At 34.8% G+C, this 139,920-nt stretch overlaps 19 protein-coding genes and 2 long non-coding RNA genes across 38 annotated transcripts in view; 9 read left to right on the top strand and 12 right to left on the bottom strand.

Moving 5' to 3' along the window:
• Positions 1–11,529, top strand: part of LOC141675231 (uncharacterized) — a 12,615-nt gene extending 1,086 nt beyond the window's left edge. Inside the window, exons 2-20 of one of the 4 annotated variants that reach the window (XR_012555948.1) lie at positions 309–419; positions 532–588; positions 699–775; positions 867–966; positions 1,168–1,241; positions 2,797–2,897; positions 2,980–3,083; positions 3,477–3,530; positions 3,605–3,660; positions 3,757–3,795; positions 5,939–6,080; positions 6,284–6,468; positions 6,917–6,984; positions 7,123–7,195; positions 7,649–7,710; positions 8,052–9,342; positions 9,551–9,758; positions 11,006–11,115; positions 11,264–11,529. Coding sequence is in view for 3 of the 4 variants with exons in the window: in XM_074481945.1 (XP_074338046.1) it covers positions 309–419; positions 532–588; positions 699–775; positions 867–966; positions 1,168–1,241; positions 2,797–2,897; positions 2,980–3,083; positions 3,477–3,530; positions 3,605–3,660; positions 3,757–3,795; positions 5,939–6,080; positions 6,284–6,468; positions 6,917–6,984; positions 7,123–7,195; positions 7,649–7,710; positions 8,052–9,342; positions 9,551–9,809 (2,853 nt within the window). In the remaining variant the exon portion in view is untranslated. Of the gene's footprint in view, positions 1–308; positions 420–531; positions 589–698; positions 776–866; positions 967–1,167; positions 1,242–2,796; positions 2,898–2,979; positions 3,084–3,476; positions 3,531–3,604; positions 3,661–3,756; positions 3,796–5,938; positions 6,081–6,283; positions 6,469–6,916; positions 6,985–7,122; positions 7,196–7,648; positions 7,711–8,051; positions 9,343–9,550; positions 10,071–11,005; positions 11,210–11,263 lie in introns of those variants that run through there. The other 3 variants (XM_074481958.1, XM_074481953.1, XM_074481945.1) reach the window with 3 other exon arrangements.
• On the bottom strand, positions 11,296–13,367 carry LOC141714614 (kinase-interacting protein 1-like). Its single transcript, XM_074518126.1, has 2 exons — positions 11,451–13,367; positions 11,296–11,355 (listed from the first exon to the last, which is right to left on the bottom strand). The coding sequence occupies exons 1-2, from the start codon at positions 13,365–13,367 to the stop codon at positions 11,296–11,298; spliced, it is 1,977 nt and encodes a 658-aa protein (XP_074374227.1).
• A 2,478-nt stretch (positions 13,368–15,845) lies between these two features.
• On the top strand, positions 15,846–18,987 carry LOC141675220 (cyclin-dependent kinase inhibitor 4-like). The gene is made up of 3 exons (XM_074481933.1): positions 15,846–16,356; positions 18,170–18,370; positions 18,459–18,987. The coding sequence occupies exons 1-3, from the start codon at positions 16,022–16,024 to the stop codon at positions 18,526–18,528; spliced, it is 606 nt and encodes a 201-aa protein (XP_074338034.1). The 5' UTR covers positions 15,846–16,021; the 3' UTR covers positions 18,529–18,987.
• A 1,633-nt stretch (positions 18,988–20,620) lies between these two features.
• LOC141675210 (protein PHR1-LIKE 3-like) lies at positions 20,621–25,872 on the top strand. Its single transcript, XM_074481923.1, has 6 exons — positions 20,621–20,961; positions 23,064–23,140; positions 23,541–23,595; positions 23,886–23,976; positions 24,057–24,126; positions 25,237–25,872. Exons 1-6 carry the CDS (start codon positions 20,766–20,768, stop codon positions 25,642–25,644), a joined length of 897 nt encoding a protein of 298 aa, XP_074338024.1. The 5' UTR covers positions 20,621–20,765; the 3' UTR covers positions 25,645–25,872.
• A 223-nt stretch (positions 25,873–26,095) lies between these two features.
• On the top strand, positions 26,096–28,039 carry LOC141723632 (1-aminocyclopropane-1-carboxylate oxidase homolog 1-like). Its single transcript, XM_074525492.1, has 3 exons — positions 26,096–26,777; positions 26,915–27,236; positions 27,566–28,039. The coding sequence occupies exons 1-3, from the start codon at positions 26,245–26,247 to the stop codon at positions 27,815–27,817; spliced, it is 1,107 nt and encodes a 368-aa protein (XP_074381593.1). The 5' UTR covers positions 26,096–26,244; the 3' UTR covers positions 27,818–28,039.
• Positions 28,040–29,777: 1,738 nt separating this feature from the next.
• LOC141714611 (melianol synthase CYP71BQ5-like) lies at positions 29,778–31,474 on the bottom strand. Its single transcript, XM_074518122.1, has 2 exons — positions 30,551–31,474; positions 29,778–30,368 (listed from the first exon to the last, which is right to left on the bottom strand). Exons 1-2 carry the CDS (start codon positions 31,472–31,474, stop codon positions 29,778–29,780), a joined length of 1,515 nt encoding a protein of 504 aa, XP_074374223.1.
• Positions 31,475–32,296: 822 nt separating this feature from the next.
• LOC141723624 (melianol synthase CYP71BQ5-like) lies at positions 32,297–34,094 on the bottom strand. Its single transcript, XM_074525480.1, has 2 exons — positions 33,219–34,094; positions 32,297–33,129 (listed from the first exon to the last, which is right to left on the bottom strand). The coding sequence occupies exons 1-2, from the start codon at positions 34,086–34,088 to the stop codon at positions 32,470–32,472; spliced, it is 1,530 nt and encodes a 509-aa protein (XP_074381581.1). The 5' UTR covers positions 34,089–34,094; the 3' UTR covers positions 32,297–32,469.
• A 1,251-nt stretch (positions 34,095–35,345) lies between these two features.
• LOC141723617 (uncharacterized) lies at positions 35,346–36,624 on the bottom strand. Its single transcript, XM_074525467.1, has 2 exons — positions 36,456–36,624; positions 35,346–36,047 (listed from the first exon to the last, which is right to left on the bottom strand). The coding sequence occupies exons 1-2, from the start codon at positions 36,553–36,555 to the stop codon at positions 35,749–35,751; spliced, it is 399 nt and encodes a 132-aa protein (XP_074381568.1). The 5' UTR covers positions 36,556–36,624; the 3' UTR covers positions 35,346–35,748.
• Positions 36,625–38,507: 1,883 nt separating this feature from the next.
• Positions 38,508–39,951, bottom strand: LOC141723613 (uncharacterized). The gene is made up of 2 exons (XR_012576318.1): positions 39,454–39,951; positions 38,508–39,051 (listed from the first exon to the last, which is right to left on the bottom strand). It is a non-coding gene; the product is annotated as an uncharacterized LOC141723613 (long non-coding RNA).
• Positions 39,952–40,904: 953 nt separating this feature from the next.
• Positions 40,905–42,260, bottom strand: LOC141675203 (uncharacterized). Its single transcript, XR_012555940.1, has 2 exons — positions 41,462–42,260; positions 40,905–41,362 (listed from the first exon to the last, which is right to left on the bottom strand). It is a non-coding gene; the product is annotated as an uncharacterized LOC141675203 (long non-coding RNA).
• A 7,384-nt stretch (positions 42,261–49,644) lies between these two features.
• Positions 49,645–51,350, top strand: LOC141675193 (uncharacterized). Its single transcript, XM_074481909.1, has 3 exons — positions 49,645–49,962; positions 50,196–50,280; positions 50,458–51,350. The coding sequence occupies exons 1-3, from the start codon at positions 49,951–49,953 to the stop codon at positions 51,111–51,113; spliced, it is 753 nt and encodes a 250-aa protein (XP_074338010.1). The 5' UTR covers positions 49,645–49,950; the 3' UTR covers positions 51,114–51,350.
• A 428-nt stretch (positions 51,351–51,778) lies between these two features.
• Positions 51,779–54,698, bottom strand: LOC141675185 (receptor like protein kinase S.2). Its single transcript, XM_074481900.1, has one exon. It carries the CDS (start codon positions 54,635–54,637, stop codon positions 52,055–52,057), a length of 2,583 nt encoding a protein of 860 aa, XP_074338001.1. The 5' UTR covers positions 54,638–54,698; the 3' UTR covers positions 51,779–52,054.
• A 20,443-nt stretch (positions 54,699–75,141) lies between these two features.
• Positions 75,142–77,133, bottom strand: LOC141675175 (uncharacterized). Its single transcript, XM_074481891.1, has 2 exons — positions 76,561–77,133; positions 75,142–75,396 (listed from the first exon to the last, which is right to left on the bottom strand). Exon 1 carries the CDS (start codon positions 77,040–77,042, stop codon positions 76,569–76,571), a length of 474 nt encoding a protein of 157 aa, XP_074337992.1. The 5' UTR covers positions 77,043–77,133; the 3' UTR covers positions 75,142–75,396; positions 76,561–76,568.
• A 1,508-nt stretch (positions 77,134–78,641) lies between these two features.
• LOC141675164 (cysteine proteinase inhibitor 6-like) lies at positions 78,642–84,623 on the bottom strand. The gene is made up of 3 exons (XM_074481882.1): positions 84,305–84,623; positions 83,442–83,649; positions 78,642–79,077 (listed from the first exon to the last, which is right to left on the bottom strand). Exons 1-3 carry the CDS (start codon positions 84,620–84,622, stop codon positions 78,998–79,000), a joined length of 606 nt encoding a protein of 201 aa, XP_074337983.1. The 5' UTR covers position 84,623; the 3' UTR covers positions 78,642–78,997.
• A 627-nt stretch (positions 84,624–85,250) lies between these two features.
• LOC141675154 (purple acid phosphatase 15-like) lies at positions 85,251–90,289 on the bottom strand. Its single transcript, XM_074481873.1, has 7 exons — positions 89,781–90,289; positions 88,906–89,097; positions 87,745–88,078; positions 87,033–87,250; positions 86,669–86,859; positions 86,255–86,539; positions 85,251–85,901 (listed from the first exon to the last, which is right to left on the bottom strand). Exons 1-7 carry the CDS (start codon positions 90,028–90,030, stop codon positions 85,755–85,757), a joined length of 1,617 nt encoding a protein of 538 aa, XP_074337974.1. The 5' UTR covers positions 90,031–90,289; the 3' UTR covers positions 85,251–85,754.
• Positions 90,290–92,383: 2,094 nt separating this feature from the next.
• On the top strand, positions 92,384–104,384 carry LOC141675133 (protein ZINC INDUCED FACILITATOR-LIKE 1-like). 5 transcript variants are annotated; one of them, XM_074481867.1, is made up of 18 exons: positions 92,384–92,474; positions 92,617–92,870; positions 93,898–93,938; positions 94,754–94,814; positions 94,909–95,011; positions 95,116–95,218; positions 95,310–95,363; positions 95,829–95,891; positions 96,818–96,867; positions 96,942–97,017; positions 98,170–98,379; positions 99,141–99,228; positions 100,074–100,159; positions 100,267–100,374; positions 101,017–101,061; positions 101,164–101,252; positions 101,989–102,032; positions 102,330–103,659. In XM_074481867.1, exons 2-18 carry the CDS (start codon positions 92,723–92,725, stop codon positions 102,419–102,421), a joined length of 1,461 nt encoding a protein of 486 aa, XP_074337968.1. In that variant the 5' UTR covers positions 92,384–92,474; positions 92,617–92,722; the 3' UTR covers positions 102,422–103,659. The 5 variants fall into 5 exon arrangements, 2 of the variants coding, with proteins under 2 accessions (XP_074337968.1, XP_074337953.1); XR_012555906.1 differs by lacking the exon at positions 92,384–92,474 and adding an exon at positions 104,038–104,384 and having other exon boundaries at positions 92,496–92,870; positions 102,330–103,099; XR_012555912.1 differs by lacking the exon at positions 92,384–92,474 and adding an exon at positions 104,013–104,384 and having other exon boundaries at positions 92,496–92,870; positions 102,330–103,099.
• Positions 104,385–105,836: 1,452 nt separating this feature from the next.
• LOC141714605 (uncharacterized) lies at positions 105,837–107,191 on the bottom strand. Its single transcript, XM_074518118.1, has 2 exons — positions 106,661–107,191; positions 105,837–106,574 (listed from the first exon to the last, which is right to left on the bottom strand). The coding sequence occupies exons 1-2, from the start codon at positions 107,189–107,191 to the stop codon at positions 105,837–105,839; spliced, it is 1,269 nt and encodes a 422-aa protein (XP_074374219.1).
• Positions 107,192–108,672: 1,481 nt separating this feature from the next.
• LOC141675070 (protein ZINC INDUCED FACILITATOR-LIKE 1-like) lies at positions 108,673–117,445 on the top strand. 4 transcript variants are annotated; one of them, XM_074481785.1, is made up of 17 exons: positions 108,673–108,986; positions 109,883–109,923; positions 110,489–110,549; positions 110,644–110,746; positions 110,852–110,954; positions 111,046–111,099; positions 111,189–111,251; positions 112,071–112,120; positions 112,196–112,271; positions 113,146–113,355; positions 113,897–113,984; positions 115,201–115,286; positions 115,384–115,491; positions 115,966–116,010; positions 116,095–116,183; positions 116,962–117,005; positions 117,136–117,445. In XM_074481785.1, the coding sequence occupies exons 1-17, from the start codon at positions 108,839–108,841 to the stop codon at positions 117,225–117,227; spliced, it is 1,461 nt and encodes a 486-aa protein (XP_074337886.1). In that variant the 5' UTR covers positions 108,673–108,838; the 3' UTR covers positions 117,228–117,445. The 4 variants fall into 4 exon arrangements, with proteins under 4 accessions (XP_074337886.1, XP_074337892.1, XP_074337900.1 ...); XM_074481799.1 differs by lacking the exon at positions 110,489–110,549 and having other exon boundaries at positions 108,677–108,986; positions 117,136–117,443; XM_074481808.1 differs by lacking the exon at positions 109,883–109,923 and having other exon boundaries at positions 108,881–108,986; positions 117,136–117,441.
• Positions 117,446–117,467: 22 nt separating this feature from the next.
• Positions 117,468–118,233, bottom strand: LOC141675122 (uncharacterized). The gene has a single exon (XM_074481844.1). It carries the CDS (start codon positions 118,134–118,136, stop codon positions 117,585–117,587), a length of 552 nt encoding a protein of 183 aa, XP_074337945.1. The 5' UTR covers positions 118,137–118,233; the 3' UTR covers positions 117,468–117,584.
• A 5,617-nt stretch (positions 118,234–123,850) lies between these two features.
• LOC141675095 (uncharacterized) lies at positions 123,851–128,956 on the top strand. 6 transcript variants are annotated; one of them, XR_012555892.1, is made up of 8 exons: positions 123,851–124,559; positions 124,744–125,152; positions 126,460–126,505; positions 126,608–126,695; positions 127,407–127,524; positions 127,608–127,657; positions 127,828–127,854; positions 128,662–128,955. XR_012555892.1 is itself a non-coding variant. In XM_074481833.1 (2 exons), exons 1-2 carry the CDS (start codon positions 123,944–123,946, stop codon positions 125,085–125,087), a joined length of 960 nt encoding a protein of 319 aa, XP_074337934.1. In that variant the 5' UTR covers positions 123,851–123,943; the 3' UTR covers positions 125,088–126,410. The 6 variants fall into 6 exon arrangements, 1 of the variants encoding a protein (XP_074337934.1); XR_012555891.1 differs by having other exon boundaries at positions 127,811–127,854; XR_012555890.1 differs by having other exon boundaries at positions 127,797–127,854.
• Positions 128,957–137,439: 8,483 nt separating this feature from the next.
• LOC141675049 (protein NO VEIN-LIKE) overlaps positions 137,440–139,920 on the top strand; it is a 7,838-nt gene continuing 5,357 nt past the window's right edge. For 2 of the 3 annotated variants that reach the window (XM_074481767.1, XM_074481759.1), the window contains exons 1-3: positions 137,440–137,886; positions 138,649–138,986; positions 139,356–139,920. The exon at positions 139,356–139,920 is cut by the window's right edge and continues 204 nt beyond it. In XM_074481767.1, the coding sequence (XP_074337868.1) occupies positions 137,479–137,886; positions 138,649–138,986; positions 139,356–139,920 (1,311 nt within the window). In that variant the 5' untranslated portion in view covers positions 137,440–137,478. The remainder of the gene's footprint in view (positions 137,887–138,648; positions 138,987–139,355) is intronic. The other variant, XM_074481775.1, reaches the window with a different exon arrangement.

The raw sequence follows: 139,920 nt of genomic DNA, 5'->3' as shown, positions 1-139,920 counted from the left end.
TGTTTACTTTTAGAGTAGACCATAGTTTGAGGTTTCAGTTGAGCCGTGTACTTTCAGGATTTGAACTAAATCTCGTGTGGACAAGCTTGTTTTCGTAAATTTGCATTCTCCATGAGGTGAAATAGGCAGCTAGGTTTATCAAAAAGAAAAATAGGAAAATGCATAAAATATTATTCATCTACATATAAGGAGCACCAAAAAGGTGGTGTAGCCGTGTAGGAAGCAAGATTAATCATAAAGATACATGAAAGTATTACACTTTAAAATTTCTAATGCTCTTCAAATTGGTTCTGATTCTTTTACTTTAGCTTGATTTTGATAGTGCTGCTCCACCAGTACAAGCATGGAGAAGAAAATTGAACAGCCATGCTAGTATTCTTAAGGAATTCAGTGTTACGTTCAGGGAAGCAATAAAAATGGTAGTACCTAATCCTATCTAATAGACTATAATTACCCATGCGGCCTTTTAGATTATGATAGAAAACTATTACATATCCAATCTGGACCTGATGACATCAAATTTTCCTGTAGGTTCGACTTGGTTTGCGCCTGTGGTCTTATGTAAGGGAAGAGGCTTCCCATGGAAGGGTAAATTTGCAAATCCTTTTGTGCTTTACTTTCATTTAAAGGGAGAAGGGAAGGTGCATACTCTGTGAAGGAAGTTTCTTTTTAAATTTTCTTGCTTTGCATTTTCGCAGAAAGCACCTATTGATCCGTTCACTCGTATAAGTTGCAAGCCGTCAGCATCACAGGGAGTTCCCCTTGGAGGGATGGGGTAAGATTTGGTTCTGAATTGGACTACTTTCTCTTCTTAGTATTTAATGACATTTTATTTACCTTATAAGAATATCTGTTTTACACTACAGAAGCGGTAGCATAACTAGAGGTTTTAGGGGCGAGTTCAGGAATTTTCAAATTGTTCCTGGCACTTGTGATGCTTCTCCCATAATGGCCAACCAGTTCTCTGTAATAATTTCCTCTTCAATCTGTTGTACTTTCTTTGTTTTCCTTGTTTAAGTCTTCAAGTGAAAATTAATTACAGCTTGGTGTTGGCTCTTTCAAATGCGTCTTCTTTGTTCTAAATCTTTGAAATCATCTTATCTGCTTATAGCATATATTAAAGATAAATACTTGCAGATTAATTCTGATTCATAATCGGAACTACAGGTTTTTATATCTCGTGATGGGGGAGCCAAACAATATGCCTCTGTTTTATCCCCAGGAAAACATGACGGGCTAGGGTAAGGATTTTGTAAAGTTCTTATACTTGCTTTTAATTCTTGTGTCTTATAAAGTTCTATACTTACTTTTTAACCCTAGTGTCTAAACCTTTATTGCTCTTCTCCTGGTGCTTGAGTTCCGTGATAATTGTTAGTTACGGGCTAGGAAGCATGAGTACGGGTGCGTGTGCGGGGGTGCGTGATACGGGGATACGGGAATTCGGCAAATCTAAAAATATGGGGATTCGGGTGCGGGGGGATTCGCCAAACATTAATACATTAAAAATATATTTTTTATATATTTTTCAGGAGTTTCAGTCAAATTAAACTAAATAATGAACTACATAAGTTCATTATGAGTACATTATCGTTAAAAATATGTATTATTATTACTTGATAATCCAACTAATTCATTTTAGCATAGTTTATTGATTAAATGTTCAAGTACATGTATTATCTTCTCTCACCCGTGGAGGAGAGAAGAATCCCCAAGAATCACCGTGCACCAAAGAATCCCCAAGAATCCGGTGCGCGGTGCGGCAAGTGAGTGAAGAATCCCTGCTTTCCAGGTTACGGGGTATCCACACTTTACCTTGAAGAGAAACTATGAGACGAGTACATGATATCTTATGTGTGTCAATACGGGCTATGTTACTCGGACTCGGCTAGAAATGTCTGACACGGATACGTGTCCAAGTATCGGATTCGGCTACATTTTGAAAAATATACACGTTTTTAGCCTAAAATAAGTGTCAAGTCCGAGTGTCCATGTCCGAGTGTCGAGTGTCCGACACGGGTACTCGAAGCTAAAATGAAGAGTCCGAGTAACATAGAATACGGGTATTTTTCTATTAAAAAATAATCAAACTGTGAGTTTGTATTTTGTCTGGAGTCATGAGTCATCCTTCAAGATTTTATTAGTTAGGTTATATAATACTCATTTCTTAGACTTTAATTTAAGGTATGAATTCTAAATGGTGCAGAAAAAGACTTGAACTGCCTAACAAAAAAAATGAGATGTAAAAACAATATTCCAATTGTATAAGTCGTAACTGTTATGTGAAAAGTTGAGTAACATAGTGCCCGTTTGAGAAATCTTAAAATAAGTAATTTATAACTTAAAATTAATAAGTGGCTTAATTTTACTTATAAGTCAATTTTTTTTTTAACTTAAATGAACTAAAATAAATAATTTTTAAATATGATCATCTTAATTCATGACTTTTAAATTAACTTAACATTTAAAAACATATATTTAAAAACTAAAATTAATAAAAAAGTGAAAAATCAAAATAAGTTGAGAAAATGAACGTCGTTACTAACATTCAACTTATCAACTTATAAGTTGTAAATTCAACTTATAAGTTGGGTCGACAAACAGTGCGATATAAGTACTTACGGGCTTATAAGCCATCCGGAAGACAAACAGGCCAATAAAGTACTGGTGGTTATAAATTTCATTATTCCTAACATGAAGTTCTAGTAGATGCTGCCAAAACGATGTGTTACATGAGATTACTAACTTATGTGCATTTGTATCTGTGGAACCTGAAAGACATTGTCCTTGTCCTTGTAGGAAACCTTCCGATCAAGGTATTTCATCATGGGGATGGAATTTAAGTGGTCAACATTCAACATATCATGCACTATTCCCAAGGGCATGGACAGTATATGACGGTATCAAAATACTGGTTTTAGCTAATATGTTGTATATTTTGTCAAAATATGAACCTTTAGAGTTACGTTTTTGTACCTGCAGGTGAGCCTGATCCTGAGCTAAAAATCTGTTGCCGCCAGATATCACCATTTATACCACATAATTATCGAGATAGCAGTCTTCCTACTACAGTATTTGTCTACACTGTAAGCAATTTGAACTTGTATCTGAAGGGCATAATTGTCAGATTAGTAGAATACTATCTCTTTTTAAGCATAGGATGTTAAAGACTAAAAATCAGTTGGGTTCATCTGTTTTCTGAATTGGACAATCTATGTGTGGCATTTACATTGATGTTTTAATATGATTTGGAAGTTTATTGGTACTTAGTTATATGTATAGTAGGACGATTAGAGGACGGAAATGATTATTTGATGCCATAATGAAGCATTTTTTGTGTTGTACTTAATACTGTAGCTGAACTAGTGGGGTCTTGTTGATAAATATGAATATGAAGCATGCCAATGCATATATATATAAACCTCAATATATCATTTCGTCAATTCCTTGCTACTAGACTTATCCTTTCTATGTTTTAGGTGGTCAATACTGGGAAGGAAAGGGCAAATGTCAACCTTCTCTTTACGTGGGCGGTAAGCTTGTTTTGCTATAACACTTTCTTCTACTGGCAAGACAAATCTGTGACTTGACACTGCTGTTTTAACAGAATTCTATAGGAGGAGTTTCACACCTTTCTGGAGATCATGTAAACGAGCCTTTCATGTAAGTATGCATGGATACACATTTTATGCGAGAAGATCCTTGGTGATTTGATAAGATTCTCATGTATTCTTACAATTGCTTTGTATCTTTTTCTAGTGGTGAAGATGGAGTCTCTGGCATTTTGCTTCATCACAAGCAAGTTATTGAACCTTTAAGCTATATATGACGGTTGGTTTGCATAATTTCCTTGCAGTTTATTTGATGAAAGTGCAAGTCCAGAGTTGATTAGAGAGAGTATTTGGTCCTCTGAGGTTCCATCTTGAAACACTAAGAAAGCAACCTACTAAATACTAACAAATGCAGAGTCAAATATATGTTTTGCAGAATTACATGTACGGTAAATGTTGATTTAGCCCAATGCCACTGTAGCCATGTGTTTAAAGTCTTTTCTTGGGTTCAATCCTGGTTAACAATGTTGGAAGGCTGTAGGCTACATACTTTTTGACATCCCGACTTTAGGATACTCTTCATTCTTGATGGGTGGTAATATGAACTCTAGAATGCCGTTTTCATATATTTGTTTTGGTTGGGTGGTGCAAGGCATTGTTTGTACCAACATGGGTGGTGCAAGGCATTGTATATACCAACACAGTCTTGTTGTTTGAATAAAAAATAGTGACTTGGCAGTTTTATAACATCAACGAAACCGAATCGCCAAAGGAATGGTGGATTCGGGTAAACAAAGTGTAGCGCCTATAATTTAGCTTGAAATTACATTCCCTCCACTCATGGTTTCCACACTCTGGTTTCCATTGGTGTAAGTCGAGTCTAGTGGCTTGAGGTGCAGCTAGTCAACTAGGCGTAGACTCGTAGAGGAGTCATTTGCCTAGTTGAAATAAATATATAGTATATAATTCTACTTTCTAACACATACTCCATTGTTGTAACAAATTAAAAATTATTGTGACTTTATCTCTGAGTATGTAAGTAATTAATCTGCTTTACAAATACATCTGTCCACAATAGCAACTATTGACCTCAGTGCAGAATATTAAAAAAACAGGAAATAGGAAAGTAATTATTTAGGTTTGGAGAAAACAGACTACGATCAGGTAGACTGACATTCAATTAGATAGCAAGTCGACCGAATTAGTCAGCCCTCTAAAAGTAAGTGCCCGACTAGTCGAGCCCCATGACAATCATGTCTTCACCTTCCACAGTATATTTTGGCACTAAATAGGGATTGAGTGAGGCTTTTTTCGTATTTACCCAGATACTTGTACAAGCTTCTCATGTACCTCTTTGCCCGATGCTAATGCTGCCAGTCAATGAATGCATTTCTCTGGGCTATAAAGAACCATTACAATCTTTTTATGTACCTCTGTGTCCGACATTAGATCACCTTTTCCAGAAAAGCTTTCCAGGAAAGCTTGCCATGTTTATCCTTGTACAATCCGTATGCGCAAAGATTTCAGATAAAATCTATATTGATTGTGAGTTAGGCATGATTGAATACATTAGGGCTATACAGATAATCCGCTCAATCGCACCAATCGCTCGCAATAGCACCGCTCTTTGCTAATGCGGTCGAATGCAAATTGAAATTACAGGAACCGCATATCCGTGGATTGACTGCGGATTTGATTTTTAAATAATCACAAAAATCGAGCCGCAACTCGCAAGCGCAAATCGCTATATATATAATATAAAATAATTAATCTATATATAATATATATTATGAAACAGCCATATATAAGAATTGTAAGATAAAGAGTTTGGGGCTTTTGGGATGTTGGGCTTTCAGTTTTATAATTTAAATAAACTATTGAAAGAACATAAACTTGAGCCCAAGCCCAATATGTCCACCTCCAACCCTGATTATTTTTTTCAGTAATCACTGGACACTTATACTCTTGTAGTACATTTTAGTTTTACAAATTTCTAAGATTTGGTAAGTATCATTTTAATGAGCTATTTTTATTTATTATTCATCATACAAGTCGGTGGTTGAACTGCAAGTTAATGCGCACCAAGTCACCAACCGCGCAAATTCGCGGTTGAAAAAGTCACAATTAACCGTAACCGCAATTGCTATTGTGGTTGGGGATTTCAGAAAACCGCTAGATGTGGTTTGGTGCGATTTTGACCTCCCAACTGCACCAAACCTAACAGCGTACACCCCTAGAACACATGGATGCTATATGAACTTGTGTTTTTTGTGAGATTTATACACAAAAATTATTTATTATGTCCTCATTGCCCTATATTAACAAATTGCTATCTAAAAATGTCATGGAAGAGTTTACAATCACTGATGGAAGTCTTTTGTTGCTTGTAGGACCGCAAAAGGACACCATCCTGTTACCTATGCCATTGCTGCATGTGAAACACAAAATGTTACTGTTAGTGTATTGCCATCATTTGGCCTATCTGAAGGAAGCTGTCCTGCAGCAAAAGACATGTGGGATAAAATGGTACAGGTAATGATATTAACTGAATTTTTCTTGTCCTTGGCTAATTTTTTCGAGCAAAAAGTATATAAATATCTCCAATGTATATCTTTGTTTCAACTCTAAATGTAAAGTTATTAAATGGGTACTTCTCCCTCAAAACATCTTCCTCAATAACTAATGCAACATTACCTAAACACTTTATCAATACTAACTTGTCCATTGGATTAAAGAAGGGACAATTTGAGAGAGAGAATTTTAATGCTGGACCAAGTACTCCTTCATTACCTGGAGAGACAAATTGTGCTGCAATTTCTGCTTCAGCAGTGGTTGAGCCTCATGGAAAATGCACCATTGCGTTTGCACTTGCATGGTCATCGCCGAGAGTTAAATTTTCCAAGGGAAAATCTTACAGTAGGTAAGTTTAGATAGATATCATTATCCCTCTTTCATAAATTCATTTATGAATCTGGCTGGTTATGCTTGTTTGGTTTCCTACTTAATAGCAGCATTACAACACACACACACATGCATATTATATTTCCAAAATTATGTCATATTCGAGGAGGTATTTATATTAAAAAAAATGAAAGATATTGTCCCACATTTGCTGTGATGTTCAGAAACAATGTGTATCGGTTAATTTTAGTACATTATCACTACTCAAAACTGCAATTCTGGATCATAATTATTTTCTATGCCTCTAACAAATGTAGGAAGCACGTGGTCATCTACTTATTTGTTTTATTGCATATGTTGATGTTTACCTGCATTTGGTACACATGGCATTTTGAGTAAAATGGCCTTTCAGGCTACAGTTTGCATGTCACTTATCTTAATTGAAAATATTACTTTTTCTGCTGTAGGAGGTATGCAAAATACTATGGCAATTCTGAAAAGGCTGCTTCAAACTTGGTCCATGATGCTCTTAGAAGTATGTATTTCATGTGTGCTTGATGTTACTATCAGCTTCAAAATGTCATACATATGCTGTGATGTCAGTAAGCCTAGTAGGAATATATATGACGATATGAGGCTAAGAGCTGATGATTTTCATATTATGTTTAATTAGATTATAAGCGGTGGGAAGAAGAAATTGAACGTTGGCAAAGTCCTGTCCTGGCAGATGATACTTTACCAGAATGGTAAAAAATATTAAATATTTTTTAATATGTCATTTTTTAATTTTGTAATAGTTCTTGTATGCATACTTGATTTCTCTGTTGCTTCACCTAAATTTACGTTGACCACAATCCTGAAAGCACACATTGTTATCAGTATCATGTTGGAAATATTATCTTCATACTATGTGAATATTCTAGATCACTGTGTTACTAGAATAATAAGCTTTGCTACATGGATCTGCAGCTGTCATTTGATTTTTGTTTCTTCCAAGTCTGATGTTGATATTATTGTCAACATCTTTTAATGTATGATGTGCGATCCTTTCATGTTAAAGTAATTTCCCCAATTGCCCCCTTTTTTTGAACGGATCCCCAATTGCATTTAGTAGGTGAGAGGAAAATATTCGCACTTACAAATTTTCATTGAGAAAAGTTACCAACCCTCTGAATAATGATTTTTTGATCTTTTTACAGGTACAAATTTACTTTATTTAATGAGCTCTACTTTTTGGTTTCTGGTGGAACGGTTTGGATTGGTATGCAACCTTTAGAAGTTACTTGGTTACATTGTTCTTATAAATTGCGGACACCTGTCTACTACTCTGCTTCTCCTGTAGCCTCTTGTAATAATTACATGAATCCTCTTCTTAAGAAGATTTATAACTTGAGTAATTATGTGTGGTGCCATAGTGATTTTCATTAATTTATAATGCATTTGTATCCCTTGTTATTGCATGTTCGCTAAGTGGTGTATATTTAACCACCAATCCTGAACATAAATAATTAGTTATCCTCAGTTGATTAATTCTCTGCAATTGATGACATTTGTTTCAAATTATTTTGGGATTAAACACAATTTATATTTTCTCTCCATCAGACTCTCAAGTACCTGCTGCAAACACCGGCCTTGATCACCCTTCAGCAAAAATGGCAAATGTTACAGATAGTACAGGAACCATATTAGATGTGAAGAGCCGTGAAAATGGAGGTCTTGAAAAAACAAAAGTTTCTGTTTATGATAGCACAGCCGGAACTGGTTCAGAAGATGAAGGTGAAGGGACTCATCTGGGATGTTCTGGTGGAGACGATTCAGTGAGTTCTCAGGAAGGTGATGGAGACCACTTTGAATGCCCCTCTAGGTTTTCGGATCCGGTGAATGATGCTGACGTGGGCAGGTTCTTGTATCTGGAAGGCGTTGAGTATGTTATGTGGTGTACATATGACGTTCATTTCTATGCATCTTTTGCCCTTCTTGAGCTGTTCCCCAAGATAGAACTCAGTATTCAGCGCGAATTTGCAAAAGCTGTCTTATGCGAAGACGGAAGAAAAGTTAAGTTTCTGGCTGAGGGAAACTGGGGTATCAGAAAGGTTAGGGGAGCAGTTCCCCATGATCTTGGAACTCATGACCCTTGGCTTGAAATGAATGCATACAATATACATGATACAAGTAAGTGGAAGGATCTGAATCCGAAATTTGTTCTTCAGGTGTACAGAGATTTTGCTGCAACAGGAGATTTGACATTTGGAGCAGATGTATGGCCAGCTGTTTGCGCTGCAATGGAATACATGGAACAATTTGACAGGGACGGGGATTGTCTCATTGAGAATGATGGATTCCCAGATCAAACTTATGATACTTGGACAGTTCATGGTGTTAGTGCCTACTGTGGTTGCTTATGGATTGCTGCACTTCAAGCTACAGTAGCAATGGCTTTGCAACTAGGTGACAGATCTGTTGCAGAAAGATACAAAAGCAAATTCGTGAAAGCCAAATCAATATTCGAAGCAAAACTCTGGAATGGACTGTATTTCAATTATGACAGTGGATCAAGCAGTAACAGTAAATCGGTACAAGCTGATCAACTGGCTGGGCAATGGTACACGGCATCCTCAGGATTGCCAAATCTCTTCGATGATCTAAAGATCCGCAGTTCCCTCCAGAAGATCTATGATTTCAATGTTATGAAAGTGAGAGGAGGAAAGATGGGTGCTGTAAACGGAATGCATCCTGATGGGAAGGTGGATGACACTTGCATGCAATCCCGTGAAGTATGGACAGGTGTTACCTATGCTCTTGCAGCTACCATGATTCATGCTAGCATGAAAGAACAGGCTTTTACAACCGCAGAAGGTATATTCCTTGCAGGGTGGTCAGATGACGGATTCGGGTAAGTCCATATGATATCTGTAAAGTTTAAAAAGTCATTTTTACATATATAGAGATATATGTGCACGTGCATGTGCAGGTGTGTATTTTATTATGACCGCCATACTCATGCTGCATCATTTGCATAGAAAATTAATTTATACTTTCGCACACAAGATATCTTCTTTTTGCTGCTATGTGGATTTTTAAATATACCTCTGGATATGCAGGTATGCTTTTCAGACTCCAGAAGCGTGGACAATGGATGGACATTTTCGTTCCCTGGTCTACATGAGGCCGCTTGCCATATGGGGTATGCAGCATGCTTTATGTTCATCTAAAGTAAATATCAACGCCCCTCAGATGGGCATAATGGACAGAGTCAACATATCTCCTCATAATTCAAGATCTCATCCAACTGAAACAAATGTTAGAAAGGTAATGAAAGACACCAAGTGCTTTAGCAACTCGGTGTTTTGTTCTTGTTAATTATTGACTGTACAATTGTAGGGTTCCATATTCTCGAAATAGTATAGTAATATTGTTTCAGATATGGTCTTAATTTAAGAACTACAGTAGTACTTTAATTCATTTTCTATACTTATGTTATTTGAGGAGGATAAACATTGGTCTCATCCATTTAAGGATTTGTCTTGTCTACGTGAACCAATTGCAAGTCTGTCACGCCCTGTAAGTTTTCGGGTCCTTATCATGCCCTCCAGATATGCATGTCCATCTTGTAAGCTTCAAGTTCTGCTCTGCTTCGTCCAGCAATGATATTTCTCCTTTATATAAGAGTATTTTTCATGGAGCAACGACCTATATGTATACTATTTATAAAAATATTTAGCACAATAATACGTTTATAGTAATTACAAAACATAATCGAGCCGCTGTCGTCCCTCATTTCTTCTTTACAAAATCAAACATCTTCTCACAGGTATATCATAATCCTCGAATTTTGATTTTGAGTACATGGAATTAAAGATTCGGACTTTCTTATTTAGTTTGTTGCTAGTTGATGTAATTTAAAATGAATGTACTTTAAACTTGTTATGAGATGATGTATTTTTTGAATTTTAAATTAGAATTAGAATTTCTTTTTTCTTACTAAACGGATTGTGAACCTCCGATCCAATAACCCGTGATCCGATTTGATCGGGTATGGACTATGGATCCACCTAGAAAATATCGAATGCAAGTTCGATCCGAATCCAAAAAAAAATAAATGGATTTGGACATGAATTTAGGATGATCCAACCCGAATCCGACCTGTTATTGGCCTAAACTGGTGTTTAGCAAGTGAACCTTTACTGGATGAGTAATAATAAGATGGTGGCTGATGTAGTAAGTAGACTGAAAACAGAATTAGCTTCAAGAAGAATGTTCAACAGAAGAAGGGTAAGTTCTTTTACAGTTAACTTGGAAAGATGAGAACAAACCAGTTGCCACAGTGGTTATGATAGCTTCAAGAATAATGTTTCATTATGTGATTACTTATTAGGGTCCGAGTCCCTGACAATTGCTTTTTATAACCATCTATCTGCTAAAAATTTCCGCGGCTAGTTACATTTAGAATGGAATGTAGAATGAAATGTGGAACTTCAAAAAATGTCAAGTTTAACTATTTCTTCTCTATTTATGTCATATGAAGAATTTACATTAACTGTGAGACTTTTTTGAAGGTTGCATATAAGAGAGAATTGATTGCTTCTTCCTCCTTTCTTTAACACCAAATATGAATGAGCGTAAAGGGACTCGAGGCCTGGCAGTACTCCTTAATGCTGCCTTTTCTGTTAGTCCGAATTCATCGTCCAACTTCTTTATTGTATACTCACAATCACTCTGGAGTGAAAATATGTGATTTATGCCTGTTTGCAGCTCTTCATTCACCTTATTGTTCTCTTGCTTCATGTTTAAAACTTCGCCTTGAAACTTTGCAGCTTGATGACTACTGAACGTGATCTCGTCTTCCTCAACACCTTCCTTCAATGCAGCTGCTATTTCTTCTTGAATTTTGCATAACGATGAGAATCTACGATTAAGTTCTTCCTTCAATGATTCGCTTTGTTGTATCCAGACTTTTAATTCGGCCTTTATGTCGTTAAGGTGCTTGAATATTGCACGCACTTCTGATTTAATATCTGCATTAACTTCACAAGCATTAACCATTGATGTGTTCGACGTTTTCTCTGGTTTCTTTGCTTCCCTTATCTGAAATGTTGATATCTCATTCTGTAAATCTCTTATCTCGTCTTTAAATTGATGTACTTTTTGAAATGCAGCACTGAACCTTAACCAGAAATCAAGATTCTCATCAAGTAACGAATCAATCTGAGTCCTTAGCTTTTCCTCAACCGGTGAGAGTGGTTTAGGATGATTGATCATAGTCGTGATTTCATCCTCCACTTTATCATTCGGAGAAGGATGTGCATCTGCTCTTTCAGTCGAGTTACTTTCTTCTACTGCATTTTCCTGCAATTTATGCCGCAAAGAATAAATTTCCTGGTCCCTCTTAGCAACAGCACTTTTCAGTTCTCTTACTTGTAGTGTTGTTTGAAAGAGGGCATCACTTTCCTTCTCCTGGTTGAGAAGCTTCTTCTTGACTTCTTTGTAGTTTCTTAAAATTGTAGTGTATTCTTTCATAAGAATCTTTTCTTTGTCTTCCACACCATTCAAAAGCAACTGCGGCCAGTTTAGCTCATCCTCAGACTCTTTATCTTTGTTTGATGTTTCAACATTGGTTTGCTTCTCTGTGAATTTGGATGGGCCTTCCTTCTGATCTGTCTTATCGGATTTATCACGTTCTTTTTCACCTTCACTCTTTTGATCCGAAACAGGTAATGCTCTTTGATTTTGTTTAGTTGTATCTGCTTTCGTTTCTTCTGTACTTGAAGCATCAGATATCATCACACTGTCGACAGCTGATACTCCCTGGTTTTTGTCATCCGACACTTCTTGTTTCTGCTCTTCCTCTTCATCCGGCTTTACACTTTGAAGCTTATCAGATAGTTGATCAAGTCTACTATGAGCGTCATTGAAATGAGCTTGTAGGTTAGTGTTGTGAATTACAACATTCTGTTTTAAATTGTCAAGTCCTTTGAATTTGTCTTCTAAATCCTTCACTCTATTGCTCAAAATGTGTTGGTCATCTCCCTGAGTTGCTTTATCATCTTCCAAGCGTCGAATGTGTGAATTAAGTTCACTTGCTTCTGTTCTCAGCCTTTCAATTAAAGCAGTCTGTGACGAAACTGAACTCTCCAGATTGATCACCTTATTGACAAGATCATCAATCTTCTGAGCCATTTCTGTCACAGTGATAGATTTAGCATCATATTCTTCTTTAATTTTACGCCTCAGTGCCTCCAATTTCTGTCCCTCGGGGCCAACCTCGTCTTGATTTATGCTTTTAAACTCTCCAGCTACCACCTCTGATGCATTTTGCTGATCCAGTATTTCATCATCTTCAGTTTCATCTGGAAAATACTTGTGTTTAAGTGATTTCAATCTCCGACGAACCTTGTCAAGATTTTGGCGTTCTGCTTCAGCCTCCTTATTAGAGTTGTCTTGCTTAATTTGCAACTGGGCCAGTGACTCTTGGCAAGACTTAAGCGCTGCGTTTGCCATCAAATTTCTTGCATCATCATCTTCAATAATGGTTCTGATACCAAACTCTTCTTCCAACCTACTAACCTTATCTTGTTTCTCTGTAATCTCATTCTCAATTCCATTGTACTTCTCAATTGCACTTTCATAAGAACTCTTTACATATTCCTTTACAGTCTGCAATTCTAAGATATTTTTCTGAAGCCTATCAATCTCTTCAAACGCTTCAGTCTTTGTCAAACCGGACTTGGGAGCTGGCTTAGGTTTAATCTGAGTATATGTTGGTTTTGTCCTCTGAGGTTTCTTTGAGACATCTGTGACAAGGGACTTTTTTGGAGCATCAGGAACCTTAGGAACATTTGGAGGCGGCGGCTCAACTGTAAATGCTTTAGGAGGTTTCTCAGCAATGAAGTCGTCGTCATCGTCGTCATCATCATCCATAGAATACTGAACTTGCTCTGGCAGACAAGTAGCAATTGTGGTGTTGGCTTTCTGTAAATCTGTTGATAACTTGTCATATCTTTCTGCTAAAGCTCGATAAGCACGATACGCCTCTTCAACGAATTCTATCAACTCAGGCCTCCTTTTATAGTACATTTCTGCCTTTTGGATGAATGAATCTCCATCCTCCTGGAAGAGCCTTAACACATATTCCACCCTCTCATCCATATCTGTAACATAAAAAAATTCGAGCATATTTAACATTTAAATTTTCGCGGTCATTTGATCTGGCGCAACAACTTGAAAACTGAGCATTAAGAAATGATTCTGAACTTGTGAAATGTGAGAAGATGATTACCTTGCATGCTTTGTTCAAGCCATCTAGATTGTTTAGTTCTGATATGACTAGCCCACCACCATGAATATGCATTGCTTGCAGCTCTCTGCAACATTTTCGAAAATGTATGATGATGAACACAGGATGAAAAATGAAATCTTTCTTCTCTGAGGATCCACATGTGATGAAAGTGCAGAGAGAGTAGTTTAATTAGGAGAAAAAAATGGCAAGAAAAAAGCAAGTGACTTGTGAACTTGAACAGAAAAAATCAAACTAGCCCCTTATTACACATGCATGGCTAGGAGATCCTCTCTGTCCCGAATTTTACGTGGAAGAAAACATGCTACTCCCCGGGCTCTTTTTAACTATCATATTTAAAAAATATATATATTAAAAATACTAAAAATTTATAATTATTTTTATGCATACTCCTAGTCCTACTTATTTAAGTGTTTAAATTTGTTTTAAGTGAAACATTGCAACTCAATTAAATTATACAAAATTGGTTAAATATAGATATAGAAGAACTGAGTTATACTCCCTCTGTCCCATTGAATTCTCTGCATCACTTTTAAGCACGTTTTTCAATGCTTTTTTAAAGTATAACTCCATTATTTTTTTAAAAAAAAAATTCTGTATAAAAGTTTTATGTTTAAACTTTTATTCAAAAAAAAATTAAAAAAAAACGTAACGAAACTATATTTTATAGAAGTCTCGAAATACGTGTAAATAGTAAACGTCTCGAAATCAACCGGACGGATGGAGTACGAGACAAAATATACGATACTTATACGAAACTGGTTGAATAAAAATATTGAAGAACTGAGTTGTATGGAAGGAACAAATATGAAAAAAAAATGTATAAATATCCTCAGAAATCATTAAATATATAATATATTTTTTTCAATATTCATATAATAAATAACATTATCATATTCAGAAAACAAATCAAAGCTATATTTTCGAAACTTACAAAATCCGCACAAAATAAAAGAAATCATAAGAAAACAAACAAACGAATGACATCATAAACAAAATGAGATGAGGATGAGGAATAAGTGGGACCCAGTTTCGGTAGTTCAAATGTTAGAAAATGGAGTAAATATTAAAATGAGGCAGAAATTGTACTTGCCATGTGGCCACTGAAAAAGAGAATCCAATGTTTGTATCTTCGTACCCTTCCATTTGAGAATAATTAGAACAAAAAATAGACAATACAAATATCATTTATTTCGATTAAAAAATAAAAATATGTTATTCGGTTAATCAAAAAGTTTATTTAATTTTTGATTGAATCATTTTGATTTTAAAATTTGAAAATTTCAAATTAAGTTAAAAAATTGACTAAATATAACTTTTTTAAGCATTTAGTCATACAGATATCTCAAAAAATTAATACACGAGTTCGGTTTTCTTAAAAAAGGGAGAAATATCGGGGATAATTATTTGGGTAAATATTCAATTTTCAAAAAACTAACTTTTCAAAAAAAAAAACTAGTAATTTATGTTTTGTACATTAAAATCTCGATAAATGAATGTTTCATGGACAAATAATTTTATTAAATTAGTATTTTTTCGGTTATAACATATTAGAACAATACATTTTTAACCTGAATAAACAGATGGAAAATTCCGTTAATATCTATAAATTTTCTGTATAAATTTATAGATAAAAAATAAATATAAAATTAAGAAAAATTATCAAAAATACTAATGTTTCTATTTTTTTTTATGATTTCGCTATTTTCTGAAAATATTTGTAAAAATATGTTGCAACTAAAATCAAACAGATATTCAACTAGTTAAATCGGGTTTTTTTTTGTATAAACTCGTTGAAAATTACATCTAATTAATAATATCTTTTTCAAATATGAAAAGCGTAATTTTAATTTATTTTTTAAAAAATATAATATCTTTTTCAAACATGAAAATATTATAACAATTTTTTTAAAATGACAATATTTTTGACCTTTGATATTTTTCAAAAAAATCCAAAAGTTAATCGCATTTCTCATTATTTTAAGTTTTAATGATTTCAAAAATTGTCACCTAAATAAATTTGTTCATAAATTAATTATTTGTCCAAAGTCTACCCAATACAACATTTTGAAAAGTAGCGTACATCCCCTCATAAACTGTCATTTTCTTCTCTCTCTCTCTGTCTTTCTCTATCTCTCTCTCTCTCCGCTGCACACACTAAAAAAACACACAAACTCTCTCTCTCTCTCTCTCTCTCTCTCTCCACCTCTGCTTTTCTCTCCAAACCACCCAAAACCCACCTCAATCTTGATGTAAAAACAAACCCCAAATCACAAAAATGGGCAAGTACTTGAGAAAATCAAACGCAAAACACGAAGCAACCCAACAAAACTCCCCTCTTGGTGTCCGTACTCGAGCCAAAACCCTAGCTTTACAAACCCCATCTGATTATCTTCAGCTAAGAAGCCGCCGGCTTCAGAAAATTGTAATTGGGGCTGATTTGAAGCGACCCAGAAGGCCAAACCCTAGTTTTAGGTCAAGATTGGGAGATGGGTCGGGTAATTTTGGGTCGGGTTGTGGAGAGGTGAGTCAGAAAGAGGTGAAAGATGACGTGGAGGGTCCAATTGAAGGCTCTTTTGGGGAAAATATGGTTGATTTTGATGGCAGAGAAAGGTGAATTGTGTTTATTTTTATTGTTTTGTTGTATTTTAGCCCTAAAAATTTGATCTTGTTTTGAACTAATTATTTTTAAATCTGATTTTTATGATTTTTGCATGTTCTCTATTTTTATGTGTAGTTGCTAGTTTTTTTATTTGAAGTCTTTAAATTTATGATTAGTTTCTTTATTTTGTTTTGTTAATAATCTGTTTTTAGCCTAAAAAATTTGATCTTGTGGTTCTTGGTGCTATTTTTTTCTTGATTTTTTTACCTTTGTTCTGTGAAATTTGTAAAAAAGATCGATATATTTATTGAAGGTTTTTATGTTGTTTATTGTTATGTGAAATGCAAAGGTATATGTAGGGATTTTTATTGAATTGTATGTGGTATGGAGTTCATGAATTGTTGATTTCTTTGCTTTTTGTATATTCCATGTCTACGATCTTTACAATTAACTGCATGTTGGTCTAAATTTGATGATTCTTATCTTGTGAAACTGTGTAGTCAAGTTAATGCTTTTTGATATTAAGAGAAGGTAAGAGTTTAAAAAGAATATTACAATATATAATGAGGTAAAAGATGCGATAAATATGCTTTCTTGCTTCTAGACTCCCATGGTATATAGGAGGCCTCTTGGGCTGTGTTTGTTGTATTTGTTACATATTTGATTGCAAACATCCTTTTTGGCTGTCATAAATTGTATTGCCTTCTTTTGGCTTCGTTACTCTGTTTCAGTTGTTGTGCATCAAATTTTTTTTCCTGTTAAATGTACTAACCCATTATTGCCTAAGCAATTAGCTGGATCAGCTGTGTATTTATTTCTTTAGACTTTCTTATATATCTGTATTACTGTTTGTTGTATTAAAGAGTCTGATACAGTTTTGTTACATGGTGCCTGCCCTCACTTTTCACCATTTGCCTTGTTTGTAGTAAGAATTGGAGGAGATAAGTTATTATAAGAACTTACAATCAGCTCTCTCTTTCATCAATTATTAGTTCTTTATCTATTTGTTTGTGACTGCAATTGTCCTACTCCTTGCTCCATAATTTGGCTGTTCTGCTTATATGGCCTTTGTTATACCGTCTATTAATTGGTTTTGCAATTAAGCTGTCAATCTCCATGTTGCTTTTCATCTTTGTGGTTTAGGATATTCTTTCTTTCGCTACATCTGTGGGGGAGATATATCAAAATTATAATAGAATCAGTCTTCTAGAGTATGCCTGTTGCTTTTTCCTAGTTTAATATTTTCTAGTGAGTTTTTTTTCTATTAAAATTGAAGTCTTTGTAGCCTCTAGAAGAGTATTACATTTTTTACATGTATCATGTATGATGCCTTGTTAACAGCAATTTGATGTCCTATGTTGATATGATGCTGATTGCAACAGAATATAGATATTCACTAACAGAGTCCTTTTTCCCCCTCAAATTACATAGTAAAGTCATGATGAAATCAAAAGCTTTCATTACCTGCAGTAGCAAGAATGAATGCACTTTGTTTTGGGGTCCTTAATTTTCAAAAGGCTATAATGATTGGTAGGCCATGAACCAGTTAAAATTTAGGTGGGGGCTATGCTGCATGATTGGTTTAGTGGATGTGTAATGTTATGAAAGTTTATTTGCTTTTTCCTTTGGTTCCCTTTTTTTTAACGTGTGTACTGTGAATTTTGTGGTCCTCGAATATAGCAATTTATTGGCTTTACTAAATCGTTTTGGTTGCTGCTGTTTCTCATTTGTGGTGTTATGTTATAGGAGCTTTCGTTACAAAGTGTATTGTATATATTCTTTAATTAAGTAAATAATTTTTACTATAAATTGTGCCTCTTGCAGGGGAACTAGGGAGACCACTCCATGCAGTTTCATAAGGGTTCCTGACACTGTAGGAACCCCTAGTTCTACCAAATCTGTAAATTTGATCGACGGCAATCGGACAACACAAAATTCAACAGGAAGACACATACCAATGGCAAATGATATGGACACATTTTTCTCTAGTGCTGAAAAGCAGCAGCAAAAGGAATTCAAAGAGAAGTACAATTTACTTATAGCATTTTTAGTATAGCCACAAGGATTTTTTATGCTACCATATGCTAACACGATACACATATTATACTCTCAGGTACAACTATGATCCTGTAAATGATAAGCCTCTTCCCGGACGGTATGAATGGGTTAAAGTGGACCCATAAAAGACTTTAACATCCTGCTGTTAATCTAATATTAACTGTTGAAAGTTAAAGATGGAAGTCACTTCATGGTGTTGGTGGTAAATCTATTTTCCATTTACCCTTGTTTTACCTGTAAAGATAGTAGGGCTGGCCCTTGACAAAGTGTAGACTATAGAATGTAGATTACTGATCTGTAACATTATAGAGATCTTGAGTTACATACCAGATACAAGGTCCTTTGTTTAACAGATCAATCTTCAAAGAGGAGGAAAAGAAAGACTGCTAATGCTAGGGTTAGGTAGCTCTGTTGTAAGTTTAAACTGTTTAGTGTTAGTGGGTACAAAGCTAATTATTAGTAGATGTTTTTCTTCTTAATCTAGTGATGTCCTTTCCTCCTCTCCTCTGTTGTCTATACTTGTACTGATGGGAACTGTTTTATGAACTACTTTAATAAATAAAATTACCCTTTTTTCTCTTCTATTTTTGTTTTTTCCTTCATCATCTTCTGCTCTGCCTGCAGCAATGCATGGTTCACTTTTGGACTTCAAATTATTTTTGTGAGACAATGAATCTGCCATCAACTGTAGATGTGTCTGTCCATAATTGTGATGGAGGCCCATATTGCCCACATGTTTATTTTTCATCTTTTAGTGAAAGTGGTTGTTTATACCTTATTGTGGGGCTGCTATGTTGGTATAAAAATACATTGGAAGAATCTTGCTTTGTTTATCTCTATGTGCTTGTATTCTATCTCCACCTCTCATCTTCTTGCAAGTAACTTTGTACATGTATGTATTCTGCCTACATTTATAAATAGTGTGTGGAGACCTGCAACTTGCTTCAGTTTCAATAATGCAGATTGCAGGGACTCTTATTGAAAGAATGGTAGTAATATTTAAGATGTCTTCTGGTACCAGCTTAACACTGTATCACATTTAAGTTCATTGTTTGGTTGCTTGTCATCCCATTCTATCGGTTTGAGCATTGCAATAACGCAATCCCGTCCCGTGTGTGCATCACTTGCCCCTTTTCCTTTTGGTTTTTGGTTTTTGGCGTGGACGCACCCAAACTCACTCACTAATCCTTGTGGGAACCGAAGTCTCGACTCTCCGCAGGGAAGAATGAAAAATTGACTTCTGGATTTCTCTTGGGGGAAGGTGTCAGTTTCCCTATGAAGGTCATGTAACTGATACTGTCAAGAAGACAGTTTCCAAGTAGCCATGAGATTTAGGTCACAAACAATGACATTCATGTGCGTCTCTTTTGAATACATTACCTGAAAAGTGGTGGTTGATAAACACATTTGAAGTGGGGTTTGTGTTGATTGTTAACCAATGGTAGGGTTTTTCAAGAATCATCTGTCTTCCACTGAGCACTTTGCTTTGACCATTTCTTTCCATTATTCTTCTGTAAATAAAGTGGCTGCTGCCACTTAAAAATGGGTGCTAATTCAGGACCCTTTACCTGAGCAGTGGCCCTCGTGTCCTTACAAATAGAGGCATTACTATTTGAAGTGATGAAAATTTTTATGTAACTAAGTTCTGCAGTAGTGGCACGAGAGAACCCCTTCGCGTCCCTCTCCCTGCTCCAAACAAACCTCGCAGAAGACGAACATGACTTGCGCCTCGGTTACTCAGGGTTCCAAAATTTTCAAATCTCTTATTCTTATATATGAATATCGGGTTAAGTATCACTTTGATCACTGGTATGTATCAAAGATTCACTTTAATAATCGGGCTATCACTTGTATCATAATAGTGGAGAGTACTGACACGCTGTCGGAGTTGACATGTTGACTTGACGGAAAACGTAACATCTGTAGCGTGGGTACCTCTGACCGTCCGTCCCGTCTCATCTTGATTTGGCCGATCTACCTTCACAAAAGTTGTATTTGTGGAATAAATATATACGATATATATCAGAATAACAGGTCAAAACCCTCATGTGTACACGACTAATATTGTTCGGTGAATTTGTTTTAGAATTTATCAGTGTCGTTTTAGAAAATGAAATCATTAATATTGTTCGTTTAAATGTTTGGTAATAATACTAATCTAGTCAAAATTCGATTAATTTAATTAGTAGTAAATGAAAAGTAACACTAAAATGAGAGAAATTGGTAAAGACAGGACAGACCCTACAGAGACAGTCAGCAACACATGGACATGGCATAGCTGTCACTGTTTCAGACACACACACACATTTTCTACTCCATTTTTTCAACTCTTTCTCTCACCTCGCCGGAAAATCAAGAAGATATGTACTCTGGTATTCATTCAGTTTGTGAAATAGATGGGGAAGGTGAGTTTCATGGTTCATTAGATGGGTCGAATGTTGTTGGTGGTGGTGACCCACGTTTGGTTTTGACCTCGGATCCTAAGCCTCGACTTCGATGGACTTCAGAGCTCCATGATAGATTTGTTGATGCTGTTTCTCAACTTGGTGGCCCTGATAGTTAGCTCTCTCTCTCTCTATCTCTCTCTCTCTCTGTCCCCCTCTCTATCTTTCCCTCTCATTTCCTATATTGTGAGTCTCTCTCTCTCTCCCTCCCTCTCTCCCTCTCTCTCCCCCCTCCCCCCCCCCTCTCTCTCTCCCTCTCTCACTCTCTCTCTCCCTCTCTCTCATTTCCTATATTGTGAGTGTCAGTGTGTGTTTTAATGTTCTTGAAATTGTTTAGTTAATGAATGTAAGATTTTTGCAGTACTTGTTAATTTTCAGTTAATGAATGTAATATTTATGTACTTGTTGTAAGAAGATTAGTTGTTGGATTGTTATCTCGATTTTGACTCTAGAGATATTCTTGGTTCAAGATGTTTTATATTGGTTAACAAGAATTAGAACGTTAATGGTATATTGGTATGCATTAGTGTTTCAATATAGATTTACCCATTTGGAACTAGAAACTAATTTTTATTGTATTTTCATTCTCCGGACCCTTCATTCCCATTTCTCATTTCCATCAAAACTACAAACTGTTTATGTTGATAGTCTGCGAAACATCCGAATATTAAAAATTGCAGTTGAATTTCTGTATCAACTTTTCTTTTTTAAATTAGATATAACATACAAAAAAGAATCGAGCTGGACCTACTAAATGTTTGAAATGGAAGTCATGCAAGTAGAAAATATAAAAGGAAGCAGTGATTAACCTTGTACCACTTTAGACTAAACCTAAACTTACTGTTGTTGGATTGTTATCTCGATTTTGACTCTAGAGATATTTTTGGTTCAAGAAGTTTCATATTGGTTAACAATAATTAGAATGTTAATGTTATGCATTAGTGTTTCAATAGAGACTTACCCCTTTGGAACTAGAAACTAATTTTATTGTATTTTCATTCTCCTAGTCGTCCCCTTCATTCACATTTCTCATTTCCATCAAAACTACAAACTTTTTATGTTGATGGCCTGCGAAACATCCGAATATTACAATATTGTAGTTAAATTTCTATATCAACTATAATTGTAACATCAATAATAATTTTAAAAATAAAAATAAATGTAACATACAAAAAAGAATCGAGCTGGACCTACTATATGTATGAAATGGAAGTCATGCAAGTAGAAAATAAAAAAAGGAAGTAGTGATTAATTTTGTACCACTTTAGACTAAACAACCTAAACTTACTACTGTTACTCTTTTACTGCAGAATTACCTAATACTACCACTAGCCTTCTTTTTATTTCAAAATTGATTTGTTTAACTAAAGACCCTATATCTGGTAGATATCTAATATGTAACCCAAGATCTCTGTAATTTTACAGTTCAGTAGTGTACATACAATAGTCTACACTATATCGTTGCAACTACTGATAATGTTCTCCTACAAAAAAAAAACTTTTGATCGTTTATTTCTATAATTATTAATTATTCATGATCATATATTTCTTATCAAAAGTAATATATATTTAGTTTAAACATTGATAGTGTATATGCATAAATCTATTCTGTTTTTTCTTGGTTACCCGGATTTGGCTTGCAGTGTTCAACTGTTGTATCTAGCAGCATTTTGAGAATTTTTTTTACAAGAACTTTTTTTTGTCAGCTCAGATGAATTGAATTTTATGCTTGGGATCTGAAACCTATGCATGATGTAAAATGTACACTCCTTGGGAATTTTTCAATAGTTCAAAGCCAATAAAAATTGAAACCATAACTAAGAAAGCAAAGTGGAACAGTCCGAGGGAGGTGAGACTGCCAACTTTATAATGGCTCACTCCTTCGCTGCCAATGTTAAACCTGGTCAAGATACTTATTGTACTTCCAGTTGAGCAGCATGTACCGTGCTGGAAACCTTTGCCATCGAAGGATTTATTAAGATCCATGTTCTAAAATTATGTTGGCTTTAGTATTGAAAGCAACCAAGACAACTTTGTATTACCCTTATATGATATTGTACCTTATTTTTCTTCATTACATAATTCAACTTGTTAGTTTGTCTGGTCTACAGATTTTGCCTCTGGCATTATAATAAAAAATTCCCGTGTGATATTCTAAGCATTCATGTTGATTATGTGAGCTAACATGGTTTTCAATACACTGGATTTTATTACAGAGGCAACACCGAAGACGATTTTGAGAACAATGGGGGTCAAAGGCCTTACCCTATATCATTTAAAGTCGCATCTTCAGGTCTATAGTTTCTGTTATTTTAAATACTGAAATGATTTCCTAGATTAGATTACAATTTTTTTATAAGAAAGATAGTAGTTCAAGGATTAGAAATGCACTCTCGTTATTTGAATAAAATATTTAATAAAGCTAAATCCATAAAAATAAAAAGGCTGACTCAGTACACAGGCTTCCGCATCAGCAAGATAGCATCTAAGCACTTGACCACGACCTTCAAATTTTAAAACCTACAGATTATAATATCTTTATGCTGATATCAGCTTTAATTTAAACATAGTTCAGTTTAAACTGATTTCTTCTTGCTACCTGTTAAGTTGCACCTACAGTGCTCTCTGCATAGAATAGTATCAGTTTGAAAAGAATAACTCTCTGTATCTCATCCGTCATCTTTTCATTGCAGAAATACCGGCTGGGGAAGCAATCATGCAAGGAGTTAGCTGAGAATTCTAAAGATGGTATTAGTTCAATTTTCTGTCTTAAAATTAATATACGCTTCCATGACCGGATAGTTCATACAGATCACAATGTCCATACAACCCAATGCAATATCGGATTTAAGGTTGTAGCACACATAATAATGTAATGCTAAAAAGCCCTTTTGTTTGTTTTTTTTGTGAAAATTGGACTTAAAGAAGAATATGGTAGTATTCTTTAAGCAAACGAAACACTGCTAAACAAGAGCACAGAGTTTGTTATTACAAGTAAACACTATCTGTAAATTTTAATAAATATTACCAATGTATAGGTGGAATTGCAGCTTCATGTATCGCAGAGAGCCATGAAACAGATACATCTACATCAGCATCGTCTAGAATAATGGCACAAAATATGAACGAGTATGACTCTTATATTCCATATTATTGTAGTCACACTGGTAACCTTCTTTCAAAATAACTTAATTACTCTTGTGTAACAGTGGCTACCATGTTACTGAGGCTTTGCGAGTTCAAATGGAAGTTCAGAGACGGCTGCATGACCAGCTAGAGGTTAGTTTTATGCATAAAATATTATGCCGTCCTGCCTAACTCATTTGCAATGATTGTTGATACATAATTGTTATGTAAACATTGTTAATGATTGACAGTAAACAATTAATAAAATAAGTGTTGACTTTATGTGATTGTTCTAACTTATCCTTTTAAATTGAGTATTATAGAAAGAATGAGTGATGATAGTACCCACCAATGAAATTTGGATGCATTTGATAGTGTGTGGTTGATATAGGAGTTAATTTAAAAAGATGGTGGGATTAAATTATTTATCAAGTGAGTAGAGGATAAATGGACAGATCGTAAGGGGAAATGCTGCAAATCTGGGGTATTTTGGAAAAGGAAAATTGTTGTGAAGTTCCTTACCAAAACCTCCAGATACTAGCCACTGATTTTCCTTCACCAATGGGTATAAATTTAAAGCAGAAATTAACATGCAGGTTGTGTTCTTACTCCTATATGTCCAGAAAGTTAGCTGGTAGAGGAAACTGAGATAGCAAACCAAGATGCCGTGGGAAATCGTATTTCTGGACATGATTACAAGGAGGTTCCAAGCATACCTATTATATTTTCGACATGATTGAAAGATTGCCTAGAGGCTTCATAGTTGACGTTAAACTTGCTAGACAATTATAGAAGTATCCTCTGTATACAAGATCTGGATGCCATTACATAATTAGATGGTCGTCTAATAGAAGCTAGGTCCTTTATATTGATAATTAACCTAAATATTGAAAAAAGTTGTACCATTTCTAAGTCAATCAACAATTCCACTACCAAAAGTAAGACTTAAAAGAACCTTACAACACCAGAAACTCCCACCTAAGACTTGACCTGGGAAATCACTTGGGAGATCCAATCTCCTTCCATCAACACGATTAAGAACAAGATAATAAAAAGTTCACAGCCGCAAGCGCCCACCTAAGACTCTCCCTAGTGAACAGCTTAGGTGGTTGAAGTTCCTTCATCACCAAGCCTTGCCTAGTGCATTTTAAAACATTGGATGAATAGACTCTATAATGGTTCTTGTTCTGAATAGTTCCTGACAACTAGTCATGCTCCAGGTCCAAATATTAATAAATTCCTTTTTTGGTCTACTGAAATCAGGTGCAACACAGACTTCAGCTACGAATCGAAGCACAAGGGAAATACTTGCAGTCAATTCTTGAAAAAGCTTGCAAGGCCCTCAATGACCATACTTTGGCTTCTGTCGGGGTTGAAGCTGCCAGGGAAGAGCTCTCTGAACTGGCTATAAAGGTAGCGAATGATTGTCAGCAAGTGATGATAGTCCCCTCGCTGTCTGACATTGCTGCAACTCTAGAAAGCAAAAATTCTACCAGTGTTCCTGCTAGAATTGGTGACTGCTCTGTTGACAGCTGCTTGACAACAAATGATAGTCCACTTCCCCCCATGGTCCTGAAGAAGAGGCCGAGGCCAATTTTAAGTAATGGTGAATTCTCCCTGTTAGATAGCAGCCCGAGGCAAGTGGAGTGGACGACGAGTAATATTAGCTAAAACACCATTTGTTCAATGGCTGATTGCGTGGTATAACGATCAGGACGGGATAATTACCAACTGTAAGATCAGTAGTTCTGTATATTGTATAATTAGAACATCTCAACTTGGGTTGTAAACAAAACCGGGCGAGGTTTGCTGTTTTGGCGCTTGACTGGTCTTAAAAGTAATGTTCAAGTTCAGCTCGTAAACGATCTCCAGAACTCAAAACGAGCTCCCCTAAATAGATATTGCTATTAGTCTCGTTCATTTAAAGTACTCAACTCTACAACTAAACAGTAACAACAAAAGCGTGTTTTCTTCTCAAATACTGAATATGATAAATTCCAATTTTTTTGTAAACACAAAGAAATATTATGAATAATTACCCTCTTATGCAAATGTGTGCCACATCAGACACAGCTCAGAAACTTAGAGAGAGAGAGAGAGAGAGGGAGAGAGAGGGAGGGGGAGAGAGAGAGAGAGAGAGCCTTGAGAGAGAGAGAGAGAGAGAGAGAGATTTATTAGTTCTATTAGTTAAGTAGATGCAAGCCAACTGAAGTAGGTATCTTAAATCCTATATTCTCATTCACGTACAAAGTTCAACTGCTCTGAATAACGATGTCATCCAACAACATATCCACAAACTATGACAGAGGAAGTGAACTAAAGGAATTTGATGATACGAAAGCCGGAGTAAAGGGCCTCGTTGATGCCGGAATCACCAAGATCCCTCGTATTTTCATTGAACCACTACAAGATGACACAGGTATATTGCCTGTTTCAGATATTACTCCGAAAGTCAATGCTCCGGTCATAGATCTTACTGGCATCCATGATGACCTTCTCCGTCGCAAAGAGATCATTCAAAAAGTTGGAGATGCATCAGAAAAATGGGGTTTTTTCCAGGTAGTGAATCATGGAATATCACTTGATGTTTTAGAGAATATGCTGAAAGGTGTCCGAGACTTCCATGAGCAAGATTTTGACGAGAAGAAAATGTGGTACACACGCAAGCCTATTTCATGGCGAAAGCTCGTGTATAACTGCAATTTTAACCTTTACAGATCTTCAACAACAAACTGGAGGGATACCTTCAATGTTCCCGTAGCTCCCACACTTCCTAAACCCGAGGAATTGCCTGAAATATGCAGGTGTGTGTTTTTTCAACTGTTTTTCCGAGCTCTGAGCTAAAAAGTTCGAAAATTTGTTTTCCACAAAACTTGTTTATTTATCTATGTTGTGTTAATTTTATGCAAAATTTGAATCTGCTAAACTTTTTATTGAACAGAGATATACTGCTAGACTTTATAAAGGAAGTTCAGAAGCTAGGATGCTCAATTCTTGAAGTGTTGTCTGAGGCTCTGGGGCTCAGTAAAGAACGGCTTATCGAGCTTGGTTGTGGTGAGGGTCTCAACATCCTCGGCCACTATTATCCGGGATGTCCGGAGCCAGAGCTAACTCTGGGAACTTCAAGGCACTCAGACCCTACCTTCATCACAGTGCTTCTACAAGACCTCACTGGAGGCCTTCAATTTGTACACAACAATCAGTGGTTCGATGTTCCTCCTTGTCCCGGAGCTTTGCTGGTCAATATTGGAGATCTTTTGCAGGCGAGTAATTTATTTACTTTTTCTTTAAAATATCGTAGATTCTAAATCTCATCTCGAAGAAAATTATGCCAAATTTCATTCTGTTTTCCACTTTTATTTATTTCATGCACTGGAGTATCATATAGTAGAGTTGATTACACAACATTACAGCTCAATATCCTCTTTAAATATCGCTTAAACTTCACTTGATCAAACAATATCGCTGTAAATACACATTGAAGCTCATGCATTTGTGATCGTAAACTTATACGATCTGGAAGTTATTTGCTTGAAGTATAATCTGAGTTGTTCCTGCTGCTCATATCTTGAATTTTGAAAATGTTTTGCAGCTTATAACAAACGACAAGTTCATTAGTGCAGAGCACAGAGTAGTAGCAAAGCATGAGGGTCCAAGAATATCAGTAGCATGCATATTTTACACAGGTCTGAATCCTACTTTGAAGAGGTATCAACCTATTCAAGAGTTGTTGTCTGAGGCTAATCCTCCTAAGTATGGAAAAACAACTGTGAAAGATTATCTTCTCTGCTGTCAGATGAATAACATATTTGGGAAAGATGCTCTCTCTTATTTCAAGAATTAGATGTGTTTGTTTTAAGAATCTTGCCTTTATTTTATTTGTGATTGTTTGGATCTTGTCTTGTAAAGCAAGTGAATGCTCACTTCACTCTTTTTTTTTTACTTACTATAAATACAAACAGATGTTTTGAGAGTATTTTCTTCAATGAAACGATGGTCTTCATAAGGTCTAATTTCATGCAATCTTGCGACATCATGTGTTCCCGGTTCAAGAAATTTTGCAGCATGCCATAATTACAATCCATTGGATTACAGAGATTTTTCACTCACTTGCCGCACAGCGCACCGGATTCTTGGGTGCAAGAGAATTCTCGGAGATTCTTTTATCATCCACGGGTGAGAGAAAATAATACACTTACTACTTATTTGGATATTTAATTAATTAACTATACTAAACTGCATCGGTTGGATTATGAAGTAATAATAATATATATTTTTAACGATAATGTACTCATAATGAACATATGTAATTCATTATTTAGTTTAATTTAATTGAAACTCTTGAAAAATATATAAAAATATATACCTTTATAATATTAATGTTTTCCGAATCCTCTCACACCCGAATCCCCATATTTTTAAATTTGCCGAATTTCCGTTTCCTTATACCACGCACCCGCACTCGTGCTTCCAAGCAATCCAATGACATTTCAATTCAAAGTTTGCTGTCTTTGTTGAGAAATGATATATACCACAAGATAACTCAATTGATAAAAGCATATAAGTCTAATTAGGGTGTGTTTGTTATTGTTATTACATACGGTAACAATAGTTTTTCTCTAACAAACAGTTAAAAAATTGTTTAATAAAATTTAAAAACTGCTTTTTAGAAAAATGTTTTTGACACTCAAAACTGCTGTGAGAAAGTAAGTGCCGCATGCTTTTAGAAAAAACTGATTTTTTCAGCTTTTACCGGAAGCAAACGCTGATTTCACCATCAATTGTGTAAAATAAAATAACTATCTGAATCGAAAAACGTGACATATATATAATATTAATTAATGAAAATCATTTTCATATCTAACACTTTTTAGAAATTAATAAAATTTTCTCAACGGAAAATCTAACATGTATTCGTAAGATATTGTAGTGTCTAATCTAATAAGTGTAGTGCTATGTAATCAAAAATAATTTCAAAAATTATTCAAGGCCCGAATATATTGGTGGGATAGGGGTTTATATCATTAATGAGCATTGTTCTTAAAAAAGCGGGAATCGGCATTATTCGGTATAGCAATCCTTTAGTGATTAATCGGATAATTGGTGATTAATCAGAGTATTAATCGGATATATTTAATAAAATATAAAAATAATTAATTTATTAAACTAAATATAAATATTTAAGAAAAAAGTGCAATGATTAATCGGATTATAAAATCGAATCGACAGAGCATATTGAAATGATTAATCGATAAAATCGGTGATTTCTAGAACAGAGTTAATGAGATAATAGTCAATAATATACTGACAAAGTATTTTAAAACCGTTTTTATAAGGACTTTTGGAGATCCTAGCATTTCTCGTGTAACGATACTTACGGGGAAAGTAAGAACTATAGCCTGATTTGCCAACTGGTTCACCTTCAGCATTCAACCCAGAAGAGATTGAAATGAGACTGCAAATAAGAGCTACAAAAATAACAATCTTGATCTCCATGTTCACTTATTTTTACGTACTTTTATGTATCATTGCATATATTAATTTGTACCTAGAACACACATATTTGTACACATAAGTCGGGGCTCTTTTACGAAAACAGTCTCTTTATCTTTTGGAATGAGGGTAAGGCTGTGTACGAAATACCTTCCAGGACATTGTCCTGGACGGTATTTATTGGATACGGTTGATTGATTGATTGATTGACTGACTGACGAGACTTCATATAAACATCATTTTGGGATTGCACTCAAATACAAATGGATTTCAGTTGAAATATTATTACATGCAAAATGTGTTGTTACTTGTCATGCATGAACTGCGATTACATATAAGTCCTTCTTTCTTCTGGTAGTTATCTCAGAAGCTTCATTCATATCAAGATCTTCAGGTTCGACATCCTGGGGAAGTTTCCAGTCGAAATGACACAACAATTGAGCTAGTGCAAGCTCAATGCTGGTTAGTCCAAAGTATCCTCCTGGACATTTTCTTCTTCCAGCTCCGAAAGGAATATATTCCATGCCATTTGTTGAAGGTATCGTGAACCTCTCCGGTTCAAAACATTCGGGGTTGCTCCAATATTTAGGATCTCTAGCCATTGTCCATATGTTGACTATGATCTTTGTTTTCTCCGGTATAAGGAAACCATTAATTTCACATGTTTTTCTTGATTCTCTTGGCAGTAAAGGAGTCGAAATGTGCAATCTCATGGTTTCTTTGATGATTGAGTTCAAGTAAGGAAGGTTTTGAGTATCCTCCTCCTTTAATTTGATTTTTCCAAGAAGTGCATCTCGGACTTCAGCCTGTGCCTTCTTCATGATTCTCGGATTTCTCAGCAGTTCTGCCATGGCCCATTCGAGGATTGATCGTACAGCCATACTCCCTGCTGCAAATATATCCTAAAAGATATGATTGAAATGATATTAGATAGGTCTAAAACTTGCAATAATTTAAGACTGGTGAATAACTATAGTTCAATGCTTAAAACAAGAACTATATTCAATGCTTAAAAAACAAAAACTATGGTGATTGTGATGTCAAAAATGAGAGCACTTATAACTAATATTAGAGCGTTGCATACCAAAATGAGATTTTTGATGTGGTCATGTGTGAGTGCAGGCTGACCACTCCCCTGGATACCAAGGAGCACATCCAGTAGATCTTCATCCTTTGGCTTGTCGTCGCAGATGGTGTCTAAAACTGTCCTTTTTGTCATGTGCTCATCAATGATAGCACTGAGAACATTGTCCATTCGTTTAAACACTTTCTTCATCCGACGTTCTTTCCCATTAACCAAACGAAGAAATTTGAGAAATGGGAATAAGTCATCTACACCGAAACTTTTAGTTGAACTGATTACATCTCCAAGGCATGACTTAAACTCCTCTAGATGATCAGACTTGTTACCAAGGACTGACCTAGTAACAATGTTGTTTATTAACAAGCAAAAGCTTTCACTGAGATTAAATAGCATGGAGGACGATGCATGATCACGTATGCTGTCCACAAGACTCCCTACCTCCTCCTCTCTTAGGGATTTTAGTGACAGAACACGCTTATTGTTGAAAAGATCTGTCACAGAAATTCTCCTAATATGCTTATAGTAATCATTGTATGGAGCGAATATTAAACTGCAGTCTGGATAAGGATGACTTTCTGCATCAATAAGTTGAAAACGTTGGGCGAAATTTACTTCATTAGTCCTCAAAACCTCTTCTGCTATTTCTGGTGATGAGATAACCACGAAAGATAGCTTACCAAGTTGAAGGTGCATGATAGGCATTCCATATTTTAAGGCCAGGTCTGCGAATTTTACATGAAATAGGTCAGACCAGCCTATAAGGTGATGACAACTACCGATAATAGGTAGCTTCCATGGTCCTGGTGGAAGTTTATGATTAGGGCCGTGGAATTCTGATCTCCTAGATTGTTTCACAACTGTGAAAACCAAAAGTGGGATGACAAAAAGCAGTGACAGGGAGAAAAGTTGCAGTGAAAGAGACATCGCGAAAGATCAGATCATTTGCAAGCAGTAAACAAATATTTGGATCAGTTGCTACAAATAGACATCTGGCAAATTCAGTTTCGCCCATGCAACTCTGCAACTACTAACAAGGGTTAGTTAAATTAAGTCTTGTTATAGATGCAACTAGCTATAGAATTAAGTCATGTTTCGAATCTATTGCAATTTGCATGGCAAGACAAGGGATTCCACCAGTCATCCCAGATCAGCAAATGCATTTGTTATCTGTACCAAGTCCCAACAATGAATTAGATAATACAACATGGGATAATCTAATGCCAAGTTGAAGCTCTGTGATGACAATAAGATGTAACCTCAAAAACACCAACTCTTTTGTTTGATTGAACATGCATCCACATAACCTTAGCCTGAATGTTTTAATACAGAGAGAAAACAAACATCTTAGGATTGCAGAGACCCTATACAGTCAACCTGATGTTGCACTCTGAACAACCCGGCTGCAGGTTATAATATTTAAGTACATGTTGACATGTTTGATTGAATCTTATCAGAAGATCAGATGTTCTTATACATATTAAATTATGATTATTCGCAAAGTTAAGTAACAACTCTCGATTAAAAACAAAAAGATAAGACGATACCATTATTATCAATCACCTGTCATTATTTTAGGATATCTGAAAATTATTTTTCTCTGTTTTATCGACTAAAACATCAGGTAGCAGCAGTGCATCTATTATCTTTTCCTTCTTTTTACGAAATATGTAAAATAGTAACTTTTCTGAGAAAAATACCGATACTGAACTGAACTTGAACATTGAAATACATTTTCCACACCACTGATTTAGCACTGCACGGCACTGCATTACTGGACATTACCTATGTAGTAATACAAGAAAACTACAGAAAACATAAAATGAAAGATGAAACCAGCCTAAAGAAAAATATGCTGCCCTAAATCACAAAACTACATTTGATCACAAACAAAGTTCTTAAAGGCGGAATTTACACAACTGCTAAGTGGATGGTTGTGAGGCGTTCTTGCAAGATGCATTGCTATTTGGCATTACTGTACCATGTACTGGAACTGCAACCACATATAAATCAATCTTTCTTCTTGTTGTTATGTCATAAGACTCGCTCATGTCGAGTTCTAGAGGACCAATTCCATTCGGAAGTTTCCAGTCAAAGTGAAGCAATAGTTGAAAAAGTGCAAGCCTAATGAACACCAAAGCAAAAGATTCACCTGGACAAATTCTTCTACCTGCTCCGAAAGGAATATACTCCATGCCATGAATGTTATCAGTCGAAGACATTAAAAATCTTTCCGGATCAAAGCTCTCAGCATTACTCCAGTACTTAGGGTCTCTGCTCATTGCCCATTGATTAACAAAGATTCGGGTCTTCATTGGTATATCATAGCCACTGATTTTACAATTTTCTCTTGCTTCTCTTGGTATCAAAGGACCTGGCATGTGTAATCTAAATGTTTCTTTAATAATCGAGTTCAAATAAGGAAGACTTTGAGTGTCTACCTCCTCCACTTTACCCTTCCCTTCAACACTACTTCTCACTTCAGCTTGTGCCTTTTCCATGGTTCTTGGATTCTTCAGTAGTTCCGACATAGTCCATTCTAGGATTGCTCTAGTTGGCTTACTTCCTCCAGCAAAGATATCCTGCAAACATAAATTTTGAAATAGTAATAGACAAAGACGGATGGAGAGGTCAGACGAGGCTTGCTAAAAACGTAAAGCAAAGCACATACCAAAACGTAATTTTTGATGTTGTCAATTGTGAGCCCAGAAGATGAATTATTGCAACCATAAACGTTCAGGAGCAAATCAAGTAAATCTTTCTCCTCTGATCGCGATTGGTTCACTGCCTTGTGTTCATCAATGATAGCGTCAAGAATTTTGTCTAGTCGCTTAAAAACCCTCCTAAGTGCTACCCTTTTCCAAGTAACAAAATGCAGAAATTTTAGTGAAGGAAACAGATCATGCACCCTGACGTTACCTGTTAGACTAGTCATCTCATCAAGAGCATTTCTAAACTCCTCTTGGTGAATAGATTTGTTACCAAGAACAGATTTAGTAATGATGTTGTTTGAAAGTGTATAAAAATGTTTGCTAAGATTAAACACATTTCCAGCACATCCATAAATAGTTTCAACAAGATTCTCTACCTCTGCTTCTCTTACAAACTTAAATGTCTGAACGCGCTTCAGGCCTAAGAGGTCGGACATGGTGATTCTCCGAATATGCTTCCAGTATTCATTGTATGGAGAGAAAATCAGACTTGAACCTTTATATGGTATAATGTCTTCATCAAGAAGCTGAGGCCTTTGCGCGAAGTTGAGTTCATTTGTCCTTAAAACATGTTCTGCTAGCTCGGGTGATGAAATCAGTACTGCAGAAATTTCACAAATTTGCAGGTGCACAATAGGCCCATGAATTTTGGCTAAATTTGTAAACTTATGGTGATACATTGAGACTCCTATCAGCTGATGCAAGTTGCCTATAATAGGAAGCTTCCATGGCCCTGGCGGCATTCTCAGAATTTGCCCACCTGATTTTGAGCTCATCCATTTTGCTACAACTGTGAGAAATAAGACTAGGATCACCAAAAAAACAGGCATAGTGAAAATTTGTAGTGAAATGAACATTGCTTTGTTTATCTTCAATGCTCTATTATAAGGTTTAATATAGCTGATTGGTTCATGGAGTTGACTCCAATTACTAATACTAGCACTTTCTGCATTTTGGCCCTTCACGACATTAGTTTGATTTTTGACCGATTACTCCGATTTTCACCGATCCTTGACCAATTTTATAAATAAAAAAAATTGGACCCAATTTGAACATAATTGAGTGATTATTTAACGTAGGGGTGAGTATCGGTCGGTTTGGGCGGTTTGGAGAGTCCAAACCGAACCAAACCGAAGTTAGCGGTTTCCTTAAAGTCCAATCCGAAACCAGACCGTTATGTGAAAAAACCAAACCAAACCAATCCGTTTAAAACGGTTCGGTTCGGTTTGGTTTCGGTTAACCATTATTTCTATAAAACAAAGTTAAAAATTAAATTAAACTTGAACTTGTAAATAAGACTCGAAAGTTTGTTTCATATTATAGAATTATATTTTTTATTATAATCATATTCAAAATGATTATATAAATATTATGACTTTGAGACATTAAAAAAGGTAAGAAGACGAGAAAGATGCGAACAACTCTCATACTTTTATTGAATAAAAATAATGAAAATATAACACATACATAAATATTAATATCTTAGAATAAAATATTAAGATTAGTTCTTTTATATGTTTTAGTTTACACATATGTTATAAATTGTAAATTTATTATTAATTGCACATTACTAATATATGCATACTATTATTTCATTCTAAATATGCGGTTCGGTTCGGTTTGGTTATTTCGGTCGGTTTGGAGGTAAAAACCGAAACCAAACCGAAAAAATTCGGTTTTTAAAATGTCAATCCAAAACCGAACCGAACCGTTAGTAAACCGTGAAATTCGGTTTGGACGGTTTGGATTGGGCGGTTTCGGTCGGTTTGGCTAATTTATGCTCAACCCTAATTTAACGTCTATAAGTTAATCGATAATTAATTTTGATCAGTTGCCGACTTCTAGAACATATTATACTTCAAAATAGTTAAATATTCAAAATCCGTGGGAATAAATAATCTAAACAACATATATTCGAACTTGCGGTGAGTCTAAAAAAGTGATAAATTTTACGACGACATAATTTATTATAATTAAACACATATTATTCAATACAATGCAAGAAGCTTCAATCTTAATCTACGTATTTGTGCAAAATTAATAGAGTTAAATCTCAATAAATGAATACGTTCAATCGAAAATGTTTATTCATTTAACAAAATTATACATTTACAGAGATTCAAAATATGTTGTCTCCATTATTCATGTATTAGGAGACATGAATTAAGCAAGTGCATCAATTCAACTTCTGGTATAGGTTCAGTTGCCGGTTAGTAACCAGTTGTTCTAAAACGTATGGTTATAGGAATTGAGCTTAACAGGATCATATCTAATATTATTAATGTGGATCACCCGCTGCAAATAGACATTTGGCTAATAGTCGTGGAGCCACATGATATCAAACACATCTATATGTTCACGTCATTTTATTAAGGGGCGCAAATAGACATTTGGCTAATAGACTCCGGTTCTTGTAAGGGGATCCTCATTAGACAGTACAACACTGTGATATTTTATTAAGAAGCCTTGACTGGTGTACTCTTTGCAAAACTATATATTAATTTCAATTTCTATTGAATATTGATCTGTAATGGCTAGTTCCTGAAATGCTTCTTGAGACAGTAACAGATCATTCTCTCCAGTGCTAACTCCTGGAATACATTTGTCCACAACTTTAACTGCTATAGGATTGGAAGTCGCCATCATACCAGAATTGTTCTTGCAGTAAGGTTTGTTTTTACACTGAATATTTAGTATCTGCCCGCATGTATATTGCATCGCATTTGGGTTCACGGCTGCATAAAATTTTCCAAAGTCCTTGATTTTGGGGCATTGTTGAGCTGCTATACCTAACCATTCAATCAAAAAAAATTGATAAGCATGTGAAACAGATAACAACATACTATCAGTAGTTGCAGGTGCTGACCCGTGTGAAGTACAGGCCGAGATCAAAATATTAATAAGATACACTAGTTCGCGGGAAATGGAAGAATAATAATTTTTTTTTATCGTAGATAATCCGTAACCGCTACCCTTCGGGTGCGTACTGAGTAAACCCTACGGTCTCACGCAATAGCCTGCAAATCACGTTAACCAAGGTAAACCGCATTTAAGCGACAGACTCTGACTCAGGAGGCATAATCATAAATTCTCCTGTGTGATTCGAAGGATTCAAACCTATGACCAAGAGGATATTTATCCCCTCTTTAACCAACTGAGCCAACCCTTAGAATTTCTAACGTAATTATAACAATTACCAGTGAAATTTGATCTAAAGCTTCCGGTCCCAGGAACTGCAGAAGAGACAGAGATGAGAGTGCAAATAACAGCTACAACAATAACAATCTTGATCTCCATGTCAATTTACTTATTTTTTTGGTTCTTGATAATTAATAAGCCGATTGATGACAAGTAAACTAACTGATATTCATCTGTTTCTTGTACTGATGTAATTAATGAATGGTAATGCGGAATTTGTAACTGAACATTGAAGTTTTTAGCGGTTGAGCATTAACAATGTTCACAAATCACACCCCTTGTGGTTCCCCGTTCATTTAGACAGTATCATATCATATTCTCCTTTGGGCAAAATTCTAGAATACATTTGTCCACAATCTTGACTCCTGTGTAATTATAATTTTTGCAATATGGTTTATTGTTACACTTAACACTTAATATCCTCCCGCATGCACATAGCATCGCATTTGGGTTCACAGCTGCATATAATCTTCCAAAGTCCTTGATTTCGGGGCATTTTTGAGAGGCCACCCATTTTTTTCGGTTTTGGTTTTACCCTTAGGTACACGACACGAAATGAAATACAAAATAAATAAATACATATATTTATCATAATTATATGAATACATATATCTTACAATATTATTTTACATATAATTTTACAAAAAATAGATACAAAATAGATTCAAATTTAAATTTTACAAGACTTGACTGCACTTGAGTTAGTATAACTTATATATTGACTTAAAACCAAAATATTTAAATATAAATTATATTTATCTTTATTTTTATTATTACTTTTAAATTACACGAAACACAACACGAAAAGAAGGTAGACGAATATGAAACGAAACGAATCCTTAACGGTTCGAGTTTGGGATAGACATTCATAACACGTAACACGAAAGTACACGACACGAAAATACACGAGACGAACGAATTGCCAGCTCCAGCTACACACCACAATTCAATCAAAACTAATTTTATCAGAAACAATTGTATTTATGTTGGGATTGTTATATAGTACATTTATATATTTACCTGGGAAATTTGAATTATAACTTGCGATCCCAGGAACTGCAGAAGAGACAGAAAAGAGACTGTAAATAAGAGCAACAACAAAAACAATCTTAATCTCCATGTCAGTTTTATTTATTTATTTGGCTCTTGTTAATATGCTGATTCATGTATACATAATGAGTGGTAATGCAGAAATCTCTATGCTAACAATGTTCTCAAATATTGTTGCTTATCTTACCTTGTTAGATGACTTTTACAAATAGACATCTGGCTGAGAGACTTCAGAGTGTAGGTTCTAGATCTTTATTCTGACATGATTTATTACAACTCTAACATATATGATTTAGTGCAATTGCAACTAGCCTTGTGTGCCAACTGGGTACATACATGCAATTGGTATATATCAATTGCACGTGAGAAGAAATTTTATACAAGAACAGTGAGAATAATTGTTCTGCACTCTCTTAAAAAGTGCACCTTATACAAAACTATATATTACAGGATGGTCTAGTGTAATCAGTTCCTCTAATGTAATGGAACAAGTTCAATTTGGATCACCTGCTACAAATATGCATCTGGCTAATACACTAGAATTTGTAGACATAACACACTAGAGTTCTCGAAGGCCTGAATTTGCACAACTGCTAAGTGAATAGTTGCGAGGGCGTGATTGCAAGATGTGTTGCTAGTTTGCATTACTTTACCCTGTACTTCAATTGCATCCGCATATCTTCCTTCTCGTTGTCATGACATTAGATTCACTCATGTTGAGTTCATGATTATTGAGTCCATCTGAAAGTTTCCGGTCAAAGTGAAACAATAACTGAAGAAGTGCAAGCTTAATGAACACCAAATTTCACCTCTGACAAATTCGCTCATTTGTAGGTGCAGAATAGGTTTATGTCTTTTGGCTAAATTTGAAAATTTATGGTGGTACATTGAGATACTCCATGTAAGTTTCCAATATATTTAATAGGATTAATATATTAGTCTTATTTATAATAAGATTAGATTAAAAAAATAGTATAAAAAGATAGATCAAACTTAAAATATCGAATCAATTAAATACTTTTTTGGGGTAAATCAAGAATTTATACAATCTTAATTGTTATTCTCAACATATTATTGTGAATCATGTAGTCGCCAGAGGAACAAGGGTAACAAGAATACGTGGCGATTGTAGTTCAACTATAAATATAAGGTGTGCATCTATAAATATTAGGCGGACACATACAAGTTGTCGAAACAGGAATATACAGGGGATTGGAGTTTACTATAAATATGAGGTATGCACCTATAAATATTAGACGGACACATATCAGTTTCATAAATAAATTTCAATATCTATTACAGGTTCCGTTGTGTTGGCCAGTTCATCAAACGCTGCTTTAGACAAGATCATATCATCCTTGCCAGGACAAGATTCTGGAATGCATCTATCCACAATTTTTACTTTGACCAAATTATCAGGATCCTTGCAATATGGTTGACCACCACACTGAATCATTATCGTATTCCCGCAAGTATAATCTGACTTTGGGCTGATGGCTGCATAAAATTTTCCAAAGTCCTTCATCTCGGGACACTTTTGAGATGCTGCGCATAACAATCCAATCAAACAAATTTCAGTAAGTACTTGATACAGTAAAACCAGATAATTACACTTATAATGCATTTTCAGATACTGTTTTTCTGTATCTTTGTCTTTGTGTCATAAGATATCATAGTATCAAATACGATACTCACTCAGTGGGACTGGGTTGTTTACATCGGGGACAGGAAATCGGCATGCATTTGAAGACTCCCGTAAAATATATTTCTCTAAATAATTTTAAATACATATTCTTTAAATAAAAATATAATGTTTAAACTTTTACACGGAAAAAAATATTCTAAAAATAAATTATAGAAGTATATTTTATAGTAGCCGTAAAATGCGTGTGAATCATGAGAAAAAAGTATGTAAAGAATCCCGTGGAGGGAGGGAGTAACACTTACGTGGGAATTGAGAATTATAGGTTGCTTTCAACCCAGAAGAGACAGAAATGAGACTGCAAATGAGGGTTACAATCAAAACAATCTTGATCTCCATGTCAATATATTTATTTTGTTCTTGATAATATATATGCAGATTGATGATGAGGAAATGAAGTAAATAACATATGTTTCTCTGTATGTTGTTCAGATGAGCGGATTCATGTATAAATAAATGTAACGAGTGGTACTGGTAATATTGCAGATTTTGCTACTGAAAAATGAGTTTTTGGTGGATGACCATTAACAATGTTGATCATCCCTGTACTGCTCCGTTAATTTAGGAGGTTCTAATTAACAATGTTCTTTTTTCTTTTCTTTTTTAGTATGAGCTTTGTAATTGGTAGTTTAATTTGGATCACTTACTACAAACCCTAAACCCTAAAATAAACAAGCCATATTTTCTCATATCTATCCCTCTTCTCCACCACATAATGTGTTTTTAACAAATTATTTTTAATATTAACTTATTCCAATGAGCTTAACTCTCCTAAGTATATATTTAGATAAGTACAAAAACTTTTTTAATGTAAATACACTAGGAGTATATCAGTAATTACATGACTTGATTAAAAATTTGTAAATCAATAAATTTAGCGTGCTTATTTATCGGCATATAAAAATATACCTAACAGGTGTCTCCGTTGAATTTGTACTTTTTTACAAATAATCTATATTTTTGAAATTAAATCTGTCACGTAGCTTTTATTGCTAAAAGAGGCATCCCCTGGAGATCGCTCTTTATAAATACGTATTTAGGGCATTGTTCTCTATTCCAGTTAGAGAGACAAAGTGTTAACATGTGTAATGAATAAATTTCACTACAAGAAAAACGGCTAAATTTGACCGAAATTTTTCAATCATAGTTAACTAAAATTGACTGCTAGCGGTCATATTTAGTTAAATATGACCGAAATGTGTCGGTCTTTTTTAGGCTGGTCAAATTTAGCGAAATTTAGCGAAATCGGTCAAATTTAATTAAATTTGACCGACTAAATATGACCGCTCAAATTTGACTAACTAAATTTGACCGTCTAAAATTGACCGGCGATAGTCATTTATATTTTTTCACTCCTGAATTCAAAATTTTAAAAAAATCGAATTTCCTGCTCTTTATACATAAACATGACCAACTACAGTCAAATATGTCAAAATTACACATTTGACCGAGTGGCTCGCAGTCAATTTTCATTTTCGAGTCACATTTATAAATATGACCCTCATTTTTGTAGGTCAAATTTATAAATATGACATTCATTGGTCAAAATTGGTAGGTAAATTATTATATTTTCAATTTCGGGTCAAATTATAAAATCGAGTGATTTAAGTCAAATTTAACAAGCAAAATGCCAAATGTAACTAGTTTTAAGTCAAATATAAGATGATATAAAATATACATATATAGAACAAGAGGATACAAAATTCCATTATATTTACATGTCTCTGGTTATAGTTGGATGTCAAGGGAACCACAATCATTCTACATACGTGTCATACCAGATAATTTACAAAAATAACAACACAAATTATCTTTAAACAAGAATGTACCAACACTTAAAAACATAAAAGCAGCACTGAAACACAACTTCAGTGCCTGACACACTTCTTACGCATGAAACACAGCTCCAGAGACATCAAGTAAGTCGAAGAGGGATACCAGAGATAAGTACCTAACAAAATTCTAATTTGGCCAACATAACTATACTCATTAGATATACATGTAGGTTTGGCAGTGATAATTGAAACAACAATTTTAAGACTACACTTCAACAATATGTACATACAATTTGAGTGTCTCATTTGGTCATCACTCCTAAAACTTCATGTGTGGTTGTATTTGTCTTTCTGGAACACCAACAACCTTTGTCCCAACCTATGACAAAAGGAAAATACAAGGCTTATTATAAAAATACTTAACCTGATTATCAATATCCCATATGATATTGACTATCGGCTGGTAAAGCACAATAACCTAATGATGTATCATGAAAATTACAGCATGGTGGACCATCTCCAAATTGAACAATTAAGACATATGCAGGTACAGCTCCCTGCAACTTCAACAGGTTATCCTAATGAAGTACCTTTCTGGCTTCAACTACTTACAATAATATTACCAGTCCTGGAGTCTCTTATTCAGAGTGATACACAAAACATAAAATTTGGTTGATATACTCTGAGGCCTGCGCCGAATGTTACTTTAACTAATAAGCTAAATTAATTAATGAGTTCGCTATGTTTTCTAGAAATAGTAATTGAATTCTTATCTGGAATAAACCACAAGTAATCCGGGGGCTAGTTTTTAGTTTCTTTCAACATTAACAGTAACTTCAGAGTACATACTTTAAGGGAAAGACATAGTGCAGCATTTAGAGAAAGAAACCATGGAAAGGGAAATATATCAGGGTGACATTAATCGACACAACCATAAGGGCCGTATCTACAATTACAAAATCAAAAATATAAGCAGTAATTACAAACCCAAACGAAAAAAGGTAAAATCAGAGAGAGAGAGACATAAGTGAAGGTTAATCCCTAATTGAAAAACCAAGGCCTAATTGAAGAAACCCCAATTCAATTGAACCCTAATTATGAAAGTAAATCCCTAATTGTATAGCAGAGATTGGTAACAGTGGCCACTAAGAGATAAAACAGAGATACCAAAGAGACTAGTGAGAGAGTGAGGAATGGTGAGAGAAAGTGAGCGAGAGTAAATTGTGGAGTGTGTACTCATAAAATGTGTATTGGACAAGGAGATGGAGCAGCGTGTTTCTGCACCAAATTACTTATCTGTATTTATATTTTTTATAATTCCTATATTTACATCTTTAATATTATTTTTAAAAAAACTTATACATATACTATTTTACTTTTTAATATTTATATTATTACTATATTACTTCTTTTTAATTTGTTAAATTTCATTATATAAAAGATTCATATATAATCGTGTATCTTATTTATTCAGTTTGTAATTTACTTCAAATTCTTGTAATTTAAAGTAATATTTCAACTTAAAAATATATTATATTTATTTTGATACTCTGATCTAACATTTTTACAAGTATGTTACAAGTTGTAACACTTCTCTTTTATATATAATAAGAGAATATGCTGATAATATTCATGAGATTAAAAAGTCTCATTAAAATGACTAATTTACCCCTGTACTTTAAATTTATATAAAAGAAGTTGTTGGGCGGAATTGGACCTGAATCTTTACATTCACAAACACATCACCTTACCACTACACCACGCTATTACTTAAATTTTTTATCATACACATAATATGTAAGTGTTGTAAATAGCGACAATTTATTTCACTTTAAACATGATTACTAAAATATTTATAGAGTTAGTTTTGAACAATTAAATGTCAGATAAAGTTAAGAATAGTATATAAACGGATCATTCCCTTATTTATTAAACAATTTTTAGTTTGAATAGTATGTCTCATACATTTTTAATATATATTTTTTTATAAAAAATAAATTATACATATAATTAAATTGTTTTTATATGTTGAAACGAGATACACTTATATAAATAATATATATGTGTACTACATATTTAGATAAGTTATAATTAGTGTATTTTGATTTATTTTAAACTGAAGATATACGTTTCTATATTGGTGTTCATTCTATCTTATCTTTGATTAACGTACTTTAAGATTACATTACATTCAAATTATAACAAATTAGTTGTGAGACTGAGTCTAGATCTTAAATGTTGTGAATATGTTCGAACATTAACTTAGCCCGTAAATATTTTTTAGTGTACTTTATTTTAAGATTTATCCACGAAATATACACCATACCATCTGAAAAATACAACCTTACAGTCATTGAAAATTCTTTATTTTGAGATCTAACATATACATGTATATCTTTATATAGAGAGTTCATAGTTTTTGTTGTATTTTTCATTAAATTTGTATTGTTCAAGATGTAACATGTTCATGAGTAGCAAAGCATGGATAACATTGAAGTTAGTAAAAGTCTAAAGTAAGTAAAAGTCTACTAGCCCAAATCAAACTAACTCGGGCAACAACAAGCCGTCCACAAGATTTAATCATATTGACAACCCTAAGGATAAGTTGTATGTCAATCTACATTTGTATTCTGTAATTGTACTTATTGAGTCTGTAAAAATATTAAGTAGATTAGACTGGAATAACCTCTGGAAAAAGATCAAATCATGATCATGCATTAGAGATAAGTGTAGCGGCTTGAATTTGAATAATGTTGTTCTGGAAAAATTGTTTCAAGTCAGATATCGAGAAGTACAAAATGACCTATAGAGAAGTCCCAAGAGATATCGATAACTCAAAATGCATGTAGAGATCTCAGACATCGACAAGTCAAAAAGTCTATGTACTGAACTGGAGATATCGACAAGTCATTTTTTCATGTAGGGATCTAGAGATATTGACAAGGCAAATCTTCATGAAGAGAACTAGAGATATCGACAAGTCAAAATCCTATCGACAAGTCATTCTACATATAAAAAACTGGAGATCTCGACAAGTCAAAGACATGTAGAGAACTTAATATATCGATAAGTCATTATACATATCGATATGTGACATCTTATTATTTTAAGATGATGTGTTTATAATTGGACGATTTTCGCATGTATCCTTTAAAACTAACATACTTAGCATCTTTTAAGTTTTACAAAATTATTAATGCTATACATTAACACCCTAACCTCTAAATCCAACTCTTAAATCATGTACTTCATACAAGAATTTGAACAATAAAATATATTATTGATATTATTTTTACACGTATCTTACTTTTATTTTTATTATTTGTACTTTATGTTTTGTCATACTAAATATACAAAATATTTTGTAAATTTTAAAATCTAGTGACTATTGTTTGTTTTTATAATTTTTTGAAGAAACATAATGTCACCTTTTAATTACTACTTCTAAAATATATTTGACTAACGACTAAAATAATTTTTAATATGTTGTTTATGAAATTTTGGTACCCCAATATTTTTTAAGATTTTAATACTTTATTTAATATTGATTCAAATTTATAGAAAAATAGTTAAATTTAAAATTGACCACTAGCAGTCACATTTATAAATATGGCCGCCGTCAGTCAAATTTATTTATGATAATTTCGTTTAACTTTGGCGGGAAATTTAGCGCCAAAAAGTTAAATAAGACTACACATAAATATGACCGAATGCGGTCAAATTTGCACCAATCAAATTTTGTTATCTTGGCGGGATTTTTCCCTCTCTTTTTTTTGGGATCTAAAAAATAAATATGACCGAGTAAATTTGACCAAATTAATTTTGACCGCTGTTAGTCAAAATTAAATCTTGGCCAATTACAAATAAATGGCTGACCTTAAATTTGACCGTCTGCGGTCAAAATTAAATCTGACCGACTATAAACTAAGGTTGACCTTAAATATGACCGCCGGCGGTCAAATTTAGCCGCAATCATATTTGGTCGGTCAAATTTACCCTTGTTTTTTGTAGTGTTTGTAGTTTAAAACCTCTTTCGACAGTATGATGTTTAGGTAGGGCTGTTCACGAATCGAGCCGAGCCGAGTTTTGATCGAACCGAGCCGAGTTTTAATTTTTTTTCTGACGAGTCGAGCCGAGCCGAGCTTTCTTAACGAACAAAAACTTGTGTTCGAGCTCGAGCTCGTTAACAAACGAGCCGAACACGAGCTTTTATCGAACAAAATCGAGTCGAGTCGAACCGATCCGAACACAAGCTTTCTCCATCAAAACGAGCCGAGCCGAGCCGAGCCGAATTAAAAAATTCTGGTCAAAACACCGGTTAACTGTTAAAATAACAAACCAAATACTTTTATTTTTTTCAAAAAATTTTGTCATATCACTAAAATATATTGATCTTAACATCCGTACGGTTGGATCATTCATAAATATTTTTTAAAAAATTGAAACATTAATACGATACTAAACACTAATTACAAGTACAAGTCAAAACACCGGTTGACTGTTAAAATAACAAATCAAATACATTTATTTTTTTCTAATTTTTTTGTCATATCACTAAAATATATAGATCTTAACATCCGTACGGTTGGATCATCTATAAATATTTTTAAAAAAATCAAAACATGAATACGAGACTAAACACTAGTTACAAGTATTGTTCAAACAAATGGTTGATTGTCAAAATAACAAACAAAATAAATTTATTTTTTTCTAAAATTTTTATCATGTCACTAAAATATATAGATATTAACATCCGTACGGTTGGATCATTCATAAATATTTTTAAAAAAATTGAAACATTAATATGAGACTAAACACTAGTTCTAAGTACTGTTCAAACAATTTGTTGATTGTCAAAATAACAAATGAAATAAATTTATTTTTTTCTAAAATTTTTATCATGTCACTAAAATATATAGATATTAACATCCGTACGGTTGAATCATTCATAAATATTTTTTAGAAATTGAAACATTAATATGAGACTAAACACTAGTTCTAAGTACTGTTCAAACAATTGGTTGATTGTCAAAATAACAAATAAAATAAATTTATTTCTTTCTAAAAATTTGGTCATGTCACTAAAATATATAGATCTTAACATTCGTACGGTTGGATCTTTTATAAATATTTTTTAAAAAATTGAAACATTAATATGAGACTAAACACTAGTTACAAGTACTGTTCAAACAACTGGTTGATTGTCACAATAACAAACAAAATAAATTTATTTTTTTCTAAAACTTTTATCATATCACTAAAATATATAGATATTAACATCCGTACGGTTGGATCATTCATAAATATTTTTAAAAAATCGAAACATCAATACGGGACTAAATAGAAGTACTGGTCAAACTACTAGTTAAATTAAAATAGCAAACCAAATATATTTATTTTTTCTAAATTTTTTATTATATCACTTAAATATATAGATCTTGACATCCATACGGTTGGATTATTTATAAATAATTTCAAAAAATTGAAACACCAATCAGGAAATAAATACTAGTTAGAAGTAGTAGTCAAATCACTTGTTAATTATTAAAATATCAAATTAAAAAATTTATTTTAATATCTGATTTTTTTCAAATTACTAAAATATATAATTTGAAATTCGTATAATTCAATAATTTAAAAATATTTATAAAAAATCTATATAAAATTCATAATAATTAAATATAAAAAATAAAAAAATAATAATTTTTTTTCGAGCCGAGCCGAGCCGACCCGAGTTGAGCCGAGCTCGAGCCGAACATGCCAAAAGCTCGGCTCGAGCTCGTTTTCTTAACGAACACATTTTTATGTTCGAGCTCGAGTTCGAGCCCTTAACGAACCGAGCCGAACCGAGCCTTTAACGAGCCGAGCTCGAGCTTGTTCGCGAACAGCTCTATGTTTAGGTGCCTAGTTATATGCTACTCCCTCCGTCCCAATATACGTTTCCTCTTTTGACTTTTGGTATTGTTCACGATAAGCGATTGACTACTAATTTACGTCTAATCTATAATATCAAACATAGTCATGAGTGATCTCGTTGGATTCGTATTTATCAGTACTTTAATCCAGTGAAATTTTTATATTTAATACTAACACGAATTTAAAAATATTAACGATCAAAAGTGTGCATTGACAAACGTGTCCAACACAAAGAGAAAACGTTTTTAGGGACGAAAGGAGTATCAAACAACAAAGAAAAAAGAATCACAGAAGTACTCTGGTCAGCTGTCCACAAAATTCTGCATTATTAGTTGAACTGTAACCACAACTGATACAAATTACATACTAGTCAAACTATATTAAAAACTGGGCGGCTAAACACATCCTAAATCCGTCTCTGTCCACGATAGGGATTGGCTTGGCTGAATTATATGCAAAATTCTAACATAACAATTAACATGTTTAATTCAATTTTTATTAATTTTTAACCCTATTAAATTTTGTTTTAAATTCATCGAGCAGGATGATTAAAATTTATTTTTATTTGGATTAATTTGAGTCAGCTAAAATAAATTATATGATAATGAACGTGAGATGAGATCATGTGGTTTTGTACTTTCAAATTTTGTTGCGGACAAGTTAAACCCATAATCAATCTTATTTACCAATATTAGCTTAGTTCTTGTTGTGTGGTACCACACTTTTTTTGAAGGAAATAGTTGAAACAACAAGAAATATGTTGAGATATAGACTTGATAATAGGCTTATTTATAATAACTGTATATGCCCGATTTGTCGGAATCCGATGACAAGTAAAATTGTGATTGGACTGAATTTGCAAGGTAGTCAAGATAAAATAATTAAATAATTTTTACTCGGCTATAGACATGCTCGAACAGTCTCACATGATACTTCTACTTGATAATTAGTAGAGAAACATGTGTGTGTAACTCATGCAAATGACGTACATATCATATATTTATATGAATCAAGTCCATATATGGTTTTATAGCCTTAGAACTACTTCTCAATGGGCTAGTTATGTTTTACCCAAGCCCACAACCTCCACTGATCCTTATCAAGTTAGGTTTAGGCTAAATCCAAATAGTCCTTCTCTTAATACACACTACGATTCTTATTTATCATTGGTATTATTGTATTTATCCATCAAATATACTAATCCAAAACTCGTGCGATACCCGGATTATTTTTAATATTACATAATTTTTTGAATTTAATTTGATGTAAAAATTTTAAATTATGAAACTTATTTATTTAAAATTTTAATAATATAATTTGATAATACTTATTAATATACACAGAGGTATATAAGTTAGGGATACTATAATTTTAAAAAATAATGTAATGATTGAAATTTATATGTTATTGATATTTATTGGTGTGTTAACGAAAGATTATTATATTTAATTAAAAGGTAAATTTTAAATGAGATCAATAGTATACAAATTGTCATTAGTTTGTTAACCGACCAAATCCAACTAATTAGTTTAATATGTTTAAACATGAATCAAGTCGTAATATTTTATGTGTCAATGAAAAAAAAATTATGTTAGCTTGATATCCGTTATATCAACCAAATCCAGCTAATTATACTTACTATTTTGTTTAATATTATTTTAACTCGGGGTGATTATTATTTTTATTTAGATCGAATGGATAATATGTATTATTTCCTTTCAAATTTTTATTTTGTTCAAGCCGGTCCAATAATATAATATTTTTAGCGGGATCAATAATATTTATTATTTTATTTTAGCCCGATTCTTCAAATCCAACTAACTATATGTAGTTTTCTTTTAATTTTTTATTTTAACATGGGATTAATATTATAATTTTATTTAGCCCAACCGAGTGAATTTTATAAATTATTTTGTTTTAACGAAACCATTAGATAAATTATAATTCTGTTATGAATATCTATCTATTTATGAAAGTATTTTATTTTAAATATTACTATAATTACGATGACCACACTGACTACCAACCAAATTTAAACAAATTATAATTATGTTATGGATATTTATCTATTTATAAAAGTGTTTTATTTTAAACATTACTATAATTACGATGATCAGACCGACTACCGACCAAACTTCATTTCGTCTTTAATATATATAATAGTATACATAGATATAGATATATATTCCATACATATATCATATAAATCCGTTCACATATAGTTATAGATCACTATAAATCTTATTCTCCTTCATGTCCCACTATAGAAACAAAACAAAGACTCGAGGTCAAGGAGCACTGCATGTATGATTAGTTAGAAATTGACCCAACTGATTAAGCACCCCTCCACGGCTCCACCCACCTGCAATAATGAATCGAATTAATTAGCAAAATTAGTTAAAAAAATTAGAGTATAGAGGAAGGTGAGGTGGATCAATCAGACATCACATGAAAATGGAGCGTAAAGGGTCAGCATTATAATACATACAATTTTTACTATATCATCCTCCGTCCTCTCCCCCACCCATCTGTCTGTCTGTTTGTTTTCAGAATTCTATGGTTAAAAATACACCACGTATTCATATAACTCTCGTAAATATCTTAATTACGTATTTAGGATATTTTTCTTTTTTATATATTTTGAATTATGCAGTGAAAACTGTATGTATGTGAAACATGGAGTTTGACAATAAGAACATGTATATAGTAAATGATTGGATTGAGCATTTATCATAATATTTGAAGTTGGCATACTGCTAATTAGTGGTAACATGCTTGCAGTAATACTAAATTACAAGTGTGATTAAACAAAATTAGTTTTGTAGTTTGCATGAGGCTAATTTGGTAATTTAGGATTAAGAGAAGGTAGGAGTACTACCAGACTGCTGGATTGATGTTAAAGCCATTACATCTACTTGTCTTTGTTTCTCCATGTGCATCTCTAATCTCTCTGTCCTAACCGACATACACTGTTACATTCACTTAGAGAATTAAAGAGAAGAACACAACAAGAACAAGTTCCCCCTGTCTCATCCTTCACAAGTCATTACCATGTCAGAAAAGGTATGTTCTTTTTTCCTCCATGTTGAGTTTGTAATCCATGATAGTTATAATATTTGTTCACTATATAGGAATGAGTTCACCTCCGATTTCCGAGTACTCATACGATGTTTGTCCGAGTTGACTGATTTTTAGAACACCGGTTTATATCAATCCATTGCATGTTGAATTTTGTGGATCATGATAACTAAACATCATGTTTTGCCTTAATATGTTCCCGGGGAGGCATGTAACAGGTGGTGACAATGGTGTTAAACACGGTGGACTTGGAGTGTTTTAGCTGCTACAAAAAGGTCAAGAAAGTCCTCTGCAAATTCCCTCGTGAGTCCCCCCACCTTTTCAATTACTATTTTATTAATACTACCTTCTTTCCCCTGCTTTTTAATTAGTCCTGTTTAAGGTTTTAAACATATTTGTCATTTAGTTGTTTTATATGTGTGGGGATGTATGCTAAGAAACTTGAACTTATGTGGTGTGGATTGGTTTTTATGGCAACAGAAATCAGAGACCAGGTGTATGATGTTAAAAACAGCAAAGTCACCATTAAGGTGTTGTGCTGCAACCCTGAGAAGCTTCGTGACAAACTTTGCTGCAAAGGTGGAAAGGTTATCAAAAGTATTCAGATACTAGATGATCCACCTAAGCCCAAAGCTCCCGAAAAGCCTAAAGAAGAGGTGAAACCTAAAGCTCCCGAGAAGCCTAAAGAATCTGAGAAACCTAAAGCTCCCGAGAAGCCTAAGGAAGCTGTGAAAACTAAAGAGCCAGAGAAACCTAAAGCTCCTGAGAAGCCCAAGCCACCTGTTGAAAAACCCAAGGCCCCAGAGGCTACTGTACCGGTTCAAGCTTATCCACCTATACCTATGTATCCAAATAGGACATGTTGTGGGTCTTGCTCCCAAGGCTATGGTGGGGGGCCATGTTATCAAGGGCACGGACGTCCTGTTCCACCACCACCCGGTCCCTGTTACGATTATGGACGGCCTGTTCCCTGTTATGATTATGGACGGCCTGTTCCCTGTTATGATTATGGACGGCCTGTTCCACCACCACCCGGTCCATGTTACAATTATGGATACGGGTACCGTGGGAGCAAATGTTGTGTGACCACCGATTATTTCAGTGAAGAAAATCCCCAAGGTTGCACAATTATGTAAAGGTGCTTAAATGGCAGCTTCATGGCCCCTGGGACTTCTCCAATTGACCTTTTCTTTAATGTTGTTGCAATATGTTTTGGTTGTAGTATGTGGGGTACTTTTAGAGGCAAAGATGAAAAGCTTATAGTATGGAAAAAGTATGATTACAATAAGGTCAGTTACCAAATGGCTGTTGACAATGAGATCATGTTACAGATTTTTAAATTTGATTATGAATGGAAGTTTCTATAGTTGTTATTTGGCATTACTTTTTGATTTTATAATCTCGTCGTATCTGTATATGCAAACTTGATAAAGGTTGATTAAACCTTTATTAACACTATCAACAGATAAAGAAAAGAAATGAAAGATTAGGGAGATCAGAGAGATGAGGAGTAGAACTTTGTATAAGATATTACAATTTTCACCATGCCAGGCTCTAAATATACTGTCTAACAAGGTAGGAGGCATGCTCTGTTGTTGGAGGCCAGTTCAGAGAATTTCCGTTTGCTCTGATCAAGTATAGGTTGGCATTGGCAGTGTACACTGAAATTAGTTTTCACATTCATATCAATGTACAGAAACCTCAGTGGAAACTACCATTGCTCATCACATACTTTCATCTCTAGTCTCTAATGTATGACACTATGCAATTGTGTATACTATTGCTTATGACAGTAACGAATAACGATTAATTCTGTACTTGAGATGAAATAGATTTCTTTTCCTTTCTTTTCTGTTTTGGTAACTAAGACTCACACCTTACATGTACTGATTCTGAAGCCTGAGTCTCCAATAACAGGGAAGAAGGAGATTCGATCAAAAGGCATAAGGTAGATAAGGATTATGTTTCTATTAACTTACAAAAACCGAATTGAGACTAGACAATATAAACAGCTAATATAAACCTCAAACCACAAACAAATTAACTCTGCTAGAAACAGGAACACTACATTTCCTAATCACTGTACTCCAAGCGCTTGGATCCTTCTAATCAGCGATAATGAGGAGAAATTCTTTTGCTTCCATTCCTCCTTGCTCTCCTTCTTTTGCCCTTTCTCGAGGAAGCATTTGTCACAACCATCTAGTATTCTGACAATATCCATGATGCTTGGCCTTAGCTTTGGATCAGAGTGTGTGCAGGCCAGTCCGAGTTTCACCATCCTCACGAGTTCTTTGTGATCATACTCTCCATCCATCCTCCAGTCTGCTAATTCTGCATATTTCATTTTTCCTCCCTTAATTTTTTGGACTCTCTTAACTAATAGTACGTCAGGCTGACTGAAGTCGACAGCCATCTGTCCACTAACCACCTCAAGAACCACTACACCGAAGCTATAAACATCTGCCATTGTTGTTGGTTCACCATTCTCCATGTACTCTGGTGCCATGTAGCCGAAAATACCATTGACAGAATAGTTTTTGTCAGCAACATCATGGTGACCATCATTGTTTCTTGTTAAGAATTCTGCAAGTGCAAAGCTACCAAGCCTCGGGTTCATATCTTCATCGAGATTAATTGATGAAGAGGTTATATTTCTGTGAATTACTTGCTCATCCCATTCTTCATGGAGATAACGAATTGCAGAAGCAAGTGACTTGACTATGTTGTACCTGTGATGCCATTTCAGGATTGGAAGCCCATTTCTGTGGTGATAATGGTGTAGAGTGTGACTTAAAAGGAGATTCGCTGAATAATCGTAGACAACTAGCATCTCTCCTTGTTCAGTGCACCATCCACGAAGTTGAACTAAGTTTCTATGGCGCAAATTTCCCAAGTTCTGAAGCTCATTGGCGAAGCGTATTCTAAGTGCTGGACATGTTTTCATGCCTAACCTTTTCACCAAGACATGGTGATTGTTGTCAAGAATGCCATAATAAGCAGTTCCAAAGTCTACTTCAGCCACCCTTCTGGAATCTGCAAAGTTTTTAGTTGCTGAAATAATTTCTTTAAGGCTAATTTCCCGTGGAGTTTCAATAATGGGGAACACGTTTGATCGACGTTTACTCTTGTTGTCCGAGGAGGACATGATTTCAGTGCTTGCATATTCGGTGAAGGGGCTAACATCAGCTTTTCTGAATTCAGCAGATGGGGGGCTAATATCAGAGCTTTCATATTCAGCAGATGGGCTAACATCAGTGCTTCCATATTCAGCAGTTGCGTAAATGGTTTCATCCTTGGCCGACAAAAAGGTAGATGAGCTGGAAGCAACCATTTCACTGGTGGTGGTAGTAGTGGTGGTGATGGTAGCAGTCAAAGACCTCGAGGATGTAATGTCACTGCTTGAGGAAGATAAAGAGATGTACAGAGGATGATGCTTAAATGATGGAAGGTCTGGCATTTTGGTGCAGAGAGTGCCAGAAAGTACTTCTAGCACCCATTTCATGTTTGGCCTAGACTGTGGATCATTGAGTGTGCATAGCAGCCCTAGATGAATCAAACGTTCCATGTCAGAAAGCTTATAAGACCCGTCAGGAAGTCGATTGTCCCCTGCTTTTAAAACCATTCCTTCATCCGAAAGCCTTCGTATATAATCAAGCAAAATAATTTGATCATCTTGGAAAGCAAGGTCCACAGCTCGTCGTCCTGAGACAATCTCCAAGACAACAATTCCAAAACTGAAAACATCAGATTTTGATGTAGCAGAGCCGCGTCTTTGGAAGCTTTCTGGTGGTAAGTATCCAATTGTGCCTCCAATTCTAGTAGTATCCACCAATTGAAAGTCTTGATACTTTATCGGTGTCTTGATTTGGTGATCAAGTTCATGTTCTAGCCATCTAGCTAATCCAAAGTCACCAAGCCTAGCATTAAAATTCGAGTCAAGCATCACATTACTTGTCTTCACATCCCTGTGAATGATCTGTGTCTCCAACTGCTCATGTAAATAAAACAAGGCAGTTGCCAGACCATCAATGATCTTCAATCTTCGATCCCATCCAAGAATCACAGGGCCAACATTCTCTACTCGCTTAAAAAGTACACGATCAAGACTCCGATTAGGCATGTACTCATAAACAAGCAGCAGCTGATCATCATGAACACACCATCCTCGAAGGCTAACAAGATTTCTATGTCGTAAATGAGCCACAGCTACAAGCTCAGCCGCGAAAGTCTTCTCAAACCTTTCACCTCTCTGCATCAAACACTTGACCGCAACCACCGTTCCATCACTAGGCAAAACAGCTCTATAAACCCTACCAAAACCTCCACTGCCAAGAATCTCGTCATGGCTAAAGCCTTTCGTGCCAATATAAAGCTCCGCGTAGCTAAACGTTCTCGGATTATTGCCTCCAACCTTCTCCAAAATCTGAACTCCCTCCATGTCATGAAACAAACCAGAAGGTTGTTGTCTTCTTGGTCCACAAAAAGTAGACCATTTCAACACAAAAAACTCGTAAATCGATCTTCGCAAGGCCTTAAAAATACGAGTATCTCGACGTTGACGGTGTTTCAATTGTTTTGTTGTTGGTGTATGAAGCTGTGCTTCATTGTTTAGCTCTGCAGAATCTGCAGGTAAAATGAAGCAAAGATTGGTAAGCTGCATGGTTAGTTTGTTGTTGAAAGAGCAGCATTAGTTAGAAAAATGATGTAATAGCAAAATGAAAGTGTAGATTAATATATAGAGGATAAATTAAAGGGGATAGAAAGATACGTGTGATGTGTGTTTTGGATTGGTAGTAGATATTTGGTGAAATAAATTTTTCAAACGCGGTTAGGTTGCATGACGGAAAGAGATTGTAAATAGGCCAGCTAAGTTGTATTTATGGGCCATGCTGGTGATGTGAGCAATGAAGTTGATTTTTGGTGACAAAAGTTTAGATTTGGGAAGCTCTTGCATTATTACATTCTCATCACTTTTAGTTTTTGAATGTGAGATGGAAATTTTATTTATTTTAGAGTTATTTCTTTATTTTTAGAGCAAAATTAGATTGGAAAGATAAAATTGTCCTCCCTGTATTTATAATCAAAATCCTAAAAAATGTGAATGTAGCGGTAATTTGACCTTTTCACTATTTTTCGCTCTGCAAACTAAAAGAAAAGAACTCTGAAATACTCTAAATTCTGATACTGATGCAGAGTCTTTGAAGAAAGTTAACATTATTCCTTCTAGTGTAAGTACTGATTCAAAGTCTGATACTGTAAATTCTGATAAGAAAAATGTTAACATAAACTCTGATGTTAAATCCGCTGCAAATGTTAACAAACTTAATAAGGCCAAAGGATCCAAGCAAGTCTGGGTCCTTAAAACTAATCATTAGTGGTCTTTGTGATTGCAGGGCAACAGAAAAAACATCCTAGTTCTGGACAGTGGATGTTCAGGACATATGACTGGAAATAAAGTTCTGCTATCAGAATTTGTGGAGAAAGTTGGTCCAGGAGTTTCTTATGAAGATGACAACATGGCAAAAACTCTGGTATATATGACAATATCAATCTTGGGAATGTCATCATTGAGAAAGTAGCTCTAGTCTCAGGACTTAAAAATAATATGCTGAGTGTTAGTCAAATTTGTGACAAAGGTTATCATGTGGATTTCTTTGAAGAACACTGTGAAGTTGTAAGCAAATCTACAGACAAAGTTGTTCTGAAAGGATACTGTTATGGATAAAAAACTAAAGTTATTATTTGTTGTATTTATTACTAAGATTCGGGAGCTCAAGGCCTTTAATGGCTGCTCTCGTGTTTCGTAGCTTAATTCTGCCTTTACGAGATGCCTACGTATCTCTGTGAATTTAGAGAATCAAGCCAAAAAACGTAGTTCTGATTTATGGGGTGAGGCCCCTTATATAGATGTTGGGAGTCCTTGAATTGGACTTGGTATAGGAGACTTGGTGGGCAAGTCTCATAATTAGAATGGACTTTGGAGTCCTAGATAGTAGGAAACTGATTCCTTATCCTTTTAGGTCCCCTTGAGGCTAATCTATAAGGATTTATATCCTTATCGGGACTCTTCTCAATAGCTGACTTTTCCCTTATTAATTAATTACGAAATTAATTAATAATCAGGGCTTTTTGGGCCTTCTTTATTCCATCAAGCCTGATCTGGTCCATCAGGCTTAACCTTTCTGGTCTGAATGTCATATATCTTTTTATTGGGCCTAGCAGCCCATACCTTGTACAATTAGTGCAATATTTAATTATACAATCAAGATTTATTTATCCCTATCATTTGCCCCCCAACTTTTGGGAAACATTGACTAGGTTTCGCAGAAGTTAAGCCTATTTATTCCCTTACAGGGTTTCGTTTTTGCGTAAAGTGTGGAGCGACCTACACATTTACAACGATTTTTCCTTTAATTCAGGATTTATCTTAATTTCCAGGAATTTTTCCCTTAATTTTCTGGGATTTATCCCTTATTTTCTAGGATTTATCCCTTAATTTCTGGATTTTTCCCTAATTTTTTGGGATATATCCCTTAATTTCTGGATTTTTCCCTAATTTTCTGGGATTTATCCTAATTTCTGGATTTTTCCCTAATTTTCTGGGATTTATCCCTTAAAATCGATCAGGATGTTATCAAAATCGATCAGGATGTTATCAAAATCGATCAAGATGTATAAAAATCGATCAGGATGTTATCAAAATCGTTTCGACCAGGATCCTGATCGAACTAGCTCAGGAACTAACGTTCTGGTCGACAGGATTCCTGATCGATTTCGATCAGGACTCTGATCGAACTGGCCTTCAAAGTGGCACTCTAGTCGACTGAAACATGGGCTTAATCGACCAGAATTCCTGATCGATTTTGATCAGGATTCTGATCGAACTAAGTGGCTTTCTACCATTTTGATCGAATGGAATATCGATCTGGACTTTCTTCTGTGTCGATCAGGACTCTGATCGATCTTAGTGGTTTTCTTCCTTCTTGCTCGAATGAGATATCGATCAGGATCCTTTTTGGGGTCGATCAGGACTCTGATTGAACTTAGGGGATTTCTTCCCTTCTGTTCGAATAAAGTATCGATCAGGATCTTGTTTAACATCGATCAGGACTCTGATCGAACTTAATAGGTTTCTTCCTTCTTGATCGATTGAAGTATCGATTAGGATTTTCTTCTTTGTCGATTAGGACTCTGATCGAACCATTTTAAAATTCTGGTCGATTTTCGACCTTTCATTTTCCACAGTAGCTTCTAGATTATTCCTGATATTTCTGGAAGATGGGCTTTTAGGTTGGGCCTGGCTAAATGGGCCTAGAAACGCCTCGTATTCTGAGCTTTTCTCCTATATAAGTGTAGTGTGAAGTGAGAATCCTCACTTCACTTCACATTTCTCATTTTCTCTCATAAATCTCTCTAGAGTTCTCCCTTTGAGAAGGCGATTTCCGACGTCCTCAGCCACCGCAGCTCCACCTTTCTCAGGTTTTTCTGGGTTTCAAGCCATCAATTGAAGCACATCAATGGCGGATCGTGACTTGACTCGTTTGCAGAAGATGAATGTCTCTAAGAGAGGTACAAACATTCAAATTCAATCTCCATATACTTCCCTACTTGATATGATTAACTCGAGAGGTGATGAATATCCCTCTTTATCTGAGTTAGATTCGTATAACCATGGTAACACCTTTCATGAATTAGATGGTAGGATAGAATCCATGAACACCCTGTACAGACTTCCACCCCACCTTAGGATCACTCCAGCCGCCCCTGGGGATAGGACTTGTAATTGGGAGGGGGATACTTTGTTTATCTATCGAGGAGCCCTGACCGCGGGTCTTAGATTCCCATTCCATGAATTTATTCCTCGCTTGCTTGCCGATGTACAAATTAACCCTTGTCAACTCCCTCCTAACGCTTGGAGGAACATTATCTGTTTTATGGTCCTTTATCTTAGGAACAATTTTCCTCTTTCCGTAGCTGTCTTTAGGAAAGTTTTCCAATTCTATAATAGCGCCATGAGTCAACCAGGTTGGGTTTTAATTCGTCAACGACCCAAAATCCCTCATATCTTTGATAGTAATTCCATAGTTGAGAACAACCCCAAATGGAGGGACGAGTTTGTGAGGCTGACCTGGGCTGGGGGTGATTGGGCCACACTCTTTCGTAGGCCCTTTTGCAAAGTGTCAGATGGGAGTCCAGGTAGCATCAGATTATCTGATGAGGAGGAGGTGGCCTACCAAGCCTTAATTTCAGATGATGGGAAAACAGACACCTGGACCCTCTTAGAGGAGTTTTCCTTGAAGAAAGTCGGTCTCTCTCAGGCCAGTGATAAGGATAAATTTATAACTGGATAACCATTTTTACTTCCCTTTAATTGTAACGTTTTATCTCTCCTGCAATTTAATATTCTTTCTATCTTTCTTTTTCAGCTTGCGAGACCATCAATAATGTCAACAGGCCCAAGGAAGGGGAGTCAGGCCGCCAGAAGAGGGCCAAGCTAAACAAGGACCCCAAGAGCAAACCTGACGGTCCTTCTTTTCTTAAGCCCCACATCCCGGTGGTCGAGTTGGGGGACGATGTGGATCCTCCACTTAAGGCACATTCCTTCAGGCCTAACTGGGGCTTCAGGAGGAGCGATGCGGTGGTTGGATCCATCAAACATGCTAAGGATTGGTCGTACCATTCCATCACTCCCCATGACTTTACTGACATTGTTACGGGGAGTGATATCGAGACTATTGAGCTTCTGGGTTCTCAAGCCCAAGCTGCGGTAACTTTCTTTTTTCTCTTTTTCTTTGAATCCCAACTTTCTCGTATTTCAACGAACTTGTGCTAACTCATACATATTTCTTTGCAGAGTAATACCTACTTCCAGGCGGCCCTCCACCAGGCTAGGTCCTGGAAGGGTAACTCAGATGGGTTTGAGAAAGGAGATGAAGAAATGGGAGGAGAGAGCCAAAGTCCTGGAGAAGAAGCTGGACACGAAGAAAGAGGAGCTGGCTAAGGCTCATTCCGAGCTGGTGAAACTCAGGAGCGATAAGGATAAGCTCATTGATGACTACATGGATTCTGACAAGTTTAAGAATCTCATGGAGATTCATGATGAGGGTCTTTATTCCCTACAGTCTACTCAGGGATGGGATGCGGCCGTAAGGCGGTTTCTGAGAAGCACCCGGGCTTAGTCGACCCTAAGGACTTTATAAGTCCCGAGCAGGCTGAGTCGGAGGACAGTATAGATGCCCTCTTCAACTCCCCTCAGCCAGATGATCGCATCTTGGATCCTAACACTACTTCTCATCCCGCTTCTCCTGCGAAGGATGCTGAAGGTGCTAATAAGGAGCAAGAGAATGAAGGCTCCCGCATGGAGGAGTAGTTTTTCTATTCTGTAATTTTAACTTATGTCTGACTTTTGTTTGTATTAAAACTTATTACCCTCCGGGGTTATTTTATATGCTACTTTCCCTACTGGAATATAAAATCCTATGCAAGCAAAGCTTCAAGGTGCTTTTCAACCTACTTGTCATCCAGACAAGTGAGAATCATATTCAATTGCCTTACACATAGTAAACCTTCAGGTTTTGTGCATGCCAAGTTCTTGGGACTTCAAAACCATCCATTGTCTCCAGCTTGTAGGTTCCTCTACCTTGAACGCTCTTGACTTTGTACGGCCCTTCCCAATTCGGGGCAAGCTTCCCTTTCTGTCCTACACCAGAAGCTTCCACTTTCCTTAATACCAAATCTCCTTGCTTGAAAAACCTTTCTTTAACCCTTAGGTTGCAGTAGAATGAAGCCTTTTTCTGATATTCTACTATCTTTGCATGTGCCTTATCTCGCACTTCATCGATTAAATCCAGGGCTAACCTCTGCCCTTCTTCATTTTCTTCTGCATTGAAAGCCTGAATCCTTGGAGAGGAATGTGATATCTCTACTGGAACTACTGCTTCTGCCCCATATGCCAACATGAAGGGAGTTGCTCCGGTCATGACTCTACAGGTAATCCTGTAGGCCCATAATATTGGAAGTATCTCATCCACCCAGTTATTCCTTGATTTCTCGACCCTCTTCTTTAGTCCATCCAGGATTATTCGATTCGCTACCTCCGCTTGCCCATTGGATTGTGGGTGAGCCACAGAGGTGAACCGTAACTCAATTTCATTTTTTTCACAATACTTCTTGAATTCCTCGTTGTTGAATTGTGTTCCATTGTCAGTGACGAGGATACGAGGAATTCCATATCGGCACATAATGTTTTCCCACAGGAATTGTGCAACCTGCTTAGTTGTGATTTTGGCCAAGGGTTTGGCTTCAATCCACTTGGTGAAATAATCAATGGCTACAATCAGAAACTTCCTTTGTGCCGTGGCCATAGGGAAAGGCCCTAGAATATCCATCCCCCACATAGCAAAGGGAATAGGCGAGTTGATAGAGGTCAACATCTCGGGGGGTTGTCTTACAACTGGTGCATGCTTTTGACAGCGATCACACTTCTTCACATATTCTTTGGCATCAGCCATCATTTCTGGCCAATAGAAGCCTAAACGGGTTATCTTATGAGCCAAGGTCCTGCCCCCCAAGTGTTGTCCACAAATACCTTCATGCACTTCTTCAAGAGCCAAGCGTGCCTCATCGGGCCTGAGACACCTCAAGTAAGGAACCACGAAAGATCTTTTGTAAAGAATCCCATCTATCAAAGAGTACCTTAGTACGCGAACAGTTAACTTCCGTGCTTCAGTTGCATCGCTTGGCAGCCAACCGGTTTGAATGTGAGCCTTGATGGGATCAATCCATGACGTCCCCAGGCCTATTGGAGCCACAAGCTTAACATCTATGCTTCGTGTCTTCAAAACACGGAAGTACACACTCCCTGAACTTTCTTCTATCTCAGATGAAGCGAACTTTGATAGCGCATCTGCCTTAGCATTTTCCTCCCTTGGAATGTGCTCAACATGGCATTCGTTAAATTGAGTCATCACAGCCCTTACTAGGCGAACATACTTAGCCATTGTATCATCTCTTGCCTCAAATTCTCCCTTTACCTGGGATATGACCAGCTTCGAGTCTCCACGGACCTTTAAGTTTTTGACTCTAAGTGTCCCAGCTAGGCCAAGACCAGCTATCAGAGCTTCATATTCTGCCTCATTGTTCGTGGTTGGGAAGTCTAGCTTCATAGCATACTCAATTAGGAACCCATCAGGGCTTTGCAAGACCAAACCTGCTCCACTTGAATTCGTTTTTGATGCTCCATCAAAATAGAGAACCCAATATTCTTTCTCCTATCATCCTTATCATCCTTCTCTTTATGCCCATTATCGACTTCCTTGTCTTGAAGTACGGTATCTTCCTGCCCCCCGACTTCTTGGTTGAGTATGGTACATTCCACCACGAAGTCAGCTAGTGCCTGGGCTTTTATTTCCGTCAGCGGCTTATACTTGAGATCGAACTCTCCCAACTCTATTGCCCACTTAATCAATCTCCCACTTGCCTTGGGACTGTGAATGATATTTCTCAAGGGCTGATTCGTTAGCACCTCAATCTGATGAGCCTGAAAGTAAGGACGCAGCTTTCTCGAAGCCATTACCAAGGCTAGAGCAAATTTCTCGATAGTTGAATAATTTAACTCAGCACCATGCAGAATTTTGCTAACATAGTATACGGGTTTCTGGACTTTCAGTTCCTCTTTAACCAACACAGCGCTCAAGGCACTTTCTGAAACAGCCAAGTACAAGAATAAAACTTCATTTAAAGCTGGCTTGGCCAACAACGGGGCTTGTGCCATATATTTCTTCAATTCTTCGAAAGCCTTCTGGTTTTCCTCACTCCATACAAAGTCTTTGATGTTCTTCAGTGACTTGAAGAATGACAAGCATTTGTCTCCTGACTTGGAGATGAATCGTCCTAGCGCAGCAACCCTTCCTGTGAGCTTCTGAACATCCTTGATAGTTTTTGGTGGTTCCATGTCCGGGATCGCCTTTATTTTATCGGGGTTAGCCTCAATTCCCCTTTTTGAGACCATCAATCCCAAGAATTTTCCAGATCCTACTCCGAAAGCACACTTCGTAGGATTCAACATCATCTTGTGGTACCTCAGGACCTCAAAAGTTTCCCTCAAATGGTTTATGTGATCAGTCTTTACTAGACTCTTGACTAACATGTCATCAACATAGACTTCCATAGTCTTACCAATAAGATCCTTAAAAATTTTGTTTACCAACCTTTGATAGGTGGCTCCTGCATTCTTGAGACCAAACGCCATAACAAGATAATAATAAACACCAAAGTCAGTGATGAATGATACCTTTGGAATGTCATCCTTATGCATTTTGATCTGGTTGTATCCGCTAAATCCATCCATGAAGCTCAACATCTCATGTCCAGCGATGACATCAATCAAAGTATCAATTCTTGGCAGCGGAAAACAGTCTTTAGGGCATGCATCATTCAGATCAGTAAAGTCTATACACATCCTCCACTTTCCATTAGCCTTCTTCACCATTACAGGGTTTGCTAACCACTCTGGAAATTGAATCTCCTCAATGAAACCAGCCTCTAAAAGCTTTTCTACTTCCTGCTTTATAGCCTCTTGTCTTTCCGGGGCAAAATTTCTTTTCTTTTATTTCACTGTCTTCCGGCTTGGATCCACGTTTAGCTTGTGAGTAATCAGCTCCGGGTCTATGCCTGGCATATCAGCTGCTGACCATGCAAAGACATCACTATTTTCTTGCAAAACTTTCACCAACTTCCCTCTAAGGGGCTCCTTTAATGTGGCTCCAATGAAAGTCATCCTCTCAGACTTCTCGGAGTCTAAAGGAATAGAAACCAAGTCTTCTGCTGGCTTTCCTCTCTTCTCATCATTTTCTCGGACATCCATATCTTCAATAGGAAGAACCTGCCCCCGGCTCCATCTGCCCTCAAAGAGGCCACATAACAACTTCTAGCCATTTTTTGATCTCCTTTCTCTTCTCCAATCCCGTTCCGAGTGGGAAACTTCATGACTGAATGATAGGAAGAAGGGACTGCCTTGAAGGCATGTATTCCTGTTCTTCCCATGATGGCATTATAGGTTGAACTAGCTTTTACCACCACAAAGTCCAACATCTGCGTTGCTTGCCTTGGTTCCGTACCTATGGTGGTTGGCAACTTGATTATCCCTTCTACAGGACATTCTACTCCAGCAAATCCATATATCGGCATGTCGGTTGGTGTCAACTGGGAATCATTATACCCTATCCTTAGAAAGGCGTCATGGAGCAAGATATCCACAGAAGCACCATTATCCACAAGGACCCTCTTGACCGGGCTATTTCCTATTATCGGCGTTATGACCAGCGGGTCGTCATGAGGAAACTTGACTCCCTCTAGGTCAGAATCATCAAAAGCCAATGTTACTTCTGTCCTGGCCCTTTTCGGGGCTTCTCCAACAATATGCATAACCTCTCTAGTATATGCCTTTCTGGAATTTTTGGACAATCCAGCAGCAGTTGGACCCCCAAAGATCGTGTTTATCACAGGTCCTTGAGGGCGTCGCGGTCCTCTAAAAATTGCATTTATAACCGGCCCTCTAGGTTGGGGATTCCGCCCCTGATCATCTTGGTCCCTCCTACGATCTTCAAAGTTCTTCCTTCCATTATTATTTCTGTCCCCTCCATCTCCAATATACTTATTCAATCTTCCTTTTCGAATCAAAAACTCAATTTCATCTTTCACTTGCCTACACTCATCGGTGTCATGGCCAAGATCCTTGTGAAACCTGCAATACTTGCTCTTATCTAGCTTGGCGGGATCAGCCTTCAAGGGCTTAGGCCAGCGAATATCTCTATCTTTCTCAATCTCCATCAAAATCTGACTTCTAGGAGCATTCAGCTTAGCGTATTCAGTGAACTTTTGCCCAGGTCCTCCCTTCTTGGGGGTTGAATCAGGGTTTTGTTCGGTTCTAGGATATTTGTCCTTTGCAATATATTCTAAATCAGTTTTCCGCTTCTTGCCTCCAGTGGGCTCATTACTTACTACGGTCTTTCTCATACTTTCTTTAACCTTGATATACTTCCCTGCCCTCTCTTGGAGCTGCAACATGCTTTCAGGGGGACGTTTGGCCAAGGACATCTTGAAAAACTCGTCCCTAGTTCCTTGTTGCAGTGCTATCATAGCTACCTTATCATCAAGGTCCGGGACTTTTAAAGCCTCTTTTGTGAAATGATTCAGGTAATCTCTCAGGGATTCCTTAGCTCCCTGCACAATACTCATAAGAGATGCTGAACTTTTCTCATGGACTCTCCCGCTGATGAATTGCTTAATAAAAGCTTGACTTAACTCTCTGAACGATCCAATAGAGTTTGGGGGTAAGCGACTGTACCATCTTTGATCCATACCCGACAGGGTTTGAGGGAAGGCCCGGCACTTAATAGCGTCATTCACGGGTTGCAGCAGCAGTGCATTAGAGAATGTCCTGACATGGTTAGCGGGGTCTCCGGTGCCATCATAGGCTTTGATAGTGGGCATCTTGAATTTCCTTGAGACATGGGAATTCATTATTTCTTCTGTGAAGGGTGGAGTTGGATCATCAGGATCTCCAAGGGGAAGGAGATTGCTTGGATCAGTTCTTGGGAAGACAGCCCTTCTTCATACCGGACCATCCAGATCTATGACAGGAGGAGGATTTCTCCCCCTAGGAGGTATCTGGGGTCTGGTGGCCTGGTGAGCTTCCAAGTCACGCCTCAGCCTTTGGATCTCAGCCTCATGAGCCTTTATCCTTTCCCGCACTTCCTGGGGATTCGCCCCTTGGGTGCTTCGAGGGCGTTGCCTTCCATCGGCCATCGGCTCCTTGCCTGGACGTCTCCTTCTTGGGGCCACTTCATCATCCGAAGATTCGGAATCTCTCTCAGTGTAAGGACCAGAAAATTCCCGATCCTCAGGGATAGGAGCCAAACCTCGTATATAAGGGGGCGATTGCCCTCGTGCTTCACTTCGCCCAGCATATCCACTTCCTCCAACCTCGGGGTAAAGGGGCATCCCATAAGGGGGGTTAGTAGTAACAACAGTTGAATATTCATACCCGACGGGTCGAGAATTCACAGGTATATGTACTTGTTGAACTTGAGGATTCGTATCTTGAATAATCGGGGGAGTCGTCCCTTGTGGCTGAGGTTGAGTTGCCCCTATCTGGGTTTCCGCTTGAGTAGATGCATAAGTTGAATGGGGAGGAATCTCTACGGTTGACGAAATCACCTGAGTTGTCCCTGATGGTGTTCCTTCCTCCAGAGCTCTAATTGTTCTCCGTGTTCTCGCCATGGTTGTTGTTGCGCGTTCCCACAGACGGCGCCAAATGTTATGGATAAAAAACTAAAGTTATTATTTGTTGTATTTATTACTAAGATTCGGGAGCTCAAGGCCTTTAATGGCTGCTCTCGTGTTTCGTAGCTTAATTCTGCCTTTACGAGATGCCTACGTATCTCTGTGAATTTAGAGAATCAAGCCAAAAAACGTAGTTCTGATTTGTGGGATGAGGCCCCTTATATAGATGTTGGGAGTCCTTGAATTGGACTTGGTATAGGAGACTTGGTGGGCAAGTCTCATAATTAGAATGGACTTTGGAGTTCTAGATAGTAGGAAACTGAATCCTTATCCTTTTAGGTCCCCTTGAGGCTAATCTATAAGGATTTATATCCTTATCGGGACTCTTCTCAATAGCTGACTTTTCCCTTATTAATTAATTACGAAATTAATTAATAATCAGGGCTTTTTGGGCCTTCTTTATTCCATCAAGCCTGATCTGGTCCATCAGGCTTAACCTTTCTGGTCTGAATGTCATATATCTTTTTATTGGGCCTAGCAGCCCATACCTTGTACAATTAGTGCAATATTTAATTATACAATCAAGATTTATTTATCTCTATCAGATACATACATGGTAACATTTATGAAGCCAAGTTTTCAACAAGTCATTTTGATAAATCAAAATGATTGGACACGGAGATTAAGAAATATGTATAAAGCAGTGAAAAAGAGAAAGAAAAGTGGGTGAAGTGGCGGGACCCATTGATTTTTAATGTATAAAAGAAAGATAGTGGAAATATGTATAAAGTAGTGAAAAAGAGAAAGAAAAGTGGGTGAAGTGGCGGGACCCATTGATTTTTAATGTATAAAAGAAAGATAGTGAGGTAAAAGTAGTGTGAAAAGGAAGAAAATGTGGGGAAATAAGGAGACTCATTGATTATTTTTGATAAATTTTGAAATGTAAAGAAATGAATGGAACATCCAAAAAAGGAAAGTGTAAAGAAATGAAAAAGATAGGGGGAGTAATATTTTTCTTTGTATTTCTCGTTTTAGCGTTTATTTTGAGAAATTAAAAAGTTCGTTTACAAAACTGTCTGTAAATAGTGTATTATTTGTTTTTCCCTCGTAAATGATATATACTTCTGATGTATTATTACTCCATTTGATGAAGTAGTTGGTCCAAGGGTATCTAAAATTTCCAAAGTAAGACATTTACCTGACATTCTTTTGGATAAAATTTTATTCGACCTCTCTATACTGATGATTATATATGCTCAAACTCAATACAGACGTCATATTTTACCATGTTGAATACTAGTTGTTTATACTCCATTTTTTAAATATGTCCAAGCTATATTATGACGTCATATTTATTTTTTACATAAAAAAATCAGTCCCCCATCTTATTACTCTCTTTGTCTCATATTACATGTCTTGTTTTGAATTTTATGTAGTTAAATTGACTAACTTTTGATTGATAATTAAGAAAAATTTATGTATCATTTTAAAAAATTAAAAAATATATTTTAAAGAGTATTAGATATATTTTCTAATAACATAAGATTTCAAATTTAATTAATAATAAATGAAATATAATTTGCGGTCAAAATATGATAAGTGTGACTATAGATTAGTGCAAAGAAGACACATAATATGAGATGAAAGGAGTAGAATATGTCCATGCTCCATCTTACCATTTTCATTTCTAATTTTGATTTAATTTTATAAATTATATTATCTGCTCCAATTTGATAATGAAAATATTAAGGGTGAATTTACAAGGTATTAGGAAAGTGTCATTGAAAAATATTTTTTTGATATTTTTCTTATTATTTTTTTGTCAAAAAATAGATCACTTTGCTGCATAAGTGTGTTAAACAGTGCCCATAAATATGTCATGTAGAACGAAAAAGATCAAATATAGTGCATGATAAAAACTTTTTTACTCAAAGAGAATCGTCATAAATATTTGTGAAATTATCCGATTATATATTCTTGAACGAAGGATAATCCAATTTCAATCACATTATTTTATGACACATAATTTCTAAAATTCTGCATACGCCACTGATACCACAAAGTAAAACATTTACAGATTTAATAAATTTTCAATCTTAAATTTTGACAAATTTTAATCAGTTACTCTCTCAATTCACCTAATTATTATTGTTTCTAAGAGAATGTTCGGTACGTATTTTAAGATGAATATAAATATAGTTCTATAACTTCTTCTTTTTTAAATCTGAATAAAAATAAAATATTTAAATTTTAATTTAGAAAAAAAAAGAATTCTAAAAAGAGTTATAGAACAATATATTGCATTCATCTTAAAATACGTTGTATCGGACACTCTCTACGATAATAATTATGTGGGATGGAGGAAATATCTTTAATTCATCAATTTTAAGTTGAAAACAGCTAAAGAAACGAAATAATCGAATCTCTACAACAAGAAGGATCGAATCGAGTCAATAGTCATTGTTGGCTCATTGATTTGAATGAATACGGAGAGGCATAACATTCCCCTGCAAGTAGGCCAAGTAGCAGAGTGTTTTAGAGTAAATTCAACAGCTCCCTTAAATATACTCTTAACTCCAAATATAAGAAATATGATAAAAAATTATCCTCCAACAGTGTTTTAGGGGTTCCTTATATCACTAATACACGTCTCTCATGCCTTATCTTTAAGGAACTACAATTCATCCCTTATTTTATTTTTATCAATAAAAATTTGATTTCTCTCTCTTCATTTTAGTTCTTTTCTCTCTTTTTCTTTCATACCTCATTCAAATTTATTATTATAATAATTATAAGGAATGAAGATAAGAATCATTGTTGGAGTTTAAATTAAAAATTATGTCTTAAATCACTAAGAGTTAATATTTTATAATATTTATAAAGAACTTATTAAGAGACTGTTGGCCATGCTTTTAGATAAACAAGTCTTACAATGTGAAAGAATATATGACAACACCAAATTCATTTGGTTCCATCTCGTGCTTCTTAATGTTCCTTGGTAAACCCCGGAGAACACGTGTATAGAATAATACTCTCTCTTCCCTCCCATTTATTTACACTTTCCCATTTATTTACACTTTCCCTTTTTTGGATATCCCTTCCAATTATTTACATTTCAAAACTTTTCACAAAAAAATAAGGTTTTTATAATTTTTAAAATAACTACATCCACTACTTCTCTCCACTATACCAACTTTATATATATAATATTAATCGGCCTCACTACTTTACTCATTTTTTTAACTTTCCTCCACTATTTTATCATTTTTCTTAAACTCCGTGCTCCACCCAAATATAAACATTTGAGAGGGACGGAGGGAGTATTATTTACATAATAGGGCAGTCCATATTTTTAGCCTTCCAGAACCCTATTTCTTTGCCTTCCAGATTCATCATCATATTTCAGATTATACAACTCACGTAGTATTATTAGTAACAAATCAACCGATAATATTAATCAACTAAGATCAATATTTTGTACATATTCGGAAAATAACTAAATTTTTTCTTCCTGAGTTCGATTCTCGAGCATTCAGAATTTTTTTAGAACGTTATGGTCATTTGTAAAGCAGATAAATTAAAAAAAATACTAAATTTTAGTATGTCAAATATTTTTTCAAAAAATCGGACTAAATCGATATTATTTCGACATATTTCGTCGGGACTCAATAGACCGAATTTTTTAAAGAATCAGGACCGAACCGAACTGAACTGAACTGAATTAGTAAAATTCGGCTCGATTTTTCAGTTTCAATTAAATTTTGTTCTAAATAGACTAATCTAGTCTACTTGCTAGTATATTCTTAATACAGTGTCCAAAATATAATTGTGATACATGTTTGGTAACATTCGTCGTAAAAAGTTTCTAGGTTGAACAGTCAAAAAGCAAAAAATAACCGCGTGAAACATGATAATCAGTTGAGTCAAGGTCAATCTTCGATGGCGGAGGAGTGTTTTTCTTCTTTCCAATCACCAATGTTCTTCGGAACTTTAAAGTCAACGGATTTTAACATGTCAAACATGTTAATTACATTACGGTCTATACGTGCCCAAGTGCATACAATAAACACTAAATTTTATGAGTTTGACGTATTTTTATTGGTAGAGTTGTTATAAATACAGAGGAGTCCATCAATATTTATATTTAGAGGACCAATCAAAATTTACCAAATTCATGGTAGTTAGTGTTTATTGTGTGCACACATTAGAAAAACTGTTACAGGCAACTTTTAAGATATACTCCCTCTGTTTCATTTTATCTGTATGACTTTTCTGCACATGTATTGACCGTATAGTAAAAATTATCATTTTTAAAATTTTTTTTTTTGTAAATAAAAATTTAAGTTATATATATATTTATTCAAAAAAATAAAATTTTAAAGATTATAATTTTAACTATTCAGTCAAAACACTTAGAAATGAGTGCAGAAAAATCAAAACACTATTAAAAAGAAACAGAGGGAGTATTGTTTATTATCTAAATATTGAGTTCTTTACAATGCCAGTTGTTACTAAAAAGGTGTTCAATATATTCTGCACAATCACCTGAATTATCTGGTTTTTCTTGGTCAATAATTCAACTATTGAATTATATTACTACCTTTTTGGCTAATTATTAGTATATATACAAAATATAACTTAAAATTGTGTTTTATTTGAGATGTCAAAATGTTTCAGCGCCGTGGAACATGCAAAGTTTCAACTTTCAATAATCTAGAAGAGAACTTCCAAAAGAAAAAATATAAGTCTTCGGACACTGCCATAATCTGTATTCCCCTGATTTTCCTATTTTTTTAATATTTTTTTTATTATGTGTTCATAGAAAATAATACGAAAATTCATAATTTTTGTATGTTCTAATTGATTTAGTCTTTCTGTATGAAGGAGCTGTAGCCCTGATCGATATTCTTAGTTTGTGATATTTTTTTTTTTTATCGTAGATAACTTGCAGCCGCTATTTTTCGGGTGCGCACTGGGTAAACTCTACGGACTCACGCAATAGTCTGCTACTCAAAAAAAATACCAATACTAAACTATGAACATAATTTAAAAAATAAATTTAATTTAATTCTATCATAACCATCATGTTTTGACATGTATCATGCTTGATTTCATTTTCAGTCTATTAATTTACTCGTTTACCTAGACGCCGTGTTTTTTTAATTAACCCCTTACTCCCCAGTTTTAATTAGGAAAGAAAGCAATTGGATTGTGAATAAAGTATTTTCACTTGCGTTCATAATTGTGCTCCCTGATTTTTAAAAGGAACGAAAACAAGTGGTAATAAATATAAATTTTAGAAATTTTCACTGCAAAAATGAGATTAAAGTACTTTATTTCCTTATAACTTATATCCTTCCCTTTAAAAAACTCGGGAGGGAGGCCTAAATTCGTCCGATTTAAATTCGTCGATTTCCGCATTCTGTTTTGTACTCCACCAATATGAATTTCGACTCATTGTTATATAAATAAATCGGACTAGGCGACGTGTTAGCGCTAACGTGTTAAATTGGAAAGTTATAATTACCGAGTTAGCGAGTTGGATACAAAAGGAGTCAGTGGTAGAGGAATTTCATACGTTTAACATCTAAGTATATACAGGGTGTATGTGTTAACACGCTAATTGTTTACTTAAAACGGAGACAGATGAGGTGGACACAAAAGTGGGGGTTAGTGAAGCAAAAAAAGGTCAATAATGCAGGTGAATCAAGTCCAGCATTAGGGTCCCAAAATGTAGGAGCTTTGTCAAGAAAACTTGCAAACATCAACATTGATTAGCACTAAATTAGTAAATTATGTACGAAACGATAAAGTGGGTGGTGCTGTTAGGTTGAGTTGGCTCACTTGGATTACCTACTTTTTGTGTCTAAACATCAACTTTGTTTCTGATCGTAGCTACCAATGGGAAAGAATTAGAGCTGGTTAATAAGCTGGTTAATTGCACGGGCCTACCCGGAATCGACTCGTACGGAAACCCGAACCGGGTTATTTTAAACCCGCGCAATTCACTTAAATATACGAACCGCCAATTTCGTTAGAGGCATTCACTCTTCATCATTTCTTGAGTCGTAGTAGCACGCACAGCCCGACTCGCCCGCACAGCCTTAGTATTCGCGTGCGGTTACAATTCATTATTTTTCAGTGTCCAACCCATATGCGGCCAGCACGGATGACACGGACCGCACAACTGGCCATAGAATCTGAAAGTGAGACCTGGCTTTGCGGTTTACAGTTTATACCTAAAAAAGGAGGTGAGTTTGATAATTTCTCCGTCCATTTTTAATTGTTGTTCGGAAAACATTCATATTAAAAAAAAAATCACAGGCAACCAAAATCTATCAGTCCAAGCCCTATTAATCTAACAAGGTACTAACTCCAATGCAAATGCTAGTTAATCAAGTGATTTGACATTAGATTTTCACCCACTACACAAACAAACCTGAGACTGAAAGAGTTGATTAGGTTAGGGATAAGCATATTCTAATTGTGTTAGCTAGCGCCTAGTGGTGATGATGGACTTTTTATTTTCTGTAATTATTGAGTTTGTTGAAGAATTAACAACGCATAGGCTTTATAATAATGGTGAAGGGTGTTTTTATTCAATATTAATTTGGTAAAATGTTGAAATGCATGATTTTCCTTCATGTTTCATGACGCTGAGATGTAGACAACTTAAACATTAACGGTGTCTGGTTATTTTAATCTGTATGACATTATTTGCTTATTTTTATTTTTTAAGTTGGGAGATGCTAATAGATTGTTTGATGACCTGCAATTCTATGAAGTTCAGAAGAACGACAAATCTGTCATAATAAATTTCGAAATTATCAATTTCCCCTAGTTTAATGCAATTTTTTTCCTTCCCTCCACCCTAGTATCAAGACTTGTGCCAACTCAGTTATGGTTAACAAGATGATACAACTCTTGATAAAAAATCTTGATAAAAAAAGATTTTTAGTTAGAGGTCTCCATAACATATGTACCCATCAAACAGTTTCAACTATGTTTCCCACTTCCACTAGTCACCTCCAATTCTAACCTCATTCTGGCACACCAGACATTAGATAGAGCTATGTATCCAAATGTCACCTCCAGCACTCTTATCATTAGAAGCAAGACCCTTGTGGAGTTTCCTGCACAGATAGTAAATTAAGCTGCTGTGTATCCAAATGACACCTCCAGCCCTCAAACATCATACAAAACTGGAACCATATAGGGTTTTCTTGAGAAAACCCACCCAGCCACCTAACTCTGACATGACCGGTAGTGACAGATCACTCTATATAAATATCATATGAATGAGAAAGCATCCTAAATAGCATATATTAATGATAACATTCTAAACTATGACCTGTTTGCTAGAGCCAAGACCCAGTTAAGTGTAGCCGCCACTTATAGGTACCAGCCGGCAAAACTACAAGCCACCTTATTTGGGTTGTAAGACAGCTTAGGCATACTGATTGAGCAGCAGAAAAGGCTTCAGAAATGCAAAATCAAGGTCAATATAAAATCCTAGAATTATAGTTGTTAATGAAAATCTTCAATTACTGTTGGTAACTTTGGACCTGTCTTAAAAATTAAGATATAAGTAATCTCAATTTAACCAACTACAGGTAACTCTCAGGACAAAGGTCATGAACTTCCAGTCAGAAGTGGTAATCTTTCAACAAAATGGTTTTACCATTAGAGAAATAAAAGATAAAGTAATTACACTCTATCTTATAATTTAATTCAAACACCATTATTGAAGATTACAGGAATTTTAAAAATTTATCCATGAGGTCACTGTGAACAACTTTTTAGCTTCATACTGAAGCTAGCACACAAGATGAGTTAAGAACCTACAATTTGGAACCTAGAGGACCACCTCATGAACCATAGTTTTCTTCTGAGTTCTACTATGATCACAGCACGTCATTGCACTATATATTCAAATTCACTGAACCTTGTTATTATATATATATATATATATATATATTAATATAAAACATATGTATAACTTTAATTGATATAAAAGTAATATCCAATAATTAGCTATGGTAATAAATGTAAAAGGTTTCTGGTACTACAATTCTATATTGTTCAACAAAATCTCCAAGAATCACTTGTACAGTTGTAAAAAACTACAGACACGAGGAAGAACCAACAAGAGGAAGAGAAAGAAAAACAGAAATATTACATCAGACACACACAGACCTGTTGAAGAGAATCAATGATGAAGGCTTTGTATTTGCTAGAAAAAAACTTATAACTATAACAATTAGGAAAGGAAACATTGAGAAATTAACCAGTGAAGAATACAATGCATCTCTCAAGCAGAGTTTTATCTAAAAAAGATTGATGAGATAGCTACGCCATTATAATATTATTGGTTTGTAACTACTGCTAGTCTAAAAGCCTAATGATAATTCCTCTTATTTTTTGCATCCTTCAACCATAGTGGGAGAGCAAGATTCTGACCTCTGATTAAATTGTCAATCAACATCCTCACAATCGAGGGAAATCCTTTCGTGCCCACTACCCATCATAAACCCTTAAAATCTAAAGGAAATTCATAAAATGATGATATGAATTAGAGGACATCGCCATTGTGCCTCTCGCCTAACCTCACCGCGGTCACGAATTAGACATGGCTTCGCCTAACCTTCTATTTCAACTCATGCAACTTTCACTTTCAGTGACATGGGTCCTGTAACTTTTGTCTACATAATATTTCACTAATTCCTCTCCAAAGCTTAGGTACTTATAATCGCCCATAATAACCATTTCTCATAAATTTATATAGATATATTTTTTTTGCAACACAGGTCCTCTGCAAGAATTAATCACACATAAGATGCGCCCTTCGATTTGTGCTAACATGGCCCTCCCTAGATCTTAATGACATGTCACCAGTTCTTTTGTAAGGAACTTAGATACTTTAGCAACTCCATTTGGGAACTTACTCCATGTGTCTCAGGGCATCTGTATTATATACCCAACTACAACTGTCTATAGTCCGACAAGATACCTATTGTATCAAGGAATATCCACATGTATCTCAGAGCATCTGTATTATATACCCACATAACAACTGTCTATAGTCCAACAAGATACCTATTGTATCAAGGAATATCCACATGCTTTCTGAAGATTCAAAGACTTGCTAATTTGTCAACTTATTAAAGAGAAATATAGCAAGAAAATGGTAGTCTTTTATTCCGCTTCTACTAACAAACAATCCAAAGCACAAAAGCTTGGGGCCGGGGGCGGATGGTCTTCAACATTTTCGCAGTCTTGTATTTCCCTCTCTTACAAATAAAACACGAGAGAACAGTGCAAATTTAAACGCACAAAATGATCAAACTAAACAGATTGCCAAAACAGTTACCCGAAAATTTAATTTGCTAATACTATAATCATTTCTATATTAACATTGGAAGCTCACGTTCTATACAAAAGCACATATAGGTCTAACTTATCTTGGAAAAGTAATTCATAGCAAAATAAATTATTCACATACTACATATAAATCTGCGATCTGCCATCAACCTAGCAATAAGCTTTAGAAAGAAAAAGGGAAAAACACGTTCAAAAGGAAGAAATAGGACCAATGTAAGACTATGTTCTAGGAGCTTAGATCAGGCTCGTATGGAGACTACATCAAGGTCTTCCGATCTAGCCGCACAAATTTAATCATTATTTTAAGGTTTAGTGATGACTGAGCAAAGCTTAACATTAACAAGTACAGAGGTCTACGAAGCTCAAGCCAAATGTCATATCAAAGTAAAGGGTATGAGAGTAACATTAAATATTTCTAATTCATAATAACAATGAAAATCTTTAGCAAAAGAAACCGAAGGGAGGGGAAGCATGCATATGTGTAAGGGAGAGCCGGGGTTTCAACGCAATCTATTTTCACACTCAGGGAATCTTTTGCCTGATTAAATCCCACTAGACAAGTTGAAAAGAAGAATCTCATAACTAGATATCTTCTTGTAGAGTTATAGACCCTCAAAAATACAAGTGAAGTTGATCCAACTTACAAGTAGCAGCTAGATATTTATTACAGAAATGGTTCAGCTCTTTCATTTATCACAACCAACAGCAATCTTCAGTTCAGTAGCTTCATCGTACTGGACGCAATATCCTCTCCTGCCATAGAAAAGGAAGTATGATATTCAATACACGGCCTAACAAAATATAAATCTTTATCTACGAGAAGATGCATGATATTTGTCCTATCAATTCACAGAAACCCAGTACCATAAAGCTTTCAAGATAATATCTGGACAGAGACCAATCATAAAAGCAGCGCAATTCAATGTGAGATGTAAAAAAACACTTTAAATCATTACCTAGCATTTGAGAATGGAAAGTATACTTTTACCATTTGAGAAAAGCTTACACCATATTTATCTATGTACCCAGGATTACTTATTTCAACAGAAATGTTGCACTAGTTGATCATATGCCATGGTATAGTTACAAAATTTCAAGTCCGAATTTTAATCCAAGAAAATAAAAGTACTCAAGAATGCCGATAACCTAAACCTTCCACCTCTATAAGAAGTTTTTCTATCTACTCACCCCAATATAAGTGCAAACAAGCACTATCCTCCACATTTAGTCACTTCAACCAAGACTAGCTCAAAACTTTTAAACTTTTACAATTGATATACAATATGCCAGGATTACTTGTCTTGATGAAATGTTGTACTTTGTGAAATACTTATAACCAAAATCCAGGTACCCAACTAGAATCATTAGACTTACTAATCCTCGGCTCAAAATTCAAAATGACTTTACCTATTCACTTTTTCAAGATGCTCAGACTTCTTAATCTTATAACTATCCGCCTAAACATCCAATTAGGATAATCAACTAGTAGATAGTCATTCACACCACTTTGCTTGACTTACTAACTTCTGTAAAACATCGATTTACACTACCTCCCTACATTTATCATTATCTCGTTTCCATCTAATTTCCCTTTTCAGCCTAACAAACACTAATCCTTCACAACTCATCACAGAGATTAAAACAAATTTCATCACAAAGAAACACAAAAACATACATCACAAAACAATTGCCAAAATCCACCAATTATTCAAACTAAAATCAACCACATTATTGAATCCGATTACTCAATGCAAATCAAAAACCGCAACACAACAGTAACAAACAATAATTGCATTAAAGCACTTAAAATGTAAATCACATTAACTTCATTATCAACTAATTCAGCACATTATTCATTAATTTATCATAAATCCAAATCAAAAAACCGCGAAAACACCTCAAATACATCAAATGCACCTCGAATTTTACGGAGTATCCCACGGCTTCATCTCGGGAACAGCAACAACCATCCCTTGCAACTCCTGATTTAACACAACCTGACACCCTAACCTGGCGTGCTTATTCAACACTCTATTCCTCTGATTCCTCTTCAACACATACTGTTCATCATAACTCGCCTCCGGCAGCTTCTGCAACCACTCCTGCGCGATATGCACTTCGCACTCCGCCGAACAAGCGTCGATATCTTCGAGCCGATGCGACGCCGGATCGATCATTCCGCTGTTCATTAAAGCTTTGAGGAGTGTGTGGCCGGAAAGGCCGATGATTTGGCGCTTTTGACCGGCCGGATCGATCGCGAAGAGCTTCACGATGCGGTCGGAGACTTTTTTGGTGCCGGAAGTAGAGGCGGCGACGGCGGTGGTGGTGGAGCGGAGAGAGAGATAGAGAGAGGGAGATTTTGCGAGGTGAGAGAGACGATTGATGGTGGAGATCGCCATTGTTAGGGTTTGGAAATGTTTGTGTGTATTGTTGTACAAGTATAGGTAGTGTTTTTGGTTTATTTTTAGGTGTAGCCAAACAAAGCCCAAAGGCAACAACAGCAAAAATCGCAAAAGACGGGGTGAAATTTTAGATAATTATTATTTTGCCATTTGGTTGCGGATTTATATTTCGTTTAAATCGTAAAAGGTCAACCGTAACCGCTAACCGCTCATTATATAAATTAGCTTATAATTATGCGATGCATGATATTTTTTAAAAAAAATTAATTATATTATTCACAATTTTTTATAATTTAATAAAAATAATCATCTTTTAAGTTTAGGCTCTCACTTCAACGTTTGAGATTTTTTCTAAATTAAATAGTCCACTCAAAATTTAAGAAATCATTTTGGTTTGATAATTACTATTTCAATAAATTTATCTTAAAATAATAAAAAAAAACTGATACGAATTTTACATTAAAAATTATATTCGTTATAGTCTTATAGAACAATGTTCAAACTTTATTTTAATCATTAAAGTACACTTTTTAGGATTTGAATAAAATTTATCTACCCACGGTATAAGATTTATTTATTCTCCACTATATATTTTAAGAACTAATGATAAATTGGGTCAATATCGGATTTGACATTAAAAATTTGGAAAAAACTGAACCAACATATAATTATTTAAGTAGTGTATCCCAAATTTACACATTAATCTCACTATATAATCTATATATATCGAATTATAAACTTAATTGACGATTTTCATCTTTTTGAATATGAACTCATTTTCATCCGAACAAATCCCACCCCTACCCACCTCGCACGCTTGTTTTTGAACATATTCAAGTGGTTAATCCTACGCAGCAAACCTGGTATGACAATACGCTTGCACAAAGGACCATTCAACCGCCAGAGATAGCGAATCGATCACATGACTGAAAATGACGCCCTACATTTACTGTTGTCCATGTCGTTTTAGGCATCATCCAAACTCCATATACACACCACTGAACCATCAATTTATTTTGTAAAGAAAATACACACATTCACATACATAAACATAATGTATATTTTAGTTTATATTGATGGAAGAGAAGCAGAGGACCGTTGCAGAGGTTAGCAAAATTTAAGATAATTTTACCCTGTACAATTTTAAGGCTAACGGTCATATTTAATTTAACAGAGTACCGACGGCGGGGTGCATTTTACGGTGCCGTAACTTCTACTGAGTGTAAAGTTCAAATAGTGAAATTAGTAATACAAAATTTTGATACACGCACTACTGATAATGTATTTAATATATTTTTAAGATTTTTTGCTCAATGTGATTCTAAAAGTATCTCCAACTTATTGTTAAAACTGTTAGTTAAAATAATTTAAAATAAAGATTTATTGTTGTTATTATTTCAGTTTGTTATACATAGAATGTATTATTTGAATATGATAATTTATTATATGTAATTTTACTACAGGTTGTTAGAGATTCGAAAAATATAACCGTTGTAGAGAGGTTAGACTAATTTTTTAGCAAAGAAAAATTTACCATTGAAGAATAATTTTTTACATACTATGTAAAATATATATTTATGCTATGTTTGACACATTTTTAACTAAAGGCTCGTCACCATTAGAACATCTCCAATGGTACAAGTACGTGGCATGTGTTGTTGTTTCTGATTGAATGGAAGAGAGACTACATATAGACTACATTTGCATTTTCACCATATGATACAATGTTGCTGGTGATTGAACTTTGATCACTGTACATGCACCCTACCCGACTAAACCTACAATGCCGAAGCTTTACTGAGTATACTTTGCTTTGTTTCTGAGTTCACTGCACAGAGTACTGAAACAACATTCATGTAGATGTAAATGTTAAGCGCAACAAAAAGGAATCGTCGTAAGCTAGGATTTCTGGATGCAATGCTACTGCTAAATTCCCAGGTATACAAAACTTGTTATGATATCGGTCTTATGAAAGAGCTTTCCTTTCTTCGACTCATGAAATGCATCACTGCTTCATGTAGTTTCGAATCACCTGCCAACAAAATCATATTCTTTTTATAAAGATTACTGTCAGTCTCATAGATATCAACTAGACCTGTTCTTAAGTTGTAAAATTCGTAATTTTATTTTTAATTTATTTATTAGAAATTAGATATTAATTTGTCTAGATAAATATTTTAAAATTAGAATATTCTGAAAACATTTTGTGCAAGGTAGTTGATTTGTGAAAAGATTTGTTATTTGTGGAAATAAGTGTAAGAATAATTTAGAAAATCGAAATTTTTTTTAGTTTAGGTAATTGTGTGTATCAAATATTTTATTTATGGAATTTACTTGGAGAGGTTGTAAATCTTTAGGAGGAAATATTATTATTTCCTAGTTGAGATATAGGGTTTTGTATCGTTATAAATACACCATATTCGTATTCCTTGTTTTTATCATTAAAATTCGTAGGACTTTCTCAGCAAAAATCAGCTGTCTTGTAAAATTCGTAGAAAATTCATCGTAAGTCAGAATTCAGTGATTCTGGACTTTTCAGAAAGGTCTTTTCGTTATCTTCAGATTTCGTGTTTCGTGTTTTTCAAGAAAATATCGTTTAGAGGGTCAAAAAGAGTAAATTCAGATCTGGTCAGGCTTTGAGGTAAGTACTTTTGACTTACTTTTATTTTTCGGAAAATATATTTCAGTTCTGTTTTTAATTTCGTATAAGATATAAGAATTTTGATTTCGAAATTATAAGATATAAGTATTTGTGAATTTTAGAACCCAGTCTCTACGTTTTCGAACCCGTTCGTAATTTACGCTATAGTTCCGGAACTAGCCTTAGATACCCTTAGTAGGCGCACAAGTGTGCAACTTTAGATACCTATTAAGGGCGCGTAATTATTGAACTTTAGATGCCGACCACTGGCAAAGTGTGGTATAAAGAATAAGAATAAGAATTAGATGCCGGCTACTGGCAAAGTGTGGCCGTAGATCAAGACTGTGGTATTTATTAGAATTATCGTTTTGTTCTATTTTATTTTGTTCTGATCTGTTATAAAATCTGCTCTGTTCTGTTTTAAATTCTGAATTTTAAAATATAAAACTTGGGTTGGATCTACTTAACAAATTGTTTTACAAAATTATTATTGTTTGAGAAAAATCATTTTATTAAAACACCCATTGTTTTTCTGTTTAAGAGATAGTCAATTTGTACTTGCTGAGCTGTGTAGCTCACCCCTTTTAACATTTCAGGTTCGGAATTTGGAGCATATTAAAATTAAGGAATGAGAACTATGAGGAGATCTGTGCTGCTTCGTTTTGTGCTATTTGAATTAGAATAAAGATTTTGTTTTTAGAGAATAAATTTAATTATCTGTTAGACAATTATTATCGGATTTGTGGAGCTGCGTCTCTATTTTTATGATTTTGATTATTGAGTTTGACCGCTGCTTTGAATTTCGTGATCTATTAGAATTATCGAGTAATAATATATTTTATTTTTAGTTTTCGATTTAGAACTAATAGTCCGGAAGTGCGGGCTGTTACAGTTGGTATCAAGAGCAGGCTGTCCTTCGGAGTGTATTAGGTATGGGACTAGTACATTCCCTAGGATGCGATCCTTTAGACTATCGTATAGGTCTTAGAAAATTATTTTGGATTTAGGGCATTTATTTGTGTGATTATTTGATATGTTTGACTTTTGTGTTTTTTTGATTATTGACTATAAGTTTAGAATTTGTTTTGTGTGTTCTAGTAAAGATGGATGGAGAAAATCATAACAACAATGAAAATCAGGGCAATAATGATGAAGGAGGAAACGTCTTTGACCAGCTGGCTGAAACTCTAGCTGTACTTGTGAATCAGCAACCGAAGCCCAACATCGTCTCTCAATTCAAGCGTTTGAACCCGCCAACTTTTGATGGAGCTACAGACCCGGCTATCGTTGAGATGTGGATCCAAGAGATGGAAAAAGCTTTCGGACTTCTGGGGAGCAATGAGGGACAGAAGGTGACCTTAGCTGTGTACCAATTGCAAGGAAGCGCTTACGACTGGTGGCTTATGGAAAAGAGAAAGAATGAGACGACAAATCTTGAAGAAAATCATGAACCGTACACTTGGGCAAAGTTCAAGAAGGCTTTAGAGGACAAGTACTTTCCGAGAACAGTTCGTCTGCAGAAAGAGAGGGACTTCATTCGACTTCAACAAGGTGGAAGAACCGTCATTGAATACGAAGCAGAATTTGCAAAGCTTGCGAAGTACGCGTCGACCCTAGTAGCAGATGAGAGCAGTCGAGCACGAAGATTAGAGGAGGGACTTCGAAGTGACATCAGGAATTCAGTGGCGTCGTTTGAACTTCAGACGTACGAGGCTGTCCTCAACAAGGCGTTAGTGATCGAAAGGGGCTTGGCAGAATCTGAAAAGGCGTCTGGCAGTTGGAATAAGAGGCGGATCACTCAAACTAGTGGGCAATCTTTTCAAGAGGGACCACTCAAGAAGCCACACGTGTACGATAACATCGGGGGTCAAGGTGATCGAGAGACGTGTACCAGGTGCGGCAAGAATCATCCGGACAAAGTCTGTCGTTGGAATACAGGTGCTTGTTTTCATTGCGGAGAAGTAGGACATAAGATTTCGAATTGTCCGCACAATCCGCCACCGCCACCAAGGAAGGAAGCAGATAACAAGATGGGCAAAGGACGTGTGTTTCAGCTGACAGGAAATGACAACTATCGCAATTAAGGTATGATTTCTTTTCTTTAGTGACTTATTTAATTTATTTATGTTATGTGAATTTGGGGACCAAATTCTTTTAAGGAGGGAAGAATGTAAAATTCGTAATTTTATTTTTAATTTATTTATTAGAAATTAGATATTAATTTGTCTAGATAAATATTTTAAAATTAGAATATTCTGAAAACATTTTGTGCAAGGTAGTTGATTTGTGAAAAGATTTGTTATTTGTGGAAATAAGTGTAAGAATAATTTAGAAAATCGAAATTTTTTTTAGTTTAGGTAATTGTGTGTATCAAATATTTTATTTATGGAATTTACTTGGAGAGGTTGTAAATCTTTAGGAGGAAATATTATTATTTCCTAGTTGAGATATAGGGTTTTGTATCGTTATAAATACACCATATTCGTATTCCTTGTTTTTATCATTAAAATTCGTAGGACTTTCTCAGCAAAAATCAGCTGTCTTGTAAAATTCGTAGAAAATTCATCGTAAGTCAGAATTCAGTGATTCTGGACTTTTCAGAAAGGTCTTTTCGTTATCTTCAGATTTCGTGTTTCGTGTTTTTCAAGAAAATATCGTTTAGAGGGTCAAAAAGAGTAAATTCAGATCTGGTCAGGCTTTGAGGTAAGTACTTTTGACTTACTTTTATTTTTCGGAAAATATATTTCAGTTCTGTTTTTAATTTCGTATAAGATATAAGAATTTTGATTTCGAAATTATAAGATATAAGTATTTGTGAATTTTAGAACCCAGTCTCTACGTTTTCGAACCCGTTCGTAATTTACGCTATAGTTCCGGAACTAGCCTTAGATACCCTTAGTAGGCGCACAAGTGTGCAACTTTAGATACCTATTAAGGGCGCGTAATTATTGAACTTTAGATGCCGACCACTGGCAAAGTGTGGTATAAAGAATAAGAATAAGAATTAGATGCCGGCTACTGGCAAAGTGTGGCCGTAGATCAAGACTGTGGTATTTATTAGAATTATCGTTTTGTTCTATTTTATTTTGTTCTGATCTGTTATAAAATCTGCTCTGTTCTGTTTTAAATTCTGAATTTTAAAATATAAAACTTGGGTTGGATCTACTTAACAAATTGTTTTACAAAATTATTATTGTTTGAGAAAAATCATTTTATTAAAACACCCATTGTTTTTCTGTTTAAGAGATAGTCAATTTGTACTTGCTGAGCTGTGTAGCTCACCCCTTTTAACATTTCAGGTTCGGAATTTGGAGCATATTAAAATTAAGGAATGAGAACTATGAGGAGATCTGTGCTGCTTCGTTTTGTGCTATTTGAATTAGAATAAAGATTTTGTTTTTAGAGAATAAATTTAATTATCTGTTAGACAATTATTATCGGATTTGTGGAGCTGCGTCTCTATTTTTATGATTTTGATTATTGAGTTTGACCGCTGCTTTGAATTTCGTGATCTATTAGAATTATCGAGTAATAATATATTTTATTTTTAGTTTTCGATTTAGAACTAATAGTCCGGAAGTGCGGGCTGTTACATAAGTTAACAAATATGTATTCGTGGTAAGGAAGATAATTAACAGGTTTTCGTTCTTATTGGCCTTCATAATTGATCTGGAGATCAGTTTATCATATAGGGCATCCAAACTTTACAACTATTATCATTCTATTAGTTCCATTCATATGAATTACGCACTTACCACACTTGATGCCAATAGTTGATAAAGCATCATGGACGCGCTTCCAGACCAGTACTTCCATCGAGTTCTTTAATGGCTGCAGCCACACTACTGCATGGAATATCCTATGCCTCTTACCCTCAGTTGCCTCTAGCGTTATATGGTACAACAAGCTAGACAACCCTGTGTGGCTAGCCCCTACCACCCTCACAAATTTTATATCAGCATTCTGATCAAAACGAAAAAAAATGCATCAACTCTCTTTTTATTATCATGGTTTTCAGGTAAAATTACTAATTCAGGACATGAAAAATTCTGAATGAAGACAACTAGCTAGATGAAGTAAAAGCTTCACACCAAATGAAGAAAACCAGCAAGTCATCTTTTATGTTATTCAAGTAACAGAATCACAGTGTGATACTGCTATCAAGTTGATGTGGAATCCTCCAGTATGGCTGATCAGAACCAGAATATCCTAATGAGACATTATACAACCATTGCCTTCCAAGAGAGATTACCTAAACGCTTCTAGGAGCATCAAGATTGCTGCTCAAATAATGAAAAACTATCGCGGAATCTTGAAAATTCTACTGCAATCCCTACTTAGGGTCATCAAATTACAGGACATTCCTTCATGCCAGTTTTCCTAACATATCAACTTAGAAGTTGGAAACCACTTACTATGGAAGCCTCAGTAACTTCCTAATAAAATTCGACTCAAACTGGAATAAATTTCAGGGAAAGTTTAAGATTAAGCAAGCTTGCAAATTTAACTTGTTTGTATCAAGAATAGAGGTAAGATACGCCGGAGATATATATTCTTGATGCGTTAAAGAACCAACTTAATATAGTATCAGAACTCGGTGTTGGCGAATGTCATGTACCTGAGTCTCATTGTGTGAGGTGACACCAAACTTAGCGAGACTGATAATCCAATCATCATTCTGAGCACCTTGGTATACAAATGTCCCTCCACAGAAAGATTTTAAATGTTCTTGTGTTTTAACACCATCACCATTGATAATATTATACATATCAAAACCAGGATAATTATGTATATAATAACAAGAACTGCATGAATTTGAAGTTGATGAACAAGGTGGGCCCCAAATTTTCTTGTGAAGCGGGGTCCACAACATGGGACATGCACCCCTTGTCATTATATTTCTTCTGCTTCCTTGTAGAATCAAGCGCACAGCCATGTTGTTTGTGTTGAATTTAATGGTGAATGCAGTTTAACAAGAAAATTGAGAATAACATTTTTATATATAGCAGTTTTGGTTGGGGTACTAATATTTTTAGTTAATTAATAAAATCTGATTATAGTTTAAGATGTAATTTTGATGGGTGAGCTTAGAAAGTGGGGATTGATGGTAGTGAATGTTAGAACCCTAGAGGACCTCTCAAGGTTTGTTTAGTTTATATTCATGGCTGGAGTCAAATTTTAAGTTTTTCTTTTCTTTTCTACTAGTTAACATAATCACACACCCATATTCACACCTACTTTCGCCTTGTCCTTTGTCTTTGACAAAGTTCGCACTGATCTTCGACATTTCGTAGAGGGAGTGAACAAGATAAAGCTACGAGATGCCTGGCAAATTTAATTGGAATTGATTTAGTGAGACGCTATTTGTAGGCACTGAGGTCCGAGGATGATCTTAGGCATATAAGCAACTTCTATAACGCCTCACAAGAATAACAATATGAATAGTGTATAATGCTTATGAAATTCAACAACTGCATCACATGTACTCCTTAGGCATTCTTTCACTAGGAACAAGTAAACACTTAACTATGAAATCAAGAAAAAGTAAACACTTAACAATAAAATCAATAACGAACACTGAAATATATTAAATTGAGCTTGGCCAGTACTCGTGACTAATTGATCGATTCGAATAAGTTACAGAGAACTTGGTAAATGCTGAGATTAAGTTACAAAGAACTTGGTAAATGCTAAGTAATTGATATCGCTATCACTTTCAAGCTTACTGTCCGTATAATGTTTAGATATGAAGTGTGTACACAAGGAATGCAGGCTTCTAATTTTCAGCTATGCTTTGTCTATTCGTCTTTGCTCTAGGATCATACTAGACCATCCCTCTGTCATACCTTTTCGCAATAAAATCACAGTATAAGCAGACACTTGAATAATTCAATTTCGATAGGCATTTTTATCCTGGGGTTGGCTGTCTGAACCCCGTATATTAGCTCATTGTATGATTGTATCTGTTAATTGCCATCATCTCCTTTACGTAAAACATAGGAATCAGTAGCGGAACTAGAGTTGTGTAGTTGCATAAGAGGTCTATTGAGATTTTCTTTTGAGGTGCTTTATCGACTAGAGTCCCAAAGCTTGGTGGCCTTCTCTTCAACTGGGCACTTGTCAGGTTGCCTCACAATGTAAATCTGATCTCCAGCCTCGTAGTACATGTCCTGATTCCGGTGCCATGTCCATAGAGCATGTGTGTCATTCTTCACCTGTAAACAATACATCATCGTTAACTTATCTATTATAATCTGAATCTACTTATGTTCAAATAAAGTTTCAATCAAACGACTGATATCAGTGATATTACATTCTCGCTCAGCAGGCACGTGTATATCTTATGGTTCCTATGCTCAATATAAGTTAACTTGCACATGCTTAGAGAGGACTAACATTCGCTTCTGATTATATGTGCTACCTAGATAGTTAGGATCACCCCTTCCATTAATAACGAGGAAAGAAATTATTCACATATTTGGATTTTTTGTTATCTGAATCTAGCACACGTTAAGATTTATGAATGACATTTATAGTTGATAATATTTTCTGCAAGAAAAATATTTACCTCTAGGATTCCATGGCCAAAGCTACTTTCTCTGTATGCACTATATTCAGGCTGCTTTTCCCAACAAAACTTTCCAGCAGCCGGACCTGATGTAAAGTTGTATGCGCAAAATCCAGGTATAAACTCATCTGGAGTAGTAGATGGTTCTGGACAGTTACCAGGCTCATCAGCATGTGATATTGCCATTTTTTCTCTGTTACCACCATCACCTATCGTCACATGGATAGGACCACAAGGATCCAATGTGTAATTATAGACTCTGTTTGACCTCTCATAAGCATGAACCTGTAATGTTTGACAAACAGTGGCAAAAAAAATATTCAAATACTCAGAGTAAATCACGATCTTATATTCTGCAACCCTAAGGTATAAGCGAGTGTGATACTTATTAGGAATTTAACGAGTGTAACTTACATGTCCATTGAAAACTATATCAACCCCAGATTTATATAGTAGTTCTTCCATTTCTATTCTCATACACTCCACCTCTCTGTAGTGCGCTACGTAGGTGCTGTACCACGGTGGATGCCAAACAGCTACTAGCCATGGAGTCACTTTTCTGTTAACTTTAGCCAGATCACTCTCCAACCACTTGTATTGGTCAGCTGTAACAAATATGGAGGATCTCATTATTTCAGTATGCATCAATGTTACAATTGTAAACCTGTGTTCTATACTTGGTCCAGTTTACAACTAATTGTAAAACACAATTAAAGCATATATGTTCATGTCAAATTGGATAAGAATAAGGAATACTGTCGTTCATGTGTTCTTTTACCTGACTTATCATATGCTGTGTAGGCACCAAGCATCACAAAATGTATACCACCAGCATCGAAGGAGTAATAGAATGTCGATTTAGATCCACTTTCTTCAGATGGGAATGCAAATCGAGAGCTGTAAGCCTCAAACATTTTGTTATCAACCTGCTCTTCTATCTCATGATTCCCTTCCACCACCATTATTGGAACTTTAGACAATAGTGGTTGCATGTATCTGAAACAGTAACTACATGATTATACATGAACGCATAGGGCTGACCAAACAGATCACAAGAACATTACAACTAAATTAAGAAGCATATATTTACACAGTCAATTTCAGAAAATTAAATAGCACAGAAAAATCAAAAAATAATCAAGTAACTGGAACTTAACAAAGATCAATAGAGGGAGGGACGGTTATGCTGTTAAATTTAATGTAGACAGCCTAATTATTCATCGACTTCTTATTCAATAAAAACATGCCGAGCCCCCCTGGTTCTCTACTGTGTTGGGTGATAAGATATTTTATTTCTTTTTTTTAAAAAAAAGTGATAAGATGATTTTTGCTTTGAAAAATCATCATATTACCCCTTATTATTAAAAAGAGAAGACACTTCTCTGTCAAAAAATTCTAATGAATAAAGATATGAACATTATGCCTAAAAGCACATGATGGTAAAAGAAATGATAAAATCAAATTTGAGAGTGAAGAAATAGGATAATCACCTTCCCCAGAAATCCCAACGAGGTTGATAAGTCTCATGTATAGGAGTGTCTGGAAATGAGCACGAATAACAATCAGATCCAGTTCCATTTGTCAGATACAAATTAGCATAAGTTACATCGCCAACCAGGACAACAAGATCGGGAGAGTGACTTTTGATGTGGTCAACGGTCGAAGTAGAATTATATGTTAAACCCAGATCCCCGAGCACTGCTATTTTCTTTGGGTAGCTCGTTGGACCAGAAACAGGCATGGTCCTAAAACTTAAGAGTTTGCTCATGGCTTCGATAGAAGGATCTCCGCATTGATAATAATAAATGGTATCAGGGTTCAACCCTACATGAAAATGAACAAATTTTATCAAGTTATACAAGTATACATCAAACTGTAGGCAGAGAATCAAACTTTAAGAATAGGAAATGAGATCCAAGATTTTATTTGTATTTTAAATAATAATTGAAGAGGCCATGTCACATGAGTAGAGTTAATGTATCTGGGATTGTTTTACACAAAGTACAAGCCAAGCACAAATAAAGAAATTTATTGACAATTTGATATATTAAAGATTGGCGATGCATACTATCACTAGAACAATTTTCAATAGTAACTGAAAATTTAGGACTAGAAAATCTCCCACTTACAAACAAGCTATATAATAATAGATATACAAAATGACGACTTAATTAGAAGGATTAGCTTATGTACAGGAGCAACGAAATCGGAACATATCTAAGTGCTACAGAGAGTTGTAGGACTGAATTTTAAGTTTTTGTAAATTAGCCTTAGGACATTAGGCAATGTTCTAAGAAATTTTCAAACTTGTTTTTTTGCATCATTCTTTTATACTATTGTGAAAGATAACAGTATAACTTATGCAATACCCAGCATTAAAAAGATTTAATATTTGAAATACAAAATAATACATTTTTCTACCCAATATCCCACCATTTACTAGCTAGTTAGTAAAGGCATTTTAGCTACCTCATTATTCATATTGATCAAAGCATATAGCATTGGGAGCAAAGAAAGAATATTAGTTTGACACCCTGCAGCGATATCAAAACACCCAATATCCAACAATTAACTAAATAGTTGAGCCAGAATTGAAACCTGATTCCCAGTGCTACTAACCAGTAAAAATAATTTCAGCTACTTAAACATACCTGTTAGCCGGACATGGTGTATGATCCCAGACGTGTAGTTACTAAGGCCTTCAAACGGATAAAGTTGACTGTATATAAGTGACTCTCCTTTTGCTTCATAATTCAATGAAGAATTTCTTTCTCCGTATCGAACAACACTTGCTACAGATTTTGGATCTAATGGCTTTATGTTTTTCCCAATCTGATATTCCCCTACAATTTCACCAATCCAAAAGTTATACCGGTTATTATAAAGCAATTATTATAGAGTTTAAAAAATCTTCTTCATTTCCCAGGGAAGTAGTAGTAATGTCTAAAACTTAGATAATCCAAATCCATTTTGAACGGAGAAGACAAGTAATGTCAAATGTGCGACTTCAAAATAAGAAATTTATGCTTTAAGTTATAAAAGTCCCAATTCCTTCATAGTGAACAGAGAAATCATGTCACATGTTCAAACATCAAAATAAAAAATTTATGTTCTACAAACCACAAGCAGAACACACAAAAGTTGTAAACTTTTGATTTCATACTGAAAAGAGAGTAATGCAACATGAGAATAAGAAATTTCAAACACACACACACACATCATAAAAACCAACAAAAAGAGTAAAAATACTCCAATTATGAGAAAGCAACCAATAAAATCATGACAACTCTAGGGAAATTATTTGGGAGCTCTAGAATTACTCTTTCAAATTAAACAGAGAAGTAATGCAACAATAAAATTAAAAAAATTATTTCTTTAAGCACACATAAACATAAAAGCAATATCATTGAGCTCAATCCCATATATAACAAAAAAGTAACATGCACCATCCAAAATAAAAATTATCCTTCACACACAAACATTCAAAAAAACACACACAAGCAAAAAAAAGAGAGGGTAAAAGAACCTGTGATCCAAGAAACCCAAACAGAATCAAAGGAAGAAGAAAGAGAAAGAGAGATTTGCTCAGGATGAAAGCCATTAACAACCCTCACAACTCTAGGATCATCATCAGGCAAGTCAATAGCATTTCCTCGAAATGTTTCATCTAAAGGAATAGTCACAGGCTTGAATGGTCCTTCAAGAGTTGTTCTTACACGCCCTTCAACTATCACAAACCCCAAAAAAATCAAAAAAATCAAGATTTTTCGACCCATCAAAATAAAAATAAAAATCAAATTTTGACAAATGCCCAGATGTTGAAATAGATTAATATTGATGGGTTTATCAAGAAAGAGGGTAAAGAAGGTTTAGGATAAGAGGAGAAAGCAAAGATGGAATCAAACAAGTATATGCCAAAGGCATCTGTTTAGACTTTGGACATACAATACAAGACAGAACATGTTATAAAATATTAGTTAGACTTAGTACTATGTATCATGTATGTGTTGGAGTGAGAAGGAAGGTAAGAAAAGTGTGAATTGAGAGGGAGTGCTTTGTTTAAGGACATTCAACGGTTATTGACGGTTAGACTGTCCCAGGATATAATGTAACGTACCGACCAGGGGCACGTGTAAACGGTGACACTGCGCCTGGTACTACTTCAAATCTTTAAATTTTATGAAAAAATTGAATAGAATATTTCGTTTTCTTTTATTTTATTTGTTCAAAGTATTGATCGAAATTTTATAGTACTCCATTCGTCTTTCCAAGTTTTTTATATTTGGGAATTATATATATTTTTGAATAAAAATATAATATTTAATTTTTTTGCAAAACACGTGAACCAAATTTTAAGAGTTATAATAATAAATTCTCCTACCGTTAGATTAGAACGTGACCAGGGGATAAACCTGATCAAAAAGATAATCATCCTATTTTTAATTAACTAAGTCAACCCGCGATATTTGGTTACTTGGGTCAGCGAAATGTAATTTGCTCCCTCTTTCTTTGAAAAAGTTACATTTTTTAAAGATTAGATTTATAAGTATTATAAAAAGCATAGGTTGTTAATAAATTTTGAAAATAAACGAGATTGATTTCTTTCTTTCATTTAAACTCGTTTTAAATTAGCATTCGTTCTTAATAACTTCCAAAAAATAAACGGAATCGAACTCTAAAATAATAAGAGATAAAAATTTTCACTTGAATTATCTTATCACGCTTAAAAGTAATAATTACGTATTAAATTACTTGCTTTTAAATTTTTTTTTAAAGTTATGTAATTCTGGATTCTGGATGCTCTTAAAAAATTAACAATAGTTAAATAAATTAATTTTTGTATTTTAACATTTATAAAAAATATATCAAAATTAAAAGTATATTATTAGTTTAAAATATGAAGATACACCACAAAAATAGGCTTGAATTGAATAAAAAAAATTATCATCTACTATGTTACTGAAGAATTCAGTACTGTCACACATCTATTTTACATAGATAAAATCATAACTACGTAATAAATATCTTTAAAATTTGTTTAAAAAAATTAACTTGAACTATAATTTATTAGTTTAAAAAAATTAACTTGAATTATAAATTATTCTTTACATTAGAATTATCTATAAATTATTGAAAGAAATATTATTACCAAGGTGCTTTTAAACATACCCGGGCCAGCCTGCAAAATATTATCTTCACCTAGCCCAATTTTAGAACAAAAGTCCAACGGACTTCAAGAGCTGTTGTTAATACTAAGTGGCCCAAAGTTTAGTCATCTCAAAACTCCAACATGCTTTAAATGAAATATTTTGTTAGTCCACCAGTCAAGCACTAAAAAGCCCAATCAATTTGTGTTTTGTTTCACGTGGTTTATACTTATAGCTTGCAGATCTTCTTACGCATCTATTTTCGCTAAACAAAACCAAACGTATTCATTATATCCGGATGTTTTTAGAAAAACTGAAAATATAAAATATCTCATCAAAATCTATATTTAAATATATTAATGGAATAAAAAAAATCTATACAAGTATACCAAGTAAGGAAGTAATAATTTACACCGCAATATCTCGTTGAATATGGACCAACGACTCAAGACCGGGAGGGGAGTCATGGACTCTTATGGTCACGGCATCACGCAATTAATCAAGAAAAAATCAAAAATTGTTTGGGTCCAACTTGTACGGGGGTGTTGAAATAATCTTAAATTTAGCTATTAATTATTTGTTTATTTAATTATTAGATATTTTAGATATTTAGCAATAGATTAATTATTAGAGAAAAATATTATTTTAGAATTGTTTAATAGTGGGGTAGTAGAGTTATGGATTAAATTATGGACATGTAATTTACCCATTAATTAGTAGTGATTAGTTTTAGTATTAGTTAGTTTTAATATGTTTGTAAAGCCTATAGCTAATTTACATTGAGTTTTATAAGAGGAAAAAAATAATAAATTAAAATAGCAGTACAAGTTCTCTGTAAAATATAGGTCTGCAAAATATAGGTGTCTTCTTTCTTTTTCTCCGAGTTTTTTCAACAGGGGTGTCCGAAGAGTAGGTGAGTATTCATTTGAATTGTCAATGCAATTACAACTATGTTAGTATTAAGTTGCACGTGCTTATGTGCCATTTGAATTTGTGCTTGTGTGCTTAGGTGATTACATATGCAATGATGTAATCATCTGTGCGCATGTACATCCATCTAGCTAGCTGTCTCTGTAAGTACACACGTGGCATCAGTTAATGCAAAACAGAATCTCAGTTTTAGCTATTTTTTTCAATTTATTCTACGGAGCTCGTCTGTTTGAGATATCTTATAAGTTAAAAAATGTACGGATTTATTTTTCGCACTTGTGACAGTCAAACAGGACGATATTTAGCTGCGCACCTCCCGGATACGAGACTTTGTGGTTGCGCACGTTAACATTGCGCTATAGAGACTTAAAGAGCATTTGGTTGGGAGAAAATGGCAGGGGAGGATGTTAAGGAGAGGCTCTTGAAGAAAATTTACTATGAAGATTGTCCAGGGTGCAAGGTAGATCAGTATAAAGATGTGCAGCAAGGTTTTCCGATTAAGGGTCTTTTCGTAATTTGGATTATTGTGCTCGCAACAGGTACATTTGTTCTTTGTGAATTTGGTTTGCTTAAATGCTGTTGTTTCATTGCAGTTGCCATGTTTTTTTTAAGCTCGAGTCAAGAATGGTTCTAACTTTTAAGTTCCCGTGTTATTATTAGGAAAGTTACCGATTATTCACGTGACACATCAGCATTTTGAAAAAAAATTGGAAATTTTTTGAGGGCTCTAGCATTTTTGAAAATACGAACATTCCCCCAAAATTTAGGGGTTATTTTTGCTTTAACAAAATTTACTAATGCAAGGAGATGAAATGAAGAGTAGTGTTAACTATTGACCTGATAAGATGCTAGGGGTGATACCACAAACTAAATTATGCAAAATTTCTTAAAGAGCTCGAATTCAATGTGTGTAAATTTGTCATAAGGAATAGGAAAGATCGTAACCAGCCTTCTAAGGAAATTACTAGTGGCTGCTTCACTTCTGCTCATTGTTGATATAGTGAGAGACTGAGAGGTAAATCTAGTCACAGAAGAAATTCCTGGTTAACAAAATGTAGTAGTATGTTAGATTAGAACTTCTGTATACAAGAGTTCTAGTATTAAATTATACTATATCATATATGCCTTGGTAACCTGCATCCGATTGTGCCATTTGTTGGTCTCAAGAACACGGGGCTGCTCACTGCACCATTCAAAACTGTGATTTCTTTGTTTTGCCTCTGCTTTCCTGTCCTGTAAATGTAATACAATATGATTCCTAAATGCATGGGAAATACCAAGGTATTCACTTGTGTAGAAACAAACTACTAAATAATGAAATGTCCAAGAGGATACATACATACATTATCAGCCGAATTATATTATGAGGAACACTATTGATCATAATCAAGAATGACGGATAAATAGTAAATTCACTTGTTGTCATGTCAACTACAAATTGATATATTGACCTATATGATTTCATGCTACTCCATGCCACTGTAATTGATTTCCCTTTCATAGAGTTGGTATTCTGCTACGAAAATATAGGTCTAATATTTTCGCTCTTATTCTTTACTTGTTCAGTGCTGCCAATATCATCTCTCTTCCCGTTCCTTTATTTTATGGTAAGAACAATCTACAAGATTATATAATTGCTTTATTTATCAGATTATTATGAATTTATGCTTGTGCTAAATGTGTATCCCTTCCACCAGTCATGGGTTCGATCTCCCCCCTCCCACCTCGTCCCAATTCCCATTAAAAAGAGTCTGCAACCATATAAAAAAAGAGAATTTTTTGAGTATCACTTGACAGGATGTTACCATATGTCTTAATTTTATTCATCGTGAAAATTCTTGACCTATGCATGTTCAGTTGATGGTTGTACTTGAGACACATCATGTTATTTTTGCCAAACAAGATTATGTTACAGTGTTGTGGTGGCTTATAGATGGCAAGTATAGGATAAGGTGTACAATAATAAGTACAAGTTTTTTTGCTCATCTCAAGTATTGAAAAATCTTATATAATCCGTAAAACTTCAATCTAGAAATAGTAGAGGCCAAATAAGACTGAAATAGGAAAAGTACTGGAACCAATCGAGAATCTGAAGACACAAAGAGTCCATAGTTCAAGAAAATCGTTCTATCTCAGTTTCGCTATCTGAAACCTTTATTAACGGTGGTACAGATAGCCATACTTTAAATTAAAATTCATATAAAACAAATTTTAAGCTTTTGTTAGTTTGATATTGAAGTATTTCAAAAGTTATTTTGCATATCCATACTCATCTATAAATACTGTTGGAGACTTTGTAAACAGACAATCATTTGCACTGTAACATTACATGTGCATTACCATCCAAAGCAAGTACCATAATCGCTTATATTGTAGAGTTGTTAAAAATTAAATAAAATGTTCTGTACTTAATCTGTCACAGGTAAAGGATTTTAATATCGCAAAACAAGAAGAAGATATTAGTTATTATGCTGGGTTTGTGGGTGAGTAAGTTTTGTTATATGTGCGCCAATTATGATGTCTTTCTATCAGTAAATTTCATTCGTCTCAGTGAAGTCCTCTAATTTCTTTATGAAGGGTCATCATATATGCTTGGAAGGGCTCTCGGATCTGTCTTTTGGGGCAAAGTGGCGGATCGATATGGTCGCAAACCTGTTATTATCATAGGCACTTCAACAGTGTATGAAACTGAATGCCCCTGCTGATTTATGCAATTACCTTGGTCTACTTCCAACTGCTTTACTGTTTATAAATTTTAAAAATATTTCTTGTTCTTCATTGCAGAGTTATTTTCAACACTCTATTTGGTCTTAGTATAAACTATTGGATGGCCATTATCACGAGGTTTCTTCTCGGAAGCTTAAATGGTTTACTTGGACCTATAAAAGTAATTTATGTTAATTCTTTTAACTTTTAAACTAAAAATTATTGCATGTCTCTTGGCCATGTTTTTCTTTTAATATTTTTGTTATGTACAGGCATATGCATGTGAAATTTTTCGGGAAGAACACCATGCCATAGGACTATCCACTGTAAGTTATTTTGGTATGTACATAGAGCAACTTCATAATTTAACCTGCTCACCGCTTGGGAATTCTGTATAGGGGAGAAAAGCATATTAGAGGAAGTAGCACAAATAAATTTTTCCCTTCTAATTGCATCTAAGAGGGATAGGAAAGTAAGAGAAGTGAATGTACCCCTTTATTCACGCCAAAATCTTCAAAATCATGATGAAAGGAAATACAATGAGCGAAAGCCTTTTTAAAATATCTCTGGATTCTTTATATAGAAGTTTAATCTTTTAACTGATCCTTTTCATTCCCAATTATCTTTCCTTGACTTCCTCTTATAATTAAAATGCTGGAGCAGACTAGTGAACTGATGTCACTTCATGTCCTCTACTTTTCTATGCTTTCATGTGCTTTCATTCCTTATCAAACTCGAGAGCAAGGTGCTAATAAGTAATATGTCAATGTAATTTAAACTGTGTATTACAGGTTGCTGCGGCATGGGGCACAGGATTGATAATTGGACCTGCTTTGGGAGGCTTTCTTGCACAGGTTTTTATTCAATTATTTTCTGTTAAAAAACTAGTGTGGAGAAAACATGTTGATTACTTGGTGTTCTGTTTCGATGATTGACTGTCTACGATTAGCAGTAACATTGAAACAACAAAGTGCTTTGCCCCAGTTCTTAAGACTATCCCCCTCTTTATTAAGAAGGTCTGCAACAAATTCTTGCAATTTACGATGCCAGGACAGGGGTGAACATGGATAGGGTCTTGCAAGTGACTTGGGATGTGGGTTAAAATGATGTTTTTGCCTGATTAGACAGGAAACGAAAGAAGTATCCAAATTTTAAATCCTATAAAAGTACTTATTGATATCATCATGAAGATATTGAATTAGATACTCTAAGCAGGCTGATTGTAATTCAAATCTCAAAACCAAAAACGACAGGAATCGAGTTAGTGACTTTTAGAGGGTTGATAGTCCCTTTATTTATTTTTTTGTTAACAAAAGGTTATATATAAACACTTTATAAGTGCTACTGTGGCACATCGGATAAGGAAAAAGATAATTTAATACATTACGATAAGGTTTTAAACACGAGTGAAGTAATTTTGGTATCCAAGCACTTGAATTATTTTAAAAAGGAGAGGTCGTAATACATTTTTATATCATTTCTTCTATTAATGGTTGTACCTGATCACTTGAATGACATAAACAAACTACTTATTACTGCAATGTCATTATTGGCTAAGATAATATCGACCTGTTGCTAAGTTTTATTACAGGAAGAGGTGAAGAGCTTATGTTCTTGTTTAGCTTCATGCTTGCATTAAAATATTTGCATCTATGCTAGATATAAAGTGACGCAAGATGGGGGAATATGAAAGTTACTTCTTCATTTTATCCAGACTCTTTTGTTTTTTTGGGCAATTTAACCAATTAGTGTATCTTTTGTTTTATTTCAATCATTTTAGCCTGCAGATAATTTTCCAGATATTTTTACATCACAATCTCTTTTTGGAAGGTACAACACTTTTCGTGCTTTATTACCACACTACTTTTGGGAGTTCATGTGCTTAAACTATGAACTTCTTACAGATTCCCATACTTCTTGCCATGCCTGGTTACATCACTTTTTGCGCTGGTTGTGGATATTGCTTGCCTTTGGCTTCCGGTTCGTTCTATTTTATGTAATCAGTAATCTTCTATCTTTAACTATGTTGCTACTAGTTTTTCCATTCAATAGTACAGACCGAATTTGTGGAAAGGTGAGATTACAAACGAGTACTGATGATCACATGCTTGAAAAAGTGACTACTTCACTGAATAATAATCCGACACTAACTATTGACATAAGATAAAATTATATTCCAACACACTTCTCTGTGGTAGAAGCTTGAACATGATTGCATTAAATCTCTTGCTGAAAATTCTAAAAATTCCTTCCATATTCCTCTAGGGCACTTCCCAACGGAAAGTTTTTGCCTCTCTATACTCATAATTATAAAAAATTTGGTCTCCAAGGAAATGCTATATTAGGTTCCATAAAAAGGGAAGTGAACATGCATGCCAACCCACTATTCTTTCGCCAAATGTGATTTATGAAATATTTACTTCCTTTTAACATTAATTAAATCTGTTAAATTGCGAAAGGAGTATAGAGGAAACACTCTTTGAAGTAAAAAAAAATATTTTTTTGCTCGAGAGACTATTTGGCTAAATGTATTTTTCAAATATTGTATTTTAGAGGGATGAGTAGTGTTTACTCTCTCGGAGATGCTCAAAGTGAAGTCAAAGGTTCAAGCATTGTCACTGAGCTTATTCGTGCTTTGTTTCTACCAAGTGACTAACTAAAGATTGTAGAAAGTGCTCTAGTAAACGATAGACCTCTGGTTCTTCAGAAATCCCATTAATGGACTAGAGTTAGGTTCTCCTTACGAATGAAAAACAAAGAAACTAGTGTTCGAGAACTTCTGAGCATTTGTGCATAATACAATTTATGAGTGAGTTTATTATATAGTAGAAGTCTTGTCATAGGACTCATAGAAGCCTATGTATTGACTAAACAGAGACGAAGGTTGCAGCCTTGTACATAGAAGTTAGTGATAGTAGCATGTCTCTGTGCCATACAGATATTTGGAGCAAATCCCAAAACTAATATAGATGAATATTGAACTATGGTTAGGAGTCCAATAACCACAAAACCCTATAAGAAGACGACAATTTATGTTAGCATGATTTCATAGTTTCTTCTTAAAGGTACAGAAAGAGAATCACACACACAGCCTCCATTTCCTTTAAATGACAGTAACCTCGTAAATTGCAGGAAACATTGCATAATCATGAATTACACAGGATTTCAAGTGTGGACTCAATTAAAAATTTGGAAAGTGCACCCTTTGTGTCCGATGGCACAGAATATGCATGTGAAGAGACAGAATCAAATTCTAAAGGAAGCATGTTTACTAACTGGCCGCTGATGTCATCAATAATTGTTTACTGTGTCTTCTCGCTTCATGACATGGCTTACTCGGAGGTAAGATACTATCTTTGTCCGCAATATCGTCTGCATCATGTTTTAACAGTATATAACACCCTGTTAATGTTTGCTTCACATGTATTTTTACATTGTTTCAACTACAAGTTTAGTCATGATACCAGTGCTTCATAATGTGATTGTAATGTCTTTGTATAGCTGGTTAGTGATTGAAACTGAATATCACACTTTGAAGCCTAAAGACAAGGTGCCAAAGAAATACAAGCAAATCTGAAGCCAAGTACTTGTTTTTCCTAAATTGGGAGATCTAAGAATACCAGATGTAGCAACTGTACAGCCTTGCACTAAATAGATAATGATAAGATTATTGAAATGTGTGTTCAGCATACATTAACCAGGATATCCAAGCATTTATAAATGAGTTTGCCTAAATTCTTGTGTTTCAGAGTGGTATGTGTACTCGATCCCAAGGACCCTTGACTTTCTTTCGTTGATACAAGTACACAATGTGTCATAGCCCAAAATTAAGTAATTTGGAGAGAAGCACTTCGCAAGTCTCTTTTTATGCTTAAGTAATCGACTTTCCCACCTAGAAAAGTGCAATTTTGGACATATAGAACCTCCACACCCATTTATCGGAAAAGTACAAGCAGGACTAACAGAATTGCTTTTCCTGTTGTCAAACCACAGAACTGCCGAGCTGGTTCTTTTCAGTTTAATATAGGTTTAATTCATGTTCATATCCAATAAACAAAGTTCTTTTCTTATTGCTACTGATGGCTGCACCTTATATCTCATAGATATTTTCTTTATGGGCTGTGAGCCCTAGGAGGTTAGGGGGGCTGAGTTATTCAACTGAGGACGTTGGTGAAGTTCTTGTAGTCTCAGGTACTTCTTCTTATTTTGCCATCATGTTTATACACATTTCAGTCAGCACCATATTAAGCACCTGAAACTTGATTACTAGTTAAGTTATCATTCTCTAATTTCATTTTATAAGGATCACCTTTATATGCCATAAAACTGACAAAAAACTTGCATTTTTTCGTGTGATAAATTTAAGAAAGTTTGAGCAAAATTTTATCAACAAATTTGTACTAGCACCTGGGGAAGTAGGATCAACCTCTTCGATAATTTCTATTCGGATTTCACATACAGAAATAAATAAACTATATAATAGTTCTTATCTTGTTCATGTCCATTCATTTTCTCCATACTCAAAAGTTGACACGGAGTTCAGGGCCTGTTAGGTAGTTCAAACTATTTTAATTGACACTAAAGTAATTCGGTCGGAGCTCTTCTTTAACTTGTTTCCCATTCATTATTATTCATGTGAATTGTAACAAGGTACAATAGTGACCTTCAAAATGAAATGTTTTCTGTAATTTAATGAGTTATTTTTGTTTATGCTTCACTTGAATCCCTTTAAAGGGATGCTTTAGGTCACAAGTAAATCTTGGTGCTAAAGTAAATCTTGATGCTAAAGTAAATCTTGATGCTTTTACCAAATAGAAACATGATCTAGTGTACTAAATTTAAATAGTAAATATGTTTGGCACATACCCTTATTTTGTTATGGTAGCTTTTTGATCTATATATATAATTTTTATATCAACAGATTACGATTAAAATCTAGATACTGAAATCATTTTTCCTCCCTGGACTTTATTAAAATGAAAGGAAGATCAAATTCAGCAAGTTTTAGTTTTAATTCTGACTTCTGCAATGTTCAGGTATTGGACTTCTGATCTTCCAAATTTTGGTGTACCCACTATTGGAAAAGAAAGTTGGCTTTATCTTGATAGCTCGCATCGCGGGAGTAAGCACTTGACTCCTATATTCCTTGGTTTTATTTCTGAAACAATCAATTTTTTGGCCAAATATTGCTCTGGTGCATTGACACAGTTTGATATTTCTTTTATATAGGTCATTTCTATCCCTCTTTTGACAAGTTACACATTTATAGCCACACTATCTGGGTTTATCCTTGTACTTGTGCTAAACTGCGCTTCTATTTTGAAAAATATACTATCTGTAAGTTCATTTTTGACTCGAGTAACCTTTGATATGTTATTTTTTAATTGCATGGATTATCAATTGTTCCTCCTAGTGTATTAAAGACCAATGCTGTTTGATAACCATTGATTAATTAAATTACTCGCTGGAAACCGTATGTGATTGCTGACTTGCGAGAGAAAAATAGGGACCACGGTCAAAGATGTGTGCTAGTTAGTTCTGGTAACTTCGTGAGCACAATTGTTAGAATGCCGATTAAACATCGCCTGAGATAATTGGTGATAATTAGCGTGGCCGTTATATTGGAGATGGCAATTGGGTGACAGAAATGGGTGGTGGAATGTAGTCTAGATATTAGAAGCCAGGCAGCGGTTTACTACTTTTTGTTTTATCTAATGTTTATGTAAACTTTTTCCTACAGAAATGGGGTACTGCAAGCCCCGTTGGTGAAAATGTAAAACTTTTTGAACTTTTCAAGAATCCGGCAGGTTGGATTAGGCACCCTTGTCGAGTTTTGTACAGTGTTTATGTGCATTTGCTAGCTACACAAGTAAATCGGGGTTTTAGCATATGTTCTTTGATGCATTATATGGTATTTTCATGCAGATAAAAATATTTGAATTATCACTGCGGATGTTAACATAGTGTTTTCTCCATCAGGTCTCAATTATAACTGGCTTGTTCATAATGCAAAACAGGGCTGTGGTAAATTTTTATTTTGGAAATTGTATTGTTGATATATAATCATTTAAATTTTAGTTGTTTCGTATAAGGTTTCTCATATAATATCTCATATGCTCACAACAGGACCAAAACCAAAGAGGGGCTGCGAACGGCCTTGCTATGACTCTTATGTCATTATCAAAGGCAGTCGGTCCAGCTGTTGGAGGAGCACTGTAAGAGTTCTTTTGCGCCTATCTTCTTCCTCATATTTGAGATATGCAACAAAGTTAATATTTCTATCTTCTAATATATATGACTACTCAGCTTCCAAGGTATTGTATAACTCTTCATACGCCTGAACTTCCTCCACAACTGATGTAAACAGTAACAAGAACGCATACAATGTAGAACCAATTAAAAACTGTCAAAAAATTTATAAGAGTAGTCCTGCAAGTCTGTAGCAATATCATGGGTGGCCATGCAAGGATCTAAATAACCGTGGAATTGAGCATCAGATAAATTATTCCTGCATCCAAAACTTTTGAGGGATCATCAAAATGTAGGCCAGTGTCTAGTATAAATTATTAGATAAATTTTTTCTTCTTCCACAATACGACTGGAGAAACAGAAGTCATAACCTACATTTTGATAATTGAGTGAAGCTAGCGGACCTAGAATAGCATATATGGTTAAAAACTCTGTTATAGTGCCACAACACATACTAACAACTCACGGTAAGCAATATTTTTGAGAAGAAGCCGTGGGACCAAGTAGTAATTAAACCTCAAGTTAGAAACAGTAGGCAGAATTGTCTGCAGTAAAACTCATAAATGGAATAACTGTAGTCCTATGACATAGTAATCAGTTGTGGTAGTGGTTTGTACAGATTTGTGGTGTCCATAGATTGTGTCGCATTAAAATATATATTTTCCAGTAATCTATTGTTCTCAAATAACTTTGTATATGCAGCCTTTCCTGGGCACAAGGTCGCCTGAATGCTGCCTTTCTACCAGGTAGGACTATTTGTTTTTAGTCGGAATTATCTGTGCCAACACTGTCTTATCTGCTACCTAATTCTGCGTTTCAACTTGTGATTTATTATTGTAGAATTTATCTACTACTCTTTCTTTTTCCATATCTAATTTTTAATGATGGAATGCACTTGAGCACTCCTGATGTGCACACTTCTAACAAATTAGAAGAGAAATATTGAATAGTGTGCACTTGATATATTGATAACGAAAAGCTTCTCTGTTTGTTGCTTATGTGCACTAACCATATCTGATATCTCTATTCACAATAAAATGCAGGTGCACAGATGGTCTTCTTCATATTGAATGTTGTGGAGGCAATCGGAGTGGCAATGACTTTCAAGCCATTCCTAGTTGAACGCCAGCAATGAGAAGTGTTTAGAGGATCAGTTTTATCTTTTTTATTAGTATATTAATCTTATATGTTTAAACTTTCGATTAGTTGGTACATGATTTCTGCAGTTTAGTTATCATGAGTTGCCTGAACTGAGAAATATATATCTGGGTAAGCATTGGCGCTCAAATTGATCCTAGTTAATTTAAACACTAGTAATACAAATGTTTAGCCTCATCACGGGGGGTTTTGTTTGAAGATTTATTGATATTGTGCTAGTAATGATCAACCAAAACAAAGCAGCTGTGGTACTTGCATTAGATACCTATCTACTGCAAGCCCAACAACTGCTAATTATGATTTGGTCGATGAAAACTAGCACTATGTCACTAATATTCTTATATACATTGCATGCACAGGATTTTAGTATCGTAAAACAAGAGGACATAAGCTACTATGCAGGATTTACTGGTGAATAACTCTTCATTTACGTAAATTACAACGTGTTTCTATCAGCACTCGCTCTCCTTAGTATAATCCTGTAATCCCTTGTTGAAGGTTGTATCAAATTCATGGAAGGGCTTGCACATTGGTCTTAGCACCAACTTTTGCAATTAGTTTGTTGATTGCAGAAAAAAGTTACTGCTCACTGCAGAGTTGTTTGCAAAACTCTCTTTGGTCTTAGCATAAACTGCTGGAGATCTCTTACTACAAGGTTTCTTCTTGGATGGCTTAAATGGTTTACTTGGACAGATCATCATGTCTTTTTCTTGATAAAAATTTTCCATGCCTTGTTAGCTAATTATTGAAAGATATGATGCTCATGGCTTGGTCCACTGCTGTGTGGTTCAGTTCAGCTGATCTTTCCTATATGGCCTATATATGGGCATGCATATGGATGTGAAATTTTTCAGGAACAGCTCTTCTATATGTATAATACAAGGAAATGCTATATATTTAAAAGCAAAAATTTTAAATTCGAGAAAATGACCAAAATACCTCTTTTTGGTTATTTGGGCAGTTTAGAATCCTTGTTAAAGAGATGCAGCATTTCATTTATGAGTGAACATCCTATAGATAGAATGATGACAATTCATCATTCGGAAACGGTTTTAGGAATAATTTTGGAGACTCTAGCATTTTTCTCCCTTCACATATCACTATAGCAGGCCGAAAGGCGTAGTCGATGGACAACAGGTGAATATTCCTGTACTACCCCTTGTTGGTCCCGAGGGATGGAGGAGGCTAGGTTAGCCGAAAGATGGTTATCGGTTCAAGGACGTAAGGTGACATTGCTTTGCAGGGTAAGAAGGGGTAGAGAAAATGACTCGAGCGTAAAAAAATAATTTTATTTTTTATGGGACTTTCTTTACCCAGAAATGGCAGATCTAAAAGCTAGAATTATTTTTATAAAAATAGATGGACCAAAATTGAATAGTATGGTCGGGGTGATTCATTCACTGGTCCAACTTGTATTAGCTAGGGAAGACGAAGAGTAGCTGAGTTTTTATTTGAATGGTTAATGCAATTTTCTTATTAAATATCATGTGCCTATAGTTATATGCCATTGCCATGCATGTACGGAGTAATATTTTCAAGATTTGTTTGACCCACGCCCATTTGTGCAGTGTAAGAGCATATCCTGTTGTGCAGGGGTGGCCACCCGTGCGGGTCGTGCGGTCCGGGCCGGGTTTGGAGTGGGTTGGAACCGGAAAAACTGAACACTGAACCGGCACTTAAAGCGAGTGAATCGGGCTGGGTTGTGCTTGAACTTACAGAAGGTAACTCGGATTCAGCACTGAACTCGTGCCAGGCGGTTCACGGGTTGCAGGCACACGGGTTGACACGCGGGATGGCGGTTGTGCGGGTTGAACAGAATTTTCTGGAAGTCCATAGAAAAGTAGAAAAGCTATTGCTAATTGTATTCTGATTTGTACAACTTATAATATATTCGAGTGCATCATCTCATTATTGTTGCATAATCTGTTATTTTTTTAATTAAATGTAAACTCGAAATTATTTGATAGAATTAAAATGTAACACTATTTTCTATTATGTTACATAATTTATTGAAAATATTATAATTTATTTTTAAATTCATGTATCGAAGATGTATAATAAATATTTTTTACAATTTAAAATTCGAAATTAGTATACCAATGTTTATTAAAATATAAGCTGCTAATATAATTAATAAAATGTAACACTATTTTCTATTATGTTACATAATTTATTCGAAATATTGTAATTGTAATCAATTAATTTTATTATTTTAAGTTTTTGGTTAAAAAGAAGACAATATCTCTTATAAATTTTATTAATTTAAAAAAATTACAAATGATCCTCTCTCAAAAAACTGAACAAAACGCATCAAACATTAAAAACTTACAAATCAAATAAGCATTCATCGTATTCGAATTTTTGTTGCTGATTTGCGGAATTGCGAATTGCGAATTGCGATTAGCTTGCTTCTACCGACCCTCTGTAATTGCCGAATTTTTGTTGTTGATTTTGCCAAATTAAAATAAAAGGACGAAGAAAAAAAGAGTGTAGATTGTATCGATTGGGATTTGGGAACGTGAATTATAAACGTGGTCTGAGATTGAATTATAAACGTGAATTGTTGACAGTTGGGTTATGTTTGTGGAGTGTAAATTGTAATGTATAATTATGAATATAGACTGTAGACGGAGAAAGAAGTCGGTGGTCGGAGAAATTGAGATTGAGAGAAACAGAGATTGAAGTCGGAGAAATTGTGAATTAAACTGCTGTTTGTATGTATATATTTATAAGAAAATTAAAGTGCCGTTGGAGGTGGAGGAGTGTAACGTTAACTTGCAGGTTAACGTTGCAATTACAGCCAGAAAGCGCCAGAGCTCAGGGAATCCGTTCCTGTTTTGCCCATGTTATAAGTTTGTTTTCTACTTCTACCCACCTTTTCATTCACTTTCTAAAACTACCCACCTTTTAACCTTCTCTCTCTCTCCTCTCTCCTGTCATTTGTGCACAGCCCCCATTTCCTTCCTTCATTTTAATTTCTATTCATTTTCTTTTATTATAAATTCTTTTTCTTATTTAATGCATGTTCAACTAAATTCAAAGTATACTAAAATGAATAGATAATTTTGATTTTATTTATTCATTTAAATATTTTTAAATTAGTTAAATGAATTTTAAATATATTTAATTAACATAAAAAGCACTACATAAACAATAAAATAAAGTATATTATACTAAAAATAAAATCCATCGCAAAATAAATAAATTACAAATTATTATTAGACATGGAATGTTAGTGACCATGTTGAGGGCATTTTGAACTGAGTCTTGTATGCCCTTCTTGTCCACATCGTCCACAAACAATCACCTTCTAAGGATTATCCATTTCGGTTCTAATACGCGAGCTTTGGCCGCTCTGTCCACGTTTCTTTTTCTTTTTTCTTGTGCCTTCATCAGCAATAAGAACACCCGTATGCCTCCCAATTATTTGCTAGTGAAAATGTCCAATATGCTTGATTTGGAATTGGGTTAAACTCGTACTTGTACATATCAAACAGTGATGATATATTGTGGTATGGCCCAATGTACTGCTTCCAGTCTAGGTTGTATGTCAAACAACCCCACTCACCAGTGAAGCCACTTGCTTCCATTTTCATTGCTTCGATAATTCCAGCATGCCTATCTGAAATAATACACACACCCCTTCTATTCCGACACACGTATATGCGTAGGTTGTATAAAAACCAAGACCAATTAACAGTCGTTTCTTCATGAACTAAGGCATAGGCGATGAGATACTGTTGATTATTTGAATCAGATCCCATTGCAACTAATAACTTCCCATTGTACCTTCCTTTCAAAAATGTACCGTCAATGCTAATAACAGGTCGGGCATGTTGCCATCCATTGATCATTGGCTTGAATGCCCACCAAAAGCGTTTACAAACAGATGTGTTCAGTTTTTCAACATCAGGTTCAGCATCAATTAAAGCAACTGTACCTGGATTAAATTGCATCAAAGCACTAAGAAATGTGGGAAGGTTGGTATAAGAAGTCATCCAATCACCATAAACATCTGATATTGCCTTTTGTTTCCCGTACCATGCCTTCTTGTAACTAACATGATAGTTGTACATGGCTACAATTTGACTCTGAATGTTGTTTACTTTCAGATTTGGACTCTCTGTAACCTGATTGACACAAGTTTAGTATTATAATTAGTAATTTAACATAACATAAACACTACTATGTAAAATAAATTAATTACTTCACTTACTTGTTGTTTTATTGCATTTGCAATCATCGTGGATGTGAGTTTCTTATGATCTCGTTGGATTGTCCTCAAAGAACAATTATGTTCAGCAGGTAATTTTGTGGTTACAAATAAACCAGATCGCTTTGATTTCATAACACGAATTCTCCATGGACAATCTTCCACGACACATGTTGCCTCGTATCGTGTTGTATCACTTTTTATAACACGATAATTTCGAGAATATTTTATATGATTTTCTTTTATAGCACTAATTGCGATTTGCTTATCTGGAAAACACTGACCTTCAAATAATTTATCGTCAAGTGAGTTAACATTTGAACAATTACCTGAAGAACCATCGATCTCTTCTGTGGTAAACCAGGCGGCAGTTGGAATATGTTCACCATCATTGTCGGTGCTATGATCTGAATCATCTTGCTCGTCATCGTCTTTTTCATCATCATCAGATTCATCCGCTTCTGACTCATAATGATGATCTTCTTCATCATCCTCCATATTACTTAAGTTAAATATAGCATTTGATCTTGCCATTTCATTTAGAAGAGATAAATTAACCATCTGATACAAATAATATAATTAGTATTGATTTAGTACATGAAATTCATAAAGAAAAATGAAAAAACTTACCTTGTAACTTTGTTTGATTTCACAATTCTGGTGGAAGTTATATATAGACTAACTTAAGACCGTGGAGTGATAGTTTGAATTGACAAGACACTAAAAAATTGAAAATGATAATTCACTAAAAAGGTGAAAGTGATAATTCACTGAAAAGTTGGACCTAACAAATTACTGAAAAAATTTATTTTACAAAACACTGCAAAATTAGATTTGACAAGGCACTGCAACTTTATCAACAATAATGAGAATTCAATTTTTAAAATGATTGCATATGATTTTAAAAATGATTTTAATATTCATATAATACATTTATATTTTTAAATTTTTTAGTTTAAAATCCAATTAGGTTCGATGATATATTTAATCAATTATTTAAATGAATTAAATAATTTATTTAATTTATAAATTTTATTTAATTTATAAATAAATTAGATACATAAAAAGAGATGGCACAAAAAAACATGGGTTAGTGAGGTAGAAGAGAGAGAAGAGAAAATGAAAAAAGGTGGGTAGTTTTACAAAGTGAATGAAAAGGTGGGTACAAGTAGAAAATCAACTTATAACATGGGCAAAACAGGAACAGGTCCGTGCGGGCTTGGATCATGCGGGCTGGTGCAGTCCCGGGTTATTAAAATGAAATTCGGACTCGGTTCGTATAATTTAGCGAGTTGGGCGGGTTTAAATCGGCCCGGTTCGGTCCGAATTTTTTCCGGGTTCCGTACGAGTCGGTTCCGAATGAATGGTTCGAACCCACATGGCCGGCTCTAGCAGGGTATGAGTAGGTTGGCACCTTGTTAGCACGCATTTCGAGTTCTTGGGATGTTATTTGGGTGCCAAGTAATTTCGAGTTGTTGGGATATTATTTGTGATCATGCATAAAATATTAATTTTCTATTATATTTAGATTATGCACTTTTTTGTTAAAACGCGGAACATCAAATAAGTATCGTCAAAAAAGGCAAATATTATTTATTTCTCAGACCCTTACATAATACATAGCTTAAAACCCCGTTGGGATTATTACTCACAATATATTATAGGTTCTTTCTAATAATTCTTAAAATAGATGGTATCTGCTTTTTATAAAATAGATGCCTAGATGCCCTACTTTTCATAAAGTAGATGCCTAGATGCCCTACTTTTCATAAAGTAGATGTCTTCTGTTTTTCATAAAGTAAATTCCCGGTAACTTTGCATTCACGGGAGCTAACTATATTGGAGTATTTTTCAAAAAAAGGGCTAAAAATTATGTGGAAGAAAGATAATATAAAAAAATAATATTTTTGATTATGTGTCAAAGTTGCATTACGTTTTCAGCTACATATGCAATGATGTAAGCTTCTGGTGCATCTACATTGATCTAGCTGTCTCTGAAAGTACACACGTGGCATCAGCAATGCAAAACAGAATCTCATTCCAATCTTATTGTCTTTTAGCCGTAGTTTTCAGTTGGATTATATAGTTAGAATATGAGATTTTGTGAGTGTGCATGTTTACATTGTTAAATTTGCTCTCGAGGTGTGTACAGACTTAGGCGAGCATTTGGTTGGGGAGAAAATGGCAGGGGAGGATGTTGAGGAGAGGCTCTTAAAGAAAAATTACTGCGAGAATTGCCCGGGGTGCAAGGTAGATCAGTATAAAGCGGTGCAGCAAGGTTATCCGATTAAGGAACTTTTTGTAATATGGATTGTGGTGCTTGCAACAGGTACAACAACTTCCCCTTGCAAATCTGTTCTTGATCTTAAACCTGTTTGATTAAATGCAATAACTTCATTGTGATTGCCATGTTTTCGTGTTTGTGAATGCTGTAGTTTCTGCATATTGAACATCATAATGTTTGGCAGTTCAACTCTAAGGATGTTTATTCTGAAATACCACTATATTACCAGGCTTAGCTGAACCTCATGTGTCTGATGTCCGCACACTATGAGTCTATGAAAAGCGCATGGATGCACTATTACAGAAGGCAAATTATCCACAGCCAACTTGGCTGGAATACACTAGCTGTGATAGCTATGTTTCATTGCAGGCTATGTTACTCGGACTCTTCATTTTATCTTGGAGTACCCGTGTCGGACACTCGGACATGGACACTCGGACTTGGACACTTATTTTAGGCAAAATATATGTATATTTTTCAAAATGTTGCCGAGTCCGATACTTGGACACGTGTCCATGTCGGACTCTTCTAGCCGAGTCCGAGTAACATAGGCGGCAGGTGTATCCCAGCCAACGTTGGCCGGTGATAAGTTCCCATTACAAAATGGAACCAAAATCCATTGAAGAATGGTTATAAGTTTGACAATTCTATGTAATGAAGGTCACATGCTAAAAAGGGTAAGGATAATGATTTTGAATAACTAACAGTTACAAGCAGTGTGAATTTAGTGAGTGAATAACTGAAGACTATTGTTCATAATCCAGAACGACGGATAAATAGAAAATTCTTTTTTGTCAGGTCAGCTACAAATTGATATCTTGACCTATATAATTTTATGCTACTCCATGCCACTGTAATTGATATCCCTTTCATACAGTTGGTATTCTGCTATGAAAAAAACAGGTCTAATATTTTTCTCTCTTCTTTTCTAACTTGTTCAGTGCTGCCAATAACATCGCTCTTCCCCTTCCTTTATTTTATGGTAAGCACAATATATAAGATTACATAACTGCTTTATGTATTAGATGATCATAAATTTATGGTTGTGCTAAAGGTGTATTCCTTCCACTAGTCATGGGTTCGATTTCCAAATGCATGCTCATTTGATGGTTGTACTTGAGGCACGTAATGTTGCTCATATTAGGTACCAAAAAATCTTATATAATCCATAAAATTTCAATCCAAAAAAAGTAATACAGGGCATGCCCATAGAGGCCAGATAAGACTGAAAATGGAAAAGTACCAGAACCAATCGAGAATCTGAAGACACAAAGAGTCCATAGTTCATGGAAATCGTTCTATTTCAGTTTCGCTATCTGAAACCTTTATTTACAATGGTAACAGATTTCCAATTAGCCATACTTCAAAATCAGAATTTAAATAAATATATATCAGCTTGATATTGATATAATTCAGATTAATAAGAGACATTCATATGCACTGTAACACTACAACTGCATTACCATCAAAAGCAAATACAAAAACCTCTTATATTGGTTAGAGTTGATGTAAATTAAACAAAATGTCCTGTACTTAATCTGTCACAGGTAAAGGATTTTAATATCGCAAAACAAGAAGAAGATATTAGTTATTATGCTGGTTTTGTGGGTGAGTAAATTTTGTTAAATGTGCGCCAATTATGATGTCTTTATATCAGTAAATTTCATTCGACTCAGTGAAGTTCTCTAATTCCTTTATGAAGGGTCATCATATATGCTTGGAAGGGCTCTCGGATCTGTCTTTTGGGGCAAAGTGGCGGATAGATATGGTCGCAAACCTGTTATTATCATAGGCACTTCAACAGTGTATGAAACTGACTGTCCTTTCTGATTTTTTCAATTAGCTTGGTCTACTTTCATTTGGTTTATTGTCTAAATTTTTTTTAAAAAAAATCTTATCCTTCATTGCAGAGTTATTTTCAACACTCTATTTGGTCTTAGTATAAACTATTGGATGGCCATTATCACGAGGTTTCTTCTCGGAAGCTTCAATGGTTTACTTGGACCTATAAAAGTAATTTATTTTGCGTGTTTTAACTTTTAAACTAAGAATTATTACATGTCTCTTGGCCGTGTATTTCTGTTGATAATTCCAATATGCGCAGGCATATGCATGTGAAGTTTTTCGGGAAGAACACCATGCCTTAGGACTATCCACTGTAAGTTTTTTCGTATGTACATAGTGTGACTTCAAAATTTAACCTAAACAAAATTTCCCTTCTAATATAATTTAAACTGATTTTTACAGGTTACTGCGGCATGGGGCACAGGATTGATAATTGGACCTGCTCTGGGAGGTTTTCTTGCACAGGTTTTTATTCAAGTCTTTTCTGTTCAAAAACTAGCATGGTGAAAACATGTTGAGTACTTCCGTTTCTGTTTTGACAAATTAATTGTCAATGATTAGCATTAACATTGAAATGACAAAGGGCTTTGGCCCTGTTCTTAACAAGAATGTCTGCAACAAAGGTTCCGGGAGAAGGGTAAAAATGGATAGGGGTCTTGCAAGAGACGTGGGGCGTGGATTTAAATAATGTTCTTGCCTGATTAGGAAGGAAATGAAAAAGTATCTACAATTTAATTCCTTACAAAAATATTTATTTATGTTATCATGAAGATATTAGATTAAGAAACTCCAAGCAGGTTGATTGTAATTCAAATTTCAAAACCATATTTGACAGAAATCGAGTAAGTGAGTTTTAGAGGATTGATAACATGCCTTTCTTTTCTGGTTACAAAATGTAATATATTAACACTTTGTAAGTGCTATGCTATTGTGGCACATCAGATAAGAAAAAGGAGATTTTAATACATTGCGATAAGGTTTTAAACACGAGTGAAGTAATTTTGGTATCCAATCATGGAAATTATTTTAGAAAGGAGAACCTGATAAGTTGAATGACAGAAATAAACTAGTTTACTACCGCAATGTCATTATTGGCTGAGATAATATCAACCCGTTGCTAAGTTTTATTACAGGAAGAAGCGAAGAGCTTCTGTTCTTGTTATATTTTTGCAGCTATGCATAATGGGGATTTGGAAATTTACTTCTATATTTTATCCTGAATTCTTTGTTTTTGCTGCATTTAACCAATTAGTTTATCTTTTTGTTTTATTTCAATGATTTTAGCCTGCAGATAATTTTCCAGAAATTTTTACATCACAATCTCTTTTTGGAAGGTACAGCACTTTTCGTGCTTTATTACCACACTACTTTTCGGAGTTCATGTATTTAAATTATGAACTATTTCACAGATTCCCATACTTCTTGCCATGCCTTGTTATATCACTTTTTGCGCTGGTTGTGGATATCTCTTGCCTGTGGCTTCCGGTTCGTTCTATTTTATGCAATCAGTAATCTTCCCATCTTTAACAATGCTGTTATTAGTTTTACAATTCAATAGTACAGACCGAATTTGTGGAAGGTTGAGATTACAAAGGAAAATTGATGATAACATGCTTGAATAAGTAACCACATCACTTAATAATAATCTGACAAATGTTTTTATGCAACATTTATTGCCTTTCACAAAATATCTGTTAAAAATGTGAAATGCATATAAATGAAACGCTTTTTTTAGTGAAATATAAGAAATAATTTTTTACTCGAACAAATACACTGTTTGACAGAATGTATTCTGCAAAGATTTTAGTTAAGAGGGATGAATAGTGTTTACTCCCTTGGAGATGCTCAAAGTATTTTTCTACCAAGTGACTGACTAAAGATTGTAGAAAGTGATTCAGTAAATGACAGACCTCTGATTATTGTTCTTCAGAAATCCAAATAATGGATTAGAGTTAGGTTCACGTTACAAATGAAAAACAAAGGAACTATTATTCGAGAACTTCTGAGCATGACTTGGGCATAATACAATTGATGAGCGAGTTTATAATAGTAAAAGTCTTGTTATAGGACTCATAGAAACCTATGTATTGACTAAACAGAGACGAAGTTGCAGCCTTGTACGTAGAAGTTAGTGACACTAGCATGTCTCTGTGCCATACAGATATTTGAAGCAAAATTCTAAAACTGATATATAGATGAATATTGAACTATGGTTAGGAGTCCAATAACCGCAAAACCCTATAAGAAGACAATTTATGTTAGCATGATTATTTCATAATTTCTTCTTAAAGGGAACAAAAGAGAGTTACACACACAGCCTCCATTTTCCTTAAACTGACAGTAACCTTGTAAGTTGCAGGAAACATTGCATAATCATGAATTACACAGGATTTCGAGTGTGGACTCAATTGAAAATTTGGAAAGTGCACCCTTTGTGTCCGATGCCACAGAATATGCATGTGAAGAGACAGAATCAAATTCTAAAGGAAGCCTTTTTACCAACTGGCCGTTGATGTCATCTATAATTGTATACTGTGTTTTCTCACTTCATGACATGGCTTACTCGGAGGTAAGATACTATCTTTGTCCGCAATATCGTCTGCATCATGTTTTAACAGTATATAACACCCTGTTAATCACTTAATGTTTGCTTCACATGTATTTTTACACTGTTTCAACAGGAAGTTTAGTCCTGATACTAGTGCTTCATAATATGATTGTAATGTCTTTTGTATAGCTGGTTAGTGGTTGAAACTGGATATCACACTTTGGAATCTAAAGACAAAGTGCCAAACAAATACAGGCGAAGCTGAAGCCAAGTACCTTTTTTAACTAACTGGAGAGATCTAAGATAACCAGATATAACAACTGTGCATCCTTGTACTAAATAGATAAGGATAAGATTACTGGAATGTGTATTCAGCTTACATTTCACAAGATAAGTGAATTTTCCTAAATACTTGTGTTTTAGAGTGGCAAGTATACTTGATTCCACCCTCGACTTTCTTTGGTTGATATGAGTACACAATGCCTGTCATAGCCCAAAATTAAGTAGTAATACACATTGTTCTTTTCTTATTGTTACTGATGACTGTACTTTATTCTCGTAGATATTTTCTTTATGGGCTGTGAGCCCTAGGAGGTTAGGGGGGCTGAGTTATTCAACTGAGGATGTTGGTGAAGTTCTTGTGATCTCAGGTACTTCTTTTTATTTTGCAATCAGGTCTATACACATTTCAGTCAGCGCCATTTTAAAGCACCTGAAACTTGATCTCTACTTAAGTTATCATTCTCTAGTCTCATTTAGTAAGGATCACCTTTTTATGACATAAAAAGGGCATTAAAAACCTACATAATGTTCTTGTGAAAATTTTAAGAAGTTTTAGTAAAATTTTATCAATAAATTTGTAACAGCACCTGGGTAAGTAGGATCAACCTCTTTCATAATTCCTATTCAGATTTCGCATACAGAACTGAAAAAACTATAAAATAGTTCTTATCTTGTTTATGTCCATTCATTATCTCCGTACTCAAAAGTTGACACGGAGTTAGTAGTTAGAATTATTTTATTGAGGAGCTCTTAAATCTTTAACTTGTTTCCCCTTCAATATTATTCATGTGAACTATAACAATGTACTATGTACAAGAGTGACCTTCAAAATGAAATGATTTCTGTAACATAATGAGTTATTTTTTTTATGCTTCACTTGAATCCCTTTAGAGGGATGCTTTAGGTGACAGTTAAATCTTGGTGCTAGAGTAATAATAGAGGATTTTTTTTTACCAAACAGAAACATATATTGTTGTATCAAAATTAAGCAGTAATTATGTTTAGCACATACCCTATGTTTTGGTAGGTTTTTGATCTTTTTGAAGGTATTATTCATTTTAAGCATGAATACGTACCAAAGTGTTCAATTCTCAGCAATATGATATATCTTAGAGCAGATTATGAGTAAAATGAAAGGAAAATCCAATTCAGCGAGTTTTAGTTCTCCTACCAAGTCCTAAAGATGTTATATTTGTTTAAGCTTTTTACAAATCCCTTCAAAGGCATGTTGTAGGTCACAATCAAGTCTTGATAACAAACTAATAAAAAAACAAATATATTTCAATTCATAGAAACATAAAATGGTGTTGGTAAAATCGGAAACTAATTGTTTTTGGTGCTTACCTTAATTCGAGTATGGCAAAATTGTTTACTGCATGTAATGCTGAATAATTATATGGGTAATTGTTCATCATAATTATGTATCCATGCCAAATCTTAAGTTCCCTTTCCGGAACTAAAAGCTCTTTCTGTCTCTGCCCTTCCTCAAAGTGACAGAAAAAATGTTTAGCTCAAGAAGTGTTTGTTCTCCTACTTGGTATATTTTATCTGTACTAGACTTTTCCTAACTGTATGAATGTGCAGGTCTAGGACTTCTGATCTCTCAGATTTTTCTGTATCCACAATTGGAGAAGAAACTTGGTTGTATCTTCATAACTCGTATATCGGCAGTAAGCATTTGGAATCAATAGACTTTTTAAGTAATCAATGGCATGGCCATAAAATGCTTGGTTGTATTGACACAGTTTAATACTTTCTTGTACACAGGTTGTTTCTATCCCTCTTTTGACAAGTTATACTTATATAGCCATGCTATCTGGAATTCTCCTCACAATATCCATAAACATCGCTTGTGTATTGAAGAATAGTTTATGTGTAAGTTTATTTTTGACTTCAGTGTTCTATTGCCATCATTCAACTTTCATTATATGAAACATCTTCATTGTAGACTGCCTAACTGTAATTAAATAAAAATTAAAAACATCTGGCTCTGGTTTGGTTAGTTGCTTTAGCATAGATGCATCTAAACATGAAGTGATCATAGTTATCAATTGTTCTTTCTTTAACGAAGACCATACTCTACTTGTAAACTATTGTTCGGCTTCGCTGCTTGCCGGAAAGTATATATGATTGTGACAGGACAACAGGGACATTGAATTGGGGGCATAAACCGCATTCTTCCATGATCTGTTATCACTGTTATATTAGTAGTCATACTTATTGATGGATATTGTGCACAATCTATTATTTTCCATATAAACTGACAAATGAAATCTTATAAAGTATTTTTGCAGATTTTAATTGTCATTTTCATTAACTAATGTTTAACATATTTGTTTTCTTCATCAGGAATTCATTGTAATTGGCTTGTTCATAATGCAAAACAGGGCTGTGGTAATTTTTTATTTTGGAAATTGTTTACTGTTGACATTTAATCTTTTACGGCTTCTCATTTAATATCTCATATGTTCACAACAGGACCAACACCAAAGAGGGGCTGCAAATGGCCTTGTCATGAGTCTTATGTCACTATCAAAGGCAGTCGGTCCAGCTGTTGGAGGAGCACTGTAAGAGTTCTTTTGGGCCTATTATCTTCCTTCTCATACTTGAAAAATGCAATATAAGTTAATATTTCTATCTTGTTATACATAAGTACTAGTGCTCAGCTTCCAGGGTATTGTTTAACTCTTCATACTAGGTCTGAACTTACTCCACAATTGATGTAAATAGTAATAAGTAGCCGCATACAATGTAGAACCATTTAAAACCTGAGAAAAAATGATGAGAGTACTTCCGGTTACCTGAATTTTATCTGCATAGATACAAGATCCCCAGTAATCCTGGAAGTCTGTAGCAATATCATGAGTGGCCATGCAAGGATCTAAATAACTGTGGAATTGGCATCAGATGAATTATCAAGCATTAAGAACTTGACAGGGATCATCGAAATGTTGGTCAATGTCCAGTGTTACCTAATCCAGACAATGAAGTGCCATATTTACGCTTTACAAATTTTGTTTATTATTTATTTGCTGATTGCTTGAAACTAGCGGACCTAGTGTAGCATATGTGGTTAAAAACTCTGTTATGGTGACACGACACATACTAAGAGCCAACACTAAGCAATACTTTTGAGAAAAAGCAGTAGAACCAAAATAGTAATCATAAACCTCAAGTTATAAACAGTTGGTAAAATTAGCTGTAGAAAAATTCATAAATGGAATAAATGCATAGTGATCATATGTGGTAGTGGATTTTACAGATCCGTGGTGTCCATAGATTGTGTCGCATTCAAATATTTATTTCCAGTAATCTCGTTGTTCTCAAATAACTTTGTATATGCAGCCTTTCCTGGGCACAAGGCCGCCTGGATGCTGCCTTTCTACCAGGTACAACTTTTTGTTTTTAATTGAAATTATCCGATATCTCATTGTCCTCAAGTAACTTTTTGTAAGCTTCTCTGCTTGGTGCTAATGTGCACCAACCATATCTGATATCTCTATTGACAATAAAATGCAGGTGCACAGATGGTCTTCTTCATACTGAATGTTGTGGAAGCAATCGGAGTGGCAATGACTTTCAAACCATTTCTAGTTGAACGGAAGCTATGAGAAGTGCTTAGCGGATCAGTTTAGTCTTTCTTATTAGTATATTCAAACTTTTGATTAGTTGATACATGATTACCTGTTAGGCTGTGACTGAGGATTATATGTCTGGGTAAGCATTGATGCTCATATTGATCCCAGTTAATTTAAACACCAATAATGACATTGTTTAGTCTCATCACGAGGTTTATTCGAGTATTTAAGTATTATCAGTAAATTCTGTTGTCTCCTGCTACTCGGTCCACAGACACAAAATCTTAGAACTCATCTTATTGAGATGATTTGTAAAGTTGTAAAGTTGTAAAGTTGTAGTACTACACACAAGAAAGTAAAGGATACAACACAAATACAGTTGATACATAACTAGTAACTGTACTGATAACTGAACTCATTAACACCAATCATAGCAGAAACTACTTGAGAAACAATGAAAAGACCACCACCAATGATTGTCAAAATGAGAATAGCAGATATAGGGTTCTTTAACAACTGCACAATAGGCTCAAAAACAGCATAAAGAACACCAGTACTTACAGTCAATGCATACAGTCCATATCTTCTCATGTTATCCCAGAAATCCTCAAGTAAAGGCCCTTCTGGACCCCATGCAAGTGCCTTGTTTTGCTCATCAACTCCCATCAACAACACTATCACTCCAACAGACAAGGTGCCCAGTATCAAGCTTCTTGATAGTCCATTTATCATTTCTTCATTGGTTGGTGCAAAATGTTTGAGTTTTTGTGTGGTTTCTAGAGGAGTTAACTTGGCTTTTGAGATGGTGGTTTTAGCATGGTGTTTTTTGAGCTTGGAAGTGATAAGAGTTGGCACTAGAAAAGGAGGGTTCATGTGGAGTTTGGTTGCATTGCTTGGCCTTGACAAGTTTAAGAAATGAGATTTTAGAGTGAGAGACTTCATCTCTTTGGTTGCTTCAATCTACTTGTGTTTCAGCAGATAAACAGAGTGAATGAGTGGTGGTTTTGTCTTGTGCCAAAGCCTTATCTGTAAAGCTTTTTTATGTATGGGCTTGCAGATTTGGTTCAATTCACCTATAAACAAACCAATAATCAGAAGAAAAAAATTACAAAATTTACTCGTACTAAGAAAATGTTAGTTTAACCGTATTTTTTACGTACTTTTTTCTTATACTTGACATGCATTACATGCATTTTAAAACTATTATAAAATATAGTTTTATAATTTATTTTTTAAAATTTTCTTTTCTATATAAAAATTTAAACATTATATTTTTATTTAAAAAAATATATTTAAAATTATTTAGAAAATCATATTTTACGGTAGTTTTAAAATGCGTGTCGACTTTCCGTCTCCCGATATAAAGAATACAGTGGATGGAGAAAGTAATGTTATTATAATTGAGTTTTTTGTTTCCCTTCCTTAATAATTGTATTGAATTAAATTTGAACTGATTTTAAAATTTCGGGTAACTATTTGCTACAAATATGTAGAATTTTTTTATAATATACTCTCTCCGTTTTCAAATATATGTATATTTTGACTTTTGACTAGTCAAGAACAAAATTTGACTGAAATTTATCCCTACTATATAATTCACAAAAATAATAAAAAATATATCATTGAAAATTACATTTAGTCTATTTTAAAACATAACTTTCAGATTTGAAAAATAATTAATCAATAATTTTTAATATTAAATCAAAAATTGTTAAGTTTTACTCATGAATAAATTAAATAGACATGTAAATAGAGGCGGAGAGAGCATAAATAAGGATTATTTTCTTCGCTTGGAAAATTTACAAAACATTACTAATAATAATAATAATAATAATAATAATAATAATGTTCGTAAATTGGGTTAATATTTTTCTATAAAATATAGAGTTGCTATATGGTCATGGGCTATATCTGAAGCAAAAGAACCCAAAATCCCCTATATATGATGTTGAGGTTTGGATCCGTTATTTGGGTTGTTAGGTTCACATGAAGACTCTTGCTTGCATCTATCGAGAGGTGGCTAGACGAGTGGTCGAGCTTGCCGTATCGAGTTTCCGGCGGTTCAGTTCAATACTCAATTAATGAGCCGTGTCGTGCCGGTTTAAAGAAACATCCGTGTGCCAAGGTCCGTTGAGTTTTTTTTGTTTTTTTATTTTTAATGTTGGTGACTTGGTGACTTAGAGAAGCATAATTATATTTATTTATGTTGGTGTTTTTGCTTTGCACAATTACAATTCTACAACCTTTTTTTATATTCTTTACTCGTATTTTTAAAATTAGCAAACAAAATTTTACAATTGATTTCAGCCACTAAAAGAAAATTGTGTTAATTTTTTTCCCGAATTTATAAAACTAGAATTTGTTAAAATAAAATAAGGAAAGAGGACGGTACCTCTATAAATTTTATTAATTAAAAAAAATGTTACAATTAGTTTGAGAGGACTTTCTCTAAAAACGGAACAAACCGTGTTTACATTCTAAAGAAAATACAAAACTAAACAAATTTTAAAATTACATGACAAAAATTTCTATCAACAATTCAAATTCTTCTTGTTCTTGTTGATCGTTTGCTGACATACCCGATTCCGTTGAAGTGTCCATCGTCATCCAAGTGTCCTCTTCTCCATTCGAGTCATCTTTTAGTTTGATCTCAATCCTGTTTGCAAACACATATCTTGACCACATCCGGTGCAAGACTTGATCTCTTATCATCCAACACTCTTCAATCGGCACTAAAAGCGGATTCAAAAGTAATTGTAAAGGCGGGAACTATTAAAATGTCTCTTGCAATTTTAGCTAATACTGAAAATTGGTTCTCGTGATTCTTCCACCACGTTAGTATTGAAAAATTCTCATTCAACTCATAGTTATATGAAAAAAATTCTCTAGTCCAAATCAAGTTGTAGAATCGGGTCGGGTATTACAAAATTCATATCCAAACCCGAAATTTTTATTCATACTCGAACCCGACCCGAACCCGAAAAATACACGAAAATGAGTACCTGAATCCGATCAATCGGATTTCAGATCGGATACGGGTATACCCGAAACCCGAATTTTTTTTGAATTGGATATTCATATCCGATTCCGAAACCCAAACCCGAACCCGAAACCGAAATCTGAAAATTTGTATAATTATTGATATTGCAAGTAGAGGTGACCAGACGAGCAGGCCGACCGTGTCGTGCCGAGTTTCCGGCGGTCCGGTTCAATATTCAATCAACTCGTGAACGAGCCGTGTCGTGCCGTGCCGGTTTGACGAAATATTAACTCGGGATCGGCTCGTGAATTAGACGAGTTATGCGAGTTACACGGGTTACACGAATTATTCGGTTCAAGCGAATCAACGAAGCGAATTATTCGGTTTGTTCTGTGTGCAACTGTGTCTGTGTCTGTGCATTAACAAGTCCACTGAGTTTTTTTTTTGTTTTTTTATTATGAATGTTGGTGTGAGGACTTGGTGATTGGGTAACTTATAGAAACATAATTATATTTATGTTAAGTCCACTGAGTCGTGCCGAACAATTCATCGACTCGCGGGCCGAGCCGAACAGTTTCTCAACTGTTTATTCGCAGGCGGTTAGACGGGCCGGTTCCGGTCTGGTTCCGGGCCGGTTGCGGTTTTACAACTTCCGGTTCGTATTCGGCTCGTCTTGATACGCGATTTGTGCCGAATATTAAACCGGTACGTGACGAGCCGAGTTAGATGAATTTTTAACGAGCCGAATTCCAATCGTGCCTAGTCAAACTGTTCGTTTGGCCACCTCTAATTGCAAGTGCTTGAGATCGAACACGCGACTTGTAAAGAAAGAGTTATAACTTGTCATCTTTAACCACCCCACCACATCATTAACTGTATAACTAATATTTAAAAAATCAATTAAATTGATAACTAGTTTTTTTAGATTTATTACTAAAAGATATTTCATTAAACTTATAAACCTTATCACCCGTTTAAATGAATGAATAATTGTATTTCATTAAACTTTATAATTAGTTATTTTTTAATATAAATATAAAAATATATGTTCTAAAAATTATATAATAATATGTATAATGTATATTATAATATATATATATAATATAATATTATAATTTTGTAATATATAAAATTTTAATATTATGTATAATATATATATATATATGTATGTGTGTGTGGGGCTACTATAATATAAACCAATTTTAGAATAAAAACTAAAAATCAAATATATATATTTTTAAAAATTACTTCGAAATATATCATATATGGTATGTAAATCGAGCGTTGGGAGATGGAGAAAAATACAGTGAAGTCGGATTTAAAAAAAACTTATCGTTTGACGGGAAAAATTAAATCAAAAACGATGGGGAAAAGGTGGGATTGTGTGTGGGAGGGTGTAGATTAGTCGTGTGTGGTACTTTTAGGGGACTATTAGATTGGATTGATCTAATGCCTTAGATTGATTTCTAACTTCTATTTTAATTTGAATTTCCATTTGATCATTTCCCTCTATATATATATAATAATTCGGGTTTTTCGAATTTCGGGTTCGGATCGGATTTCGGATCTCGGATCGGGTTTCGGATCGGTATACCTAATATCCAAATTCAAAAAATTTCGGATTTAAAAATTAAATCCATATCCAAATCCAAATCAAAAAAATCAGATTCGATAAATCCAAAATTTCGGATTTCAGATGGGGTATCGTCGGATTGATTATTTTTCCTCCCTAAATCCAGCCCTCTTTGCTTTCCCCGTGCAGTGTACTCTACAAATTCACAACCTCACAAACAGAAAGTGTTTGTCTTAGGGTAAAATACCTATTTGGTCATTGTAGTCGGTAGTAACTTGCAACTGAGTCGTCAAGTTAAAAAAACTTTCAGTCAAATCATGAAATATTTTAAAACTTACAAGTTCATCACTGCCGTGAGTTCCGTTAAATTTCCTAACGGAAAAATGACGTGGCATACTCTCAAGTTTATCTCAATTTTCAATTAAGTCATTAACTTTATCTCAATTTTCAATTAGATCATTAATTTATCTCTGTTTTCAATTAGATCATTAACTTTATCTCTGTTTTCAATTAGATTATCAACTAAATTTGGTTTTAAATTATATTAAATTTAAGGGTTGTTTATTACTAAGTCCCATTTTAAAAACCCATTTACAAATTTATCCCATTTATAATATAATTTATAAATATATCCTATTTTCAATTTTTTTGACCTTTTTAACTTAATCATATATATGTATATTATTGGGAACATTTTAATCCATTCAAGTAGACAAAAAATATGTATATTAATTAATTATATATATTTATATATGAGTTATATAAGAGTTAAAATTTAACTGTGGAACATATTTATAATTGCTAACTAAAATGTGATACATTTATAAAGTAACTTATTAATATGGGATATATTGTGGTCGTTTGGGAAATCTTAAAATAAGTAACTTATGACTTAAAATGAATAAGTGTTAAATAAGTGATAAAGTGATAAATTGATAAATATTTATAAGTTTTATAAGTGTTTGGATAAACTTACTTATAAGTCAGATTTTTTACTTAAATGGATTAAAATAAATAATTATTAAATACAATTATCTTAATTCTTGAATTTTAAATTAAAAAATATTTTAAAATTTTATTTTAAACTCAAAATTTTTAAAAAAGGTGAAAAAATACAAATAAGTTGGAAAAAAGTACGTCACTGCTAACATTCAACTTATCAGCTTATAAGTTGTAAATTTAACTTATAAGTTGGGTCGAAAAACACTCGTCGATAAGTTGTTGCGGACTTATAAGCCAATAAGTTAACTTATTAGAATCTCCAAACAGGCCCATTATACAAATTTGGTAAGTTTTAAATTGAACATACTCATTTATTTCATATACTTAGAAAAATATCACAATTTTCATTTTAATTAATTTTTCTCTTAATTGTTGCACTACACTTTAATTAAATTTAAATTTGCATAACCATTTAATTTATACTTTAAATTTTTTAGTTTTTTCTAAAATGTTACCCTTAAATTAAATTTAAATTCGTGTGTACCATTTCAATCCATATACTTATAATCGATACAAGTGAACAAATATTTAGATAACATCTTTCTCCCAATAATTTTGTTTTCTCCATTAATAGAGTTGATGTTTTCTGTGTAATTAAAATATAAATAAATTTAGAATTGATAAAACATTTAAAGTATCTTATTTATAAATTCAAATTTTCTGATAGTTATAATTGATTTCAATGATGAATTTGAAAAAAAATTGTTTTTTTATCTTTTCAATATTCAATTTTTTCTCAGTAAGTGACCTAATCGAAAATTAACACATAGTTCAGTGATGAATTTGAAAATTTAAAGATGATATTACACAATTTAACGGTCTCCGTTAAAGGTCAATACATTTTTAACGGCGGTGCAAGTATTTTGAACTTCAGTGATGTGATTGCAAGTTAATTACAAGTTCATGATACAATTTTTGAGTTTTTTTAACTTGATATCTCATTTGCAAGTTACTAGTGACTACAATTACCAAATAGCTATTTTACCCGTTTGACTTATGTGTCTCACTGTCTCTGCACGTGTCAATCATCAAAGCTTGTTAAGAAAGGCTTATGTGTACCAGATTCTTTATTTTAAGTTTATTTCAAGGACGAGTAATTTTTATTAAACCCCTCTGAACAGTGTAAAAATACCATCTTTATCATGGTTTCAAGAATTCATTTAAACTCGGGGGCAGTAAAAAAACAAACTCGGAATGGTGATGGATGAAGATATTTCAAGATGGATTCTTGATTTCTTTGTAAGACAACCCATTGATGATTCAACTCTCTCTGATTTACTCATTACTCTCCCCATTTCAGACACCGACACAAACCTTAAAAAACTCTTGATTTTAAGAAAGATTGAGTCTGAAATATCAAGCGGGAATGTTTCTGAACTTGTTTTGGATTTGTTGGAACATATGGAACAGCTGCAATATAGTGATAATGCTAAAGTTGGAGATACTATGAAGAGGGCTTATTGTGTGGTGGCAGTTGATTGTACTGTTAGGGTTCTTGAAGATGAGGGTTTAGGTAAGTACTTTGAGTTGGTTAAGAAGATTTGGAGGAACAGGATTGGTTGGATGTTGAAATGCGAGAATGTCGGGTTGGTTTCATATGATTTGATTAATTGGAGTGATGATGTGGAGAATGTTGTGGGGAATGAGAGGGTTTGTAAGGAGGTTTTGGAAAAATGGAAAGAGATGGATGTTGTTGAGAGTGTTCGGGAGTTTGTTAGGGATGCTAGGGAGATGATTGGGCCTTCTTTTCTCGAGGTGGCTTGTGAGGATGATCAAGTGAAAGAAGTGTTGGGGTTTGGCGCGGAAGTAGGTATGTTTTTTTTATTTATTTATTTGGGAATGTATAATGGTTTTTGAGTTTTGAGGTGTAATTGTGTCTTGAATTGCGATTAATGTGGGAATTGTTTTTGTGTTAATAGTTGTTGTTTTTGGAGTTTCGAGTTATAATTGTGTTTTGAATTGAGATTAATGTTTTTGTAAATGGTTATATGTAGATGAGGATAGTCATGATCAAACTAATGCAACTGAAGCTAGCTTAAAGGAACGAAACAACACTGTCCAGGACAAATCTACTGATGGGGCTGCGGGTTGTGAAATCAGAGCTGAGTTGCCTATACCCAAAAAGAGTGTTGTGTCTCCTGTGAAAAGAGATGAAAGTCCAAAACCTTTGAGGAGAAAGCGCAAGCCATGGAGTGTAGTGGAGGAGGACACTTTGAGGAAAGGCGTGAAGAAGTATGGTAGAGGAAATTGGAAGTTCATCCTGAACACTTATAGTGACATATTTGATGACAGGACGGCGGTTGATTTGAAGGACAAGTGGAGAAATTTGATCGTTTGATTGTGGTTTAGGATGGGAACAAGATCACATCTTTGGATGCTTACATTTCACTCATCAACCAACTGGTACTCAGCTGTGTTTTCTTTTACTTTTGGATATAGTGCTACGTTGTCGGGGTCAGTGGGTTTACAGGGTTTTTGTAAGCTGTGGGTTGTTGGTTAACTGCACACTGTAGCTGTGAGCTTTTGCTTATGTAAATGTATATATAGTTAATTCTGGGTGGAAAGCCTAAATCGTGGAAATTCCCATCTTAATAAAAACAAGAAATGTGTCTCAACTTTATTGTAATTGTTTGCTCCAGTCGCCTTGTTTGTGATTAACAAGAATTAAATTTACATTCACATTATTAGCAGACTAGTCTAAGCAAACTTGTAAGGCCTCATTTCTTGTGATTAGTCATAAAATTATAACCCACAAGAAATAATCACAAGGACCAGGGTTAAAAATTGTAAGGCCTCATTTTTGTTAGTTGTTTTAGTTTAAATACATTTGAACAGAAAGTAATCACAAGGACCAGGGTTAAAAATGACCAAAAGAAAGTTCTGATTAGCACAATTATGGAGACACTGAAAAGACAGGCTGAGTGGTTTGTAATATTTCAAGGAGGCCTTAATATTCTTCAATGAGAAAATGTCCTGCAGGAAAATTATTATGAAGAACTTTGTTGGATGACAAAAATGAGTGTTGGACTGTTGTCTCACATAATGGAGGTCATTGTTTACTAGTTCTGCGTCCAAACTTTTGTTATACTTTCTAGCACTTCATATCATGTACTGTATTTGCCATTTTACAGATTCTCGAGGTTTTTCTATCATTTTTTTTGTTTGTCATTCTATTCCCCTTAGTTTTACGATCCCAAACAGTTGGGAGTTGACATATCTTTATAGAATTGTAGTTGACGAACAGTCAGAATTTTCATCCCTGGTCATCTTATATTACTGAGCATTTTACAATTAGGAGAATCACGGATCATAAATTTGTGGGAAGTTCTAGTGTGCAGATAAATATTATGTGAGAAATTAAATTTGCCGGGGCCATAAACCACATTGTGCAATATTCTGCTATCAATGTGTTGTTAGTAGTCATGCATATTGATGCCTTGCTACCCATTATTTCATGTCATATGGGAAAATGATTTAAGCTACAAACATTTCATTGGTGACGAATATTAAACTACAGGTTTATTATTTCTTGCAAGTCATAGGAGTGATGATGTTCAAGTAACATCTATGACCAAATACAACCATATAATTTAAATTACAGGTTTCAGCAAATGTGTTTATGAATGTCGCGTGTGATCTACTAAGTTTCTTGCTGATGTTAGTTGTCACTCTCAGTAATTAATGTTTAACTTATGTGTTTTCTTCATCAGGAAATTTATTGTAACTGGCTTATTCATATTGCAAAACAGGGCTGTGGTATTTTTCGTCCCTTTACTTATAGCGTCGAGATTTAGTTTCTTAGCATTTCAATTATTTCTTAAATATTTTCTCGTTCAATGTCTCGTATGCTCCTTACAGGACCAACACCAAAGAGGGACTGCTAATGTGGTTGCCATGGCTCTTATGTCACTATCTAAGGCAGTCGGTCCAGCTATTGAGGAGCACTGTAAGATTTTTCTTATCTATCATCCATCTTTCTCCTCCTCGTAATGGAAATAAGCAAGAAAACCAGTATCTCTGCAGTGTCATATGTATTACTTTTAGATGCAAAGATATTGCATAAATGTTCATACCGAGTCGGCATTTTCTGTGTATTCGATGCAAGTGAAATAAAGGAGTTGCATGCCTCGTAACCATTTAAAATCTGCAAGATTAAAATCTGATGACGATTGAGGAGATGTCCATCCAGCTGAATTTAAGCTATTATATATGCCCAAATACGAGACCCCAAATAGTTATACAAGTATAATATCAGCAAGTGACCATATATAGGATCTGGCTAACCATGGAATTGAGCATCAGATGAATAGTCGGCGCGATAATAACTTTCCAGGCATCATTGAAATTTTGGTTTCTCGTGATTATTATTCTTTCCAATATAGGGACTGAGATAGAAAAGACATCATTAACACTTGCTAATTGAGTGAAGGACCCAGACATAGAGTAAATATACCATAAAAAATACTGCTACAGTGCCTGCAAACCGAACAACTCATAGACCACTGCTACATAACTGCCAAAACTTACTAGAGCAATTGAATACTTTTAAATGGCTAATCTAATCAACCACATTTATCATATAACACTAACAGCCCATAGAATAAAAGAAGCAGTGACGAAACACCTAAATCATCATCCTATGTGTTGCCAATCACAGGAGTCGAAACTACATGGAGTCACATTGCTACACCAGAAAAACACATAAGCAGCTAGTAGTGGCCCTCATCTAACATTCACATTTGAGATCAATTAGATGTTGACTTTTCCGATGGAAAGTAAGTTTTTTGATGCAAAAAGTATCTGATTTGTGCTTCTTTTTTTTTTTTTTTGCTAAATTGATTTGTGCTTTTAATAACAGGAGTATAATATGGAAGGTCCTTAACAGCCATTTAATTTTCAATAGAATCAGTAAGTATCATTTTATCTTGGAATAATATTTAGCAGCTTTAAATGGAACAACTGCGTACTTGTGAATTTTGGTAGTATCTTGAGTGATTGTGTCGCATTCAAATATTTACTTCCTAGTAATTTTTATGTTCGCTAGTAGCTTTTAATATGCAGCCTTTCTTGGGCACAAGGCCGCCGAGATGCTGCTTTTTTACCAGGTATGAGTTTTTGTTTAATTTAAAATTATCTCTTTGAACACTTTTTCGGCTTCTTGTAAATCAGCTATTTCTCTTTCTATTTTTTGTTCTTTCTTTCATTTCGTGTGTCTGTTTGCCTGTACAGTTAACCGTAATAAAGCCAAGTTCATCCTGCTAGTTTTTTTAAGTAACCGTCTTGTATTGAATGCTATGACAAATAAAGGGCTTCCACTCAAGAGGTTCATGTCTAACTACAGACATAGAGTGAGCGTATGTGTAAATTTACCTAGCCAAAAAAAGAGAAGGAATGATGGATAATATTTAGAAGAAAATAAAATTTGAACAGATATTTCAAACTGCCAAAAAATAGAGAAGGAATGATAGATAATATGCAAATTGATTTTGATCTAATTAATATAATGGTTGAGAATATGAAACATAGCACCTCAATACTTGTACAGAGCAGCCTGTTGTACAAGTACCAGTACAAGTGTGCAGCCATAGTAAGCCAAAACTCAAATTGCTTCAGGTAGCGACAGCTGTGTTTTGTCATTGCTTACGACGTACGGATGAGTAAAGTAAAGTTACCTTAATTCATCATGTATATAGTTCCTGATTACATTAAGTTCTGAGATTAGTTAACTGATCGTTATATGTAATTCACAATATCCTAGCTGTGTTCCAGATGATATATGTTGAACTTTATGAACTATAATAGATGAAGTAATTTTGATTAGTAAATAACAATGATATAGAATGATGCCTAGTGTTTGTGTGCACTTTTACCATGAAATGATCTTTGGCATCCCTATCCTCACTCAATTGCAGGTCCCCAGATGGTTTTCTTCATATTAAATGTCGTCGAGGCAATTGGAGTGGCAATGACTTTCAAACCGTTCCTGGTAGAACGCCAGCTATGAAAAGTGTGCATTCTAGAAAAAAGATCGGTTTTGTATCTTATAATAATTTGAAATTCCGCTGCAGTTTTTGATGAATTGGATGTTATTGAGAAATTTGTGTACGGGTAGCATTGACATTCATACTGATCCTACATTTAAAACCAGCTACGACGTTTATGAATGTGTGCATACTCATCTGCCATTTAGGTTTCCGTTTGTTTTGCTTCATATCACTGTAATTCACTTCTTACTGCAAGAATTTGCGATTAGGGTGATGATGTTTGTGTTGTAAACTTCACTAACAAATATTGCAATATAGAGGCAAGTATATATAAAATTTAGCAAGTTTAGGCCAATACCACAGTTAACAAAACAAAGCATGTAAACAAAATTAGTAACTGAAATAACAAAGAGAAAAACGAAGATGTACCCGAAACCATAGTTTTCAAACGTGTCTGAAAATAATGGTGCACAGATACAAAACGCCAAGAAAATACGATCACAGCTGAGTCAACAGGCCTTGCTCGAAGCCCTAACTGTTTTTGAAGAGAATATTGCCCCCTACCTGCTGCGTTTGAGATGAGCAGCAACAAAACCTCCACCTCGACTAGCAGCTCAGTCGCCGGAAAAATAACAGCACTTCGAACTTGTGTTTTTGGGAGAGAAATGCAGAGAGGGAGAAGAGAAGAGAATGTTGTGTGGTGTTTTATCATCAACGACTTAGGCTCTCTATTTATAGTAGAGGCTAAGTGTAACTTACAACCTTGACATTAATAGACTTTAATATACATTAATATCAGAAATCAAAACTGCTCATTTAATACATAAATCAAAACTGCTGATTTTGAATTTAAATAAAATGTAACAACTTTTGTATTTAATCCACACATTAAAACAGTTTTAATATTTTTAATTATGAATCTTTATTTATCAGTTAAATGTCCAGATTCATTGAATCTGACTCAGCCCACTTACAAAGTGATCAAGCCCAACAGAGACAATAACCCAGTCCGACTGATAAATTAATTCTAATTAAAAAATTAAATCACAAATAAATAAAATCCTCACTTTATTTATTTTCAATGTGGGACAAATGACACATTCTCCATTTCAAACTTTTACAAGCTACTTTCAACTCTCAATTCAGATGTATTTCATTAAAAAAATTCTTAAAACCATACATGAAAAATTAAGTTCAAATATCATTGAACAATTTCCAATCATTAGATTTTAGGATTAATATCAAGAACATAATTAAATTAAGCTCTAAAATCCTAATTTTCTAACAATCCCCCACAAATCCATACAGAAATGCGATTAATTTTTCCATCATGACTTGTTTTTCAGAGTCGGTACCCTTTCGGGTTTGAACCCTCCTAATTCCTCTACTTCAATGGCTATCGGATTCAGATGGAATGTTTCACCTTGAATCTTAATCCGTTTAGTATAACCATATTCCATAGACGACGAAAAGTCAAAGGCTATGGTGCCAATCTACGGCTTTGAGACATTAATGGTCATGTCTCGATCCTGTTCGTCGAATGTTTTAAGGAATAACCCTTTCCTCTAATTGCGACCACACAATTACATTCGCTTAGCTGGGCATCTCCAGAGATATACTGCCTCTATCTCGTCAAATGACTTGACCCCATTCAGAGTTTTAACACTCTTGCTTTTCTAGCAGTGTCAGTACCTTCTAGGTTTACAGGGAATAGACTCAGATGTTATAGTATCATCTATGTAGCAAAGGTACTATCAATTCATCCTTACAGCTTGTTATTACCCACTGAATACACTTCGAGGGATCTCCTCTCATGTGTATTGGGTTCCCACTGTTGATGAATTATGATGGGTTGACAGTCCCATCCCCAACCTTGACTAAAGGACCACTGCGGGTTCCAGTCCTTTAGTAAGAGGATCATCTATATTATTCTGAGTTCCTATGAACTCTATAGCTATGATCCTATTAGTCACTAAACCCCTTATATACTTGAGTCTAACTTGGATGTGTCTCTTAGTTTTAGCATTATGCTTTTTACTGCTAATCTTGTCGATAGTTGTTTGACTATCACAGTGAATAGCAATAGCAGGAAGCGGTCTGCTTACTACAGGTATTGCAGACATAAGTCCATGTAACCATTCAGCCTCCATCCCTGTGGCATCAAGTGCACACAACTCAGCCTCAAAAGTAGATCGAGTAACTATAGTCTGTATGCTTGACTTCCAGGATATTGCTCCACCAGCCAAGGTGAACACGTATCCAGTCACTCCATTGGAACCAGACTTCTTAGCTATCCAACTTGCATCACTGTACCCTTCAAGCACACCAGGAAATCTCCTGTAGTGTAAACTAAGGTACATTGTGCCTTTTAGATATCTAAGTACTCTATCAAGAGCATCCCAATGAGTTCTGTTTGGACAACTTGGATATCTAGCCAATTTAGACACAGAATATGAAATATCTGGTTTAGTACAGTTAGCAAGATACTGCAAGCTCCCAATAATCTGAGAATACCTTAACTGAGACACAGACACTCCTGAAGTATTCTTGACAAGGGAAACTTTCGAATCATAGGGTGTACTTGCGATTCTACACTGTGAATAACCATATTTCTCAAGTATAGATTTCTCTATATAATGAGATTGAGTCAAGGTTATTCCTTCAGTGGACTGAATCAGTTTGATTCCAAGAATCACATTTGCCTCACCCATATCCTTCATTTCAAAATGCCTTTTAAAGAATTCTTTAGTCTCGTTAATAATCTCAATATTGGTTCCAAACAGTAAAATGTCATCCACATATAGGCACAAATTACACACTCATTACCTTTAACTTTGGTGTAGACACACTTATCACTTTCATTAATCTTATAACTGAAAGGCAATACAGTTTCATCAAACTTTTTATGCCAATCTCTGGGAGCTTGTTTCAAGCCATAGATGGACTTGATCAACTTACATACTTTCCTTTCATTGCCTGATGCAACAAATCCTTCAGGCTGATCCATATAAATATCTTCTTCAAGTTCACCATAAAGAAAAACCGTCTTTACATCCATCTGATGGATGATAAGACCATGGACTGAAGCCAATGCTATAAGCATTCAGATTGTTACCATTCTTGCAACCGGAGAGTATGTATCAAAGTAATCAATTCCTTCATTTTGCTTAAAACCCTTAGCTACCAGTCTAGCTTTGTACTTGTCTATTGAGCCGTCAGGGTTCAACTTCCTTTTAAAAACCCATTTGCACCCAATAGTAGAACACCCAGGAGGGAGATCAACCAACTCCCATATTTCATTAGAAACAATAGAGTCAGTTTCAGTCTTCACAGCGCCCTTCCAGTGCCTTGACTCAGAAGAATCCATAGCTTGTCGGAAAGTTAAAGGTTCGTCCTCGATATTGTAAGTGATGAAATCACCTCCAAAATCCTTGACTACCTTTGCACGCTTATTTCTCCTTGGTTCCTCTAGTTCCTTAGGAATAGAGTTACTACTAGGTTCCGCCCTCACATTTGTCATCTTTTCCACATGATCAGGAATAGAACTTGATGTGTGAGTAGGATCTTCCTCAGAAGTCGTTTCAGGTATTCCAGTCTTCATAGGGTTGACATCCTCAAAGAATGTCGCATCTCGAAATTCAACTATCGTGTTTGCCACTATACCATCTATGTTAGATTTTAACACTAAAAATCTTATAGCTGTAGTGGTTTCAAGATAGCCCCGAAAGATACAATCAACAGTCTTTGGACCTAATTTCTTTCTCTTGTGTTCAGGAACAAGCACCTTAGCAAGGCACCCCCACACACGAAGATACTTAAGACTAGTCATCCTGCCTTTCCATAACTCCAAGGGTGTTTTATTCATGTGTTTCATAGGGACTCTATTCAAAATATGGCAAGCCGTATTTAGAGTCTCCCCCCACATGTATTTAGGCAACCCAGAGTTAATAAGCATACTATTAATCATATCTTTAAATGTTCTGTTCTTTCGCTCAGCAACCCCATTAGACTCAGGTGTGTATGGTGGAGTAACTTCATGAACTATACCATTATTTGCACAAAATTCATTAAAAGCATTACTCGTATACTCACCACCTTTATCAGATCTCAACCTTTTAAGTAACTTACTAGTTTGTTTTTCTAATTCAGTTTTATATATAATGAATTTACTAAGTGATTCATCCTTATGTCTAAGTAAATAAACATAACAGTATCTACTACTATCATCTATAAAAGTAATGAAGTATCTAAACTGGTCCTTCGTCAACACACCACCAAATTCACAAATATCAGTGTGTACTAAATCTAACAATTCTGAATCCCTAACAACGTTATGAAAAGGTTTCCTTATTTGTTTAGCAGACACACATACTTGACATTTAGAATTCTTTTCTATGGTATGTTTTGGTATCAACTGTAAGTTCATCATGTTCTTAAGAGCACCAAAGTTTAAATGATATAGTCTAGCATGCCATATATTCGAGGATTCAATACAGTTAACAGAAGGAATAACATTATTATTCAAATTTCCCAAAACGGGATCTGCATTAATAACAAATAAACCATTTGACAAGTAACCCTTGTCAAAGAATGTACCAGTGTGAATAAGAACTACTTTATTACATTTGAACGAAATTTCAAAACCACTAGAAACTAAACAGCTTCCACTTATTATATTTTTACGCATGTCGGGAACATGATGCACTCTCGTCAGAGATAGAATACGTCCTGAAGGGAACTTCAGATCCACGTTTCCAACTCCATGTACTTGAGCAACACTAGCATTCCCCATCTTCACAGTCAAGCTATGACTCTGTTGATAAGATACAAATAAACTAATATCAGCACAAATATGCACATTAGCTCCAGTATCTATCAACCATTCATTTGACAGATAGGTAGAAAATATCACAGGGTTGTAGGATACATACCGGTCAATGTCGGTTTCAGAAGCCGTAGCCTCACCAACGATCATGTTCACTACAGGCCCACTTGCGGTTCCAAGCACAACATTTGCTTGTGCTACCTCGGTTTTCTTCGCTTTCTTCGTAGGGCAGTCCTTACTCCAGTGCCCAACCTGCCCACAAAACCAACATGGTTTGTTTTCCTTGGGTTTCTTGGCCTTGTCCTTGTCACTCTTAGATTTATTACTATTAGCTTTTTTAGCAAAAGCCTTCCTCTTCTATCCTACAGTTGCTATGTTTACCTTCGAGGTACCGTGTTCAGTTGGCATCACATGTCCCTGTTTGGACTTGAATTGTTCTTGCACCGAGATGTCCAGCATAAGGTTGGTCCAGGTGATCTCTCCTTTATGTCTTTTCAGGGAGAGAGAGAACTCTTCCCAAGACTTCGGGAGCTTTTCAATCACAGTCATCACCTTGAACTTTTCCGGGAGGTTCATTCCAGACTCCTTCAAAACATGCACTATCATCTCGAACTCATGCACCTGCTCAGTCATGGACTTATTGTCCACCAGCTTGAACTCGAGGAACCTTGCCACATAATACTTTTCTAGACCTTGTGAGTCAGTATTATGTGTCTGGTCCAGCTTCTCCGATAAGAGTTTTGCAGAGTAGACATCAGAAGAATAGACATCAAACAAAGTGTTTGTTAGTGCCGCCAGAATGGCCTCCCTAGCCACTCCATCCTTCTCAGCCCACTTCGCAAAAGCCTTAATTGTGTCAGCCTTCTCTTGATCCACTACTGATTTCTCATATTCCACAACCGGCCACAGACCCTTTATAGTCAGCCACAACTTCATCCTTTTCTGCCAGCGAGAAAAGCCAATGCCACCGTTGAATTTCTCCGGTAAACCGGTTAGTTCAACAGCTTGTGGGAAACTATAGGTTGTCCAATCAATGGCCCCAACAGTTGCACCCGAACCGCTACCACCACCAATGATAACCTCACTTTCGTTAACCATTATGTTAAATTCTAAATAACTGATATTCTCTTCAAGAATGTTGTAAACTTCACTAACAAATATTGCAACATAGATGCAGGTATATATAAAATTTAGCAAGTCCAGGCCAAGACCACAGTTAACAAAATAAAGCATGCATGTAAACAAAATTAGTAACTGAAATAACAAAGAGAAAAACGAAGATGTACCCGAAACCATAGCTTTCAAACGTGTCTGAAAATAATGGTGCACATATACAAAACGCCAAGAAAATACGATTACAGCTGAGTCACCAGGCCTTGCTCGAAGCCCTGGCTGTTCTTGAAGAGAATATTGCCCCCTACCTGTTGTGTTTGGGATGCGTGCAATATCTCCATCAAGATAAAACAGCTCGGAGTTTATATTAACAGCAGCAACAAAACCTCCAACTCGACTAGCAGCTCAGTCGCCGGAAAAATAACAGCACTTCAAACTTGTGTTTTTGGGAGAGAAATGTAGAGAGGGAGAAGAGAAGAGAATGTTGTGTGGTGTTTTATCATCAACAACTTAGGCCCTTTATTTATAGTAGAGGTTAAGTGTAACTTACAACCTTGACATTAATAGACTTTAATATACATTAATATCAGAAATCAAAACTGCTTATTTAATACATAAATCAAAACGGCTGATTTTGATTTTAGTTCAAATAAAATTTAATATCAAGAACATAATTAAATTAAGATCTAAAATCCTAATTTTCTAACAATTTGTTTAGGAGGGTGAAGTTTTACATAATTATATTTCGGTTCTTTTAAACGTCAGGATTTCAGTTTTTTCATTTAGCATAAGCACAACAGGAGATCAGAGATGAGAATTGGCACACGAGATCAGAGAAACAATGACAGACATGCAGTTACTATGACACAGATGCACCACATGAATCATCTACTCTTTTTTTTGTGACCCAGAAAGAAGAAATGTGATGCATGAATGAGTGAATGATAGTATTTGTGGTTTGTAAAAGTATTATTACTGTACTGCAATGGCTTATTGAAGCAGAGATTGAAATATAGCAAACATGTATCTGGGGGTCCAGTACACAAAATAAGCAGCAGCAGAAACAGAGTTGAAAAGGATTTTTTGAAAGTTGCAGTGTTCTTCAATGCTGCAGTAAAACTGGCTGTGAAGATCAAGGCTGATTCGAAAGGTCGACTACAGTTAACACACTTGGCAAATGATTTTTTACCATTCTTCTTAATTATAACCCTTTCTTGCTTATGGCACCTTATTTTATCAGGAATTATATTCTCAACAAATATTAGTTTATTTTTTACATCGCTTAAGTAATAATTTTCATCGGTCCCAACTTGGGCCAATGTTGTAAAGTAATATTCTCGCTAAAAGCATAAGATAATAAAAAATTCGAAAGTCATTAAGGGCCCAAGTAATATGTAAAGTAATAATTCCATAATTATATATATATATATATATACTGTATAATGTATATGATTACAAAATTTAATTCTTATTAAAATATGAATCTATTGTAGCTTGTTTCTTCTTTCCACCAAAGCCAAAATTAATCTCGTCCTTGACTTTATGTAAAGCAAAAATATCTCCTGGTATGTTTTGCTCGTGTTGTAACAAGTAATTGTTCAAAGTGGTGAGTGCTTGAAATACTTCCTTTGATGACACGCTTGGGATGACATTGCTATCGTCGGGTTCAGGATCAGTCCCTTCATCAGTGCTCATTACCGACTCAATGATTTCTTCATCCGTAGGTGATTCCATAACCGCATCATTCTCGTTTGGATAGTTTAAGAGATGCTCGACATCCATCACATTCCTATATCGTAAATTAGAGATATCTTATCTGTGATTGCTGATTTTAGATATAAGTAATCATAATAAAAGTAATTTTAGATCAAATACATTGCATGTGATTAATTCTAGTTTTTATACGTACATTATATATTATACTGTACCACGTAAACATAAAAATTCGGTAAAGTAATAAAATATTACTTTATCGATAAAGTAATAAAATATTATTATATCGATAAAGTAATAAATTCGGTAAAGTAATATTTTTTCCCGATCCCAAGGGTATTACTTTAAAGAGGTTTAACTGTATTTAATTCAGAGTCTTATTATCTTATTTTTAATACATTTTAAATGGATATGTATATTCTGAATAACGGGTTAAATTTTTAATCCCAATACAATTAAAATGGTATGAATCCGAAAATCAGATATTTAACAATACAAATTTAAAGCCCAACTCAAATAGATGAAACCAAAAACTTTTCCAAACAAAGAGAATGATTCTTAAGCCACTAATAACATTTAATGCATCTGAAAACTTACATTTCATCATTTCATATGACAAAATTTAAATTTTCATATTAATACTAATATCAGAATGTCTGAATTTCAAATGAAATCCAAATTTTCAAATATCTTATTTGATCAAATTCAGAATTTCTAATAAAATTCAGTTTCCCAAACAACGATTAAACAATTTACTCATTTACGATTTCGAAAAAAGGAACTAATAATTAGTTAAACTACTAGTTTATAATTTATGGAGCATGAATGATTTATCGGTGATTAACAAATTATTTAACCGATATTTCAATAATTTATTGGTGTTTTTAAAAATTATAATTCACTATAATAATTTTCAATATAATAATTTTGTAAATCGAGACAAAATAATCTTACATTCGCACACACAAAATCCATCAAATTTTCATGAAAAACACACACAAAAATATTCAAAAATTTACACCATTACTAAAACAGTAAAACCCTAGTCATATAAACCCCAAAATCACTTAAACCTTTGAAATCTCCCCCAAAACATGTACGGAGAACCACCACGCTTCAACCATGGACCACCACCACCTCCACCACCTCAATTCAATCCTATTTTCCCTCCAAACCCTAATTTCTTGCCACCCCATCTCAATCAATTCCTCCCAAACCCCAGTTTTCCCGCCAATTTCCCCTTTCAAAACCCTAATTTCCCCTTTCAAAACCCTAATTTTCCACCTGATGGGCCACTGGTTAATCCCAATGAGGTTCTTGAAATGGTCGACAGAGCTGTCGAAAAGGCCCGGGGTGATTTGGTGGCGGCTGGAGATAGTGTGTCTACTTGGAAAGTCAGGCAAGCTGCATTGGTTATACTTAAGACTGATTCGTGGGACTCTTTCGGGTTTCAAATGCAGGAGGTTCCGTCCTTGTATCGACTTATGGTTACCGAAGGAAAGGTAAAACCCGTATGAATTGTATATGTTGTAATGTAGGATATTTGGGGATTTTGAATAATAATATTTACAATGTATGTTATTGAGGGACAATGTAGGTCTCTTGTTTTCTGCTTATAGGCTTTTGTTGTGTGTTTTGTGATTTTGATATGTAGTACTGATTTTATTGTGTTACTAAACATTGATCTTATCTGTATTCTTTCTGCATTTAACTGCAAAGGAGATGAAAATTAAAAAAGGAATTTGATTTTATGTGTTGTTATTGCATATAACAAATCCACGGGGTCTTATATATGTTAGAGCATGTCCAATGGCTGTGTAAAATTAAGTGTAGCCATTGCAATAATTTAGCACCAAAAAGTAGATTTTGGTGCTAAAATAGCTTCATGGCTCCAATGGTTGGTTTTATATCTTGTTCTAAATTTCACCAACTCTCCAAGTACCCAACTATTTTGATTACAAAATTAATTTTACTACCTAACCTTATTATTTTTTGATGAGGTGAGATGAGGTGGGATGATGTGCTAATAATAGCTACACCTATCTTTTTTCTATATTTGGTACAAATTATAGCATTGTGCTATTTTAGCACAAGATATAGAACACCATTGGAGTGATAAATTTTATTTTTTGTGCTATAACATAGATATAGAATGAGATTTCGCACACCATTGGCTTTGCCCTTACTTTTGTTTGGTTTTACTTGTTTTAAAGTGTGCGCCATCTGCTATAGTTTCGTCTAATATTTGTTTTGAGTTTTACTAGATTAATGCATTTATTCACTGCTTTGTCGGTGTTCGGAAGATTACGTCGTTGTACGATTTGGAATTGGCAATTTGCAAGATCGAGGGTATAGAGAAGTTTGAAGAACTTGAGTTAGGCCCTTTATTACGGCACCCACTTGTTGTGCAATATTTTGGTGCAAGTCCTGATGTGAGAGATGTGTTCAAGATTACAAGTGAAGAGATAATTTCTTTCATTTCTAAGTTGATTAGAAAAAAGAAACAGAAAGACATAACAGTTGATGAGCTATTGGATTTCATTGCAAAGAAAAAATCAGTAGATAAGAAAGAATTGCTTAGTGTGCGGATCCGGAGTTTAGTGTAAGTATTACATTGCTTTCTTTTGATCTTCAATGAAGCAATATATATATATATATATATATATTCTGGTTCATACTTATCACAAATTTGGGGTTTCTGGATAAAGACTAGTAGTTTTGTGTTCAGGAAGTTGTGCCCCAAAACAGTACAAAATGTTAATGCATTATTGGCCATAAGGGTATCATTACAAAATATGTGTGTGGTTTTACTACATGAAACCAGACGTTACACGTGTTAGTGTTCACACTTTACTGTACTAGTGTTCAATATGTATTATTTAAATGATATCTTTGGGATATTAAAAATTTTAAAATAGACTTGCCAGTGATGCAGACTGCAATGCTTTGTAACAAACAATTTTGTGTACAGGATGCACATATCTTATATTCAGCAAGGTTGGAATTCCGAACAGGCTGCAATTAATAAATATTTAGGGGATGAAAATATGACTTCTGGTAAAAAAAGCAGAAAGCTTCTTGGTTCCTCCTATAAAAAGCAGCTGGATGAGCACATTGGTGTTATGTCAGAGCCTGTATGTTTAGGGGATGAAAATACGACTTCAGTTAAAGAACGACGAAAGCGTTCTGTTTCTTCCCCACAGATTGATGAGCACGTTGGTGTCAGTTCATTGACTTCTATACACAAAGACATTCATGGGAAGCACATTCGATTTACTTCATCAGGTTCTGAAAATATGAGTAACACTTTGAATAATGATAAAGATGACAAAGATGGAACTGCTCCCCAGAATCCATGCAGTTATCCATCACCAATTGCAAGATTTGACCGCAGTAGCTGTCCTTATCCATCTTTGGACGAGGAAATAAAAAGGCTCCGTTCAAAAGGTAAAGTGGGTCCTAGCCCCTCACCTGCTACTAGTACATTATTGCACAACGGGCATAACAGGCCGTTGAAGAGGAAAAGAATATCAGAA

Source organism: Apium graveolens, chromosome 1, assembly GCF_009905375.1.
Source record: "Apium graveolens cultivar Ventura chromosome 1, ASM990537v1, whole genome shotgun sequence".
NCBI classification, from domain to species: Eukaryota; Viridiplantae; Streptophyta; class Magnoliopsida; order Apiales; family Apiaceae; genus Apium; species Apium graveolens.
This window is presented reverse-complemented; position numbering and strand designations above follow the sequence as displayed.

Bases quoted from the DNA above. Each gene is read 5' to 3' on its own strand.
- LOC141714614 (XM_074518126.1), bottom strand. From the start codon at position 13,367: ATGGATGATGATGACGACGATGACGACGACTTCATTGCTGAGAAACCT. The intron at 11,356-11,450 runs GTGCGTGCAATA...ACTTAATCGTAG, and splicing joins ATGCAGATATTAAATCAGAA to ATTCTCATCGTTATGCAAAA.
- LOC141675220 (XM_074481933.1), top strand. From the start codon at position 16,022: ATGGGCAAGTACTTGAGAAAATCAAACGCAAAACACGAAGCAACCCAA. The intron at 16,357-18,169 runs GTGAATTGTGTT...TGCCTCTTGCAG, and splicing joins GATTTTGATGGCAGAGAAAG to GGGAACTAGGGAGACCACTC. The intron at 18,371-18,458 runs GTACAATTTACT...TTATACTCTCAG, and splicing joins CAAAAGGAATTCAAAGAGAA to GTACAACTATGATCCTGTAA.
- LOC141675210 (XM_074481923.1), top strand. From the start codon at position 20,766: ATGTACTCTGGTATTCATTCAGTTTGTGAAATAGATGGGGAAGGTGAG. The intron at 23,141-23,540 runs GTCTATAGTTTC...TTTTCATTGCAG, and splicing joins ATTTAAAGTCGCATCTTCAG to AAATACCGGCTGGGGAAGCA. The intron at 23,596-23,885 runs GTATTAGTTCAA...ACCAATGTATAG, and splicing joins AGCTGAGAATTCTAAAGATG to GTGGAATTGCAGCTTCATGT.
- LOC141723632 (XM_074525492.1), top strand. From the start codon at position 26,245: ATGTCATCCAACAACATATCCACAAACTATGACAGAGGAAGTGAACTA. The intron at 26,778-26,914 runs GTGTGTGTTTTT...TTTATTGAACAG, and splicing joins GAATTGCCTGAAATATGCAG to AGATATACTGCTAGACTTTA. The intron at 27,237-27,565 runs GCGAGTAATTTA...AATGTTTTGCAG, and splicing joins ATATTGGAGATCTTTTGCAG to CTTATAACAAACGACAAGTT.
- LOC141714611 (XM_074518122.1), bottom strand. From the start codon at position 31,474: ATGTCTCTTTCACTGCAACTTTTCTCCCTGTCACTGCTTTTTGTCATC. The intron at 30,369-30,550 runs GTATGCAACGCT...CATATCTTTTAG, and splicing joins ACATCAAAAATCTCATTTTG to GATATATTTGCAGCAGGGAG.
- LOC141723624 (XM_074525480.1), bottom strand. From the start codon at position 34,088: ATGCCTGTTTTTTTGGTGATCCTAGTCTTATTTCTCACAGTTGTAGCA. The intron at 33,130-33,218 runs GTATGTGCTTTG...TTATGTTTGCAG, and splicing joins ACATCAAAAATTACGTTTTG to GATATCTTTGCTGGAGGAAG.
- LOC141723617 (XM_074525467.1), bottom strand. From the start codon at position 36,555: ATGGAGATCAAGATTGTTATTGTTGTAGCTGTTATTTGCACTCTCATC. The intron at 36,048-36,455 runs GTAATTGTTATA...TTGAATGGTTAG, and splicing joins CTTTAGATCAAATTTCACTG to GTATAGCAGCTCAACAATGC.
- LOC141675193 (XM_074481909.1), top strand. The intron at 50,281-50,457 runs GTGAGTCCCCCC...TTATGGCAACAG, and splicing joins AGTCCTCTGCAAATTCCCTC to AAATCAGAGACCAGGTGTAT.
- LOC141675185 (XM_074481900.1), bottom strand. From the start codon at position 54,637: ATGCAGCTTACCAATCTTTGCTTCATTTTACCTGCAGATTCTGCAGAG.
- LOC141675175 (XM_074481891.1), bottom strand. From the start codon at position 77,042: ATGGCGATCTCCACCATCAATCGTCTCTCTCACCTCGCAAAATCTCCC.
- LOC141675164 (XM_074481882.1), bottom strand. From the start codon at position 84,622: ATGGCTGTGCGCTTGATTCTACAAGGAAGCAGAAGAAATATAATGACA. The intron at 83,650-84,304 runs GTACATGACATT...CGTTTTGATCAG, and splicing joins CCTCACACAATGAGACTCAG to AATGCTGATATAAAATTTGT. The intron at 79,078-83,441 runs GTAAGTGCGTAA...TTTTGTTGGCAG, and splicing joins AACTATTGGCATCAAGTGTG to GTGATTCGAAACTACATGAA.
- LOC141675154 (XM_074481873.1), bottom strand. From the start codon at position 90,030: ATGGGTCGAAAAATCTTGATTTTTTTGATTTTTTTGGGGTTTGTGATA. The intron at 88,079-88,905 runs GTATGTTTAAGT...ATTTTCATGTAG, and splicing joins ACACCATGTCCGGCTAACAG to GGTTGAACCCTGATACCATT. The intron at 87,251-87,744 runs GTGATTATCCTA...TTACTGTTTCAG, and splicing joins CGTTGGGATTTCTGGGGAAG to ATACATGCAACCACTATTGT.
- LOC141675133 (XM_074481867.1), top strand. From the start codon at position 92,723: ATGGCAGGGGAGGATGTTAAGGAGAGGCTCTTGAAGAAAATTTACTAT. The intron at 92,871-93,897 runs GTACATTTGTTC...TTACTTGTTCAG, and splicing joins GATTATTGTGCTCGCAACAG to TGCTGCCAATATCATCTCTC. The intron at 95,892-96,817 runs GTTTTTATTCAA...CAATCATTTTAG, and splicing joins TGGGAGGCTTTCTTGCACAG to CCTGCAGATAATTTTCCAGA.
- LOC141714605 (XM_074518118.1), bottom strand. From the start codon at position 107,191: ATGGCAAGATCAAATGCTATATTTAACTTAAGTAATATGGAGGATGAT. The intron at 106,575-106,660 runs GTAAGTGAAGTA...TGTGTCAATCAG, and splicing joins CAAATGCAATAAAACAACAA to GTTACAGAGAGTCCAAATCT.
- LOC141675070 (XM_074481785.1), top strand. From the start codon at position 108,839: ATGGCAGGGGAGGATGTTGAGGAGAGGCTCTTAAAGAAAAATTACTGC. The intron at 115,287-115,383 runs GTAAGCATTTGG...TCTTGTACACAG, and splicing joins TCATAACTCGTATATCGGCA to GTTGTTTCTATCCCTCTTTT. The intron at 115,492-115,965 runs GTAAGTTTATTT...TTTCTTCATCAG, and splicing joins TATTGAAGAATAGTTTATGT to GAATTCATTGTAATTGGCTT.
- LOC141675122 (XM_074481844.1), bottom strand. From the start codon at position 118,136: ATGAAGTCTCTCACTCTAAAATCTCATTTCTTAAACTTGTCAAGGCCA.
- LOC141675095 (XM_074481833.1), top strand. From the start codon at position 123,944: ATGGTGATGGATGAAGATATTTCAAGATGGATTCTTGATTTCTTTGTA. The intron at 124,560-124,743 runs GTATGTTTTTTT...GGTTATATGTAG, and splicing joins GGGGTTTGGCGCGGAAGTAG to ATGAGGATAGTCATGATCAA.